We start from the raw sequence: 137,675 nt of genomic DNA, 5'->3' as shown, positions 1-137,675 counted from the left end.
CTTAGCAGTAATAGTGTCTATCAGTAAGATACTTTGCAAAATTACATACCTGCGCCTAACTAAACCAATTACACGCTCCACATGTATTCTTACATTCGCTATCTTTCTTGTTTGTTCAACTTCTATTGCTGACAACTGGCTTTTTCCACCTGTAAATGCAGGGATTTTCAGGGATGCTCCATAAAGACCAACACTATCAGCAATGTCAAACCCCCTGTCAGCTAACACTATATCCCCTGGAGTTAGCTTTTCTAATATCCCACAATTTTCAGTTAAGTGCTAGTCACTAACCTGCCCTCCCCAGGCTTTAGAAATGAAGGAAATTACACCTTGTGGGGTAACACGATAAGACATTTAAAGTGTTATGGTGCTTATAGTTTGACCATGTAACTGCTCTAGCTATGACACTTGATGGCCTGTTGGTAAAGACTTCAAAACAATCAATAATGACTGATACACGGTTCCCAAAATTCTGTTTGAAGACAGCTGGCATGGTTTTTTGTAGGTTTTCTTTATCGGGCCACAAAACAAAGTCCAATCTGACACTCAAGACATCAATCCATTTGTCAAATGCTCGGCATTCTGTAGACCTATATATCTTTTCTTCAGTTCCACCAATTCGCAAGTCATGTGTTGATTGCACTGCTCGATTGAAGATATTTGTAACCACGTGAGATCTGTTTGGCATTCACAATCTCTGGTCTCTGGGAGGTTTTGATCTGTGAGAATTTCATTGTTTGAATTTGGTACATCTGTTCAACAAAAAGTGAACATGTATTAGTAAAACTAAAATAACAATTTCATTATCAAATATATTTATCAGCACATGCTTTTAAACTTAGGGACTTTATAAACATATATTGTAAACATCTTACCTGGCGAAGTTGATACACATTCTAGATCTAGTGTATTCAAAGATACTGAGGCTTGGGCTGCTTCTAATTTTGCTTTCTTGGCAGATCTTTCCTTCGTCCTGCTGCTTCTTGATGCTGCGAGATGAGCATTCGTCCTGATCTTTTCGTGTCCTAATTTTTGTGTTGGCGCCCAATCTGGGTTTGTTTTATCATAAAGCTTTGCTCCTAGTGACGAGAAGCAAGGTGAGAAGTAAGGTCTTACAGTGTTCGGGTATATCATAAGCACAAATGTTTAAGGTAAACATTGAAAACATAGCTTTAGCATGAGCTCTTACCAGATATAAAGTGGACGCCACACACATGGGTGAATTGTGCTTTTCCTTCTGTTAAATCCTTATGATTTATGTTGCTAAACCACAGTTTACGGCGTTCGGTAGACAGTAATTCATCCCTCTTTTGTGGATCAATTTTGGGAAATCTAAAGAACCGTTTCGCTGAGTCACGAGTAGCGTTATTACCACAATTATACACTGTGCACAAGGTTGGCATTTCCTTTCAATCTTAGACGTTTAAATATAAAGAAAATTACGAAGCGTTGCAGCAACTCACACGTGAACGGGCGCAGTCCTGGTTGTGTATATCATCCAACATGGTTGACTTCCGGGTTGGGAAATAAGCGTGACGTTACATGCACATGATCAATAGGCAGCCGTGAGACGGTCAGTAGGCAAACTATACTTTATAAAACAACGCTGTCCTCCGGTCCGTTTGTTAGCTAAAAGCTAATGCTTTATATGCAGCCTCGTAATAAATGACGTTTCACATCAGACACAACGATAGAACCTCAACCGCAGAAACTTCAAGAAAGAATCAAGTTATCAAGCTTTACAGACGTCGATGTGTCCAAGTAGAGAAGTAATTGAATATTTAGCGATCGAGCAATTTGCGGACAACTAGTCGTGTTCCATAACAATTCAAGGAAACCAAGCTATCGACTCGATATAGGATAGCTTGCGATCTATTTACGATCGAGGATAATGTTACGATTTATTATGATGTATTTACTATATGTTGGGAAGTTCTATGAACTATAGTCAAATGTATATACTATATACCTGTCTGTGTTCTGTTGCCGCACAGGATCTCCACCAAATCCAGGATCACCGTCACCATCATCCGCATGTTCGCTCCCGTCTGTGTCTCCATCTTGAATACTGTTTTCTCGAGCTGCTCTGTTTCCACCACGTTAAACTCGCCCGCATGATCTAAATCCACGACACCGGCATCCTCTTCAATAAACTCCTCTTCTTCAAAGTGCAACGAGTCGACTCACTGTCACTCGATTCTGTCGAAATATCCGAGCCAGAGTCCGACATCAACACGTCTGCCGTGCTGTCTGTGTATTCAAATGGTGGACTGTGTTCTACTTGTGACGTCAGAACACGGCGTCGGCTGTTTCCGGTAGCGGCGATGTCAACATCGGTGGTCGACATACTAAATCGTGATTTATTAAATACTGCGGGCATAGTGTCATAAATAACACATCATTTTACACCACAAATAGCGTTTACTATCATCGGTAGAAATTCATGTTCATCATTTCGTAGGCCCTTTAAGTTGCATTGTTTGAACAATTTCAACATGATTCTGCTAACATGTTGAAGTAACAAATAATCTTTACTTGTAACTAAAACAAAAAAAACTGAATTAAGATGAACCTAAACGCCTACTGATCTGCAAATCATAAAGATTACTCTCCCATTAGCTCATCATTTATTGCATTTGAACTATAACACTTTCCTTTTGGAGACAAATCGGGTATGTTCTTGTTGATTTTCCAAAATCATACCTCATCTTCAGTCTTCAAACCAAAACATTTCAATGATTCATTTGCTTCAAGAACTTGAACAAACAACTAGAGCTGAAAGTTGAATAATCAATTAGTGAATTGGCAGAGAATGAAACAATTTGGATAATTGGATCATCTTTTAAGTCATTTATCAAACAAAGAATTAATATATTTTCTGGCTGTAGCTTCTCCAGAACAAGACATTTGAGGATGTCAACTGAGGGCCTTTAGAGTTTGTCACTATTTTAACTCTAACTCTAACCCTTACCCAAAACACAATCAACAGATTAATTTACAATGAAAATAATCTCTTGTTACTGCCCTACAAAAAGACTGATGCTGTCGTTACATATAACCATTGTTTTAAAGCAGGGGGGGTTAAACATTTAGATTTTGAAATGTAGTAAAACAAAACAAACAAACAGGGAAGCTACTCCCAAATGATTAGGATTTGCCTCAGGTTTTTCTTATTCAAAAAGCATTTTAAGGTCTTATCCACAATTTATTTCTTAGCTTTCAAGAACCTCAAACTTGGAATAGGACTGGGCACGGCTTGGGACTGGCCACTAAGAGCTTATAGCCACGATTCTCCGCCGAGTCAGGAACGCCACGCAACACAACTACATCTGGATCACAACCAAATGCCAAAACAAACAAACCCAAGCTTCTGCAGCTCTTTTCCATCTACAACAAACCACCCGAGCGTCAAGCTACTGCAAGCTGTTTGACTTGTAGGGAATGAAATAGGCTTTACACTTGAGAGAACACAGCATACAGGGTTGCTTTTTTAATGGGATCCCAGGCACGTTGCTCGAGTCACCGGTGAGGTCCCACCTGCGGGTACTGTGGGTACGGTTTGTGGCTGAGGGACAGGAGAGGGAGGAGAGAGGTGTACGTCTCTGGAGGGGAGCGCATGCTTGCTTGTCAGTGAAGGGGAGAGGGGAGAGAGCTTTCTGGTACACCTGTCAGACACATGAACAAAGTACATCTGTTCATCCCCTCTTTCCTTTGTCAGATGTCACCGTCTAAAGCTACAGCACACTTACTTATTGCCTGCGACTGTGTCACTGTCGCTTTGTTTTTCACAAGCATATGAGCACGCACTCATACATACAAAGGGGTGCTGAATATACCACTATGCAAATTATACTGAGTTTACAGCGTTATAGAATCTGTCCAGTTGTTGCTTTTACGTTCCTGTTTCTGTGTTTACACGAAATGCATGTCTGTCGCAAAAGGGAAAGCAAATGCGTAAAGGTTGTTACAATTATTTTTTTAAATACTGCATTGTACTGAGATGGTGTAATAGGTGAAATATAATATCTGTATATAAAATATACTGTAAATAATATTTTTTTCATTGCAGTGAATGTGAGCAGTGTTTTTTTAAATAGTATGTTGGACGCACATGCCTTGCATTTGGTGATAATCAAACAATGATATTACTAAATCTATTTTCTCAAATCATTTTCTTACTGTCAGTGATGGACATGAACACACACTTCTCTGCCAAAGTAAGAAGAGTTTTTATTTGATTTATTTGTTTTTTCACTTTCACGGAGTTGATTTACAACTGAACCAAAACCTGAAGACAGTTGTGAGGTTGTCTGCTTGTGTTGCCACCAGAGTTTATAGGATGGGGGATTTTAGGAGCTTACTTTAAATGTTGCTATTCAGTCTTGAATGTTTAATGTTATAGATAAAAATTTTTTTAACAAGTTTTAAGGGGCTTTAAAGCTAGCTTTTTTATTTTCAAGATGTTGACACTTGAAAGTATGAACACATTTCCTCTTGCTGGCAGATTGCAGGCTTGTACATTTTATGTGAAAAAACAAGCTCATTAGATAAAATCCATGGCTTGTTATCTTATCGTGTTTGCTTACTCACACAGCTTTTATGATGCACCAAAGAAAGCTTGTTTCATCGTTCGGATTTCAAAGTTGGTCGCGGTGTGTTTTCTTACACCAGAGATCTTCATTTCAAATCTCACCAAAAGCCACCAGACTTTGGTGGTAATGTTCCTTTTCCTCTCAACAGTGGCAGGCGGTGGATTAATATATTAGTACAAGGAGTGTACAAATGTAAATAAGCATGTGAATGCAAAGATGCTGAATAAGATTATGTATGCTCAGCAAAACCTCCCTGAATATACTAAATGTATATATATATATATATATATATATATATATATATGCTCCTTATCCCTCACCAGCAATTTGTTCTGACAATACAAAGACCTTGTCTCTGTTCCAGGTCTGCAGCTCATGTTTGCATTGTTATTCAGTCATAACATTTTGTATTGTTCTGCACAGTCTCTTACTTTGCAGAGCATTTCAAGCATCTGACTTGAATTCAGCTCTAACTGGCCCGTAGTGCTTACCGACCTCCTTATATTTGCATTTTAAATGCCATAATTACAAGCAGCCAGTAGTTTAGAGATGACAGAGAGGTTATACAAAGGTCCAGGACAAAGGAAAATGTTATTCATACATTTCGGTAACAAGGTGGGAACATTTTCAGTGTTAGCAGAGGAGAGCGATAAGGGGCCGAGGTGTGCGAGTCAGGAGAGACAGGGACACACGTGATGCGCTTGTTGATGAGAGGAAGTCTCAGAGGAAGAAGAGAAGACTCTGCTGTCCCGACAGGTCACCGTACTGTCGGTGGAAGAGGTGGAGGAGCTGAGGCTGCTCAGGAGCAGAGGGGAGGGAGAGTGAGGAGCCGGGCAGGAAAACAATGTGGAGGCTGGACTGGAGACTGGAGGGGAGGTGGTGCAGCCTCCCTTCAGCACCATCAGGCTTTTGCATTTTGTAGTTAGTATTATGTTGTGTTTTTGGTCACGTTCCAATATCCTGAAACAATGTGCGACAAATATTCAAGACAACAATGCAACAGGTAATGTGAATAGAAAAAAAACCTGTGGGAAGAATTTGAGTAACTAACACTATTGTATTCACCAATTAGCCATTTCATATGTCTTATATTATATATATATATATATATATATATATATATATATATATATAATATATATGTTGGCATTATATTATGTAATATTGAACATTTCGGCATTAAAATGTCTAAAAGCGAGTAGACCTATGTTAAATATGTTGTTGAGTTGTGTACTTACATTATCCCAAATGTTTCCAACAATTTTCAAACGTTAGCAATTAGACCCTCCATGTCCGATTAACAGCGCCGGAGAAACACTTTTTTTTTTTACGTGAAACTGCTTTATTCAGTGTGTTGATACTGGTTTTAATCACCTGATCCATTTTATGGTTCAACTTTGAATCAACAGACTTGCCATAGTTGGTTTTCCTGAGTAATTAGGTATTTTTGCCTTTATTTGTGGATACAGGTTAAAGAAAAAGAAGGTAGCCACTATAAGCCCTACACAAATGAATTATATCTGTAATTTCAGTTGCACTTACTTGAACTTCACAAAAATGTTGGCTTGTTCACGATAATTGTCAGAGTTTATGTTTGTTAACCTGTTGGACCAATGTGAGTACAGCATGACTAAAACTGATGGTCAGAGATATGAAAATGAAACCTAATTTTAGACGCTGCAGACATGTTGTTGTAATTTATGTTGTTTGTCAGTTGTCGGAATGGCTTTTCCAAATTAAACAAATCTCCACACTGTCCACAAAATAATAAGCCTTCACCATGATCCCCATTAAACCATCACAACAAAAATAATAATGTATCAAGACACAAACGAGATGAAATGACAATCAATCCTATTAACAATGCCAGACTAGTATCTGTCTGCTGTTTGTGTCAGCCCAGAGAATATTTTATATATGCTGTTGGGTGTTTCCTGGGAAAAGGCCTCTGGCGCCCAGGAAATGTTCCTTTTTATGTTACTAGAAGCAGCAGCATTGTTTGTGTGGAACAAATAAAAAAGGAGCACAAACAGTTAAAGCTTGGGGAGATTGCACAATATTGCACACAGCATTAGATTGACAGGCGATACTGGGGAATGAATTATTTGGCTGCTTTGCAACAAGGATGTCATCAAAATAGATTTAAAAATAGTACCTTTCTCCCTGTGAAGGGTTTATGGCTAATAACTAAAATAATGTAGAAGTACAATGAGTGGAAAGGCTCTGTTGAATGATGTTTGCCTCGATAAGCGAGATGATTTAATGTCCTGTCTTTCTCACTGATGTTTGGGCTTCGTCAGACACTACACAAGAGAGGGAAATGTTCAACTTGCAGACAAGCAGAGAGAGGAGGTGACAGAAGCTGCTCACCTCACCCCAGGGAGGTGAGGAGCCCAAGAGGTGTTGTGAAGAAATGGATTTTAACAGCGCGGCTGTGCACTGAGACGACTAAAATGGAGGAAAGTAATGGTTCACACAGGTAGATGCCAAAGACAAAATGGAGCAGAAAAGGATGGGAGTTTCAGATACTCGGAGATACACATTTTGACTGTACAACATGAATGAATAAAATCCAGCTACGTCTACAATTACAAATCCCAAATTACAAATCAAATTAGCATTAATTTGGAGTCATGTTTGTCCAATATTAACTCTCCTTTTACTTCTGTTTTTGGTATTTATCAACTTCTGAGGGCTATTCAGATGCTAAATCTTCCACGATGTTCACCGGCCAATTGCTAACTTTGTCTGTCAGCTGTTTGGAGCTGAACATGAAAAGTTTTTAAAGGTAAAATATACAGTGCATTTAGAAAGTGTTTGGACCCCTTCACTTTCTTCACATTTTGTTATGTTGCAGTCTTAACGTGTTATAATAAATAATTTCCCTCATCAATCTAAGCTCATACTAAAACAGGTGTGTGCCGTTCCAAATTATGACTAATAATGACATTTCAAGTGTCATAGCAGAATACATATGGGAATATTTATTCAGAGCTGTGGCTCAGGAGGTAGAGTGATCGTCCACCGGTCGGAAGGTCGGTGGTTTGATACCCCTGCGTTCAACATGTCGAAATTTCCAATTCTGAATCCCAAATTGTTTCTGATGACGTGGCCAACAATGTGTGAGTGTGTGTGAATGTTTATCTCTCCTGATGAGCACCTTGTATGGTATCCTCTGTGTGAATGCTGACCGAATCGCTTTGAGTGGTTGCAAAGACTAGAAAAAGTGCTATATAAATAATGTAACATTTTTTTTCTTATTACATTCTAAAATCCTGTTTTTGCCTTGTCATTATGGGGTATTGAGTGAAGATTAATTAGGGATAAACTGAATTCAAACTATTTTAGCACAAGGCTGCAGCATAACAAAATGAATACTAAATACATTTTGAATGCATTGTATACCTCTTGATGAATGTTTCACATTTTAGAACTTTTTTTTCCCTCCATGTTGGAATATGGGTTAGGGTTAGGTTGGGTTAAGGTTATGGGCTAGGTTTGGGTTAGTTGTGATTTGTTTGCTCTGGCCTTACAATCTGTGGATGGGTGTTGCAGATTTATGCAAGGTGTAAGGTGAACAGGTTCCAGGGGCGGATCCGGGCACAAGGCAGAGTACTTGTGTATGTGTGGGATGTGTGTGTATTTATAGTTTATAACTTTAGCTGTGTGTGCCACAAATCAAAAATGAATTGTGGCATGTTGATGGTCCAGTGGATGTTGTCTATTTCAGTGAAGAATGTGTCTTGTGGAATTATAGAAAGAGATGTATGGTGTTTGGCCATGAATTGGAGATTATGCTGTTGTTTTTAGGTGAGGTGCGGTAAAAAGTTGAGCAAGGGGAAGTGTATGAAGGCATGGGGAAAAGCAGTGGCAGCATGTTTGAGCAGTGACCTGATTTGTTTTATAATCATCTGCTTGGGTTCCTGGTCACGATTGTTGATTCCAATGGAAAAGACAACCATCTTGGCTATCTGATTAGGTTTTGATTTCTTTATTAATTCTAATAAATGATAAACTTTGGCCCCTGGGTAACTGTCAAGCTGGATGTGTGGGTTGATGTGAGGTGGGATTCTGAGAATGTTAGAATCCCCCAGTATCAAGACTGGCTAAGTGGCCTTGATGAGCCAGTCCTGTACTCTCCGGTGGGGTCTGGCAGTGTGATAGGTGGCTGTGAATGTAATTGGAAGGGAGGGAGTGAGTGGTGGTAGAATGAGGGAAGGTGAAAATGTGCCCAGTCTGTCGCAGCATAGCTCTGACAGACTGGGCAAAGGAGGGTTCAGAATGGGTTTGTGGTGTAGGCTGTTTGACCTTCCGGGTCCCTTTCATCATTAATCCCCTTGTTGTTATTGATCTACAGTCTGACGGAGCACGCCGAACAGCAGGGCCCAAACAAGAACCAGCGCTACCTGCAGAGGAAAAGCAGAGGGGAGAAATTGTGTTAGATGGGGTGACTGAAATGTTGGAGCTGTAATGGCTGGTGTGTGTGTGTAGTGAACTGGGTTGTGGGTGAAGGATGTGTGCAGTGTTTGGGGGTGTGTGGACGTAGGCCACCACCCCCCGGGTCACTCGGGGGAGATGATGACCTCAGGTCGGGTGTGGTGTCGGGCAGAATGGGTGAGAATAGGGAAATAGGTAGGCGGATGGGCCTATGGGCTAGGGGTGTAGATACTTGGGTGTAGGACGGGGGAGGAGGATTGGATAGTGGGGGGGAGGGAAGAGGAAGGTTGGGTCCATCTCAAGGAAGTCTGAGATACCCGGGTCAAGGATAGCCTTGTCTAGGGGTTCCGGGCAGGGTGGGGAGATGCGGTTGGGAGAGAGTTAGGTCTTGAATGAACTTAAAATACTGCTTACTGGAATGTCTGGTCTGTGCGTCTGGTGGATGGTAGAGTGCTGGGTGTATATGTGTGTCTGAACTAATGGGTCTATGTGTCTGTCTGGTGGAGGGTGCGTGTGTGCGTGGCTGTGCAGGGTTTATGTTGTGTGTGGGCCGTGCATGCTCACCAGATCCATTCGAATGCACAGCCTTGCCTCTGTTAAAAAACATTTAAATCGTGGTGTACGGGGGGTCAGGTGGTAGGAGAGGTGCTGGAAGTGGAAGCCGCCCACAAGTTGGAGACCCGAGGTGGAGCATTGGACATAGATAGAAATGGAGATAGATTGGCCAAGGAGCCGTTCTTGATTTGACAGAGGAAATGTTTAGAATAACCTCTGGTGCGGCGGCTATTGAAGAGGGTGCGGGTGGAAGTTGGTAATTTAGATGAGATGTGATGAAATCAAATTATTTGTGATTTGTGATATATTTGATCCTTTAAATGTATACTTGGGGTGATAACTAGATTTGTAGAGTAAGGCGTGTGTGTCTGTTGTCTTAAAGTAAACCTTGATTAGTCATTTTGGTGTGACATTTAAATTTTGAAAATAAACTGTAGTGTCTAGAAAGTGGACTTGTTGTGCATGGAGTATATGTTTGACTTTGATTGACGGGTGATGGCTGTTGAGGGTGTGGATAAACTGGAGGAAGAGTGCAGTGTCGTGGGGCCAGATGCTGATGATGTTGTTGCGGTAACCGAGGTAAAGGGAAGGTAGGTGTGTACACTTGGCCAGTGCTTCTCGCCCCCACTCTTTCATGTTTGCGGAGGAAGGTGCATATCGTTGACCTTTGGCTGTTCCGTGGATTTGGAGGTAATGGTGGTTGTTAAAAGTGAAATTATTATTATTTAAACAGATGGAGAGTAGCTAAAGCTGTTTGTCCGGTCTAGTACTGTCTGGCAATTTGGGGAAAATGCTGGAAACTGTTTTAAGGCTTAATTATGTATGTAAAGTCTGTCTATATCAATGGTGAAGGTGTGATTGAGTGGGAACAGCCATGGTTCTAATGATGTCCAGAAAGTGGTAGGTGTCCTTGATGGAACTGGGGTGCTTGGTGGAGGGGGGAGGTGGCGACCTCAGGTCCAGTGTGTGTATTTGAGTGGTGAGTCTGATTGGTGGTGAGGTTGTAGGGGGTGATCTTGCGGATATGGTGCTGTGCAGAATAGGTGAGAGATGGGGCTGAGTGTGTGACTTGTGTGGTAACAGTCCTAAATGGGTAGGGGTGTAGAGGCATGGGGGTCTAGTGCTTGGAGGGGAAGGAGGGGAAAACTGTGGAGCTGCAGAGATCCCCTGATGTGTGTAGTATGGGAGAGGAGGACTGGGTAGTAGTCGGGAGAGAGGGGGACAGTTAAGGTCAGGGTTGAGGTCAAGATTGGGGATAGGAGAGTAAAGTCAGGGCTAGGATTGTTAAGGTCAGGGGTAGGGGGATGGGTAGAGTCATGGTTGGGATTAGGAGGGGTAGGGCCAGAGTTATGGTGGTCATGGGTAGGGTCAGGGCTAGGAGGGGCAGGTGTGTGGGTGGTGAGTGAAAGCTGAGTGGACTGGATGGTGCGTTGGTGTTGGGCTAGTCTTTCTAACAGTGAGGTACGGGGACCAAGGAGGAGTGAGAGTATTTTGGGGTTCTGTAGTGTGGGTAGGTGGTGGAAATCCTCCTCAGAAATGGTGGGAAGTGGGTTCTGTGTTCTCTGTGTGGCAGTGTAATTGCATTTTTCATTTTCAGTTCAGTATTGTGACTTAAATACTGATATCAAAATAATAGTACATTTTTGATTTACACTCTCCATGATGTTCTTCAGCCGCCTGTAGGTATCGATCAACAAAATGTAAGGATCAACAGGATATCTAATACTGAATCTACAGACTCCACAGCACAGATGATACATTATTTAACTGTGCAACTTAAAGTAACAACAAGAGAAAGAACATTAATGTTACAGCCCTGTCTCTCTGCTTTACAACAATCCAAACATGGTTTTCAGAGCCACAGCAGACAGTTGTTGTTGCCCAGTGTATGACTCATCAATGCACACACACTGTATTTCCACAATTGTGTTCTCAGAAGGCAATCTAAGTAATGAACTGTGTGAAAACCCATCTGTGTTCCATTTTCAATTTGGCACATTTTTGCGATGCTATTAATGATCTCGCAGACACATTTGCATGCAATGTGATTTGCAATGGCAGCATCTTTTCACACCACAAAACATATTGATATGTGGAATCTCAAGATTGGATTTGGAATAAAGTTGACTGTGGTGTGATATCTTCATGAACAGGACATTTAGAAGCTAATTTCCAACACAATTTATTATTTGAACGACAATGAAATAGTTAGTTTTGAAGAAAGAAAAGGATTCTAAATATCAACATTCATTAACAGAGAAAAATCATTAAAATAATGGAGGATCCAGTGTATTAAAATGTTAAATTATTAAATTATTGGTTGCGGGGGAAATGCATTTTGCGTCTTCAGAAGCAGTACCTGGTATATTTGGGATAGAGTGAAGAAGTCGTTCATGGGTAGTTTGGCCTGAGCAGCAAGAGCAAAACTAACAAAGTGAAGAAAGCAGCTGTGTCTGTTTTCCTAATCAACTGCTGTTGAAGACTGGTGAAAATGATCCAATGTCAACTTGACATTGATTTGTTTATGTCCAGCTGGATCAAGTAGGGCAATATTTAATATTTAATGATGACAGAAAATCAATTCTACATGCAAAAGAAACAACAAATCAAAATATAATCAAGATGTTGTTTATCAGATACAGATCAATAGAGCTGTGTTTATATTTACATTTGCAGGAAAAGTAATTCATGATCAATGAAAGTTTATCTAAAATGTGACATAATTCAGCCTCTATGAGGCCTTTGATTTTGGTGGAAACTGCTACTTGAAAGTTGTCATGTGATGTCAAGTTACACATATTTCCAGCCTGAAAATCTGATTTGAATTAATTTGGAGTCACATTTTTGGTCACGATAAGTTTAATATTCTCCTTTTAGCTCTGTTTTGGTCTCTGTTTATCTACAGTTTGATGCAGGTAGAGTACGGTAGGATTTTGCCAAAAACAGCTGCCTTCTGATGATGGAAAAAAGGTTGAACCAAAACAATAGCTGAAAGACGCTAAAACACTCTGTCGAGTTGAGGAGGAATGCAGAGTTGGGGGATCATTTCACCCACTGTTAATATATAAATATTGATTAGTTCACTTCTAAGGTAGGTGACAAAATAATCAAAGATGTGTTAGCCTCAGCTCACTTTCTAGGAGCGCACACATTGATAGTGAATATCTCATTTTAGAACCAAACTCGTCAATTGATTTTTCCAGCAGATGCTTTGCAAGCATAGCATCACAGTGTTGGAGGTTGAAAACAAACCTGATTATCCCCCCGTGACACCGCAAAGCTATTGCAGCTGTGTTCGTTTTGAAATCCGATGGGGTAATGTGAGTATTTGACCTGCAGTATTCAGTAATTCCAATTACAGCGCTTTAATCCCACCTCATTTTAAAACAGCAGCCTCTTCGCACGTAGACGGCTTCGAATCGATCACACCACATCCTTTAATTTAAAAAGTCATTAAATCACACCAGTATTCCAGACATTCTCATCGAGCTGTAGGCCTCTTTGGATCCCTCCTCCCTCGTTGGATTCTGCGTAGCTCACTCCATCACCTTACCATAAAGTCGTCCATATTACCCTGAGCAGCTGTTTGGGAAAATCAAATTATGCATGGAAATGAAATTTAAATTCAGCAGCCACCCTCAGTGTAACTCATGATTTATTGATACTTTGGAGCAGACATTAATATTGTCGTCGCGATTAAGACTCATCTGACTCAATTTATGATCGGCTCCCATTCTGATATCTTTCTTTATTATCTTTGCATCAGTTTGCAGGGAGGTTAATCTTGTGTTGGTGCCACACGGATTGTCAGACAGTAGGGGTTGTACAGTAGGGCTTCCCTTGTTATACCTAACCTTTCAAAAGGTTGCACCATTTCGTTTGACATTTCAGAAACAGCGCATTTGCTTCGACAGACACGGCATCACTGAATGACATAACCTGCAAAACTTTGAACAAGAGAAACAATTTGTGAGTTTTTCAAAGCACTACGCTCATTTAAGGATTTTTTGGGTGATTAATGTTCTTTAAAGATGAAATGCCATAATTCAAGATTGTATTATATGCTGTAGATAATTGAAAAAGATATTAATCTCAAAGTGGAAAAGCATGTTTTTTCTCAATACTCTATTAGTAACTTCTTTCTGTCTTGCCTGCTGAGTGTTCTGTGAGCAAGGCTACATTACAATGACGCTTTTGATTTGCCCTTGTTTGAACTGATGATTTTGGAGCAGCTTATGTAAAGCCTACTTAGGAGGAAAACAATGAAAAGAAACACTTTGACAATATAGCCATATTCCATCATAATAGCTCAACAGAAAAAATGAAACATGGATCTGACCTCATCCTTGATTAATCAGAAATACAATAGCTTTGATTTAAAGCTGCACTAATCAAACATTTGGAGAAAGCATAATAATCACAAGACTCTGCAGTTCCCCTCAGCTCTGCAAAGCGTTTAGCGTCTTTCAGCTCATTGTTTTGGTTTTAAGGCCCACAACTTAATTGTTTCTAATCAGAAGAGTGAATATTGGACTTACATTCGTCAGATGACCCCAAGAATGCCCCCTGTTATTATAATATATGACTGGAGTATTTTTTACATAACATAAGTGCGTTAGTAGTATTTCAATGTTTTGTATACAGTAGAGCTATTATATATTGCTGAGTGGATCCCATTTTTACAAGATGATCATATGTTTTGTATTTAAAATCTTTATCTGCTAGGTAACTAGCAAATAAACACATAATACCAAATACAATTAATGGATTAAAAAAAGTACACTATTTCCCTGCGAAATGTAGTAGAGTATAAAGTAGTAAAAAATATAAGAATTAGCTACAAACAATTCAACCAATATGTTGCATTCCCAGCCAGACAAAAGACCCAAATTGAAGTTATTATCCAATATCATCAACACGTCATATCTGGGAAATTAATAAAATACCAACCACATGTCTAGATGAGATTAGATTCCTTCTCATTATCATTCATTGGGGTTTTACACCTGGAAATTGAGTGTTAATGCTGGAGGAGTGGTGTTAAGACTGTTGCTTCACCTTGAATTACCAGGATCCAAATCAACGTGTTGTCTAGAACATTTTGAAAACTGTTTTAGAAAAGCTTTCTTCTTGCAATCTGTGTCCAAACTTGTCTGACAGTTGGATTTGAACAGGAAAACATTGCTTTAAGTTCAGAGGGATTTAAAAAAAAATCAATCAACTCTCATTCAAACCTGTGAAAGCCACAAGGCACAGATGAAAACTCTTTTCGGAGAAAAGAGCAATCAAAGCGACTGTTGTTCTCTCACTTGGTCACAGTAGGGGGATTTTGCTTTCTTCTGCTTCCTTATACAATACCACAGTCTAAGTCTTTGCACTGCCTGGGCCGCTGCTCCATCATTCCACTCCACCAGTATTGATTGCATCAACTCCCCCCAAATGGATGAATAGGATATCCTTCCTCCCTGTATCCATTTCCTTTTTAACTGATGGCAGAAACACAGAGGGTATGTGTAGCGTAGAGCCAAAGAAACGAGGCAAAAGGATCGGCCAATGTGGATTCCTGCTCTACTGATCATGAGCATCGACTGCCAGGCTGACAGCAACCTCAGACAATCATCCTCATCCCCTCTCCTATCAACCTTGGTTTGGCCCTGCCGACCACAGCATGCACAGAATCAATCAGCATTGAGATATGGGCAGCCGTCATGGCGCTGACCGATTTTGGCATGCAAGACTCTCCCTTAATAGACAAAGAGATTGAGATCAATAGCCAATTTGGCCTTGGAATGAGGCTGAAATGGATCAAGGAAAATTCATTTTATTCTCTTCATTTTAGCCTGGAGAAGTCTGGAAAAGTATGATGAACTCTCCCGACTAGTACAGTAAAGAAGTGAATCATTCATATCCGCTGTATAGGACTAACCTTGGCAGTGCAGCTAAGACTGTAAGATTACTTTGTTTGTGTTTAGGAGGTTTTAGTATCTGCAATATATAACGTGCTCAGAAAAAGCCATACAAGTCGTAACCCATGTTTCATCAAAACATTTTTGACCTCTTTATTTTTTCAGATTTCTTTATTTCACTTAATGTAGAGTAAAAAACCAAGAGGTGGAAAGTAACTAGTAATTTTGTACATGGGTATTTCCATCCATCCATCCATCCATCCATCCATCCATCCATTCATCCATCCATCCATCGTCTACCGCTTATCCGGGTACGGGTCGCGGGGGCAGCAGCTCCAGTAAGGAACCCCAAACTTCCCTTCTCCGGGCCACATCCACCAGCTCCGACTGGGGGATCCCGAGGCGTTCCCAGGCCAGTGAGGAGATATAATCTCCACCGAGTCCTGGGTCTTCCCCGGGGTCTCCTCCCAGCTGGACGTGCCTGGAACACCTCCCTAGGGAGGCGCCCAGGTGGCATCCTTACTAGATGCCCGAACCACCTCAACTGGCTCCTTTCAACGCAAAGGAGCAGCGGCTCTACTTCCGAGTCTCTCACGGATGGCTGAGCTTCTCACCCTATCTCTAAGGGAGACGCCAGCCACCCGCCTGAGAAAACTCATTTTGGCCACTTGTACCCGCGATCTCATTCTTTGAAAATTAGTATTTCCTTTGACTCAAATATTGTACTTTGCAGTCTACTACATTAGCATGATAGCTATAGTTATTTTTCAGCTTTGAAGATTTTGAGTCCAAAATTGATAAAATAATCCAATATTTCATAAAAATGCAAAGATTAGAAAAACAAGTCCAAAACATGAATACGAATTTGTAACAGACTTATTTTCCCATTAAATATCTCACAACCCCTCAGATTTGTCTTGTGACCCATTGTAAGTGATACAACCCCTAGGTGGTAAAATGGGGGGGGGGGGACCTTGTTCTATAAATTACATTACAGTTCATTTATCTGACGCTTTTGTCAAAATTGACTTACAATAAGTGCAAACAATCATGAAGATACAACTCCAAACAGCAAGTACATTAGCCTCAAATAGGTACAGTCCTTTAAGTGCAGAAAAATAGATTAAAATAAGCCAAACTAAAGTGCAACATACAGAAACAATAGAAAACAAATTCAACTAGTAGCTACAAATAAGCCAAACCAACAGCCAAACCAAACAGAACATTTTTCTCTCTTTCAACGGAAGGTGTGAAGACTGTCCGCTGTCCTGACATCAATGAGGAGGTCGTTCCACCATTTTGGAGCCAGGATAGCAAACATAATTTTGTTTTGTTTTGTTTGAGGGGAATCTGGGTCCCACTCGCAGTGAGGGAATAGCAAGCCGATTGGCCGATGCAGAGCGAAGTGAACGTGCTGGGGTGTATGGTTTGACCATGGCCTGGATGTAGGAAGGGGCTGATCCATTCACAGCATGGTAGGCCAGCACCAGAGTCTTCAACCAGATTTGGGCAGCCACTGGTAGCCAGTGAAGTGAGTGGAGAAGCGGTGGAGAGTGGGAGAACTTGGGTAGATTGAAGACCAGTCGGGCTGCTGCATTCTGGATGAGCTGTAGAGGTCGGATGGCACATGTAGGCAGTCCAGCAAGTGAGGGAGTCAAGGCGTGAGATGACAAGAGCCTGGACAAGAACCTGCGTTGCCTTCTGAGTCAGTAGGGGACGTATCCTCCTGAACAACCACATAATGAGTAAGCCCAGTCATTTCTCCCTTTTTCAAACACCATATTACCTTTCTAACCTTATTTAAGCATTTTGTCACAATGTAAATGATAATTATGACAGTTGGGAGTAAAATGGCCATAATTTGTGTCTGTGCATGAATGGACAGCGGCCTCTCGAGAACATAATTGGAGCAGCAGCGGATTCAGTCACCAAGCCTGAAGGGTTCCTTTGCCCATTCACTGCTCATAATTATAACGGGACAATTCTAAGCACTATGTTATCGTTTCCCCATTGAGATGCATAACAACTTTTTTTTCTTCACATTCTGTCACCATGGAGAGTCATCAGGTGGTGATACTGCTCAGTGTTATCAGCAGGGGGGGGTACCGTGGCCCCGCAGGAGTTGGCATCGCCGTCCTCAGGCTGTCCTCGAGCCTCCTCGACCTCACAGCAGCTCAAAGGAAGGGATTCAATTATGAAGTGATACCTTGAGGCATGTAGCAAAAATCATGTTGCATCAAAAGATCTCTGCTGTCCATGGCTCCCCACCACCCACCCACAGTAGTGGGAAGAGCTAAGCTAATTAAATGGACAAATTGTTCCAAACTGTTTTGAATAGCAGCAAAACAAGTAACCCTTCTCTCTCTCTCCCTCCCTCCCTCTCTCTCTCTCCGACAGGGGATGATCATGGGGATGATCTGACTTAGGAGTTTTACATTGTGTTCGTATTTATTAATAACTAACGAGTAACATATTCTATAATGTTATTTTGCTTTGGACAAAAACAGAAATATCCTAAAATACAGTAGCCCTGCGGTACACACCAATTCATTTTCATCTACTGTAAGATATTTATTCAACGTGATGCTCATTTTTCAGGCTTTTATTTTGAATTTGTGACGAGCAAATGGTCGTGAAGTGTTTTCCATTTTCTCTGCATTGCTTTTTGGCAGAGCAAGAACGTTCTTTTTTTTTTACGGAACTACAATCTCAAAAATAGTTATTTAGTGTAATTAACAAATAACCATCAAGTGTTTTAAAGGAATCCTGTGGAGTTCTCTTGTTAACCTTTTACTAGTAGCACTGTTTCTTTAAGTGGGCCCCTTTAACTACAGAGATACAGTATTGTGTGTTATGTTGTTTACCCCCCTGCATATAGAACCAGTTTTTAGTAAACGATATAAAAGTAATCTGACAAGTCCATACTATTTCCTACTACCCGCTTACTAAGTATCCCTACTAACTGTCTTTGAGTAATAGTAAAGGAGTAAAACAGAAGAATATAGTGTCAAATATAATGAATAGTCTATAGCTGTAATTATATTCTATTTTCTCAAAGTTGCCAAGTCCTCCTACTTTTATTCCATCAATTTCTGCACAAGGATCAATAAACTTTCGCCTTCTCTTTTGATTTTCAGTTTTGTGACATTTAATTTCTGCTGAAACTGCAAATCCAAACCACACTGTACCGTACATATCTGACTTTTGATTTAACAGGATTAACCTTTACGATCGCCCCGCTCTCCGCTCTACCTTCCATACATCCTATACATCACTGTGACATGTTTTCAATCTTAAACTACCCAATGATGGATGTCATCTGAAAAACCTGATGACTTTCGCAGCTCGGGCACAGGAGGAGAGATTGTTCTTCCCCGCTCCTGAATCAATGTGATATCATCCAATAAGCATACAAGTGCACTGGCAATGTAACACTTATTAAAGCATTCAAATGCCTCAGCAATGCATGACACACATGTAAATGTCTCTTCATGTAATGTTAGCAGAATTATTACGACCGTTTCACTTTTTAATCACCCAAAAGAATCTTAATCTGACGCTGATAAATCCACCGTGACGAGCTAACGGCTAACGTTAGCCTCCTGGCCTCTTGCCAAACTTAATGACTTTGCAACACCTCATCCTTCACAGCAGTCAGAATTTCCACTGATTTCATTAAAAGCCTCTGCAGAGATGAAAATCGGGACTCTTCATTCTAATGCTGCAATACGACACTCATATTATTGGCAACACGTGGATTCATTTAAATATTTTTCAAATCAGACGTGGAAAAAAATATGCTCATCATGCACCCCTGAGCTAACATAATATAAATGTTAATTAAGATTTGTGCAGCGAGCTGGCAAAATGAATATTTGCAATAAAGCTCTCCAACGTGTGAGATGGAATACAGTATTAGGTTGTTGTCTTTTTATACTGTATACATATCTTTTCAACCAGGATACATATATACAAATGAAAATATACGGTTAAGATGGAGCAAATATGCTAAATATGCTGTTTTTCACAGTTGTCCATGTGTTTGCTATTGTTGAGAAAATGCAAAGATGCAGATCTATATGTAAACACTAACTAATGACAAATGGAGAGAGACAATCAGAAATGAGTGAATCTGAATCTGCCAGCTGATATAAACACATGCTCGACTGAGCAATTCATTTGTTTAAATTAAAAACATATAGACACATTTCTAGTGGCTGGCAGCAGCAGCAGCAGAAAAGAAATGTCAATCAACGTTTTATTCCCAAAGCTGTTAAAATAGAAATTCAATATTGCGGAAGTTTAACATCTCTAGCGGAATTCAAATGGCGTAGACATTTTCATTCTAAAGCTCACTATCACACGGCTGAATATCTTCACTTCAGAAGCTTCAGTCATTTCTGTATAAATGAATAAACTCCGGTGCATTAAGCACGGGTGAAACGTTTTCTCATATATAGGTTAAAAGAGAACAGCTGTGTGTAATCATGCCAGACACTGGTGCTGTGGATTTGATACAGCGGGCTAATTGTGTGTGGCATTGCGGTGGCCCTCATTAACCTTACTGCATTACCTTTTACTGTGGATAAATGGAGGGGGCTTTAAATCAGCCATCTGTTGCCGCCCAGCTACCTTTACAGAGTCGCTAACAGAGTGGAAGTGACATACTGAAACCTTTCAAGGACATTAATGTTTTACTATCTCTCTCACACACACTCACACACACACACACACACACACACACACACACACACACACACACACACACACACACACACACACACACAAATGCTGCAGAAGCATCTTTAAAGTCACTACACATGCTCATAAATAAAAGGATTTGCTTTAATCTCGGGAGCTGTTTTTGCGGCCTTGCTTTTATTGCAGCAGTTGATTATTATTTTTTTTACCATTTTATGTCTGCAAAGCACCGTACCCTTTGGAAAAATCCAGCATAAAAGAGTTTTAATTAAACAAAAATAAATGTTAATTTTCTTTAGAGCCCCTTTGACGTTTAGAGGACTGGCAGCTCAGAAAGTGGTGAAGAAATCATTTTCAGGAGCAAACACAATCAAAACAGTCCATGTGGACAACAACAACAAAAACCTATCCGACTGTGAAAAATGCTGTGCGTCACACATTGAAGCAACTTGCACGGCAGAGATTTCAGTGGACTATTGCTCTTTACCAGAGAAATGTTCATTCCAGCTGCACCATCCACAGCTCTGAGGGCAGAACAAATGTCGAATGATTGTCCACGCTGCTCTGCTGACTTTTTGCAAAGCTAAGTGCAGACTCTCCACAGTCTTTATAAAAGAGGGCGAATCAGGGTCATAATCAGCCTTTGGATCACGTTGTGTGTTCCCAAGTGAAGCAAAAAAAAATCTGACTGAGGGCAAGTGTAATGAGTTTGGAGACAGGCTACTCGACCTGAAGACACAAGTACAAGTCAGGTATGTGCTGCTTAAGTGCCTTTAAGCATGGCAGTGATTCACCATGGAGGTGACCCTGAACTTCTGGCCTTGTTGTAAAAGCAGCATCGTTCAGTTTTTTTTAGCCACGACCGTCATAGCATTTTATTTTTATACTTATTTCTTCTAAAAAAACATGTGAAGAAAAAAAAAATCTTATTATTGTTGCAGGATTTGCATATTGTGTAACATGAAAATAGACTGTGTCTGTCTCATTCAATAAAAAAAAACTGCCAGCAGAATCAAATGTTACTAAATCCTGAATGAATTGAATTGTTAATACACCAGGGGCAACACAAAAAAATAATTGAAATCAACATAATGGACACGTGTCAGAGGATCATTTTCATCTTCAGCCCCTCGACAGGTTGATTTTACACCATTAATGAGTATTTGTGACATTGATCGGTAATTCTTATAATCATCTGCGTCATTAGTCGGGTGCAGAACGAGCTGCCACAGGTGGACACGCCGCTATGGTCAGATCACTTTAGGAAAAGCCTCACAGCACAGTGATATCGACCGGCAGCCAAGGGAGACCGTCAGTGAAACACAGGATGACAAGCTGCTTTTATGGAGTCTACTTTTCCGATGACTGACGCTAATTTGACATGTATTCAAACACGGCGGCGTATAACTTGTTAAAAGTGTCATTTTTAATGGCAGCAGTGGCCACATGCGCCGCATAATCAACTATGTAAAACAAAAAACATGATTAAATGAGCAGTGTGCAAGGAAGAAATATTCATGATAGCGAGAGGAGAGAATGGAGTTTTAAGTGGCACGCCTTAACGATGCACCAAATGTTTACGTACATCTGTAAACCAACGAGTAATTATCACGTCTGTATTTATGTACAGCACTTTACAATAAAGCCAAAAGGTTGCTTTGTCCTTCAGTTCATATTTATTTGTAAAATAAAGTGTTGAAACATTTGACTAGTTGAATATATGACAGACATTTTATTGACTAAGAACAGAATAGTTATCTACAATGAGCTTTCTAGCCTTACAACAGTTGGAATATACAGGTTTGTTTCTATATATATGAACTGAAAATACAAAGTTACAGTAAACATGCCTTTTGATAAAAATATCTTTACAAAAAAATGTACATTTCTTTTACAACAGTTGTCAGTTACACTATCTCTCCGAGCCCCCACGATTCTGGTTAAAACCCGCAACCACTCCAACAAACTGTCAGTATATTGTTTCAGCATTATTTTTTAAACTTAATAAAATGTCTCTTTCAGGTCTATTGGTATTTGAAATAAACACGAGAAGGACTATTTACAGGGCAAACTAAAAGAGTGCTGAGCCAGAAAGGTTTTTAAAAGTGACTCAGATTAATTTAGCAACAGTTAAAAGCAATGATTTTATTTATTTATTTTTTAGGATTTTTGCAAAATATTTGACACAACCAGCTAAAAAGATAAACATGTAGCAAAGCCATTTCCCTTAGACATGTTTTTTTTGGATACAAAAATAGTGCTAAATATTACACATTATCATCATTCACCAGACATTTATTTTTCAATGAGCTGCAGGACAGACATTTTATTTGATGTTTTTTTTTCAGGCAGCACTGCCAGGTGCGACGGTTGTGGTCATGAAATTGTGCAAGGCGACCGTTCCTTCACATTTAAATCATTCTCTTAAAAGAAAAAGGGGTCCGTTCAACCAAATTACAAAACAATACTGTATTACTTACTCCTGGGTGCTTTGGTTTTAATTGCTCAGGTTTGGTGCTAATAAGTGTTATGCTTATAGTGTTCAAAAACATTGAACAATTACATTAATAAAAAACCCCCCCACCATTACTCAGGTGATTACTCCATCGCTTGTGTGAGTAGTTAGGGACAATTGGTCTGAAAAACAAACAAAATCACTGCTGTTGAATTTTTCTAATTACACAGCTTCAAGCACCACAAATTAATTTAGTAAATTTGCATCGGGGTGGCTACATCTCTCAAGGGCACATATCCCAAAACCTGGGCAAAAAGTACCAGAACTATCTACTCAAGCTTTTTACGTAATTTAGGGGGGGGGGGGGGAGAAACAACTAATTTAAACTAATAATGAGCACACGATTAAACTCTTAAAGCAATTCAGGACTACTGATATCCAGTAAGAATAAGGGCCTATCTTCTTTCACTCTTTAACAAAAAAGAAACTTCAGCAGGAGCAGAAGAGGAGTTCAACACCGTACGAGTGAAGTTCTGCGAGCAGCAGAGAAGCTGTGACTTGGCTGCAGTGAGTGCAAGGACAATGATAGAGGTTAACGAGTGTTTGATAAGAAGCTGTATAACGTACAGCTGTGATTAATGTCGTTAGCCCACGAGCCTTGCTAACTGCCAGCCTTTGCTTACAATCCTATCTACAGCTAATTTACTGTAGACCAGGTGTGCCAGCTGATTGGCTGACAGTCTAATTGATGCTCCTGACCAATCAGCTGGCACACCTGGTGCATATTAGTTCTTAACACCTACCACCTCCTGAGAACAGCTTTAAAAGTCAAACGGAACATGCCTTTGTCATGGTTTGGAGTACATTTACTCTGTTACATATTGGGAGAAAAAAAAAATTGGACAAACATGGCGACATCACCTCATCGGTGACAAGATTCATTTTTGCAGCAATTTATTGATAATCAGGTTAAATAAAATGTCAAAATGCATGTTAGCAGCTCCACATGGCAACAATGAAAACAAATGGACTGAGAAATGACATCATGTTAGTAAACCGCACCAAATGAGTGGACAAAACATTAATGCTGGCCAGATCAACTTTATCTTTAATATTGCCATTTATGGGGGTTTTCTTTATTAAAAAGGAGTAATGGGATACAGCTTTGCATTGTTTTTAAAGAGGCAGCATTAGCCATTGTGTAGTGTTAATATTAGTCCATATTTTAAATCAGAAATGTATAAATCAGCCATCTGGAACTAAGATCACATACTTCGATAATATCAACGCGCCTCAATATGTAAAAAAAACGTTGCCTTGCTTCTTCGCCGAGACAGAATGCAGAATGCGGCGGGAGAATAGCAGAGGAGACGGATAAAGGGCGTTGGCTCCCGAACAGCAGCGGTCCATGTTGGGATGCACAGGCCGAGCAGGGAGGAGCGCATTGAGAGGTTAGGGCACTGCGCCCTGGCAGGACGCCTGTGCCAGTGTTGGCTCTCTACCACGCAGTAGCAAATTTCTGCTTCTAAAAATTGGCAGGAGTTGGACTATATGATGGAACAGCCCCACAGGGTATTTGTGTGATAAATGGATAAGCTGAATAAAAGTTATGCTGGTAGCTGTTGGCTTGCGCTCGAGTCAAAGCCAAAGACAGACGGCATCGATGTTTCATTTGATCTTTGAGCAACAACAGAAATTCGTTCGGAAAACAGTTTTGTGAAATTACATTGCAAACACATTTCATACAGCGGATGATCAACAATGTCATGTTCCCTTTTCCTTTCCACCCAATTCAATTTAGAAATCTGAATAAAAAGCCTTCATTTCATTCCCTTTCCATTTTTTTTTTCTTCCCAGCAACAGGATTAGCGCATGATACCGTCAGCCTCTTGCAATGACATATAAGTTGTACAGAATATCCATGGGGAGGTGGCCAATGTATTGAAATGGGTCTTGGATACATTTTCTTCAAGGATGAAGCATCACGTTCGGTTTGTGCTGCACAGTTGGGCATCTAAATGTGATTCAGCATCTCTTGAATATAACTTACAGTCCACAATGAGAGTCTTGATCCCTCAGGAGATCTTTTTTTTTTCTGTCTCTTGAAGGTGATGATGAATTCTAATACCACCGACCCAGGAGTGTCTGCTGCCTCGTCCTGAAGTGATACAGGAGAGAGAGAAAACGGATGAAAAAACACACACACACACACACTCCTCAAACATGGTGGCTATTTATAATGCTGGAAATCTGATGAGGATTAGGCTGAGTTTTTAAAAAGCTTGTCCGTTTTGAGCGGCCTCAGAAATATAGCTTGGGGGGGGGGAAGTGCAGGAATATTTTCTGGTAGCCAAAACTGCTTTCTTAATCTTTCCGGACATGAGTCATTGAGGTTCTTCTCACTGCGCTCTTTCTATCCTTGGTAAGCATGGAAGCATATACATTCATATCTTCTCCACGACCTCGAGTGGGATTTCCAGGTTTTTAAATGCATGTGCTGTGAGGAGGTTTTGGAGAATCGGCTACTGACATGTGGAAAGTAAAATGGGAAACTTAAGTTGCAACATGGTTTCTTAAATCGTGGATGGAGCCGGTGACAGTTCTTTGAAGGTAACAGATTAAAAAAGGAATAAATGCAGCCACACTCCCACTAGAAATTAAACCGCTCAGACACAAAGACCGAAAAAGATAAGCTAACGCTAACGTAGCATTATCGAGGGCTGTGGATGCAATGTTGACAATACTTTCAGTTTTGCGTTTTTTTTTTTTATCTTAAAAGAATAGTGCAACATTTTAGGAAATATGGCTTTCTGTCAGAGTTCGATGAGAGGAAACGCTTTCAGCTTGTTTCTTTTACGGTTTGGTTCGGTTAAAACAAAACACAATTCAACAGGTTTATTGGTGAGCTTTAGATTTGCTGGTGAGCAGACTTTCTTGGCTTCCCTCGGATTCATACTTATTTATGCTAAGCTACTTGCCTGCTGGCCCTAGCTTCATATTTAGTGAACAGTGGTATGGATCTAAAGTATATTCACTGAAATGTTGGAACTACGTGTTCTAAAAACACACACACACACAGAGAGAGAGAGAGAGAGAGGAGAGAGAGAGAGAGAGAGAGAGAGAGAGAGAGAGAGAGAGAGAGAGAGAGAGAGAGAGAGAGAGAGAGAGAGAGAGAGAGAGAGAGAGAGAGAGAGAGAGAGAGAGAGAGAGAGAGAGAGAGAGAGAGAGAGAGAGAGAGAGAGAGAGACTGACTGACTGACTGACTGACTGACTGACTGACTGACTGACTGACTGACTGACTGACTGACTGACTGACTGACTGACTGACTGACTGACTGACTGTTTTGCTGCTATTCAAAACAGTTTGGAACAATTTGTCCATTTATTTAGCTTAGCTCTTCCCACTACTGTGGGAGGGTGGTGGGGAGCCATGGACAGCTTAAGGAGCACCTTGGAGAGCGAAGTGGCGCCAAGTCTGTTTGTTCTTATCCAAGTCCTGACTAAGCCCTGACACGTGTGCTACTATAATGCATAAAATGTGACTGAAACATTTTTTATATAAAGACAAAATTTAGGTGCCAAAATGAAAAATGGATTTCCTTTGCTCACCCAGGACCAAAAAGAAGATTGCAACAGAGCTTAACGCGACGTTACATCCACTCGTGTACTCAGCTGAGCACCCCCCGCCACGAAGAGCCGGCCAGCAGCGAGCCAACTGATGATGTGGCTGCATCATTACCCACACCCTGAGAGGCGAGAGGAAACTCTGTACCTTAGGCCTCGCTACTCATACCCCCTTCCACACTATTCAATTAGATGAATGTTGTTTATAGGCAGTTCTGGCCCATTGAAATGCCATTATTGCTCCCTCTGTTGAATTAAGCATTAGCTGCCCTTCAGTGGAGCTGGTCTTCTAAATGTCATAGAGCTTATGACTTACGAGATGATTAACGGATGTTTAGAGATGCTCAAGATGCAGTGGATCAGGCTTTAAATGAGAAGGACCGGGTTTGCCGGAGCCTCCAGGACCTTGAGCAGTCTTGTAGAACAAACTCACAGATAAACCTTACCTGGTCTCAGTTGTCAATGTCCGATACATGGTTCTCTATCTGAAAAAGGAGAGGGAGGGATTTAAAATGGCGAATATGATGTAGCATTTTAAAACTGAGCATATTAAAATCAGCAATCCTGAATAGTATGAATCACACCACGCATTGTTACAAGGGTCATTCTGTGAATAGATACAATAATAATAATAAATAACAGTATTTGACTGTCATAAAATGTGATCGCAATTATGCGATAATGACGTCACCTCTTTTATTCTGAGATTCTATTTGTTAGATCGTTTTTTTGATTTGTTTGTTTTTTTATATACACAGACAACAACCCCGATTCTTCTCAACGATCGGCTGCACGGGCGCTACGTCCTCAGTGACCTTGTGAAGAGAAACCTATTTATACTGTTCTACATCCACCTCAGTCAAGATTCACACCAGTGGTTTTAAACGCTCTTCTCTGCGTCTTGAGTCCTCTGCTTCAATTATAGCCTGTAAGTGTGTGTGTGTGTGTGGGGGGGGGGGACTGTGAAGAGCTTTGCTTCTACTGTGTGATCCGGGGTCAACGGGGAGAAACTGTCAGTCCAGGCGCTCTCACCATTCAGTCATGTGAAGCCCTGCTCTCTCAGATCTGCGGCCATGAATAATTCTGGGAAATTAACTTTGAGAAGGCGAAGACCGTCTGCCCACTTGAGATCTCCCAAAGTGCCTTGCTCTCTCCCTCCCTGTCAGAGCTGTCAGCGGTTTCTCTTACCAGATGGTGGCTGCCCTCATCGTCGTAGTCGTCCTCGCCTCCGTCGGTCATCTCTCCCGCCTCCACGTCCAGCGCCCCGTCGCCGGCCTCCTCCCCAGAGTTTTCCGCCGTCTCTGACACAGACTCCTCGTGAAGGGAGTCGCAGTTGTCCTCGTATTTTCTCTGAGCTTCTGGGTGAAAAAGAAGACGAAGAAGAAGGGCAGAGAGAGATGTGTGACAACAGCCACGGTTTTCATACAAATACATACTGTATTTTCCTGAAGAAATAAAACTAAATCATCTTTGCAGCCTCCGCTTGTGTGTGTGTGTATATGTATATATATATATATATATATATATATATATATATATATATATATACTTATTAGTTTTAGTTCTAATTTGATCTTTTTGGCTGTTGGTGGAGGGTTAGGGTTAGGGTTAGCAAAGTAAGATTTCCATTGTACGATATAAACTGTCTGTTTAACTGTGCATATGACAATAAATATCTTGAATCTAAATATTTCTGCATGTCTGCCAACTGTTAGATATAAACAACCAGTGGCAGGTCGTGCATTTCCCACCTAGGCCTTCAGTGATGTCCTACACAGTCCTACCTGAATTACTTCCCCTCTTAATACCATCATTATGACGCCATGGCTTTAGAAACTATACATTTAGACAAAAACGCAGTATAACCGGGCGTTGCATCACCCTAACAACAGAGTTATATTTATATTGTCGAAGCATTTATAATCAATAAATCCGCATTTCCCTATTTTTGTTCACCCTTTCGTTGTGGAGCTCTGTTTCCCTGCGCACTTGTTCGTTGAGCTGTAGATCCACTCGGGTGTCCCCAAAGGTTTTCAAAAGCACCGTTGCTTGTAAGTGCCCAGCCGTGCTTTGGTGTCTCGTTGCTGCCTTGGTTAGACAACTCAAGTTTCCAAACACCAAATCGATCAGTTGTAAATAGCAGCAGTACAATGTGCAGTGCCTCTCGGAGGCTGTGAGCCGGGGGTACCGCTCGTAGTTAGTGATTTGAAAGTGGCGGACAAACCCTTTTCCCAGGCTGTGATAGGCTTGCTAGTATCGGGGTTGGCCGTTCTCTTCTCACGATGTCTATCTTTTCTTGAAAAGTTTGTCTTGAAAATGGCGTTGTAATTATATCTGCGACCAAATTGATCTCTTCTCCTCCTTCAGCCATTGTGGGTTGAAAAAAAACAGCTTGTAGAAATCTACACAAATTAGCTCCTTCAAGTTCAGTTTGCTAGCTCTGCATAGCTCTGCCTCTCAATAGTGCGTATCCAATCAAAAGACGTGGACGTGCTGACGTTATCGTACGCCTGCTAGCTGGCCCCGATGTCGCCAACTAGAAGTCTGATTGGTTAACGCCACAGTTTTGTCTCCGTTCACTTTAAGCTACAGGCGCCCGCACTGTTGATTCTGAAGGCCTCAGGGCAGATTTCGTGGACCCTGGCAACACATCATGGCTGAAATATGATTGGATAAAAGCTCTAACATAAAGGCCAGACCTCCAAATCTCCATCTGAGGCTGGAAGCAGCGCAACCAAGAGGAAAGCTATGAAATGAAGAGAATAGACTATGGGGAATAATTTAATACATATTTGTGGAAAATATATTAAAATTAAATGTATATTCTGATGATGTTTAGGCCAGCAGAGAAGGCCTACCACTGTAAACAACCATCTCCTTCTATCCACAAAACTTTAGGTTTGTTTGTTGTACCGTCTCGTTAAGTTTTCATCCCCACTCGGAACAAATGGAGAGTTTGCTGGGAGGACGAACAAGGCTTGTGATTTATTTGGTGTTTAACCGTCAATAAAGCAGAGAAAGCCTGAGGGAAACATTGTAACATGCACAACATGGCATGAAGTCTTTATGACCTTCACTCAAAGACTGTCCCCTAGTGTAGATCGTCTATAAAAATCGTCTCATATAAACTGAGTCAGCGTTGACACCTGTCTGCGGTTATAACGGAGAGCTCTACTGCTCTGCTCTTATCTCCCACAATGTCACGAAGACTTATGGCCAGCGTTGTGCTCTTAATTTCCCTCTCCCTTCTCTCTCTCTCTCTCTCTCTCTCTCCGGCTAGCTCGGATTCGTCTCGCTTCTCACCAGACTCGGCTCTCTGCTGCTTCTCGATCTTCTCCAGGCGTCCCAGCAAAGAGTCGATCTTCAACTTGATCTGGGTGAGCTCCCGTTTAATAGTTTGGAGCTGGTCCGTCTTCACCGCTGGAGGGACACAAACACAGAAAACAGATTTATAGCCACTTTAAACGCGAGTGCGTCCTAATTTCACCTGCACAGTCGTTTTAATGATGCGGCTTCATACAGTTTTTTTAAATCACAGACCGCATGCAGTCATCTGGTAATGCTCTTAGTTTTGGATATCATGTTTTCACTCTGAGTCACAGTTTCCTGAGGGAAGAACATCTCAATCTGGCCATCTGCAAAGTCACCCTGCTGAAAATATGGACCTGCTGCTTTCATTTTGAAGATTAGTGTACGGCTTACGCCCACCATGCTGTGCAGCGCTGCTCAAGTTTTGCTCAATAACGCCAATATCTGAACAAACTGCGTGCCATATTTCAGTTGGCATTGTATAAAAAGCACGGAGATGTTTAACACTTAAGGAATCACTTAATATGCATGTGGAAAATGTCAGGTGAAAAGTCTTGCATCTTGAAGTTATAAAATCCTTAAGACTTTCATATTATATTTATTTAAAATGTATGTTATTGATATCAGCTTCACTGTTACCTCACCTCTATAGCATTTTTATTATAATGGTATAAAATTGCCGTCAACACAAAAGCGATAATTCACATTAAAGCGAAACACAGGGTGGCTTTTATTTTGAAGCCGTCACAGGAAGACACTGTTCTCTTTCACTCTTCTGTATTTCTAGTAGCTTCTCAAGGACTGAACAGTAAGCTATGTGTTGTCAAATTCAACCAGAACGGAGATCTTAAGGATTAGAACCTTTGTAAATTAGCATTGGTTTTTAGCATGATCGTCACCGGGCTTTTTGAGTTTATCATTAGAGTTTGAAGAATTTTACTGGTCCCAATATTAATTGCCTGCGGTTATGGAGACAGGGTTAAATTGGCACACTTTCTTAAGTTAATCTAATTGGTAGCATAATATAGAGTGCTGTATTCAGTGCACAGCGGGTCAGGTGAACATCTCATTCTGATGCTTGCGTTTAGGACACTAAACTCGATTAAAAGAAGCAAAACTTATACATCAGCCGGTTTTTAATTGCATTTTGTTTTATTCCAAACACTCACTGCAACTATGCCTGATCATTGCCTCACCAACAGTACTGCATGAGGAACAGGGGGGCATAACTTGCCCTCCCACAGCTTCCGTTTACTGCCTTATGAATAATTACTCTCCTTCCTGCTTTGCTTTGGGTCTTACGCTCAGTGTTCACTCTACAATACATATCTGAGATTTGGGTAAATGAAGCGTAACTGTATCGTGTCAAAGTTTGAGTCTTTACGTTGATGTGTCGTAAAACTAAAACACATCTGCTGAAAAGGTTCTAAATAAAATGCATCTGAAGGACGTCATCATTAATTCAATGTGGCACGTCTCACGGTTTGCTGAAATCGGTGTGTACTCTTTTAGCAGCTTGAATTGAGCAGATTAAAGAATTTAGACCATAAAAAGTAATACAAAATAATCTTATTCCGAAAACCCACGGCAGCTGCAATGTGTCATCTTTTGGAAGGGAAAAAGAAGAGGAAGGGAAAACCCCCCCCCCCCGAAAGGCTGAAGTTGAGAAGAAAACTGAAAATTCTCTTTGACACCTATCAGATTCCGTCAGCGCTGGAAACGAGGATGGATGAGTGTTCGGTAAACAAACCTACGAGTTTCCCGTAAAGCTGCGGCCGGAAAATCAGAGGAAAGGAGACACGCATGGAATGTTGTGTCGGCACGCGGCTCTTTAAAATGATTTTCTCTGATGCGTATTTACAGCCGTACCGCATCACAATGCAGAAAGCCCTCCACCGTCTGTAAACCTATGCATAAAACAAACACCTACGGTCGGAGATGTCAGTGCATGATAAAACGTTTGCTCATAATAGCTGCCCTAAAAAATAAAAAGACATTTTAATCTTTCACAAGCAATTCATGCTGAAAAGCAACACTGCCACAGATCCAATACATACTTTAGCGTATTTGCCAATGCATTGCTTATTTACGGCGTGCGAGAGAAAGAGGGATACATACATACTTACATACACACTGAGGGCATAAATAAGCAAATATCTTTGTGGAAATCACAATAATGCATCTCATGTTGTTTCGTAAAGCAGACATCGATACTGAAGCGGAGGAGAAAAATCTACCTTTTCCGGGGAGGGGCAAAAAAGGAGAAAACAGTGGGTATACAATGATATCTCGACGGTGGGACACACTGAAGTGTCTCTATCTCTGTGTACAAACCAACATCCGTGAACGCTCACACACACACACACACACACACACACACAGCACACTCACTTCCATATTCCAACATTATCCGAGCTCGCTCTGGGCGGCTTACTTTGATGATAAGAGAGTGTGGAGCGCTTATTTTTTTTAATTTATCTCCGCCTCCAGGCCTTTTTCCCTTTTGTGCCATCAATCACATAAGCTGCGGAGAGACAACATACACATCCTTATCCAACATCAACACAGCGTCTTTAAAATAGCCCGTGTTAAAAAGGAGGAAAATATTGCCATTTTTTTATTTCATAAGCAATATAAAATAGGATTTAGGGAATGAGTAATGGATCTGGTTTTAGGACCACAAAAGATTTTATTTTGGGGATAGTGAGGATCTGCGGAATCACTGGTTTATGGTAATTAAGGCGGACAAAGAGCTCGAGGCTGGTGATGCTGATGCAGTACAGACTTTAAATAGTTGTTGAAAAGCTACCAGCTCGGACAGATGAACATTCGGAGGATTCTGTGAGCCAGATTTTTAAAGACACGATTCGTGGAACTGCGTACAAACAGAGGGAACTTTACATTTTTACCATATTTATGCCGCAAATAAAGAGATCCTCGTGCCCACGGTGAGATTTTCAAATGTCTTGAATTGTCCAAAACCTGATCATATTCAGTTTAGCATCATAGAAAAAAGAATTTAAAAAAAGTGAGACAACCAGAAAATATTCACATTTGAGCAGCTGTTACGTGCCAGGCAGGTTGTGTGCTGGTCTTGCTGTGTTTTTTCTCTCCTCCCCCTCTTCTCTCACCTGTCAGCTAATTAGGTGGTGATTACCTGATTGGCTGGCGTATCAGGAGGAAGGGCCCTCAATAAAAGGAGGACCAGGAAGAGTCTCTCTTCAGCCTGCGTCGTGGTCTACTGCTGACGTTTTGTTATATTAATTTTGTTTGTTTGGCTCGACCATTTGGTCCCTTCCTCACCCCTACGTTTGAGAGTTCATTGGAACCAGTTTATTTCTGCAACAAACAATTATACACGTTCACTCCTAGTCTGACTCGCTCAATCATTGGTTGTGGTGTTATTGTCCCCCTCTTCCCCTAGCTAAACCGTGGGGACGTAACAGCAACTGAAACCAGATCATTTTAATTTACTTTTCCTAATTACAGAATTCCATATATTTTCTATTGATCAGCTTATTGTACTAATCATTGCAGCTATAGTTCAGTATCACTTAAGACTATACGGGTGTTGCCTTTCAGAGCAGAACATAACTTTACATCAAAAGACTCAGGAACAACTCATTTATTTTGAGTGTCATTTTGGGGCTTGTAAAAAAAAATATATTTTACTTTTCATTTATTTGATATTTTATCAGTTGCATCGAAGAGGGTTTAATGTGGAAAACATACAAATCTATTCATCCTCATGATCCCTGCGTCTCCCCCCAAGTGAATTAATACTTTTTACAGCACTAACCCGCTCCGCTGTGTTGCTGTCCAATCTATCTAGGCCAAAGTCAATACAAACAGGGATTTTTCAAAAGTACTGGCAGGGGCAAATTAGTAGCACACTGCAGCAACACCGCTTAGACAAAGAATTCATCGACTCTGTCCAAAAAGAGGATGGGAGATGGGCTTCTTTTTCTCTTCTTCTCCACTATAATACCAACTGCAACGGGGTCTTCCTCACAGACCTCACCAAGCTGCTCGTGCTGATAACACCAGCTAGACAGGCAACAATGGAATAAACACTGTAGCCAATTACACAGGCTACGGATAGAGACTAACGTTTAGGAGAAGAAGAAAAAAAAAAGACAGCTGACCACAGATCCGCAGAGATGGTCCCAATCTCACGTTAATTACATTTGGGACGTTATATTGCGTCGCCAGTTAAAATCAGAGGAGCGAATGAGATCCAGATGGATCCTGAGCGACAGGAATAGTTTTCCGACTGAATAGTGACGGCTCGCAAAGCTCGGATTATATTTGTGTTTGCGATTTAGTGTTTTGCTCTACATTTTGCTTGTTCTGAGCTGCAGGAGTGAATTAAATAGCTTTTATATCGTGGCGTAAGTAGCACAACAGAATGATGCTTTCTCTCTCAGAGTCATGTTTTTTCTTCTTTTTTTTTTTTTCTTCAAGATTTGTATTTTAAGCCTTTTGGTTTTTTTTTTTGTCTGTTGAAAAAGGACAGAACGCCATTAGCGGAGTTAAGGCAAAGAGTTCTTTTTGAAAAACACAAATTAAACGAAGTAAAAATCTGGAGTAGTCGAGTGTAAACACGAGATAAGTAGAAAGCACCTTGTTGTACGTACGTTTGAGCCCGGAGGAGGAGGATGACGTGGGAGGTCTGGAGGATGAAGAGGAGGAAGAGGAGGCGGTCTTGACGGGGAGGGAGGTCTTCCCGCGGCGGGAGGAGGGAGCGAGCACCCTGGAGCGCTTGACGGGAATCACGGCTCTCGGTGGGGGGGCCACTCTGCCGTGGTAGTCGAAAAGCCTCAAGAAAAGAAAGTAGAATATTACACTCCACTGCTTACACTTTTCCGATAAGTCGCTGTCTTTATATAAGAGGTGCTAAAGCATTTACCATCTACTAGGGCTAAACGCTTTTTCCATCACTTCTTTCTAAAGCCTCATCTGCTCCCAGTATTGTATTTCAAGATAGATTTTCTATGGATTTCTCTTGGGGTACTTTCTCTCAAACGGCACACATGAACATTGCAGACATTGCAGCTGAAATCCACCGCCCTCCCTCTTTCTGTTACTCCTACCACTAAGGCCATTACACGCATTCCAATAATCCCTTCACATATCTTTTGGAAATTGAAGAGGATGAAAAGAAGAGGGTGCTTAATGTCAAATGAAGGCGTCAGCTGTGACTGTTCTCAGTGACAGCAGAAGTCTGTCGCGGCTCTCGACAAGTTTGACATTTAGAAAATGTCTCCGCAGATAAGCGGTCAGATCACCGGCGGATAAATGAGAGCGAGGGAAAACAAGTGCTCCTTCATCGGCCTGCTTGGGTTGCATGCTTGATGTGTTCAGCCATTTTGACGAGTGGACTATTCGAAGGTTCCTCTGTGGGAAGGTTACTGAATTACATCAAAAGGGAAAGACCTATTGATCGACAGCTAAACCCCTCCCCTTGAGCAGTGATTGTCCAATCATAGTTTAGCAATTAACTAGGCACTCAGGGTCTGTCAAACTTTTAATTTCTCCACGTTATGTAGTAAGAAAAAGGTATCTTTTCTTTAGCCTTTCGAGAAAATGTGTACAGCACGGATCAAGCAGTGCGTTCATCGGCTTTGACTTAACTTGCACTCGTTAGCGCGGCATTTAATATATTAGTTTGAGTCATTTCTAAGAGATTCTAACTCCAACTACGTTAACTTATTACACGGTTCTGTTGAATAAAACAGACTATGGATGCAGTTCTTTAGCAAAAATCAAGATATAATCATTTTTAATTCAATAATTTGTGTCAAATTAATGATTTCTTTAATAAGTAGCCGTGTAATAAGCGGGTTAATGTAAAAGTCGAGAGCCCTACGCAACCTGTAGGGGGAGTTAATTCTGCTCGATGTATATCATCGCTTACTTAATTAGCTAGGTAGCTCTAGTTTATAAAATCTGCTAGTGAAATAAAGAACCTGTTGTGAGAACTGAAAGCTGACGCATAGCAACACTAACTAAGGGGGGGCGGGGCTTAGCTAGCGGTCAGTTGTTTCCTTGTTGAATGATGTGATATAATGTGAATGATACATACCTGTTGTAGAAATCATCCCTGTAGTACTCGTAATCAAATTCATAACCGCTATGAGAGAAACACACAGAGAGAGGGGAAGGGGGGGGGGGAACAGGGGAGAAACGGATAAAGAAAGAAATGGGTTGTATTAGGAACAGCCATTTTGGATTTGTCAAAAGTAAACGGATCAAACTGGGAGCCGTTTTGAGTCGAAGGAACACGCTCCAGTTAATGTCTAAAGCTCACCGCAGGTTAGGTAGCAAGCCTAAGCCACGCTGACATGCAAAGACCACCGATCAACAAAATAAGTTTCAGAGGGGGAACGGTGTTGGAGAAAAGTAGAAATATTTTGCTGAGATCCTGAAGAGAAAAATCAATGTTAAGTACACACTCAGGATGGCAACTCATTTGTAATTCAGAGAGGAGGAGCAGAGAGGGAGTTATTTTGAAATGCTGTTTTCTCACAGGAATTGTAATTAGTATTAATATATTTATATTTAAATTTAAAGGTGGTGTAGGGTTGTTTTTCTCCCCGGTTTCTGTTCCTTAATTGCCATATTACATCCTGGCTGTTTTCAGCTGCAGCTATAAAATGCAAATGAGGGTTTATAATAAACACAATGCACAAACTAATACATTCGTAAATTAAGATGTGCAATGCAAGAATCCAACAATTCAGAAAGGAGTCAATTTGGTTTGAATCTTAAACTTTGCTAATTGACACACCATCAGAGCACACGAGAAAGTGTCCCAGTGAATAGAAAAGAAAAACCCTCAGTTGCATCAGACTGCAGTAAACAAGCACCGCTTTGATCCGTTTGTGACCAGGAGATGTGTACGGGGCAGAAAATCAGGGTCATGCTTAATGAAGCTTATACAACAGCGTCTCCTTTGAGCTTTGCAGACCCGCGTCGAACAAACTCCAGTCGAGGCTGAGAAATGTGGCGAGCATTAATAACTCAATTAGAAATTCAAGGCTCAAAGGAAAACAACATAATAATAATAATAATAATAATAGGTATCCTCAAACTATTACTCCACATTTACATCAGCGGGATGGGAAAGATAGTTAATATTTATGGCTGCACTTTTGCATATGAAGGAGTATGTTAGGAGGGCAGATCTTACCTATAAACAGCTGAGAGCGGCCGTTTGGAGCCTGCTTTGGGCCGGTACGGCTTGGGTTCGCCCGCCATGTTTATATCTGAAAAATACAAAAAGACAGATACGAGTCAGTCATACAGTGAACTTTACATGAATACATTTACAAGCAGTAAACAACCATTTAATAAATGGGTTATAAAACACAATATTTTGAATATAGACATCTTTGAGTGACTTGCCTTGTATTTTTGGATTTGAATATTTTAATATATATATATATATATATATATATATATATATATATATATATATATATATATATATATATATATATGAATCTGAAAAAACCCAAAACAAACAACCAAGAAATACAAAAAAAGACGAAGAAGGAATTCATATCACATAAATTGAGATTGATGGTGAAGCAAACCATTGTAGTGCTCTACATTCACATGTGGTTAAATTTCCCTAATTAGGTATTCAAATGCTAATAAGATTAGCTTTTCCACGCCATCTAATACACATTAACTTTTGATTAATTTATCAAGTGGTCTACATATCCTATATAAAATCGAATTGTTTCTTTATTACATTTAGAAATAACATGCATTATAGTTTTGTATTTGTTAATGAAGCACTTATGATTTTTTTTTATGAAAACCGGGCGAGCTCCGTGTGCTGATGAAGCCCATGGGATGTGCTGAAAGCTGCAATATAAATCTAGTAAGTGGACAGTGAGTTGAGAATTATTTTGCCAACAACAACCTTATAATGTAGTATAAACTATTTAATAAATGTTTATTTAGTATTTATTAATGCTAAAATAAAAGGGGGTTTAAGTAAAGTGTTACTAATTATATAAAGTCATGAATATTCTCTACATGAGGGGCTTTTATAGGATTTATCAACAGCAATGTTTCCTATGCTGCAGTGTAACCTCATTTTAAAAAGCATGAACTGTGTCAAAGAAAGTGAAACAACATCCTTTCATCAAACAGACCGATGTCTCATGATAGTCTTGATGGTACTGCATTATAGCTCAAAGCCTGAGCATACGGAAGTATAAAAAGTACTACTTAATAATAAAGGAGAGTATTATGAATTCAAGCTCCCTGGAAAACCTCTGCGCTGTTCCATTGTAAAGTTGAAATTTTCATGAGACATTTAAATAAGCAACACACAAAGCTGCAGTACTGCAGGACACATTCGTGTTAAGGTGCACCCCTGCGAGAGCCAATTTCTCTGAGGCAAGACTGGAGACCTTGCTGCCGTGCACTGGAAAGATTACAAAATGAAATTCTTGTTGCGAGGCAGGAGAGAATCCTTGAACACATAAAAACAATGAAGAAAAAAGAAAAAGCATACAAAAGCTTCCAACTCCCAACAAAGCTGGATGTTCTGGGAGCTTTGATTTATAGCCGGCTGTTTGTTTTCGTGTAAAAAAAAAAAAAAAGATATATGTTACCATCAGGTGTGCAGTTTTGTGACCAAGTGATGCAGAGTTTTTACATTGCCAAGGGTGTTGCAAGGTTCTTGTGTTATGTCTTGAGTGGCTTCCGGGAGAGGAGCCAGTGGGTCAAAACAAGACACCGGTCCAAAGTAAAAAAAACACTCAAAAAAAAAAAGGCGAGGAAAATGTTCCAGAACATGTATGGACGCGGTCACGAGGCTTTATCCAGAGTTAGAGAATGGTGCATGAGAGTAGTATTCAGAGTCGCATTCATATACTTATTCGAAGTCAAGTATGAGCTATTAGAAACATTATTCTCCAAAAGGATGGCGCAGGGGGTTCTTAAGAATTGAAAGGCTTTCATACTTTCTGAACAAAATCCTATCAACTGCCTTTTTATATAGTCTCACACAACCTTTTGCAATAATCTGCATAAAGCAAAAAAAAGGTACTCAAAGTCATTTCATAAAGCGAGAATATACAAAAATCAACAGATTTGAGAAACGAAACCCAAACCTAGCCTCAGCTAAGTGCCTTCTGACAAATTGTTTTTTCCGCATTCAGCCTTGTTCTCGCCATCATTTGGTCCCTTCAAGCACAACTCATTTGCTTAAAAAATGTATGCGTCCGCTGTTCCCCTCGCCTTCCCTTCCAAATAGCAAACAAGTGGATGCGCCCCAATCCCCGGGAGAGGAACTATTGCACTGTGGTGAAAAATAAGCTTCAGGCAAACTCATGCCTCCTTCTCCCAGTGGCTGCTCTCACCAGAAATAGGATTAAACCCTGGTCCGTTTGTATACTACCTACTTAGACATGCTGAAACACCAGAGTTGCATGACCAAACGAGTGTATGTGCGCGCGGATGTTGAGATCAAGTGGCGTCCCCCCGGTGCTGAAAAATGAAGCTAACGTGGAAGTGCCAAAAACTGCAGTTTTCTCAAATGAGAAGCTGGCTACCAAAAGCGAGTCAATCCCCATAGACCCCCCCCCCATGTAAAAATGCCCAACTTTACAGCAGAAATAAACAGCTTAGTACAAAAAAAATTTGGTCTCTATAGCTAATTTACCCATTCATGACAACTGTACATCTTTATATTACTCACCTGTTTAAATATTATATAAAGGCTTATATAAAAGTTATGCATAATTTAGGGCGTGGCTGCTTAGAGTGCATTGCTGCATCACCCGTGCCCGCATTAGCTCCACCAACGATCCACCTCTTTAGGTATTCTGGAATTAGGTCGCGCTGCCAAGATGCTGATGGCCGGAGACGACCACATTGACCTTCACAACGGCTCTTCAGAAACCTATGGATGACGTCTATGGTTGAGATTGACCATGATGCTGATTTAGAAGGCAATTGTGATTTTGCTCATCACTTTACTTAAATGAGTAACCCTTTAAATTAGCCCACGTCAATCCCCAAATCCTCAAGCAATCTTAAAATCCCTGACTCCAGATGATCTTTCCTGACCGCAGACGTTGTTACTTTATGGTTCCTTTACAGTTTTCTGTTGAGACACATCCTTGCCATTCTGTGAATCTACCAGAGGAGAGCTTCAGCCCGCTTTGATTGATGCTGTTAGGATGCGTCTGGTTCAAGAGTTCAGTCCACTGGATCAATCGATAGCACCTTTACGGCTAAGGTAAAAGTTCAGCGCAGAGCTGAGATTACTAGTTCATTAATGCTTTAAACAACAGCTGCGAATGAAATAATTCAAATCAGTTTGGACTGCAACTAGATATTATTTTAATTTCCAATTAATGACTTGAATGATAAATCCATTTCTGTTCGACAAAATCATACAGAGCACTTATAATTAGTAAAAAAAATAAATAAAAAAAAGGCATTGTTGGACATAATAGCTACCAGCTGCTTTTTTGTACGAAAGCACAACCCCCCCATCCTTCAAAAAAACTGTTGTGCACTACTTTAGATGGGCTTCTATGAGCATGGGTGGAGTGTGTACACTGAATGTTTTCATACCATTTTCACAGTTTGTGTGCGAGAGGAACGACTTGCTGTTAATGATCATCTCTGATGCAGGTTTCAGCAGAACAGCTTTGTATCTGTACAGCACTAGAGGCTAAGTGTGATAGGAATGAGATGTACCGTGGGTCAGGGACCACATTTGTGTGCTTTATTCAGTTATTCTCCTCTTTCCCGTTTGCACCACAGGTTTGTCTGCTTTCTCAATCTGCAGCCCAGTCAGACAGGGGTGGGGTGGAGCTGTCCGTGGTGCTGAACGAAGGGGCTTCATATAAAGGTCCGTTGCACAGCTCCGTCTGCGCAGCGAAAATAAAACAAGGGCTCGACCTTGCAGCTGCGTCAACATACACATGATGCAATTTGAATTTTGCAGCCGTGAAATTATTTATAGATATGATATTGACTCTCTCAGAGAGGGAAGGGCGTCTGTCCGTTATAGATACATAAACAAACGCAACACTGAGTAAATATTTAAAAGGCAACACCGTTATTGGCTGAGGGAGAAATGGAGGTTCAGGAGGTACATTGCAGTGGAAAAGACAAAAAAAAAGGCCCAGAGTGAATCACTGAGGACAGACCCGTGTTCCTCCATCAAGAAAACACAGATTGTGACTCCCTGAAGCAACCTGCCCGTGTGTTTTATTGGCCTCATTTGTTGCCTTACATCTGTCTCCCTCAGACAACTCTTGCTCATGCTTCCTGTTCCAGCTGTCGGCCTCAACCGATCCCTCAACATCTCTTTCTCCATCTTCATTCTCCTCACCTTCCCTTCCCTCACACAAGACCCCATCTAACACATCACCCCCCCCCCACCCCTCGCCATCCGTCACTCTCTGTCACGTCCCATACTTCTTCCTGCGTCTCTTTGCGCACAGAGGAAGCTCATTATGAGACATTTCAGTGCCGAGCATCACCTGTGGGGCCTTTACTATTCGACACCTGTGCTGACAACGGGAGCTTCACAAGTCTTACTTCTCCCCTCCTTTCATTAGCAAGGGATGAATAACAGCCAAGTAATGGAAGTCTAGGCTTTGAATAAATCAAGGCTTTAAACTCAAGCCATATGGCAACATATTGGAGGGAAATCACTGGGATTAGAAAGCACTCTTGTGAAAATCAACAGGACCCAAAAACATAAGGAGAAGGTGAGTCTTGTGAGAAGAAAAAGGGAACAGGAAGACACCTTATATTCCTGGAAGGAATATGAATGAACTACTGAAGCAGCAGTAAAAAAAGAACATGCTGGTCCTGCGGATTGTAATCTTTTCGCCCCTCTCGCGGTCCTTTTCTATGGTCGACCCTTTCTTTTCCTCTCACAAACAGAGGAGGGAAAACAAGCTAAAAGCCTGAGGCTTCAGAGGGTAAGCTCACAAACACAGGCAGAGAGAAGGACAGATGGATAGATTGTATCATGTCAGCTAAAGAACCTCTTTATATTAGTGTGAGCAGAGTGGGGGGGGGGGGGAGAAGATGGAGATCTATTCTTTTGTAGCAGTTTTCATCAGCCATAACTCTGTGCTCTTGGAATAATGACAATTCAAAATCACTCAGCTTTCAAAAGCTAATTTTGCACAAACCTCTCTTTTAAAATGTACATCAAAAAGCAAACATTTGGTGCAAGCTCCTTAGACTGAAGCTACACCAAATTAAGCTGTACGGCTGAACGCACACTAAAAAGCAGTAATTTGCATGTCAAACTGCCTTGCTTTTACGTCAGAATTTCCTCAGCAGTTACAGAAAACACAGCAATCAAAACACAGCTGGTTGGTTTGTTGGTTTCCGCTGCTGCAAATGACCCGTTTGGACACCTACTGTGGTGTAGCACAACGCTATAATTGACAAAACAACAATTGATGCAAGTCATTCCCCTTAAATATGTCTGGGCCTTCAAACAGAGACTGAAAATAAATGGATTCAGGCTTTTGGTAACAAACCAGCCTTTTACTCGGTGTTGTAGAGTCAATTTGACAAGATGTGATATGTTTGAAGGAATACCTTGATAATAAGTTCATATTTTAGGAAGCACAATTGGTGCCTTTTACCATCAAGAACATTGTGAGACACTACTGCATCAATTACCAAATAGAGTTGCATGGCAAGTTGAAAGACATTTTGGCCTTCCAGGATTTCAGAAGTTGTTGCTCATTATCATCGTTATTATTTAACAATTTAATTCAATAATTAAAATTATGACCAGATGATGGAGCTGGATGAAAAGTCAGGGCATCACCAAAAGTCAGGAGGGTAAATTGTCTGGGAACCATTTTCCATCAAAGTTTGAATAATTACCATTTATAAAGCTGATGACCAGTAAACCAATAGTATCATTAGATAATACAGGAGCCCTATGCGTTCAGAAGCATTGATGATTTCTTTAATAAAAAGAGACGGAACAGAAATGTCACTTAAAGCACATGTCATGGCAGTCTTGCCAACCTAAAACACCCTGTCGCCATCAAGGTACAAAAAAGTATTAAGTATTATTTTCTTCCCTAAAATAGCTCATCATACGTCATATTGCAGACGAGCAGCACAACGACCAGGTGATTGACTGCGATGAACTCCCTTTTCAGACGTATCAGCGAGGACCTTCAAGAAATGAGAAATGTGTCCTTTTTTCTTTTCCAAAAAACAGAAGGAAATTCCCCACAGACCAGAGCTGGTGTCTCCATAACACATTTATCACTCTTTCCCCCTTTTGTGAGGAGAGGAGATAGACATGAAAGGAAACAAACGGCAACTGTCTTTTTTGATGAGATAAAAAAAATAAAAAAGGCAGTGAAAGGGAAAGAATGAGAAAGCAGGACGCAGAGGGAGCTGTCGATCATCTCCTCAATGTCTTGCCCCTTGTCTTATCACGCAAATTTCTCATTAGCGGGAAAAGGTACAAGCAAAGAGACTTAAAAAAAGAGGAAGCGAAGGAGTTGAATGGAGTGGGTGATGGACGTGCAGAGGGGACCGGTAGGGATTTGGGAAATTCGTCTCAGCTTCAGCTTCGGCTTGGTCATCTTCTCGCCAAATTGTAATTCTGGACCCATCTGTGAGGAAGGCAGGCGGTCTGAGATGAAGGAGTTGCCGCATCTTATACCCAACGCTGTACATCATGACCTGGCTGCTGTGGGCATCATAAAAACTCCAGATACGCCTTTCATCTTTGCTTCTCTGGCATATTTCTGGAGGTCATATTGAACTGACAACCTAATTGACCGATTTACCCAAAATCTCAGAGTGAATAACAATCAATATGCCGTTCGCAGTGGATGTTCCTGCTTCATGCTGAATCATGAATTCCATTCATTTCAACTCTGAGGCATTAGCCTTGTTCGTGCTCTTCTGGGCCTGCCCTCAATCAAGGTCTCAAGGCACCCTTTAAACAGCTGGAGCCATCTACCTTTTTCCTCTCACTACTGGCAGAAAACCGCTTGTTTACTGACGAACCTCAACAGCAAAGAGAGTCCTGGCGGGCCAAGGCTGTCAATGGCTGTTGTCCAATTACATGGGGGAAAAAGAGTGGCGAGGAGACTGAGGGCTCTCTTTTGAACCTTTTGAAGATCAAAACATCAAAACGTGGCTATTCAGGACAACCGTGAAACAAAGCTGAAGGTGAAGTGAGGTGGCTCACGACATTGTTCCCTTTTAATTAGGAATTTGAGTTTACATATCGAATTCTTTCAAGTAAGGCGCACAATTTTGAAATTCATTACATGGGTCATTTAATTTAATTGACTCCCAAGTTATGATAATATTTACCGTGGGACAATGCATGGCTTTAATACTTTGGTTGTACAGGTATTAGTGCAGAGCGAGCGACGATCAACGATCCGCATATTTCTGGAAATATTGGATATTTATGCGGTTTTGGCATCAATGTGATGAGGTACTTTGGTCTGGTGATTATTTGGCTTGAAATTCTTGTCCTGGTTATTTTATGCATTAGGAATTATATCACAATATATACATTTACGAGGATGTTACCCATATTATCCACGCAAAATCACATTATTACTTTGTTAGTTAATTTTGTGCATCATAAGTTACACTTAGCAATGTACTGCAAGAATAAGTACACAATTAAAATTCCAAGCCATATATTCCTGCTGCCGTATGAAACAACTTTCAAGGTGACACAAGCTTCCACACACTGGTGCGTCGTCGTTGAGCTACAAATATCCCTTTTACTTTTCCTAAAAAAAGCAAGGCTGTGTGTCAGATTGTATAAGTTTATTAGTGTTCGTAGATTGCTTTAATAAATGCAGAGCGTATACAGTTGGAAACGTAAAGCCTTCAAATCAGTAGAACCATCAAACAGAATAGCAGCGAGCCCCCCTATTGGAGGACTCAGAACCAGCACATGTTTAAGATTGGGCGTTCTTTCATTTAGTTCTTCTCTCCTCGCAAACGCCAACTGTCTATTTCAGGAGATGAACATTAAAAAAGGCAGCGAAGGGGAAAGAACGAGAAAGCTGCCGATCATCACCTCATGGGACGAGAAACTCTGACTGCAATCTCCCCAATGTCCTAATTAATTGAACAAAGTAACTAATCATGCAAATTGCTCCTCAGCGGGAGAGACGTAAGCTAAGAGACAAAAAGGAAGTGAAGGAGCGGATTCAGGTGATGGACGTGCAGAGGGGGGCAGGTAGGGAAGTGGGAAATGAGTCTCTGCTTTAACTTTAGCTTTGATGCGAACTCCATCGCCGAAGTTGTGTCTGTGAGGAAGGCAGGTGGACTGAGATCAAGGAGCTGCCGCAGCTTATACCCAGTGCTGTGCATCACGACCTGCAGGCGAGGCCCTGGCTGGTAAAACTCCAGATATGCATTTCATCTTCGCTTCTCTGGTATAGTTCTGATGTAAAGCCATATTGCAGGTATGAACTGACTAATTGACAGATTTCTCCAAAAAAAAAGAAGCTCAAGAGTGAATAACAATCAATGTTGCTATTCACAGTGGATCATCCTACTGCATGATGAATTAGACCTCACACTTCGTTCACGTCACAAATGCCATCAGCTCCTAAAGCCTCTTCAAAATAGCTTGTTTTGGCCGACCAGTCCAGAACCCAGAGACGAGGTTCAATATAAAAACAGAGGAGCCTCAGATTTGATTTCTTTGCTTGGTAATTGACTGAAAGACTTAATCGTTTCCAAACAAAGAAGTAAGAAACCTTCGAAATGGTCCGTCTTTGTAGGGATTCAACTAATTATTGTTTATCATCATCTGCCCATTAATTACTATTACTATTATTATATGGTTGGCCAATAAAATGTCAGAAAAAAAGCTCATTTTGCAATTTCCCTGCAGATGACATCTTGAAATCCCATCCATAATACTTACCAGAGTTCACCATAGCCGTTTTCTTATATAAAAAGATCCCATTACAAAACTGGAGCATCCCTCTCGCTGTAAACACACAAGTGTGAATTTCAGTCTACCGCTCTGCCTCGCTGAGGCTGCATGGACCAAAGTCCGAGCGGGGGATCAGCTCAATAATCCCCCGGCTCCTCGGGAGAACAGATAAAAAGGCATGGCATCGCTTTGAGATCACATCCCTCCGTGTGACCTGTAACACCCAGCGAGCTGTCTCACGCCAGTCAACAATGATACACTTCAGAAAGCGGACGATTCAGCCGTTCAGGCGGATGAACATGGCCCGGTGGGAAGGCTTATCGGTGGGGAGTGAGGCATGAAAACAAACACCTAGCAGTCAGTCGCACTCACACGAGCATTTAGAAGCGTTTCCTCTGAGAATCAATCAGGTTATCGCCAGCGACTTTCATCGAAGCTACAGTTTTTAGAGTTGAACAGACAACAGAAATATTTTGAGTTATTGTGACATCACGCTGTGGAAGACATTTGTATTTCATTTAAACTAGGAAATAAAGGGAATCACGGATCGAGAGAAATTTGACAGGCATGTTGCCGGCCTACAATCATGAAAATGTGATGCCATTTTGTGCTCGCCATTTAAATGCTATGTTAGACAACCCTGCATAAGTGGAAGAGAGGACTAGAGACAGAGTGAGATGTTACAAGTTGTCTAAACATGTCGGTGTGCTTGCCATGACTTAACGTATCTGTCGATGTGCACATCAGATCCAATATTAATACACGCCATTCACCAAAGCCTCTAAATATTCTGCTTCTTCACAATAAGAAATATGCCATTTTGCATTTATGCCTCCCAAAAATTGTGCAATATGGATAATAAGGGGCCGTTTGCTTGAGAGTGCTGTTGTCTTCTCCGTGCATGGGCGTTCGTACGTGTGCTGATGTAAGAGTATCATTTCACACTGATTGGCACTTCTCCTGGCAACAGCCCAAACAGTGGAGCTGCTGGTGGGAGAGACGAGGACAGGGGAGGGGAAGGGGGGGGGGGGGGGCTGTCACAATATTTCATCATCGTCCATCGACCGAGGACTCTCATTAGCTCCTTTCTGACAGATAAAAATCACATTTCCAGGACAGAGTGCAGTGAGATGTGTTTGTTTGTCTAGGTAAAAAGAAACGTGAAAGCACAGCTGGTATATTTTTGAAACGGTAACAATTGCATCTTTGGTGGCAAGTATTTGGAACGCAATATATTCTGTAAGAGCTTATGATTTATTGAAGAGAAGCAGAGCAGCAGACTCCAACAGCTCCAACAAGGATTGTGTTGCGCGTGATTTGTATTCCGTAGTTCCCATGGACACGCAAACTGAAAATTTGAGCAAAATGGAGCTAAGCTGAAAAGAAAGCTAGTCTGGAACACACACGCACACGCACACACACGCACACGCACACGCACGACTGCCCTTGACACATGGCTTAAGATACATGGAGGACATCTGACAGAAGATGTAACAGCCTGCCCCTTGCGCCCCCCTCATCCCCCCTCCTTCACCACCAGCAGCACATAAATAGAGCCCCAAACAAACATCTGCAGCACAGAAAGACACATTTGTTTGTCATGTGCTGCAGCCTTCAAATCACAACTGAAACAATAAGACCCAGAATTAGTAAAATAAAAATAAAAAAAGTCATAACATTGTGCGTCAAAAATGAAGATTCCCTGCATGATTGATCAATTTCCATTTGCATGCATCAGACTTCAAATCCTTTCTAAGCTTGAAGATGAACATACTGTACATAGAAGAGTGTATAACACACACACATATGCACAGGGACCAAATCCCGGTGGTGCAGAGGGCTGGAACCCCATTTGATCTCCGAAGATTCCAGAGCTGCAAAATCTTAAAATATTTATGGACTTCAACACAAATATGCAAGCTCGTGCTCAGGCTCACCAGAAAAGAGACGTTTTTACCCGGATTACATTAAACAGGCAACACCATAAACTCACGGGCAGAGTTCACCTTTCGATAAAAGAACAACGTCGGGGCACAAAAGATGAATTTTGTGTTTGTGTAAACACAGCACATTCACAACAATATAGGAGGTATCTTCACCAGACGTTCTAATTGAGGAACAATCACTATATGTTAAAGCTTCTCATGTTGCATTGTTTTTTTTATCTATTGCAGCACTGTTAAAGCACATTACAAAAATAAAAGTTGCTGGTGCAGAGAAAGAAATAATGAATCGCTATAGTCTAACTCATCCTAAAAGGTTACACCTACGCAAACCTCTTCACAGTTATAGGTTACCAACACATCCATCGTTCTGGCGTGGCTGACTCAGCATTATATGCTGCTGAAATCTCACTCTAACTGATGACAAAAAGAAGCACAAGGCGTGAAACCAAGGTGCTTAAAGTGAGCCATGTTGAACTATAGGGGGTTTGTATCACCTGGACCATGTTGGTTAAAAGACCACCTAACACCAAATAACTGTAGTATTCGATCATCAACCGGTTTACTGTCTGTCATCCACATACATCAGACTCCACAGCACCACAAGGAAATGTTGCATCCTGTACACATTTCAAATCCATGTCTTACAACATACAGCAGGGGTTTGGACGTGCAGCAGTCCTTCTGGTAGCGATAGTGTTGAGAACATCTTCTCCAGCCCATACGCCTATTAAATGGCTTTTTTTTCCCCCCGGCGTCTCGCTGCTCTTTGACTTTAAGCTCCTCAATTTCCCTCAAAACCAACTCCTCTGTGCTCTGCGTCCAAATGTGGGTGTCCTCCCATCTTGTCTATATAACAAGCTGTACATCCAGAAAGTAATGCATTGAGACTTATTTGTAGCCCATGCAGTGCACAATGTAGTTTTTCATTTTCTCTGCTGATGAGAAGAGAAAGAAAACACGTCGTCTTTTCTAAAAAAACACAGACCACAAAGCAGCTCTCCAAAACCTCCATCACACTCTACAGTTGAGTGTGTGCACTTGTGGAAAATTGTGCCAACTACAATTTAACAGGTAATTAGTGAATATCCATACGCTTTTAATATCAGAGCATGCACTGGCTCACACTTGGAGCACCAGGCTGTATGATACCATCCTTATTACACAGTTATAGGGCTGCATCAAATAATTATATTCATTATTATATCAATTAATCTGCTGATCAATTCATCGACTAATCGTATCATCCTTAATGATGATTATGGCAACAGCCAGAAGACAAAAAAAATAACGTAATCACAATTAAGATGCTTGAACATGGTCATGATTGACATTTGTGGCTGGCTAATTAATCTTTCATCAACTAAATATAATAAGGGACTAATTCTTACCCCACTCGTGGTGCCTTCAGGACCATCGTTGGGTTTAGACTTCATACTGTACATCAGCACAAACATTTTACCCTTCTTACCATATGAGTGAAGTAATTAATGGAGACAAAACCGTGATCCCTACAGAATAATATGCGTGTGTGTACATTGCGTGTCAAGCACCAGCAGGACAGGTTTCACATGAAATGGCATTTATGGAGCACAATTCCTGTTTTTTTAGGATTGACATTAAAGTAGGCTAAAGTAATATTTAAACTGACCTGAACCTAAAATGACTGTTTTCAATATTAACACTGATGAGTCGATACATGATAATGTATGCTAACTGGAGCATAATTACTATTATAACAGAGCAGGTGCAAGGATGACTTTTCAAACTAATAGCTTGACGCAAACACTAACCAGCCAGCGCGTAGCAAGACTTCCTGTTTGTATTATTAAAAAAAAAAAAAAAAAAAAAAAAAAAAAAGACAAAGACAAAAGCGTCCAAGCCGACAGATAACGGTTGTTCTACCTATAAGCGTTGGCTTAAACTGTTTTTGCGTCTCATGTAAATTATAACAACTTATAAACGGCCTGGATGCAGTATGAAGCGAACCGGATGCATCAATACATTAATCACGGCTCAATATTTGCAACTTGTATCGAGCGACATCAGCATAAAGAAAATGTCCTCGCGCGTATCATGTAGCCCTAATGATGCAATAAGAACTTACATCGATGGTTGCGACGCTTCCCCTTATACATGGTCATTGTGTAGCGGTCCAGCTTTGCGCTCTTTCAGGTCCTTTTATAGGTGATACAGAGACACAAAGCGTCGAGACTTCGGCGTGCTGCGATACTTTCTGAGCAGAAATAAATGAGCCCTTCAGACTGGGGATTGGGGGCGCTGCTTGAGCGAGGAACATACCATGCTCGAAAATGCGAGAGGGGGGGCCGGACTACAGAGCATCTCAAGCATAAACTGTATGAGCTCAACTAAGTGCCAATCACATATCAACAAAAATAAGGAGCAACAATAAGAGAACGAGGGGAATACATAGCCATTACTTGAAACAACAGAGTACTCTGTTACGATTATTGTAATGTAATTTCTACCCTCAGCAATACTTTGGAAAATCAGTTTGAGTCACATATTATGTCAGGGATTCTTCCTCTCAATGTTATCTGTTAATGTATCTGTTGTTTTGACCACATTTTACTGTCATAGATCAACATTTACAAGCCACACTTTTCTGAGCTGATTATCTAAGCTTTATAAGCTTCATACACATTACAGTACATACACGTTACAGTATATTGTTGGTTACTTATTGTGTATGCTACTAATATGATGTTTGTATAAACTAGGCTAGTCATGACTGTCAATTGAAACATGAATTATCCCTCAATAAAAAAAATACTTATCTTGTGGAGAATACTACACTACTACTACTACTACTACTACTCTTCTACTACTACTACACTAATATACCACATGTATATAATCATATAATATAATATATAATATAATTATATGCATACATATGATACATGCATGATTCAAAAACCAAAGAGTATATGTTCTTAATGTCAAAAATTGAACATTTATAGGATTTCATCATTAAAAAAATAGTTATTTTAGTTAAATTTTGATTTATTTGATGTCACTCAAAGTATATAAATCAAAACAAGACTAGACATTAGGAATCTACAGCCATGTAGGTGGCACTGTGAGGCTTTGTGCTCAATGCTAAGCCTGACATGCTAACACAACGATAATGATAACATGTTAAGCAGGTATAATGTGTATGATGTTAAACCATCTTAGTTAACATTTGCTAATTAGCACCAAACACAAACTTAAACTGAGGCTGATGGGATGATGATGATGATGATGTCATTAGTTTTTCAGGTATTAAGATTTCGACCTGATGATGCTGCTAGATGAGAAGTCAGAGGATCACCAAAGTAATTTCATTTCATCATGAGGTGGGAAATAGATGTCTGCACACATTTCCATGGCAATCCATCCATTTGTTGTTGAGATATGTCAGGCTCACTTACATTTCCATGGCTATGGCTAAAAATGCAATGCATCCACATTTTTGGTACTTCCTATTCTTCAAAAGTGCTTCAGATTTTTCCTGGCTTTATGCTACGAATACTTTAATTTGGATTCCCTCATAGTACAGACACTTAAATGTAGTTCTTTTTTGAAAAAGGACTAACGTCTGGAATTAAGTACCGCCTGTGACCGTGAAAGTGAAACTGTAGCAGCGATAGATCCTTTCTGTAATAAGACAAGAAGGTGATGGCATCGGCAGCTAGCCACTCTGCTGAATATTATCTGACTCTGTTTGTGCATACAGTGACATTGGTATAAAAATAATATTCCACTCCCACCAGAACCTCTAGGCATACACAGAAAAAGGTGCATCTCATCTTACTTACAAAGGGTATTGTGTTGCTACGGAGACAAGGATAGGGCGGCCTGGATGTTGATTTTCTGCAAACCTTTACACTACATCACATTATATTTTGTGTGGGTTGAATAACAACACCTTTTTTTTTGGCTCAAGATGAATTGTGCCGCGAAATCAAAACAACCCTGAAAGCCAAGTGCATGGAAGTAGCAGGAATTCAATCAATATAGGCTCTCATCTGAAACTGCAGCTTCTTTTACTTTGAAACTTAGAACAAGATGAAATCCCTCAAAGTGAATTTTGTGAAAATCAATAGAGAGGATATGATTACTCGTTCATGCCCTGGGCTATAGATCAAAGTCATTAGTTGTAAAAAATGCTTTTTAGCGCATTTTTCGTCACATTTAAAACTAATTTATTTGGATGAGGAAAACAAAAAAGAAGGTATAATAATCTTTATTTAAAAGTATAGCAGGGACATCTAGTGTCCATAATGGATTAATACAACGGACAGCCTCAGGAATGCAATAGGAAGCATAACATGAGGACATTTGAATTTCTCATATTAAAACTCTTTATTTTGCAACTTATTTTCCTCACAAATGAGAAATGTATGAAGTACTTTACACAAGGCCAGCTGCTACACAATACCCCAACCTGACTCGGGGGCTTCTTTTTAATGAGCATCAGACAGAATACATCTCGGAGCAAAACTACACTCCACATTTTCTGAAATATGTATATTTTTTAATTAAATGCATGGCTTACCAACCTTGTGGTTACTGCAGCAGCTCTTTTCTCCGAATAGTCGAGAGGTTTCGAGTCAGATTATTATTATTATTATTATTATTATAAAGCTCAATTCATGTTGGAGAGGAAATATATATTTGAGCTGTGAAACCCGTTCAGTCACTGCAGTTTGAATGATAATATTCAATGTTTTGATCAGGACCACATCGGCAAGGCAGATGTTTCAGATACTTTGACTTGAACAGTCTCATGATCTAAGGCTTTTAAAGCAGCTATGATCAATATCTGTGTTTCAACATGTAATGTGAAAGTTACTCATATTTTGCAGTTCCCCTCAGTTACAGTTTTTAGCATCTTTCAGCTAATTGTTTTGTTTTTCTGACATGCAACTTTAATATGTTGGTGTTCTGTCATCACTCAGTTTCATTAGTCTTTATTAAACAAGAACCATGCATGAAATATGTCAATCAAAAAAAAAAAAGATGATTTATGCCAGATTTAGCTATTCGCTAATTTCCATCTGCTTAATCAGCTGTGGTTGCAGCAGGCAGCTGTTTCTAACGAAAACGTTTTTAAAAAATCGACTGTACACTACAGTACCTGCCCAACACCAAACGTTAGACAGACAGATGCTAGTGACTAGCAGCCAAACATAGTTGAGCATTTAGCAGCTAAAGAGCCAAATACTTCCCTCAGGAGATGGTTGAGACCAAAAACAGAGTTTAAAAAGTGAGTGACGATATAAGTGATCAGAAAAGAGTTTGTCCTTATTAGCAAAAAAAAGAATATGTAAATGTTTACAACTTGTTTCCACTGCTCCCAGGTGGCCAAAAACATAAAATAATAATAATAATAATAATAATAATAATAATAATAATAATAATAATAATAATAATAATAATAAATTGTATTTGTAAAGCGCCTTTCAAAGCTAAAAGCAATCTCAAGGCGTTAAAATGCAGGACAAAAACAACAGACATAAGAGGTTACTGAAATGCTTTTTTGACGAGAAAGGTTTTTAGTTCCTTCTTGAAGGAGTCGGTGGCCTGTGGAGCCCTCAGGTGTTCTGGGAGGGAATTCCACAGGTGAGGAGCGGCTGAGCAGAAGGCCTGATCGCCCATGGTGCGGAGCTTGGTCCTGGGGGTGTGGAGCAAAGTTTTTTTTAGAGGAGTGGATGTTGTGTGTGGAGGTTTGTTGAGGGAGGATTTCCTTGAGATACGTATGAGCATTTCCATGTATGCACTGATGGGTGAGTAGGGAGATTTTGTACTCAACCCTGAATGCGACAGGAAGCCAGTGGAAGGAGTGGAGAATGGATGTGATGTGGTTATATTTTCGCACCCTCATCAGGATCCTAGTGGCGCTGTATATATTGGAGCTTTTGAAGGCTCCCGCTTGGAATCCCGATGAGGAGAGCGTTGCAGTAGTCCAACCTTGAGGAGACAAAGGCATGGACGAGTTGTTCAGCATCTGACAGGGAGAGTGTGGGGCGGAGTTTTGCAATGTTCCTGAGGTGGTAGAAGAAGGTCTTGCACAGATGTTTGATGTGGATGTGGGGGAAGACTGGACCTGGTGTGGTGTGCCAACTCTGTTACTTCAGGTTAAAACTCTTTGTTTAGTTTGAAGTATTACATTTTCTATAATATCCAATATTTATTTGAAAGGGTAAAAACTTGGTAATATGCACATCTTTCTGAAGGACCACAGTGCTGTCATTTTTCCACAGTGACTATCCATCACTGCTTGTAATATATTAACGCCTTTCATCAGCAGCCACTGTCCCCTTGCACCATGAGGCTAGTTAAATCCATCCATCCATCCATCCATCGTTTATCCGGTAAGGGTGCAAGGAAGTCCAAACCTCCCTTCTCCGGGCCACATCCTCCAGCTCCGACTGTGGGATCCCGAGGCGTTCCCAGGCCAGTGAGGAGATATAATCTGTCCTGGTCCTGGGTCTTCCCTGGGGTCTCCTCCCAGCTGGACGTGCCTGGAACACCTCCCTAGGGAGGCCCCCAGGTGGCATCCTTACTAGATGCCCAAACCACCTCAACTGCCTCCTTTCAACGCAAAGGAGCAGTGGCTCTACTCCGAGTCTCTCACGGATGGCTGAGCTTCTCACCCTATCTCTAAGGGAGACGCCAGCCACCCGTCTGAGAAAACCCATTTTGGCCGCTTGTACCCGCAATCTCGTTCTTTCGGTCATGACCCAGCCTTCATGACCTTAGGTGATAGTTAAATCCAGTTAAACTGATTTCAATTAATAACCGGGCAGCGGATTCTTCCTTAGTATGGAGGGAAGTTTGAAGAGAAATGACCAAGTAGTGTTAACTTTGATTGTATTCTTTCAACATGGACCCTATTTTCCCATGTTGTTGTGTTTAGGTGACTAATGGGGCACAACATTTTTTCAAATTGGTCCAATATTAAGCAAGAACGCGGAAGCCGCTATATGTGGGGCAGTGTAAACATTCAGGGTAATTACCCACCGTCAATTTCCATCCAATAAAATTGCTTGTTTTTGCCAATGACAGGCTCAGATTGTTATTATAAGTGTCTGGTTGGTTTTGGTCGGCTTGTTATCGTGTCACGTGACTTGTTGTACAATGGAAATGTGAGTGAGAGTTGGAGATAGGAGTGCTGGTGTTGTCTGAGTTTGTTGCGTTTGAGTACAGAAAGCGTAACTCAGTGTTATCTAAAAGACTTTCAACATCATGGCTGAATATATAGCTGAATTCCACAATGTCAATGCGATGCGAGATTTCAGAACGAGGCTTTTCCGAGCGAGACACGGTAACAAACAGACCGGATTAAGCTAGAAGTAAAGAACATTTTTTTATTTCTTTGTAGGGTCCTTTCCTCAATGTAGTCAGGCACTAATAACAATCTGAGCCTGTCAGTGGCAAACACAAGCACTTTTAGTGGATGGTGCGGAATAGCACTTAGCGATTAAATTGTAGATTGTTTAGAGGCTGCTGTCTGCATCGTTCTCACTCAATATAGGACCAATTTCAACAGTTGTTGTTCCCATTAGTCACTTAGGCACAACGAGAAAAATAGGTTCTAAGTTGAAAAATACCAAAGTTACCCTTTAAGAAGAATATCCCCTGTTTCTAGGAACCTCATGAAGTCTTTAAAGCACTAATCACTTCATTACCCTTTTTAAGATTCAAAGAGATCCCAAGAAGTCAACGCATCAATGTAATCTAAAGTGCTCGCCATTCTCAGACAATTTTTGCTGGCATTTGAAACAAACTCCCTGTTAACAAATGATCCTCATTTATAGCCGTGATGGACGGATGCTGCGGATGCCCACGGGGAAGATTTTCTACATGATGGATATAAATCTGCTCAAGCTGCATCCCATTGGCCTTTGACTTACAGCCTCTCTTAGCTCATTAGACAGGCACTGCTTTTGGCACTGAGTAATTGCAAACGTATCTAGTGTGTCAACTGCTGCAACTGCTTAGCAGTCTGTGACAGCAGATCGTCTCTCTATGCTAATACTAAGCTTACAAAGCCTGAAAGACGCATGTGTTCGGATTTGGTCCAATTCTGCAGTGTTAAGGTGTCAAGATATACGAGAAAACACAGACAAACTCAAACAAAGGTTCCGAGGCTCATCTAATATCCTCAGCATTCACAATGAAAACTCAAATAACCTATAATGATTTATAAAAATAAATACAATAGTGCCACAGTATTGCCTTGTTAGCAGTGGGTTTTGTTTACACATTATATGACTTGTTCCACTTTATATCTTCAAGTATATGCATGCAGATTACCCTAAACTGCTCAAATGGGTAGTGCGTACAAAGAGGACCTTATACTGAATAACAACAATCCCCCCCCCCCCCCCCCACACACACACACACACACACACACACACACACACACACAGCTACCAGTCACGGAGTACCACCTCTGAAACAACAACGTTAGGAAACCTCTTAACAGGTTTTCAACAAGAGCTTCCTTGTGGTTCAACTGTTGATTGCAACCCAAACCTGGGAAGGAAAATCGCACACTCTAGTGGGGAACAAACGGCATAACCAACTGAGAAATTTAAAGGGAACATGAACATATACACTAAAAATAGATTTCACATTCACATTTCCTTTTAAGCTGAACAACAGACACAGATGTAGGTTTAGTGTATGTAAGCAGATCTGGTGGTTTAATTATGCATGGGTGCATGTTCCTATTCGGCTGACTAAACCTTACATTTAAATGAACCTCCCTTGGATACTGCGTCTTTAAGTAATTAGGGTCAGTGGGCCAAACTCAAGAAATCTGTCAGCTTATGTTTCGCTCAATTTTTTGTCTAAAAGGATAATGTTTTTACATCATGACTTTATGGTCTGAAATCACAGGAACAGAAGGATGTCAATTATGTTCCAAGGTGCATTAACTTTATTCCAAAATTCCCTGGCTTGTTTTATTGGAAAGTATAAATGCTAATTAATCATCCATTTGTTTCCCGTTCTATTCAGGATCATATGGGAGCTGATGTCTATCCCAGCATGCCTTTAAGCCAAAGGGTGAGAAACACCTGGCACCCAGTATGTTGCACAACATAACATACAGATAGAAAACAAACAAACACATTTACTTCTATAGGTAAGTTGGATGGAGTGTATATAGGGTAATAGGAATCAATAACGAGCATCGGCAAGAAAAACCCAATAGCTTCTTGCTGTGAGGTGACGGTGGCTAATATCAATCAATATTGATAAATATGATATAAAAATCCAGCACAAAGTATTTCATACATTCCAGACAAACTCGTGCTTCCATGCTTCTAAAATCTTCAAGTCAACAAATACACACGTAAAGACTTTGATTTCATTCTTTTTTTAGATTTATTAACTAGATTAATGGATCATTTTAGGGTTAGGGTTAGAAAAAACAACTATTTCCCCCCCATCAACAAAGAATCCCATTAAGACGTATTCAAAATGTTGAACTTGTCACAACTTGCTATTCATACGCGCATTAAAGGTTGCCAAATCTTATTCAGCTCAGGCGCTATCAATGCCACGGCCGTTCATGCAGTCAGCAGAGATAATACAAACCACAAAAGGTAGGCGGCGGTTTTGAAGAAAGTTCGAGCCACGGATGACTGAGCCATTGCCCACAGTTTTTGATTCTACCTACTGCATTAAACAAGCCTGTGATTTCTTTGCCATGAGTTGAAAAGTGGCACTCATAATAAAGTGATTAATGCACCGAGGATGACAACCGGCAGCTTTGGTTTGAAGTGAAAACCTTGACGAGACAAAGTACTCTTTCAAAACATACTCTACAAATCACTTGTTCCAACGTTTCAATACTTTCTATTGACATCAAAGACCTGTCTTACAAAATCTAACAAGACATTTTTAAATAAGAGTCAATTCTGGACAAGGATACAGAATCAAACAGCGCAGACATTCTTTAATTAATTAATTAGAGTTTTGCTTACTTGTTCCCATCACAAACTCACTTTCACTGATCTTGATCACCTGTGTGTGTGTGTGTGTGTGTGTGTGTGTGTGTGTGTGTGTGTGTGTGTGTGTGTGTGTGTGTGTGTGTGTGTGTGTGTAATACATGCATCAAAAGCATATGAATCTACCAGAACACCAATGCTAGAGTTTCTTTCTATCAAGAACAGTCTTGCAAATGAAAAACACTAACAATAGGCAGCATTACAGTTGATTCATATGTCCATGTTATGGGGGCCATATAGGGTAAGCATACAGCAATTACATATAAAAAGTAATAAAACAGTGTAATATAACAAAATGAAAGTTAAAAGTGTTTTTTCCTCGCATAGTCTACATTATTAACTCTGTCACACCTACAGGATGTTATTTCTGAGAATAATAATCGTTTTGCATGTTTATCCACCCTATATATAAATCTACAGCATATGTGTACAAGCATCTCCTCCTGTGTCCTAAGGGGGTCACTGTTGTACAAAAGCTTCCCAAAGATGTCCCCTTTTTATAGATTGTTGAGATAAAATCAGCGATGGTTCTTCTATCCTTTATTTTTCAAATAGATTATGCAAACACTCGCAAAGTAGAAATTACTTTGTGGACAAAACATGTTTTGGCAGTGGTTAAGCTTGAGGGATGAGCAATTTAAAACATGTATTTTTAGAGGAAAAAAAATCATTTTTTGGGTTAAGTCCTCACAGATTGTTGTGAGCTTTGAACATTTGTTTTTCCTGCTGTTCTTTTATTCTAACATTGAAGTTATATGTAACTGTCTCCACACGTGACAACTACAGGATATTAATAAATACTAAGACCAAGCAAGGATGTATTAGCAAAACCCCTGAGAGCATTGAATTGATTAATGTTGAGTTGTATTGCTTTTGTATTCAACATTTCTTTTGTAAGAGAAAATGTGCTTTTTCTGACATAGTCTCACTTTAAGTAACGCTTAATTCTAAACTTAACATAAAAAGTCTTAAGCCTCTAACAGCCTTTTAAAGAAGTGCCGAAAATGTTTTCACTTCTCACTAAACGTGGTCCTCACAAACACATATGGCTTGTACAAGCACACACATGACACACTGACTGCAAGAAATACTGTATCTGAAATACATTTTACTGTAATGATTGATACTAATTACTAAAGCACATAAAACAATGCTACAAATATCATTTCTTGTCATTAACACATGCATAAAAACAGCTCTATAACATCTACATATATACTGTACGTGCACATTTCTTTAGATTCTGAAGAACAAACTTTATGTGCACTACTTTTTGCAAATGACAGGATATACATGGAAGATTAAAACCTCTTTAGGACATTTGTATTGACATAATGTAGAATGTAGAATATAATGCTATGCCCCTCTGCTTTCAGGCCTTCAATATGATGCGTGCAAAATCCAAATGCACCGAAATCCAGACTTTTTAGAACAAAAAGGCAATTTAAGAAACTGAAACCAATTAGAAACTAATTATTTTAAGAAAACTAGTACTTTAGGAAGAAACCTTTCCAGTGTACATGAATATGTGAAGCATGATTACATTTACGTTATGCTTACTGTATTGGTTATGACATTAACAAGTGGTAATAACTGCTGTGAACCACAGTGTGGTGCTCAGTGACCATACACTGAAAAAGTGCCGTTACACACACACTTCTGACTCCATTATCTCCATTTACGTGTATGAGGAGACGAGACTGACACTGTCATGACCCATCATCTCAAACCAAATGAGCACTTGATGAATTTCCCCTTTTGTTATAACAAGCGCTCATCCTGGCCGAGGCTCAAATTTCCTTTGACAGGACGGCTCCCACAACTCAAAGTAATGAAGGCAGCCCATCTTCCCCTGTTAGATGAGGTGCATAAATGCAGACACAGCTCATTAATAATTCTGTCACACAGGTAGGCTATGGAAAAAAAAGAAGTGACACACTTTACAGCTCAAGAACTCTGAGTCCCAGAAACTGCAATGGCCCACTTTTCACATAGTGACCCTGTCTCCTGAAAATTGCGTTCCTGTACAACTAAACTGCAGTTTCAAACCACGTGGTTAGGGTGGTGAAGTGAAACAAAACAAAAGTAAAAAGGACAAAATAAAACGTAAAAAGTAAATGCATTTAACAATTCTTCTGTAAGAGAAGCAATGTTTAAAACAATATACATAATCTCAATTTGACCAGTGCCTAATTCTAACCTTTAACCGTTACATCACATAGGAATATCAGTACACAAGAATCCTGCTTTAAGTTATTCTTTCTCTGTCATGTATGACATGTACATGTTGGTCATCTCGTGTGACAATCCTATATGGAACTACCTTGTATTTACCAACAACTGTTCCTTCTTTTGTATAATCGTTGCAACTTGTTTACCACATCTAACTTCTCCACCAAGGCTACAGGCTAATAAGGATGTGTGAACAAGCCACAAGGAGTTGTCAAGGTCAGGCTTGCACTTCAAGCCAGCTGCTATGTATTGAAGACAACCCCTCCTTGAGCGTTTAAAGCTTGCATTTGTCAATTATTCCTTGGGGACACGGTGCAGACAGCTGTGTGTTATGCTTCTTCTCCCTCAACAGCTGCAATAGAGTATAGTTTGGTCATCCTGTCAGCTCAGTACAGTGTGCACCTTTCTGTTGAGTCTCTCTTCGGCTCTCGCAACTTAACTCTTAAGCAAAGAGAGTTTCACCAGGCGAGTTCAGGGTTTTAATCCAATCTTCACAGAATATGCAAAATATTCAAAAAGCTTTTTTTTTTTTAAATGAAGAGGTCATTTCAGGTAGAAGTCATTATGCCTCACCGATTCCTCTAATTAAATCTATACCAGTCACAAAGGAGGAGAAGAAGCTGAGTTTGAGAAAAGAGTTTTAGGCTTTGAGATAAGTGAGATTGTATTGTAAAGGGCTGGAAAAATATCAGGACAACGTCTCAAAATTGTTGTGTTTAATCACCATCATCATTCAATAAGACACACTGTAAGTATGCATGTGGATCTTTTGTCAGGAACAAATCTGTGCCCTCTCGGTGGCGGAATAATCCTTGTAGCTGCTCCCCAAAATAGCACAGGCTTGAGGTCTAAGAAGGCCAAGTGGCTAGTTTTGTCATGCACCAGTGCTCTAAACAGGGCTCAGAGTACCTTGGGATGGTTATGGCCTGACTGTAAACTGTCTCTAGATAGTGTCACAGAGGTTACTCCTGGCTGCAGCTAATACAAGTGTTGACTGCAATAAAATTGAGGTAGTTAACCGCAATAAGGCTCGTCGCGACCTTTATCGGACAGTGGAGCCCAAGGCTGGGTTGCATCCTCCAGCTGTGAGTCAGTATTCCACACTTTACGACTGGATGCAATGATTCACAAGCCCTAAAATTTCAAGCATAATTGGCGAGGAGGCCTTGTAAGTAAGAGGATGAAGGCATGAGGATGGAGGGGAAGCAAAGTAGCGTGAGAGAGCGACTAGACGGAGGGAGAATAAATGTGAAGTCAAGTAAGGAAATGTGAAAGGAAACACAAACACTTGAGAGAGCAAGAGATAGCTCCGGGCGAGGTTATGGGCTGTTTGTTTTAATGTTATTTTGTTTATACTGTCCATCTTCATTTGGGGGGAAGAACTCCCCGGTGAGTGCGTCACAGTGATTTTTAATTTGTACACTAAGCGGGGGGGGGGGGGGGAGTCAGAGGGGTTACGCTGCAGAGCTCTGTGAGCAGGGGTCTGCAGAAATCCTCCAGGGTCGCAGTAATTATCACTGCATGTGTAATCACAAGTCACAAAGCATTACTCGCACAATACGTCACCTTTTGTCGCCAGGATTTCTCTTTTGTCATCCAGCCTGAGGTGCATATCGACAATTAAGACACAGACATGACTGACTGGATCAATTATTATGGAGTGTTAAAAGGGCAGATTTTCCATTCTGGGGGGGCTGTGTCAGGTCTGTTGTGTGCCTGTCTGTTAAGCTGATGCCCTGCGTAAAGGTCGCACGGCAGTGGTCTCTGTCATAGCAAGGCGAGACACACTGCTTTCTTACTGAGGTATTACCTCTCAGCATGCACAAGAGGAGCATCTGTAAGAGCACTAATCCTACACCAAAAGACTCATTACTCTTTGATACACATCGCCGGGACGTGTGAAGACAGGCCTCCTTAGTTAATGTTGCTTATTCCAAATAAGTTGTTCAATCATAACAGGTGGTAAACATCCAGCGTACAGTTTTGCATTATAACAAAGTCCAGATTTCAAATTTCAAACAATGATCCATTCATTCAAACCCATCTTGTGTGCATCAGCAGCGCCCTAGCAGTGAACCTAAGCTATTCGTAGAAAGGGGGACATAGGGGACAATTATCCAAATCGGTTCTTCTTCAGTTGTCTTCAGAGACACTTCCCTTTGCTGCCTGTGCCCCCCCTCTCATTTTCTCTGCAGATGGATGTAATATTAATGAACACATCTCAGCCAGGATGCTTGTTAGGCTTCAAACTAATCCTATTTCACACTGTCCCCACTGTTCACCTCAGACTGGGCTTCCATCAGTTTATTTACTAACCGCTAAAAGCTACGAAGAAGGGACAACGGGCTTCAGGGATTCTCGGTCAGACAAAGGAAACAAATGTTGCCTCAGACTCCGAGGTTGCTGGTCGGTCAGATGGAAGATATGAAGACAGGAATGAAGATGGATGTGTCTCCTCTACCCACTGACTCATGTCGGCATCGCTGTTATATTTCGGATCCTGTCACAGCCACTGGCACTATTGTATGGACAGTAATCACTTAACTTTATTACATTTAAAACAAATTAGTTGCCTTGCAGTGTTCTTCCATAAGGAATGTGCGTTTAATATATTAGATTTTCACAGACACCACTGCTGCATGTGCTTTCTTCTAAACAATAAAACCCAATATGTAGAATAGTTTTGAAGTAATGAAAGCCTTTGATACAGGTGACAAAATACAGCAAACACCCATAAAGCATTGAAAGAGGGCCCTGGGATCTCTAAAAGAGAACATTAGGGTTCAAATAGAGTTGTGTTACTCTTTTCAAAGATGGCTTGTCTGCAGTTTAGTTGTCAATCTTTTTTATTTTTTTATTATGTGATGCAAGACTGTTTGGCTCTGCTTTGAAAAACACCAACAGTCACGTTTGTATCAAGGGACATGATTGCGTTTCTTATTAAGAAGCCTTTCATCTGTGTCATATTACATAAGATCCTGCTGTTTTTATCTAATTTATGCTAACAGAAAGAACTTCTAAAGTAACACCATATTAATTGAAATAGAAACATCAAATTAAAATCACTGATTAAGTCATTAAATACTCTTAAAAGCCCCACCCATATGTCTTTTCCCCCATTAAGCTACACACAATTTTTATACTTAGACATCTGTACCTTTAATTTTGTGTCTTTCTTATTCGATCATATTTTTTCTGATTTTAACTATTGATGTATTGAATTGTATTGTTATATAGTGTTAACCTTTGCAATAACACCTGTAAATCAATTTGGAAGCAATAGTTTCAACCTTTTTTATTGTGGGTTACATTTGTGGATCATGCAACCCACTGAATATCCACTGGAATATCCTGTGGCTATGTAGTAGATATTACATTACTCATTTTGGGGCGTTTTGATTGTGCTGAGGAAGCAGGTTTCTTTGTTTTGCTCAAGGGCACTTTGACACATTGGCTTCTTTCGACAAATTTTTGTTGACATGTTGCAACCTGCCAAACAACCAACACACCACCCTGCAACACGATAGAGATTCTTTTATAATGTAGTGTAGAAACGACTCTGTTGCTATGTGGCAGAGGTGATGGAAAGGGAAACTTTGAATGTTGAATGAACAAATGTTGCTCGTATTAAAGTGGCAATAGATCAAATGTGTGCCTTAACCTATCATTTTGAAGGAAATGATTGCACAATGTATTGGCTGTAGAATATTTACAACATCTAGGTTATTCATAGATATGATTGATTGTAGAATTGCTTTTTGAGTGATTTGCTGTTGGGTCACTTAATATTCTCTGCTCTTGCATGATGCCTTGTACAGTTACCTGTGGCTCCAGGGGTCACGCTGAGGATGTGTAAAAAAACAAATCAAATCAAATCAAATTGATTTCCACAAGTTTGGCGAGGGAGCATTTTTCCCATCAGCAAAAGCACTACTTAGCGTTAGCGCTATACCTAGCATTATACACTGCATCACCGCCTACCAGAGAGCATTTTGCTAAGAGGCAACTTAACAATATAGCTTAGAGTAGGTATCCCGAGGTAGAGGAACAACCAGAGTAATGTTAACTGTGGAAACTCTATGGACGCAAAGAAGGGGAAGAGGAAGAGTGATAAAAAACACATTTTCTACTAAGATCGGTAGGTACCGAATCCTTTCCTTATCAATACTACCATGTGTTTTTAGTCTGCCTTTATCAGAGCACTTAGATCAGGGATTCTAGCTCTTTGGGATTCTTACAGTTGTTTCTTGCTTTCGACACTAACGATAGCCAGGCTGCTAGCGGTAGCCACGTGGCTAACGCTAGCCAGGCTGCTAGCGGTAGCCATGTGGCTAACGCTATATGAACAAGTAGATCAATCAGTGTGTCCTGTGTTATTGATAGCTTTGAGAAAAAAAGGAAAATATCCTTTTCTCTTTGCGACAACGGCACCATCAATAATACCACTTGGAAACGCCGGGGGGGGGGGGGCGACAATGAAAAGCTGTGTGTTTCCACTTTAATAATGACACTATATTATATACTGTATAACCACAAGTAAAAGCACAAAAGCAAGAACACCTGCAGACAAAAACAAGCTTGTTTTAGGAATTCTACACATGAGCATATGCACCCACACACATATATCCACACACACGGACAGGTTTCTAGAAACCACAGAGCCCTGCGCTCCGACTCTGATTCACAGCTCAGTGTTTCTCTGCCTTTTGAACCCAGGTTTCTAATCAGAGAATTAGCTTCAGTTTCCCCTGCCAAAATCCACACAGTAATCCATCTCACTTTGTCCACACTGTGGCTCATGCCCCACTAAAGCATTTGTCAGTATGTTTGAAAGAGAGAGAGGGTTAGCGAAAAAGAGAGAAAGAGACAGAGAGACAATAAGAGATCCTGGCAGCCGGGGAAATGTGCTTTCCTGGTTTCCTGGGTGGCTTTATTAAAGCCTATTAGTTGCACAATGACAATCTTTATATTTCTTTAGTATTGTTTCCACAAGAGAAACACGTTCTTATATCCTGAATACATTACAGTTCAGATAAATCCTCAGCTTGGCTATACGGTTGATGTTATTGTATGACTGCAAGCCTGCACATTGCTTTGTACCTGCTGTTATGGATGCTTTTGTCGAGCGCTGGGTCAGTCCAACTGTGCATTCAACGTCCAGTCTCTCAGAGCGTGATTAATGAGGGAGGAGACGGACAACCAGGGTGCATTCTAATCACCCACAAGGACAAGGAGAGATATGGAAAGGAGGGAAGAGAGAGAATAAGAGAGCAGAGAGAAAGAAAGAGATTGTGTATTGATAGTACAATTTGTGTGTACATGTGTCTTGTTAAAATCCTTTCCTGACTAAAGCACAAACCTGAATTCTCTAACATTTCCCATCTGGGGGAACACACAGACCCCCACATACAAGCACACACACATGCTCAAACACAGTCTGAGAAGCTAACACAGGGACATGAAAGACACAGAGGGGGCCTTATGGGGTTAGCTTTGGCAAGGCTCAGTCCAATGGATCAGGAAGAATTGGCCCATCTAGTTGCATACTGCAATACCCATAAGGCCTTTCACTCATGACTGTTCATGCCTCTGAACCTGGCTCTCAAAATAAAGTTACTGAGCTGTGCAGTTATTGTAGACATAGTTGGAATTATCTATGCAAATTTCAAAGTGAAAGCGAGCCTGTGAATACTAATGGTGAATGATAGAGAGAATTACAGCAGCCAGGTGGAGAAAATAAATGCAAGAGGATTGGTTTGGATAGACATTAAAGAAAAAATCCCCCCTCTGGTATTCACTTATAATGTTAAGCCTCTGATATTCAGAGCATTTAAGGAGTTGCATGTATTTTGTGAGGAAGGGTTACAATTTACTTTAAAGCCTGTGTATGTGAGTTAAATATTTCCTTCTTTTAGCAGAATACCTTTGAATCTTAACACTTTCTTACGAGTAGTTAGAAGAGAAGAACGATGCCACCCACCGTGAAAACCACAACTTGTTGTTTTTATGCTTTTAAACGTATTGAACAAAGAAGATAGAATGTTTTAATTAGTGAGATCTAGAGGTATTGGGGTATTCTATTGCCTTCGGACAGAGCCTTGTTAGCCGTTTACCCGTTTCCACTCTTTGTGTTAAGCTAAGCTAACAAGGTGCTGGCTGTAGATTTATATCTAACATACAGATATGGCAGTGATTTCAGTTTTCTCACGAGACTCTCGTAAGATGGTTGTTATCACTAACACGTCTAGGGTATGTGACACTATGCGAGACGGGTCTTACAAAGTCTTGGTCACAATCTGCGTCAGACTGTACGATGTTACATTTTGAGGCATGTCAGATGATGCGACGATTGCGTGGTGAATCGAAGCAATACAACGTAAACAGAAAAATTGGCAGTGAAAGAGATGGAGGAGATTGTGAAGCTGTTCTCGGTCAGCAAAGGTAGGGCAATATGAAACATGGTCTTTTTCTTTGTTGCATCAGCATTACCCTTGCTCGCCAGTGTATTCTGCATTATTTCTCGTCCTATTCTGGCGGGTTGGCTTGATTGATTAACTTAATTATCTCAAAGGGAAATTGGTTTACGGTGTGGTTAGAAAATCGAGCATACACAATAAAAACAAGCAAAGATATAGTCCACATGGCAGACAACAAGCAAACATGGTGTCATACAGTAGTACACAAGCAGAGGAGAAACAATAAAGTGATAAACTATCGCTCTAAGATCATTGTTTCCTAAAGTTTTTGTCACATTTCTTCCAAAATGGGAGAGCCCAAAATGGTATAAAAAGCCTCTAAGAGAATGGAAATAATGCAAGCCATAAATGTTTACTGTAGGAGGGCCTGCAAATATTCCAAAATGACATAGCAGCATCTGTATTTGGCTTGTTATCAACAAGCATTACAAAAAAAAGTAAAAGCAGGAAACAACATGGATCAACAAATACAACATATGCCTCCAGTAGGTGTATCTTTACCCTGCAGAGATTTGGTACACTACACACGTAAAGCAGTACTCCCTGCCTCTACCTGTCCCTGCTCAGTCTTCTCCTTTTTCCCAGTATACTTCTGCGTCCTGTGCTCCTTACTATGCATCATGTTGGCCCAAAATGACGATAGATTGCAGTGCCACTGCCTTTGTAATCCGCTTAGGATGGATTTTGCATCTAAATCACGATATTATTCATGTGCCTAACTCTTGCCAATGCCATTTGGAGGCAGTACGATTGGTGATCCATCACACATTATCCTTCACTGTGGTTATTAATATTGTAATGGGATGGACCTTCACCACGACACGTCCAGGTGGAAGGGAATTCCGATTTCTTTTAGGGGGGTAAGGCTACTCAAAAGAGGAGTCAACAGAGGGAAGATTATCAGGTGTGCTTGCTCTCAGACAGACTCTCCAGAGATGTTGTTAGTTCACCCTCTCTCTGCTATTAACCTCTCTCTCTTCTCGCCGCTGCTCACAGATTTCACAGCAGTTTGTATTTTTATATACGTGGCCTCTCTTAGAAAATTGTGGGATGTTATTCTTTCACTGTCATTTTCCATCAGGGCTTCAATCACCGCCTGCCAATCACACGCATCTGCTGCCTACAGGCAGGCACACACGGTGCCACATCAGGACATATTTGAAACAACCACCTCTGTAGATGAGAAAAACAAGGAAAGATAGATCTTCATCTCACCACATAAAGGACAAGAGTAGTATGCATCGCAAAGTATTTGATGCAAATACATCAAGGGAGTCTTACAACCTTAACTCTTCATAGAATCTCAGAAAACTTTCAAACACCCAAGTTGGATTTTTAGCTAGCTGAAACTTCCATCACTGTATGATCAGATAGCATATAGGTTACACAGTATGTTGTATATGTGTAGACTCAGCAGTAAAATGGTCTGGTTTAGTGCATGATGGGACAGCTTAGGGCTAAACAATATGTCACTCTTTGACTCTATGGCAACCCACCGAGTTCACCGATGAGCGAGGCGATAGAGATACAGCAGACAGATCTCAGTGGGCGAAGAAGGAAAACTGCTCAGATGCACTTGAGGCTCATGGATGCCAACAATCATCATGTCACCGTGTCAGGAGGAACCCCACTCACCCCACCCACCCCCCCCCAGCCCATTCAGCTTTTAGCCAGAGGGAAGACACACAACAACAACAACAACAACAACAAGTGAGAGGTAGAGATATTTGTACTTATGCTACAACAGAGAGCTGAACTCACCTACAGGTTTGCAGTACCTTTTAAAAGTAATAATATGGGAGAATGGTGAGACATCTGCAGGAACTTCAAAAAGCAAAACAAAATTAAAATCTAGGCACAAGCATTGTGAAGGCATTACATTGGTAGGAGTGCCACAAAATAGTTTGATTCATGTCTGCATGTTCGCTATCATTTCTAGTAAAGTGACTTTATTTTCTGTAAACTGATATATTTGTATACCTCATAGCATTAAGTGAAACATGGCCTGGGTTTGAAGGTTTCAGCACCATGGAGAGAGACAAGATGATAACAAAATTAAACTAAAGTCAGAATGCATATTACATTTTCCTGCATTTTTGCTTGTTTTTTGTCATTGATTGACACACTTATCCCAGAATTCTTTATGTTATGTACATTTTATTGTGTTTCTATATTCCTAGTGCATTGTAGTTTTATGAAATTGAAAGCTGTATACTTTCATTACACATGAAAAAGCCCAACTATGGACAAAAGTTAAAAATCAGCTATAGCTATAAACTCACATCAGTTTCATGATCTGTATTGGAACTATGTTAAATTGCATCATCTCTATCAAATAAAACAAAATAAATTATAACACATTTTGAATAGTGGTGAGACATACCTGTCTGCATGTCGAGTATGATGTCGAGTAAAGTGTGTGAACTTATTTTATAATAACTGCTAAAAAGAAATATATACATATTGGGATACTTTGCACTATTAAGTGGGAAACATCATAAGTTAAAATATTTTTGCTTGATTTTTGGTGTGACGTGACAATCAACTGCAACTCACAGCTACAAAACATTAAAACATATTTCGATTAGTAGTTCTCCATCTCCAGAATCATGTTACTTTAAAAACATCCTTTGATTAATGCTCGCATGTATAATATAATTTCCAGTAACATGTATTCATGTCTTTTATATCACATTAACTGCCAAAAAACCTATTCTATGCAGATTTGTTTACTTCCTGGTATTTATTGTGAAAGAGACAACAGAGGAAACATTCTTCATGTGTGCTCTGCAACACTCACAATTCAACATCTGTGTTCATGTTGAATGCTTTAAGAGAGATCTCTTCATGCTCGTAGCTCTGAATTGTATAGAGCCTCTGCACTTATGCCACTCAGAATAGCATTGCATGCACTGCTATTTAGTAATGATTGCTGTGCTCACAATCCTGGATGTGATCTTGTGAATTCCTATTCATATTTGATAGGGTAATAGAGCATCCACTTTTTTTCCACTGAGCGGAGGAAGGTGCTGCCAGCTGTGCTATAATAGAATTTTTGCATTCGTTCATCAGCTGCTTTTTATCCACACACGCACACACGCACACGCACACATGCACACACAGTGACATTCTTATCTTCTGTGGTGGCGGCAGGCTCTGACCTTTGCACAGATAAGTCATCACCAGTGCGTCTAAGCAGCTGAGACGGATCCATGCAGTCGCAGTATGATGTGATTATTCCTCTGACCTCTTTTCCAGTGACCACTGCCAGCAGAAAGCTGTGCTTTTCAAACATACTGTACATCTGCCTCCACAACAACATGTTCTGCTTCTTTTTATGTGGGCTTTAGATCATCTAAGTAGCCAAAGGTGATGAAAAAACATATCTGAATGCAGCTCCTCCAGTAAAGCAGCAATATTAACTCACCTACAGATGTGATCCCTGAAATTGAGGTGAAATCTACCGGCAGGTAATAACACTTTAATGCACATTTTATGCAACAGGAAGACAGATCCTTTGCAGAGGGCATTCACTCAACTCCAAATCAATATGTGGGGGATTCATTCCCCCGCCATGTTAATATTAAAAGCATCAGCTTGAGAGGATGAGACTGAGGGAGTTCTTGATTGGCAATTAAGGATGTATCTCTGAGTAAAACTATCGCCATATAACTTGTAGATTGAGTGATAACAATGAGGGCTACCTTGCTGCGAGGTCCATTGGAATTGAACTATGGTGTCATACTTTCGATTATGTGTGCTTTCTCAACCAAAGACAAGCAATCACACGTAAAGAGAGTCAAATGATTTGCACGTGAGTAACAAATAAATCACAAACACCATTATTATGGATATGGTTGAGTGCTCAGTGATGGTTTTGTCTCTGAACGTCGATGGTCCTGGTTTTAATAACTGCTTTTTCTGCTTATTCGCTGATTACAACATTCATAATGCCAAATATGAAACTAATGAAAGACTGAAAGAGCAAAAGCACATTAGCCGCCATTAATCAGGCTAAGAAAGCTCATAATTTCTTTATCATCCTTTATATGTTGTTGCAGTGATATGAGAGGTTTTAGAGTGAACGTCTTACATGTTAAGTGTGGAAAGGTAACATTAGACAGCTATCCAAACAGACAGACCTTCATTAACAGCCATTATGGTAACAATAGAAAAGCAAATGAGGAAACGACTTAGGTCTCTCAGGCCGTGTTTACACCTGGAATTATCTTGTGCCTTGGGTGATCCGATCCCAAGTGGACAGCTCTAAATAAAATAAACACATACATCATTTCCGTTTGCAAAGACCAAATACGTTGTTGTTTTTAACCGGCAGAGGCAGTAATGCACTTCCCTTTGCCTAATCTGCTGGAAATTAAAAGAAAAAGAAGTAATCAAAAAACAACACCAATCCATACTGGATACACCAGTCTAAACCAAAATGGCAAAAATGTTTGAGGCACTTGCAACCTCTATTGGCTTTCTGAAACTTTCAGACATCGTGGACAAAGTCAGCTGTGCGTTTTGAGACTAGAGATAAGAACAAGGAGGAACAAAAGGAGAGCACCTGCTTTGATGACGGGTACGTCCCTGTCAGGGACACATTCTGATGCATAGGCATTTACACTTCAAAAGATAGTTGATCAAATGCGTCCCAGACCACCTTCGCAAGTCATTTGAGTGATCGGATCACAATGTATCTAGGTGGTCTTTTACACCTAGTACCGTCTACTTGTGATCCAATTGCCCAAGACGGATTTTAAAACCAAGTGTAAACAGGGTCTGATAGGATTTTTAGATCAGGTCAGATTCTAAATTGAGTCAGATTACTGGTGTGACTTTTAGGTTAATACATGCAGTCTTGGAATAAAAGGCAGCCCGTTAACCTGTCCTTAAACAACCATTAAATGAGCTCTGTAGTTTTCCATCTCTAAATATTGTATTTTTATTGTGCACATTAGTCACAGTTAATGCTCATTAACACAAGAGCCAACCATCTGGGGAATATCGTTTTCACTGGGTAATGCCCTTTAACTGGGATTGTTTACCTCAGTTGTGTTCATGTTCTTATATCAAACATTGTTTCTTTTTTACTACCAATCCTAATTCCAAAAATCCACCCTGAGGATACTGAATAATGGAGTGGCAGAATTTATAAGCCGTTAGAAAGATCAGTTTTAAGCCAGAGGACCAAGAGTCCTGCTGAAATGTCCATGCAGAAACTATTTTCACACCAAAAGCACAGTTGCACATTCTAATACCTCCTTCACACCATGTATGAAAACCTTTTGGGTGATCGGATCGCAATCAGATAGTGCTTGACAACATGAGTGCAGGTGTGAATGCACCCAAAACGCATTTAGGAGAGATCATCTAATTGTCCAAACCACCGTAGCTGGTCAGGGACGCATTGTGACCACATTAAACACAAGTGAAAATCAATTAGCTTTTTCAATCAACAACAACTACTTGGGTCAAAACTCCTAATGCTAGGGCTGTCCCGAGCACCGTTTTTAAGCTTCGGTAGTAAACAACAGCAAATATTCAAAGCTTCAGCCGTGTTGTGGTGGGACTGGGCACAACACGGCCGCTTATCCAGAAAGATCACTACCACCGCTCTGTCAGACTCAGCCTAACCTCTCCTCACCGTGTGCGAGTGTAGACATACTTTAAAGGCTGCTACGCTTTGAGGCTGATGTCAATGCAAATTACGCACTTTCTTTCCGGCAGTGCCCAGGCGCAGCCTTTTGAGACAGAGCAATAGACTTCAATCTGATCTCAGTGTGAACACTGGAGACACATGTTAATACCAGCTGTAAATGTAATGAGGTTAAAACATATCAATATAGAATCTGGATACGAGACTGCAAGATGTAAAAGGGGTCTAGCTTCCCTAGGATCGGACAGACACCGTTCATTAAGAAACACGTTATAATGAACGAAGCCTGCCAGCTAGCTCTGTCAACAACAGTCTGCTGCACCACCAACTCCACTCTTGTGTCCACCTGTATGGGGGAAGTTATTATGGTCATTCCCCAATCCCTGCTGTGTTTCCTTGTGGACGAGGTCAGAGCATAAATGCCAAATATTTACTCTGTTCACTCCGGTTCCAAACTAAACTTTCATCATGCTCTTCTCTATTTGATCAACTACTATAACATGTTTTACTCCCTGGCACCCATAAAAAACATGTTGCACTCCACCACACCTTTAGCAAACTGTTCTCTTGTAGGTTCTGAGTGTACTTTCCCTTAGGGGAGGGGAAGTTATTATTATCACTCCCCAATCGCGGCTGTGTGGATCTTGGTGGATCACTGTGGGGGGTGAGGTCAGAGCCTAAATGCCAAATATCATCTCTGTACTTATGTCACGTTCAAATAATAATCCATTCCATTTCCACACTAAACTTCCATCATGCACTGCTCCTTTTGATCATCTCATGGTGATATTTTTAACTGTATACTGACAGCCAGTGATATTTGCACTCCTTACACTCTGGACCCCAAGTTCCCTAGTTGAAACACCAGACACGTTTGAAATACTTTAATCAAAAAGGTATTTTGCTTGCATGCAGTATTATCCAGTCCTGATTTTCTTTAAATCATGTTTCAAAGCAGTAGTGTCTAGGAATGAGCTCTGCTGTCTCTTTGCAGTTCATCCCTGGCCTTCACAAAGATGTTGTAACCCCTCACAGACAAAACTAATTCTGATTGTGAACAAAAAACATTTCATAGTCAACATCCACAATTGCAGCCCAGACAAAGTGCATGCACAGTAGAACATTGATGCTTGCACAGCATATGTAGCTGCACCCCATGCTACTTAGCATACTCTGCTCTAAGTAGTGTGTCAAAAGGACTTTGACATACTTTTTGAAAGTTGCTGCCTGGTAAATGTAAAAAATCTAAATGTGCTTACATTCACTAGTGGATCAGTTAACGGATTCAGCAGGGATTTTATCCAAAACAGCATGACAACAAGCACAGTCACTTCAGCATTTAGGAGCCTAGGGAGGTTTTAAACTAAAAGTCTGAGAGATGCCAAAGGCATATTGTGTTCCCGAGAGAGACAATCTATTCCTCTAGCAAAAGACAGGCTTGAACGAAACATTCTGTATTTCAAGGGGAACATTTTTGTGAAGTGACGTATAGACTGTATCTCATTAACCCTTCATGAGTTCTTGATGGAATATTCATAAAATAAATATGCTTCAGAAAATTCTCCCTTCAGAGAGAAAAAGAAAAAGCAAAAAAGACTCACCAAGAGGCTGTCCAGCGATGATACGGGCATTTTCTCCCGCCACAGCTGCTCGGGCGTTCCTCTCGTTCAAATACTGTACGAAGGCGTAACCTTTGTGCAGAGAGCAACCCACTATCTTGCCGTACTTGGCGAAGATGACCTCTATGTCGGTTTTCTTGACGATGGCTGTGTTGAGGTTGCCAATAAAGACTCTGGAGTTTAGAGAGCGCTGGTCATTCTTGTTGGTCACGTTGCTGGTCTGGAGTTTACCAGTCATTCTCCTCCAGTTGCCCTCCTGGGACACAGACAGAGGGGGGAGGGGAGGACATAGCTTTAGAGGTTTAGGGCAGGCTAACTCCAGCTAAATCTAAATCTATCACTATGGAACCCAAAAGTCTACAATATTAAAAATCAACAAATAATAAATTATGAAATAAATAATCCTTTAGTTTAATATATACATAAACCACATTACTGTAAATTATTTAAGGAAAAAATCATCAAGAGTAATTTTATCATTCTCATTAGCCTACATGACCCCAGCCTCCCAGAAGGCTTAACAACCGGCCGCTAGCTTACTAGCTAATTCCTATTTGCGAGAGTAACCACAAATAAAGACGGTCTGTTTTTGCTCTTCAGAGTTGTGTGCCTTTGATAAACATATTTAAATTGACAACACTGCTGAGAAAACTTTGAATTAACCAGTTCACTGCTGCTGATAGTCTTTCTCTAAGGTGTCTCGAAGTTAACAAATAGGAGGTAGCTAGTTAGCTAGCTGGCAGTTTCTGTGGTTGTGGCTAGATGTCAACCAGCGATTTTTGAAACTCTCGCCAGCAGGTTGAGGTTATGCATCAACCTTCGAATGGTTAAAGACGGGAGGCAGCAAGTCTCGTCAGAGTTTGCACAAATCTAGGGTTACCATCTAGACACGACCAGTTTCTGAGCCTGCTGAGAGGCGAAGGGCAAGTGATTGGCTGAAAAGTACCAAGTAAAATTAAAACATAAAATATCATGTAAAATAAAAATGTCACTAGGAAAAATGTCATTAATGAATCAAAACAGAGAGATACAATTACTAAAAGTGAATTACTTATTAGATTAAATTAGCTTAATTATAGGCTACATGTAGTAATATGATTATTGTTGTTGTTTAATCCTGAACACTTCCATAAAACACATGATTTGTACATGAATTTGCCGTTGGAATCTATATCAATTTATTTTAAATAGACAGTTTTTATTGATGAAGGCTTCTGTTGATGAAGGTATACCTTATCTCATTTATGTACAAGGTCATTGACCAGTAAACTGCTTACCCTATAAGCATGTTTTGTTGTGCATGGTTGAAACCATACAAAAACCACTGGATGGCTGAGTGGGAGAATTAGGAGCAACAATATACAAATGTCGCAGCCGTTTTCTCTGCTTTGTGAGAAACCAAATACAGTAGCTGTCAGTGGGAAAGCTTTGCTATCTCAATAACCATATTGTTGCATCCCTAATGCTTTGTGTGGCGTTTCACTGATCACAGAATGCGGAGGCTGTAATTCATGTTACAGTTTTATTCAGAGCTTTTTGGGCTGTCATTACCCTCAGCTATTGTAGGACTCCCCTGCAATTACTTCTAAGTGACCTTTTCATCACCTGCATGTTTTAATGAATGCTGATAGGCTGCAGGATCCCGGAATTCCCAAGGAAAGGATGCACTTTTTTTGAATTATATTTAATCACAGTTAGCATAAAGTAGATATGTAAATGTATCCGTATTTGCTTTTCCCATTGATTTTTCTTTAATGCACATGCATAATTTTGTTTTGATAGCTGTAGTAATCCAGGTTTTCATTACAGTTTATTGTCCAACATGGATTACACTTCGTGCATTAAATTATGTGAAATATTGTGAAGAAAACACTGAATATTCAATATTTGCCTCCTCTGAGTCTCTGTCACTGACACACGGTGATAACAACAGACGAAGAACCTGGATAAAGGATCCGATCCTCAGTAAATAGGATTAGTAACCAAGGTAACACTGATGTTGGAATATAGCGTGGACACACACGCATACACATGCACGCACATTTCGTCTTTTTTTTCCCCTTTATCCAACTTAATGGCAAGAGGCTGGAGATCCTTACAGCTCAGCCTCCCCGACTTGACTCTGTGTGGCCTCAGTATCTTCACAATTACATCATATCATTTTATTGTGAAATGCTACACTATAATATTCAGCTAATTATAGCAGATTGTGTGATTATGTCGAAAATACAGCGAGATGATGTAATTCACAAATTGAGTGGGGTGAATTCCATCGCAAGGCTTCTCGCTCCATACCTACGGTGGATGATGAGGAAACTGCCCAGTCATCCAGGAAATGCGAGAGCAGCCATGTGATTTACAAAGAGCAAGATTCTCCGTCAGGCATCTATTACACCACAGATCATGCTAGACATTCAGCTGCTCACTCATGGATGAACACATATTATTTCACTTGGCAGCACATGTTTTTATCATTACATCACGTACAGTGTAATGCTTATTGGCTTGACTTTCCACCATCCACTATGGATACGTGACGTTTGGCTGTTTGTACTGCTGCATTGGGTGTTGTGATGTTTCTGTGCGTGGGTGTGTTGGGGAATAAAATGCTGCTCGCCATCTCTCAAGTGGCCTTGACATTTTTCAGCAGCAGACACTGGAAATTAATGTGACGCCTGCACACACACACATACATGGGCTAATTCAAATGAGCCCCACAATGGCTACCTAACGGTAGTTTAAGACCATCAGTGTCAGACCGTGGTCCGTGGACAGGTCACAGGGAACATGACAAATCAGTGGAGAAGCGTTAAATTGCGTCTCTCGTCAAATAAATCAGGAGTGGGTAGCGGTCACGGAACCCTTTTACCGCTTCTTACTGTTATATTTCATGTTGTCTTCTCTGTTGTTTTCTTTCAAGCAGGACACTAATTTATTCCATCACTGGTTTTCCTGCTGACCTTGCAATTTACTTTATTTACAACCTCCATTAAGCTTCTCATCCTACGAAGTGGAAGCGTCATGTGCCAGAAACATGAGGAAACAGCACAGTGATAGACACCGGGAGTGTAATTGGGAAAATATTTGTGCAGGAGACTTGACATTTGTTACAAAAAAACTGAAAAACAACACAAAGAAGAGCTTCATCCCATAAATAAAGTCTACAAATGGCTTTTAGAGGAAGAAATGATGACCTGGTTTTAAACCGCTTTTTAAAAATGATTACAGCTTCCACAGTATTGCCTTTTTGTCAGTAAAGAGCAGAAGGCAGATAAGTCTTCATTTTCGCTTTCAGGCCACGGGTGGTAATGTCAGAATGGGTGTCACATTTTTCAAAAAGGTAGATGTCTCCTTTTGGAATAAAACACTTTGTTCTCGTGGCATTATAGAAAATCCTGGCAAAGCTTACCTCTAATACGGTGTAACAAAAAGCATACCGATCTCATACCAATGAAAAGAAATATGGATAAGGTCAGCAAACAAAAAGCACCAAGGTCAACAAGGCACTGCTGTGTTTGGAAAGTGGTAAAAAAAAGACAGGATTTAGTAGAGAAGTAGATATAATAGTGAGTTGAACCTTGCTCTGTAATGCATTGTGCATTTGGTAGACAGGCTCTTAAACGTTGTTGTTTGGGTCTGGCCACCTGCCTGATTTATAGACATTTTTTTCATGGAGGGAGGGAACTCATTGAATTGATTCCTTTTGTAATTTCCTTCCACTCCACCACTGTACATTTCTCTTCGCCATGCCTCAGCCACTCTGTTCTGATTGCCAAAGCAGTTTGACAGGCTGAGGAAAGGCTGGAGAAGCTGCTCAGTGAGACAGAACAGAGAAAGGTAGCCTGATACACCTTTTCCAATGGTGTTGCTGCCATGTACTGCAGAGGTGGAATAATTGCCTCGTGGATTCCTTCCATTTATATCTTGTCTTGAAATGTGTCTCTCTGCCGGTGAAAGCAATGGCAACAACCGAGAAGCAAATTCCCTCTATTTGTAAATCAATGCTGCTATTTGTTTTGTAGGCTAGGCTGCAGAGCATTTCTGTGGTGCAGCAAGCCATACACTTGTGCACTTTTGCGAAGTGCAGTCAGAGGACGAAGCTATTTTGGACCACATAGACAAACTGCAGTCTCAACATTTTGTCTGATTGGAAAGGAAATGTAATGAAATATGAACAGGATAGTGGCCTTAAAGCAATTACATGCTAAATCCACCATTCAACCAGATCCTTTAAAAAATATGTTTAGTTTTAAAGCAATAAAAACCTAATTTTCCCCACATTTTCAATCAATTCCTACCCTTTGGATTCAAGGAACTGGAATTCAACGCAGTAAGTAGACAACTACAGCAAACAGCGTCTATAAAAGGAAGCAAAACAACTCTAATTTTACCAGCCAAGGGAGCTTGAAGCGATGTAAAAAGCATAAATGAATCACAGTGAGTGGGACATTTTCACAATATTACTATTTATGACTATCATGAGTCACAGGTCAAGTCTGAGGGATGTGAGCAACACTTGTATTGAGAAAGAAAGCAAATAAATCTATTGAGTTCAATGTTTTGTATCCAAACGTATGATGATAATGAGTTTTTTTATATTACCCTCCACCATAGAACCCAAGCTGTCTAAGTTTTAAAAACTTTAATAATCATCTTCCATGCTCGTTTTAAAAGACAGAACACAGTGAGACGACGACTGACAGCTTTACTCATTCCTTGTTTTTCTTGTATTGATGTGACTCATTTCCAGCTGCAGCATCATCATACTCCTCAGATTAACACAATGTATTCCACCTGCCCGGCACCAAATAGCATACTGCCAAAGTTAGCGACTAGCTAACTAAAATATTGGAACATTTATCGAGAGAGACTACAGACGAAGAGATATTTCTCTCAAGCGATGGTGGAGAACAAATCAGAGCTGAAAGCAGAGTGAACATTTGACTTAATTAATCCAGGTTGTACAGTTTCTCAGTTTCTGCTAAGCATGTAAGTACGCAATTGCTTGCTAACACATTCCCCATATCCACTTTATTACATGATTATATTTGTGTTGTTTTTACAGCTTGTCATTTAATACTGCTACACAAGCTATATCACTATATTTAAGGTTGTGAGGTTGGAAGCTTCAGCGCAAACTATCACACATACCTTTGTTCATATCATGACACTGCTTCAGTAGGCATCATGGACACATCTTTAATTATTAACCTCTGATATATGTGTATACTGATAGGAACATATTCCAAAAGGGTGAACACATTAAGGGTCTTCATGTTCTGAGGAATAACACGCTTTAGTCACTTTTCCCCTTGCTTGCATTTAATGGTGCTACACAGCGCTAATTGAGCGCTCTGTTAAGGGAATAAGAATTAAAGGGACTACTTTTTACTTGGTTGGTTACTGTGTGTTTATAGTCTTGGGAGGAAGAATATATCGTATGTACCTCATACGTTTTATCTAACTTCAACACCACAGCCTCTGGTGGCTTTGTGCTTTGCAGCTCCAACCTTTTTTCTTTCCGATGTTTCCTTTCAAACTCCAACAAAAATACATTAACTATCAGAAAGCCCGGAGCAATGATACAATTAGCTAAGATGCAAATGGAGCAATTTCTCAGTTGGCCTTCAATCACCTGCAGTGTGGAAGTGGGTAAAATGAGATGAGAGAAACTCCTGTGCGCCGGGGCACGGCAGGCCTGGGATGATATACGAGTGGAATTTGTTATTGTCCTGGGGCAGTCGGCCGTTTGTGATGGACAAGGGAACACTTCAAGTGCAATGACAAGATTTTTTATTTCTTTCAATGGCAGTACACAGCTGCACAGAGTTGAAACTAATCTGCTCAAACACAGTGAGCTGTCGAGCGCGGTATAGATCAATCTCTGTCTGCTCTTAATCCAATTTGATTGGTAAGGATAGCATGTGTTTTATGACACATTGTTTTGAAAGCCTCCGCTCCACTATAGAACATAGCTCCACAGAATATCGCCATCTTCTCAAAATGAGCAATCGGACAAACAGGATTAGTTTCTGAGTTTACCGAACGCAATCAGGTTGTTTAGGAAGAAATTAACATAACAAACTCTTAGGCGGTGGTGGAACAGTGTTGCAATCCTTCATTTTAGTACAAGTAGCAAAACAAGAAATGAAAACACACTCAAGGTCAGGTGGCACTGGGCTTAACTTCCATATGCCGCTGGTTACCATAGCAATGACTGACGTTGGATGCTCTTATGAGATGCTCTGAATGGAAATGATTATCTTAGAGACGTGGTGGAGTGTAAATGAAGGATCAGAAAAAGGAACTGGAAGTGCACTCTCTTTGGAATAAAGTTTAAATAAAGTTTAAAATGCTCTAATCTGCATCTCCATGTTTTTCACTCTCAAACTCAAAACTATTCATTTCAACACTCTGAACTGAAACTAAGGTACAAGCTACACTACAGCTAATTAGTTATTAAGCGGCTGCAGACTGATACAATATGATGTTTATACTGCATCACCCTACTTTATTATAAATTATATACAGATTGATACCATCATCATTATAACTATGACTGCAATAACTGTAACTGTAACACACACTTTGCATGTTGTTATGACAGAATGACAATCTTCGACAAACGTAAAGTTCAGCATCTCAGAGTACATTCACAACTGCTGCATTTTAGCAGTCGACTCCCAAAAAGCAGTCAAATAGTTTATTTATAGCAATATATATATATTATATTTCCTTTCTCCCAATAACAATGATTAAATACAACCAGTAGAGGGTTGCCTAATCCTCAATTGGCTCGTAGACGGGCAGAGCCTCCCCCGTCATCATGAAAAGTAAAGAAACTAATGCTCTGTAGCATTTAGTTTAGTTTCTTTCTCCGACTGACGGCCAAATATGAAGTGAAGGGTAAGACCACAATTTTATTGAAAATGTGATCTGACTAAGAGGGAAAAACTAAATTTTGACCTTAAATTAAATATTATTTTGTTAATAGTGCAGTCTGTATTAAATGTAATCAAAGCATCAGACTAAAAACGCTTTGGAGGGTGCAGAGCAAATACATGCGCCTCTCTGAGCCGCTATAAATGTAACCTTCTTTTTTGGCCAAATATGTACCTCACCTGTGTGTGTGTATAAAGAATGCTGATATGAGATATGAAACATAACCAGTAGTCAATGTTCATGCTGCCAAGAAAATGGTGAATAAGCTCCTCAGTTGGGTTCATATATTTGTAAATCTGACTCTGAAAGAGTCAGTGCCTCCCCAGCCATGAACCTCACCGCACGTCACTGACGTGGCATAACATAGAAAATGATTGTTCAAACAAATCTATGTTCGAGCAACAACCACAGTATGTCCACTGTTGGTCAGTAGAAGGCCATTTCAAAAGCTGCATTGCCGCTGTTTTATTCCTGGACATTAAGAGCATAGATGAACGATGCACAGTGTCGACTGGGCGACTACGCTGTGTAACCCCTGGTACTACATGCGGCACACTGCTGCTCGAATGATCTGTGTTAGTGCAATTTAATTCTTGTTTTGTGTCTTGTCTTGTGGTTTTTACTACACCATAACTAACTTATTATGTATTCATAACCATACAATCCTCTTTCAATGCACTGCTGGGTCTTTCTTTTTAGAGAGACCTTCAGAATTGGCTAAAATGGTCGAAATCAGTTTTGTAGTGTTTATATAGCTGTTGTGGAGGATATCATGAAGCCTTGTTCTAATCGGCAGACCCGAACACAACACAAGGGTTAAACATGCAAGAAACGATGGATTAGTACTAGTAACAACAACAACAACAACAACAACAACACTAGCTTTGTCTGTCTGCTGCCAACACCAAAACAGTAAAGCAATTAACTGGAAGATGCGATAGAGTCGGCTGATGATTCTCTTTGTGTTGTTACTACGGGCCATCCGTTGTTAATACAGAAAGTGTTGATTATAGCCACTTTAAATCAAATACAAATAATTTGATAGCACACACAACGGATGATACTATCTCAGTGTTTAGGGAAGACTATTTCACTTCCACTTTCTGTGGGCAAACTGTAGTTAAACACCAAAAAAGCATTTAATTAAATGCTAACAGGACAAAACAATTATACATGTGGGGCACTGCTGCTCTGATTGTTGTCACTTGTTGCCTCTTGCATATCCTATCCGGTGCAATTACATTATAACCAATAATGATCAGCAAACTTCATTAAAATCCAAAAAATGCTAAAATATTGTAGAGGTTTTTTGATTTGGAGGGTCTAACGTATTTGGCCGTTGACCGTTCTGCTCTCCTCATTAAATCTGGATGTGTCATCATTAGTGCTCCGAGTTGCAGCTGCAGCTGGGACAAATTTTTAATGGGGGCAAATTAGCATTTATTAACATCTACTCAGCAGGAGAGGTAAAACAAAGGCTCAAGTCTTCATTACGAGTACACACTTAAAGTGTTTGACTGTACTGAAAGCGCAAACTGGCCTCGGTATCTAAAAGAGTCACGTAGCCCAAACAGCAGGATGTTATGTCAGAGTAGGTGACGTTGCATTTAATCTTGTTCTCAGCTCACACAATTAATAGTTTTGAGAAAGATATTTCTTATTTATGGGCGCCACTGTGAGCCGCACTGTGCTCAATTGCCTGTATTGTAAGAAGATGACAGGCAATTTCTTTTGGCTTCAAAGGCTTGGCAACAGCTCAGTGGAATTTAAATGACCTCAAAATTCACAGGTTTCATTTAAGGAATTATTATGCAGAAGTGTAGGAATATTAATGAGCACATTTATTTTTTTGAAAGAAGAAAATTATGCACTTTTACCGTATTGTGGAATATGCATATGTTCTGTTTTAGAATCAATTTCCAAGAGGTTATAGGGATGATATATTTGGCATTGGCTCATCTCTGGTGGTGTTACACAGAGAGGCTGGTCGGCCATCTGTAGCTTTGCTATGACCTATGTGTCAGCAGAGGCCTGGTCCAGCAGCAGCAGCTGCTCTTGTGTGTCGCAAAGATGCTTTTCCATCACCCTGCTGGTGGTGTAGCATCACGTCTGTTGTGAAGTGCAGCTGCCCCGGCCACGCGTTCACACCTCTAGCAACACAATCAATCAAGTCACCAGAAATTCATTAATTCCATATTGAGGTAAGCAGCCAGGGAAAAGCCTACACATGCAGAGGCTGCCCAAAAAATAAAATTGGCTATTGCTCTACTTTATGTGGCCATCAGGCTTCAATGAGCAGGTTTGCCGTTTCCAATGTCAATTTCTTTTTATTTTTTTATTCATCACAATTTTGTCTGCCAAGTGCGAAATAGATGAGAAGTTTATTCTAGTCATTCATGAGCGGAATAGACATCAGAAGTGGGCCAGTCATTTTACACAATTAAAGTTTCTCAAAGTAATTGTTGGTCAAACAGGGCAACTTAAAAACTTCAATATGTGAACATGTGGAAATATGATTTTAGTATGTGCATAGTTTTCTTGATAGCATTGACATTCCTGCAGGAGACGTTTGTTTGAAACACCCCTCAGATGGACTTTGATGATACAAATCTCCATCATGTTATGTTTATGCCTGTGACTGCTCTCTCCTCTTATTGGCGGGCTAAATGTTCAAAGCTAGCAGAAACTTTGTGTAACGCATTGACAAGAAAAAAAAAACCTTCATCGCAAACTTCAAAGAATCCCAAACACTTCAAAAGCTTCTTCATGGTTCGGTGACTAATCTTCAAAGTCATGGCAAGGATTGAACTGATAGTGCCGCTGTGTATAGCAGGTACAAACATCCTTGTCAGTGCCACTGAGGAGGGAGGTGTAGAGAAAGGGAGAGGGAGATAAAAAGCAAAAGCTAATTGAGACAGGGTCTTAACTCCCCTGTGTGAAATACAAAACCCCATGGCTGAAGACATTCGGCAATTACAACTGCCAGAGAACCAATCAGTCAAATGAATACGTCATTAGAGGTTGCAGCCACGCATTAAGGTAAATTGAGGAGTTATAGGTGATCCTGGAGGTTTATCTCAGTCATTTTGGAGCTTAGTGTGTAGAGCTACCTCTTTGCTGCCTTTGTGCATTACAGTAATCTCAAGAAATTATCTGGAGAAAAATGTTACGCCTTGAGAGAAATACTTATTACAGATTTAATAACTTCCACCGCTTCCCTTTCTGCACCTGCTCAATCAATATTCCGCTCATAATTGATTTTGGATGAATCCTTTGACCAAAAGAGGATGAAATAACAAACAACCAAATGACTTTAGCTGTTTGTTTTGTCCCCGCAGTAGTAGAGTGGTACGGCAAATAAACTCTGTGTGCGTTATTAGTGAGTGGTAACTATGGCGAGATATATTCCTTAACACTTCAGTCAAAGTCAACTTCACCAAAGAAAAGGAAACCTCTCAGTGAACCTTACAACAGAATACTTTCTTATTTCATTTTTATTCTTTAGTTAATTTTATTCATTCAGGTTATGGCATTCACGTTCTTAATTCCCACAAATGTTTTTTTTTCCTCTGTGGAGAAAGGCAGACTGTCTGTAGATGACCTGTACAAAAGGCCTGAACCACATTTTACTCGTACCAAAGTTGAGGAAAATGATCTGAAATCTTAAATCCATGGTTTTGTCTTTTGCATTTTGTGAATGGTGAGCTGTCTTTTATCTTCTGCATGATGTCCAGTACCAGCGTGGTGGTAAACGCCACTAGTCACGATAAAAAACTACTGTATATAGAGGTAATTACTGAATGAAAATACATTTAAATGCTAGTCATAAAGAGTAAGAAAAGAAACGGTCATACATTTAACAACATTCACAGCTTACTATGCAGAGATCTATTGCGAAACATGAGTAATTTGCCTGTTTGTAGCTATACCTACGAAAGGTAACTGAGTGTAATTCGTATATGTACCACGAGAAACCTCCATTGATGACATTAATGTCCTCTGACCTCAAAGGTTTATGCGACTTTCATTACACTTATTAGCCTTCTTCCTCCAAACACATGGCAGGCAGATATAATACTGCACCTTTGTATATTAACTGTTAAAACTAAAACTCGCTTTACACCCTCTTTAGTTGTATACATTTGAGAAATACTGCAAAGGTGTGTGTACGGTCAAATATCTTCTTGCAAGCATGAAAGAATTCAAGAGAAAAGCAGAGCTCGCTGTGCAATCCAATTGATTTCTCTCCATTTAAAATGTGCATATGTAAGCAGCCTCTTGTAAGGAAGAGCATACTTCCCCAAGAATCAAAGGGGACTTTGCAGACCCTGCATTTAAGGGCTGAATCTCAATAACCCACAAGTCCCAAAAGAGGCCACAACACTTGTTACTTGACAAAATGACACAACTCATATTCTCACCAAGGCATGGTACGAATTTAAATCCAAAGCTAGTATTGTAACTGTCACGCATAATAACATAGAGACAGGAAAAATAAATAAATAGCCAGTCTTAGAGAGGGAAATGGAATATTCAACAGCTTTATTTAATTGGCTTGCTTGCATGTGGTGTCTCCATTAAAAATGGCTCCCACCCTCTGTCTGTATATAGACACTTCATCACGCCCCCTCATTTCATTTCCTTTTAATTGCACAGCGTTTGTAGCTTAACAGTAGAGTACAATTAAAACAATCTCAATATTTGCTGACAGCCAGCTCTTTAAAGAGTTCACTTGCTGTCTAAATAATTCAGAATCAAGAAGAACTGCAGAGACAATAAGATAAGCTTGATGAAGAGGCTGATGTCTCACTTTCTTTTAGTGTCTCTTTCTAAACTCAATTGCAGGTAGTAACTGCTGCTAATTCTACCTATTTTAAACTAGAGAAAAAAATGCAGCACACTTACTCCAAGCGGTAATTGCAAGACACAGTTGCATTTTTTTTTAAAAGCATTTAGTATTGGAGCTCAAGGGAACCCTTAAGGGCCTCCCTGGGCAATGAAGCCGTCATCGTGCTTCATGAAGTGTAGCAGTATTTTTGTCTCGTTCTTGCCCTGGCACAGTTCCATTTATCGGGTGTACTGACGTGCAGGATAAGTGCTGCAGACTTCAGTAAAATGAATCAGAGTCTAATTTTTGTCAAAAAACCAGTAGACGTACTGAATATACACACGGAAACATGCATGCAAAGTGGACTGCACTGGTGAAATACACAAACACGCACGACATGTGCACACACAGATGTCAAACACACACACACGCAAGCTGACGCATAGTCACGCACACAGAGCACACGTGCTTGTACACAGCAGACAAAAAGCGATGGAGAACCTTACACGGCGGACCGATCACGATCAAACAGTACACGTTTTGACAGTTTGACAGCACACGCTGTATTGTGTGTAGCAGAAGAGGCTTATGGAGTCTGTCTGCTGCCCTCGACACTTCTTCTCCTCTCAGAGTAATGACACGCACACACACCGTATAGCTTTATGTATACCACGACACAAGCTGGAGAAACTTCACTTGCATGAGACAAAACAAACACAGTATAAAAATAGACATTAGAAAAATACCAGCTCAGTGGAGGGGTTCAGAAAGCAGCATTATCACATGCTTTTCAAAATAAGACATCAATCATTTGGAGAGAGAAATGACACCTACTCTCTCGGAATGATTGCTGTCACAAAAGTAAGGCTCAAATGTTACTAAACAAAGCCTGTTTCTGTTCACATGTGAAATGTATTTATATCTGAGCAAAGAGTCACGTCTGTATTAGAGGTAATAACTGGATATAAAAAAGAATTTCAAGCACTTGAAATGACCGAAACCCTTCGTTTCCTTTTAGCGCCATACTGGATGAAAGGCGAGCCTTAAAGCAAGAACACATAAGGACGCTGTAGGTTTCGGATGAATGCTCACATCCTTCATAAGAGCAATACATGGACTCAAACATTCAAATGGCAAAAGTTCTTATGAGGGGAATGTTGCTTTGAGGGTGACTGGACACCTTAAAATAGAAAAAAAACCCATCGGGGCTGTTTTTCAGACAACCGTTACTATTTCCCCAAAAAATGTCCCACATTCTCAATAACGATTACTCAAAATGACTCCTCCACAAAATATCTGTAACCACCAAGTGACCACGAGGTTATCCACGAGGATTAGGGGTTCTGTATCTGTCAAATACTAAAAATTATTTAAGGAGAAGTGAACCGCTAAACCTGATCCTCCTCTCTCGCTGTCTCCCTCTCAAGCCTTATCACATCATCCATTTCCGCACTTGTTTGTTGCTGTGAGTGACACCTCATACTCAGCCTTATACAATATCTGTCAGATTGCATTATTATTGCTGATAGAGTGCCGGATGAATCGTCATGTGAATAAACCAACCGCGGCGGAGGAGGGGTGCAGAGAGGTCACAAAATGATCAAAGAATCGCGAGGGAATAGATGACAGACTGGGGCGTTTTTTTTTTGTTGCCTCGCCACGCCAACCTCAGGGAGTTTTAAATTCATAGATAAACAGCTTTTTCATGGAAGAGTGAATCCTGTTAATTTGTCGTGCTGGTGAAGTAATAGCAAGTATTACACAATAACAGTATTTTACAATCTTGTAATCACCACAAAAAAATGAATTCCTGCTTATCACTTGCTGTTATTTGCCTGCTTGCGAAGTTATGGATTTACTTGAATAAAAACTATAAACACTGTCACGTGATAATCACTGTGTGCCGATTCCCTGCTTTGCCTTGCAGAGCTGAGGAGGATTAAGCCCGGGTTCCCTTCATAGCTAACCCAATAATATGTATGACAGAGCTGAAGGCGGCTTAATGTTTACTGCCTCACATCTCTCTGAGGAGCTTGGACGTACTGCATAGACATGCCTGGTGTTTTTCTCTCCATCACCTCTGCTCCTTCTCACACTAAATCACCGCTGATACCTACTGCACTGCACCCCACCTTCAGCCCCTACATTACGGCTACACACAGCAGCTCCATCAGACTGCAGCGGTGTTTGTTAGTCTCTTATAGCATGTAATCAACGTACAGTACAGTGCCTTCGCTAACACACACAATGTGGAGAGTGCTGTTATTATGTGCTAAAAGCTCCAAAATGTCAATTTCCAAATGCCATGTTTTCAGCTTTGTGACAATTTTTAAAAGGCAATTTTACTTTATTTAGCATAAATTGTATTTACAGACCAACCATGATCATGAAATCTTTCATCTTAAAAATTCAAAACCACCAAAATTGGAGATACAAGGTGACACTGACCACTCTTTGTCTATAGTTCTTTGATCATATAATCGATGTTCCTGGAAACCTTGCTCCCTCTTTAACGGCAACAAACAAACCAACCTACTTATTATCAGCTTCATTCTTCAACTTTTCCTAATTCTGTGAGAATTGATAACATGATTTTGAAGTGAAATATGCTCTGGTGCTCTATATCTGTCCAGTAATTGGTGTTTAACCCATTTTTTTATATGTGGATCACAAATGTATCATTTAACAACAAAGATAGAATAGCTGGATCAAGCAACAGGCCAAATCATTTCTCACTTTACGAGGAATATCTTGATTTGTCGGCTCAAAATCATATAGAAATGTCAGCAAAATTAGCCATAAACACGGGTTGAGGGTTTAGGTTCCATAGAAGCAGTTTTATATACGGACATATCAAACCCACACTCCCTACCCGTCTGAGCAGACAAACAATGTAAGTAGTAAATAATAGTATAGAAGTGCAGCACAGTTCCCCTCCCTTGCTTTGGAAGTTTTGGTTGTTCCAAGTGAGTCATCAGAAGTCCTTGGCTACTTGACATAGCCTACATTTTCATGTCCATCACTCACGACAGCAGGACGGTGATTATTTCAAGACAGTGACAGCACACACAAACTGAAGCTGAGAGGTTTTCTCTCTTCTGTGACAAAAATATGATGCTTTCCAATGAGTGCGAAAGAAAAGTGTGAACTTTGTCAACTTCTGACAACAGCGCGCTATATCTGACTTTGTCAACGGCGACTATAAGGGAATTAAATTCCTGCTTACAGGAATTGACAGTGGAAACTTTTTGTGAGGACAACATCAATGGAGAGAATAGGATTTGAAGGCACATACTAAGATTGTTCAAAACATTTGAAGCTATAAAAACAGGTGTGTATTGTTAATATGTGTCTTTTTGACATCGTCGTCACTTCAGACATCCTTGAAGATAAGAATATTCATCGGAAAAAAACAGATTTGCATTTTTGGCATGGACGTCTGCAAACATCACAGCTAATAACATCATTTCAATCAATTCAATTGTCTCTGTTTTGGTTATGAAACAACAGAATCTAACAGAGCAACACGTGAAGTGTTTTCAATGAGAATCTGGAGTATCCAGCTGAATCCATTTGGTAACCTTGGTTATGAACATTTTAATGACAAATCCAACCACCACCAGCTCCATTATTCAGTATGAAAAAGACATGTAATGACTTTCTCGTCCGTCTAATGACTCAGCCGGGAGCTTATTGATGAAAGTGTATTTGTGTAAAATATGACATGAAAGAGAAAAGTGAAATTAAATGTCAGTTTCGGGAACAACATGAATAACATTACAGAGAAGTGTTTTCTTTTTCAATTAAAAGTTTGCTCACTTTGGTTTAGAAATGTGTATGCCTGTGTCATTTTTCTCACACTGAAGAAAACCTAATATGGTTCCCAAATGGGGCAATGCCGGATCACAATTTACCAGTGATTATACTTGGGGCCATAACTTTTCTTTGGCTTAATACAGTCACAATTAATAGCTCAAATATTCACAATGATGTCAAATAATGTCATTATGAGACGGATGAAGCTGTTACATATCCAAATATGGTTTTCCCTTAAATCCTCTTATTCCACTCTTATTACATCATATATATTCTTTTGGGATCTTAACTAGAGTAAAAGCATACAGTAGGTCTATAATGACGAATTGTGGAGGCGTTCAATTGCACGTAGAGTCAGTCAATGGAAAGATGCAACGCAAAGATGTGACCAGACAAGTTAAACATGTTTCAACTGAACACAAACACATACACACAGAAACACCCACATACAGACATCTGCTGCTAGCTAGCTTAAAGCTCACGTCTGTACAGTTGGTACATTGGCTGTTGGTGACGCAAGGCAAACATTTTCCTCACGTCTGAAAACACTGTATAAGACTAACAAGTTAATAAGCTCTCAATAAGCAGACAATTCTAACATTGTGATGTTTAACAAAGATATGGCCTAATTTCACCATATCAGTTTATCGCGTTAGCATGCTAACATTTGCTAATTAGAACTAAACACAAATCACACCTGAGGCTGATGGACATGTGATTAGTTTAGAACATTTTGAGGAAACGCCAATTCCAACTGACATCGCCTAACCTTAGATGCTAGCGTGGCTAAAAATACAAATATGTTTTTTGAATATGAGTGAAATACAGTAGGACTATATTTCACAACTTTAAGACTCAATTGTATACTTAAAAATGTTCTTTCGGTCTGCATGTGTCCAATGCTATACCATAATCTTCTAACAGAAATGTCAGTTTTATAGAAAGACCTGGAGAGTTTCCTTTGGCTGCAAATTAAACCTCAGAATTGTTAGTTCACGTTAAATACTCAAATGTCTTCACACAAACATCTTCAAGGCTCACAGATACATGGGTTTAAAGTTCCTTTTTTTTAAAGACAAAAATTACAGTACGTTTAATTCCAAACAGGTGCAATAAAATACATAGAAAAAGATTACCATTGGGTTCTTGTCATGTGGAAAAACTAGTCAGTCAAACAGCACATTGTTCATCACTGCAGGAGAGGCTTTTAGTCCAAAAAGCTTGTGTAGAGTCATCCAGGTAGTAAAACATCAGAACAAAGAGAAGCAATACAGTGCACTGCATTTGTGGAGTAGAAAACATTTTCTTCTAAATGGCTTCATCAGACGTGAAGTGGGAAATCCTGTGTATTAATAGCCCATGACTGCTGCCGGATGAGGACCGCTCACATTCGTCACCTTCTTCATGTGATGTCACGTTTCCAGTTTGTGTCCCAATTCCTCGGACTAGCAAAGTAGACGAGTTGGAAAAATGCCATGATATTGATTTTATGGCAGTTGTTAGAGTTGTAACAGAGTTGTAAGTAGCAGACTATCGTTGCAGCACCCATTCAGCCTCCAGCCTGACATACAGTAGGCGACAGCATAATGGCCTCTTAAGCAACCCTAAAATGTTTTCATTGTAATCCTTGAAAGTGTGTTCGCTATCCTTTAAATGGGTCCATTGAGTTTGGATCTGATAGATTTTATACCTTTTTTGTAGTGAAATGGTTGCTGCGCATTGAAAATGTTGAGTTAAGTTCTGCAGCCCTTATAGACTTTGTTTGAAAATCATCTCTCCATCTCATTACTTACCTTCTACTTTTCAAAAACTCCAGCCAATTAGGGATAGGGATTAAGTGATTTCCCTTTTGTGTGATATTCGATGTATTTTCAGTCTGTCTTTGCGAGGTCGGATTTCTTTCAACTCTTGTGCTTCTGTTCTTTGTTTAAGTTTTTGAGGTTAATGGTGTCTCATAATGGAAGGTTTGGATTACACCAAGTTTGTAGTCAAACAGGATGTAGAGTCTCTGAGGTATCTCTGTGTGTGGGTTTTCTAAACACTTCAATGTCAAGAGTCTTTCCTTTTCTCTCAAGCAGATCCAAACCAAAATGTGTTCAGCTTCAAATGGTAGTAACACGTAGACATGATAGTCATCTCTGAGAACATGCTAATCAATACAGGCAGAAGAAGTAAAATGTTATATTCCATGTAAACATAATGTCCTGTGTATGTTAAAGCCAGGAATACACACACAGTTTGATCTACCAACACATACTAAATGAATATATTTCTCAGATGTAGGAAGTAAATCTCAATGGTCAGTTACATTATGTGTAAAAATGTGACTTATTAGAGTATTCATATTAAAATACATGACCAGGCTTGTAGCAGCAGTTGGACTCATATCAAAAAAGTTGTATATGATGACAATGAAAGCAATGAAACAATTTTCTTCCCAATTTGGTACAAACGAATCAACTTTATTCACCTTAAAAGGACGTCATATGAATATAAAACAATTGTCTAGGTCAATGCAAACATTAGTTGTGATCATACATCAAGCATATGAAAAGCTACGCTCCCAAAGAGCCATCACCTCCTCTGTGTCTCTGTTAAATTGGCACTATCCCAGGTTTTCTTCAGTGAGAAACAATGTTGGTAAAAACTGAACATTTAACTGTTTCAAAAATTAGTATTGATGACATGGATGACAAATAAAATAGGCACTTCCCCTAGGGATGTTTTGGAAATATGCCTCTATTGTGCTGTACAGTTTTTCAGAAAAGGAGTGAATCTTAATGTTCAGCTGAGTGTCCAAAGGGGGTATGTTCATCAAAACCAAACTGTGTCTCCAGATGCTACATTCTTCATTCCTCTGCTGGTAATCAATATCGCTGAAGTCTGCTGGTGTGTGCCGCTGGGTCATGTTAACTATGGAGTGTATATAGTACAGACAATCCTCGAGTTGCTGGTGTAAAGAATTATCTTTGATCAATTCAGAGCAGGCAGAGACTGATGCTGCTGCTACACTTCTGCAGTTCAGTGTTTTGGTAAGTACTGCAATTGTCCTGTATTCACGTATACTATATGGTAATGTTAGAGAGACACAGAACATGCTTTTGGAACACATGATGCTATGGAAATAGAAGTACAGGTTATGTTGACACCACAGAAATTAAAATGACACTGCAATCATTTCAGTAGGTGCACCATGGATGGTAGTATAGTTTGATTATAAATGTATGTTCATTTTAGCATAATGTAACATTGACGTTAGCATTTTAGAACAAGCCTGGGCACAAAGTGTTTCAAATGGTTCCACTTTGTTTGTTGGTTCAGACATATAAACAGTTTTCTATGACATTGTTATTCAATGTCAATTCAGAAACTTCAGACTTCCTTCAAGGGATTGATATTTAAAAGGCGGATCGAGATGTTAACATGCAAGAAAGTGCCCTTGGACTTCAGAGTTTTCTTTGTGGTGTTCCAGACATTTTTAAATGAACCAATTGTTTGGTTTAAAGGAATACTGTGACATTTTGGGAAATTTGCTTCACTCTCTTGCCGAGGGTTATGTAAAAGGGTCGCCATAACTGTCATGTCTGTGAAATATCTATGTAGCTAGAGCCAAGAGGTGATTAGCTTAGCTTAGCATAAAGACTGGAAGCAGGGGGAAACAGCTAGCGTGGATCTGTCCAAAGATAAAAATAAAAAAAAAGCTCCCCTATTAAAATGTTGTTACTCATGTGTTTAATCTGTACCTAAACTATAACTAACTATAACTATTTATTGTGACTTCCTCCAGTCTAGTTGTCCCAAAGACATAGTTGTCATGGCCTGTGAGTCCAACGGGATAGGAGCCAAATGCAGACAAAGAATGAAGACTTGTAAAGTTCAGGGATTTATTGATCAAATGAAGGTACAAAAGATTATGGAAGCGATAGCCAGGTGAGTGGAGGGAAAGGGGTTGTTGCAGGGCAGGCAAGGCTATTAAATGAAGGCTGAGACACGGCCTCAGAGCCCACGGGGACTATGGAGTATGACACATGCACAATGTGACTGGAGCTGCGATGTTTGAAGGCTTCAGCAGACGGTGCTAGAGATAAATGGAGGGTATCCACTCAGGTGCTTTGTGGGTGCGCTCCGGCTGACAGCTCTTTTTTGGACGAGAAATAGACTAGAGTTTTGTTGCTAACAACTTGCAGATTAATTTAATGACACGTCCGCGTTCTTCATATCTTTATTTTTCGTATAAAAATATATTCGGACACAAGGCCGGTTGCGAATACCTCAGTGAAATGAATCAATCCTCCTCATGTTCTATGATTGTGCGCCAGCTATTGAGCCTTTCGGAAAGTGCAGACCTGGTTTTACTGCGCATGTGTCCCAATGATATGGTGTCATATGAGGCCTCCTGGAGGTGACTGGATCAGATTGAAAAGTCTGAGGACAACATGTGAACAGGTAGAGAATGACAATAAACCGGGTTAGAGGGCTTTAGAGGTGCTGGTAGGTACGTGTATTTTTGAATTTGGATTGTTATGCTAGCTGTTACCACCGGCTTCCAGTCTTTATGCTAAGCTAGGATAGTCAGCTCGAGCTCCATATTTGGCACACAGACATAAGTGAGGTGTTGATCTTCTGAACTCTTGACAAGAAAAGCGAATAAGTGCATTTCCCAACATGTCAAACTATTAACCCTACTAACCCTTTTGACAACTGACATTCCAGTATATCTAACAAAGCTCGCACTACAATACATATCTCCAACGCACACTTGAGAAGGCAGTGATGTACGTCGTGCTCTGTAATGTTGTGTTGTGATGATACAGAATGTTTGCAGTAATTTGGAGAAGTTTGTATAAAAGGGGGCTTAAGTATAATGTAACTTTTACAAGGTTCCATGTGCAGCAAAGAACATGCAACAACAAGTACAAAGGTTTATAAGTAGCGCAGGAGTTGGGGCTGAAAACCGCAAATGTGAGCTCCATAACAAGTCATTTGTGTTGTAAAATAACCATAGCAACCCCCTTGTCGCTCTATTATAGTCATGTTCTGCTATAGGATAGTAAACATCTTCGAAATCCATGATAGGAACTCATGAAATATTTATGAAGCTGGGCAAACAACAGTATGTGCAATTATCATCAAACACAAGAGTACACAATGGCGGCAATCAAACCACTTCTGTCTTTCTGTCAGTCAACCTGGGGAAAGGTTAAGTTTCACTCCTACGCGGCTAATTTCTGCTGACCTTTGCGGAGTGATGTCTGAAATGCGGGCAAAGTTTCTCCACATTTCCCGACACTTATTAAATCACTCAAAATACAAAATCAGCATCGGGATGTCTAAAAATAAAACATTCTCCTGATTCTGTGCGTGCAGCCCTTCGCCAATCCTGCGATGAGCATCACGGAGCCCCTAACAGATCCTCTGAAAAGTGTTGCCTGGATAAGACGATGACAAATCTTGACACATTACTATGACACTGGCAGAGATCCAAAGCGGGAGAAGAGACTTGAAAGCACAACAAGGACACGGAAAAGCATCTTGAGTGTTTACACTGAGTATTTTTGTTGCTTTTAATGCTTTGATTTCCCATATGAGACGACATGATTCAGCGCTGCTTGAAAATGTTTTGCATTTGTACTTCAGTTTGGGGACAGTTTCTCGACAGAAAGAAAGTACTGCTTTAAAAAATAAAATGGGCTGCAGAATTGTCATCACTATAACATACGAACACCACCACATGTACAATGACATTGTCTATAAGTTAAAGTTATAGGAGTGTTTTGTATAGACCACAAATATGGTTTGTAGTTCTGGTTCTGGATTTATTTTTCCTACAATGGGACAGTGCAAGTTATGGAGGACATAACTCACTATAACGTTCCAATATCCCTATAATGTCCCCACCTGCAATGAAGCGATATTTTAAACTTTATTGCGAAGCAAGTCCTGTTTACAAAATCCTTTCTAACACTTTTAAAATGTAGTAGAACGACAGTGTCATTGCTTTGAGCAATGACTTTACTCACCATTATCCTCTCTTAATGGGACATCTGTATTATAACGTCAATCCTGACAGACAGTGTTTGGTTGCTAGCGGCTGCAGTTGTGTCTGGATCAGTTTGTGGACTGGGCTATTATGAATCAATGAAGCAGAATTAGTGCTCTACCCTGTGTAGTGTACCAGCAACACAATGTCCCACACCTTTTCCTAACACATGCACATTTGTGCAGCAAGCTGACTCATATTCTAATAAAAGACGAGAAAAACAAATATAAGCAAGTGTGTGTGAGCAGGGCGGTATTTGTCCTCAGTCAAAGCTTCATATTTGTATTTTAGACATAGTAGTATTCTATTAGGGGATTGCAGCATGTCTAGACTAAAAGTGTTTCAATTTGATTACTTTTAGGCTGAAGAAATTACATTTAAATGTTATTTCCAGTTTAAATGTTCTGAAAGTGGTGGTTGTGGTTGTGGCCTTAATGACCTAATCATGTTTTGCAGTGTTGGTGACTCATAGTGCAAGTTGCACATGGGGCACATCATTTAAAAATCAAATCAAATGATATTATACATAACCCAGAATATTACAATACAATACAAATGGAACTTTTTTTACAGTAAATAGTTAAAAGCAAATAACATATTTAGGAAAAAAGAGAAAGAAAGAAATTGACATAAAGTCCAAATACAACATTTAATATGTTTTTTTGTCAATATTTGAGGCTTCAAAGTTTAGCTGGCCAATCCCAGCGACTCCTCAGGGACATTTTTGAACCTGCTTTTGGCTATAAAACACTGCTTTGGATAATATGACTGTCTATTTAGTTTCCACACACCACTCAGAAAACTTAATGACCCTCCAGTTGATCTGAATTGTTCCTTCCCCGTGCTCTTCAGCCTTAAAAACCTTATGTTTTAAGGGCTTTTCAGCTGATTTTTATGACCACATCATAATGGAATTGGTCACAAAAAAAAGCAGAAGAATGACTTTTTCAACCTCCCTCCTACTGTCTCAAATTGCATTAGTTTCACTTCACCGCTTTCCACGACGAGAAGCCACTTGTCCTATACTTTTCATAAGATGTCAGGACATAATGATTCATTTTTGGAACCAATATACAGTAAGTATTTTGTGAAACCTTCCTTATCATGATCCTCTGCAGAGTTTGAGTTTGACACGTTGGGAAACGCACTTCTTCGCTTATAAAAGTTAGCTTAGCACAAAGACTGGAAACAGTTAGCCTGGCTCTGGCACTAATTCACTTCAGCTGTAGGGCCCATTGGAGTGACTTCTAACACCGAAGGGCTCCGCCGCCGATACGACGTGCTCAAATCGGCCGACAGGGGTCAACTCGAGCCAACGTTGCGAGACACACTGAGAAAACTACGCCGACACACGCTCAGCCGCCTTAAAGCTATAAGAGGGGACCAAGCTGCAGTGAAGTACTTATAACAGGCTCAATCTGACACCCCCATCAGTTTAGACACATATATACACTGTATATATATCTATCAAGACAAAACAAAACAAGAATGTTGTATATACAGAGAGTAAGAGCTACTCTGTACTGCAGCCTGTACCAATGCAGTCCTCGCGGTCACACCTTCTGCTCCTCATCCAAAGCACAAACAAAGGCCTTCCATCAGCTGCCAGCTTGGAGATGTCCTGTAGTGTCTCTGAATTGAAATTAATTAAATCAACTCCTCAATGTTGTTGGGTTTGGAGCATCTTTTTTTTAGCACTAACAGCCGGCAGTCAGTAGGCTACAAGCATTATTATAGTGACCTTCTCCACTTCTTCCCACTCATGTGCTTTATGCCAAGTAGCTGGACAAGAACTTAGAAATTAGTTGGCACCAATAGCACAGCAGGAAAGCAATAAAACTATGGCAATGCGCCTCCTTTTTCCTTTTATGCATGTGGCGTTTCCAGGTATATGTTCGGTGCCCACATTACTTCTCACTAACACCACAGCAGCGACTAACAAGACAGGTTAGTGCACTTGCTGCCTGATATAGTGCAGCTGTTTGTTACTTATTGTTCGGGAAACATGTTCAAGCCTAAAAAGTCAAAAGAGATTTTAGACTCCCGGCAATTGCACCGTGTGTTCTTTAAGCATTGATCTGGGCAATTTGTGAATCACAGTCACCTTCAACTATTCCTCCCTGTCATAAACCAACTGTTGCTCAAGCCACTTTCAACCACTTCACGTCCTTCTGTAGCACCTCGCCGCTCTCCTTTTCGCCCCCTGGATGCTAACACTTTCCCTTGAAGGCAGATGTTGGCAAATCTGTGAGTCAAAATCAAAGACCCTGTTCTCCACAGAAAATGGAGAAAATAGATGAGACAGCTGAAGCTAGAAAGTGAGTAAAATCGGCAGCCTCAGAAGAGACTTTCCATAGAATTGTATAGATTTAAATTGCTGTTTTGTCCATCTGCAATAACAGCTGGTGATGCTGTGATTTAAACACAAATAAAACAAGAATAACAAAAACAAAAGGCGAGAAATAAAGCCCAAAGGCATTTTTTCAAATGACTGTTTTTACAGTAAACATGCGATTATATAAGCTACATCATTGATTTATTTATTCAGCTCCATATGTCACTGTTTAGATTCTTCCTGTATTGTATCGCTCTCATACATTCATTATGTTTAATGCAGTGAAACACTTTGGATTTGTTTATCGGTTCTGATAAAGCGATTATTGTTTTTTTTACCTCTGTGAATGGGAGCTAAAATAAACCTAAATCTGGCAGGTCAATCCCTTTCAACTCTTTTCATTGTTTAACACAGTCAGGAGGATGTTACTGGATGTGAGTCTTATCTGTGAATGTGCTCGAATCAGAGCTAACATGGAAGAAATGGCTTGCCAATAGATAAAGAGAAAGAGACAGACAGCTAAATAATCAGCCTGCAAAGACCTGGCAGAGGAATGTAATTACTGAATGGACAAAGCATCTGTCTTTCTGGAGGCTTCTGGTGGGATCTCTGAGGGTGGAGAGATGGGCAGGTGGGAAGGTGGAAACTGAGAATAAAGGTAATGTGTCGGAAAAGGTGAAGAAACGAAGAGCTGAAGAGAGCCGAGGGCATGTTTCATCTCACCAATGCACTAGTGCACTATTGTAAGTTTGCTTTGGGTAGTGTAGCAAAAGAAAGTCGAACAACCTTTTTCCAAAAATCCAACAGTTTGCACAAAAACCCTTTTTCTGTAAATATTTGTATACCAACACTGGGTCAGGCCCACACCGGAAGCTGTGTACATTACGTCATTTACACTCCTCATACTGTATATGTTTACCTGCAAACAAAATAACATCATATTTAAGTGCCTACATTAATCAAAGTAAAGATAAGTGTGAATCTATGAAAAGATGTGTTACTGCTTATGGTCCAGATGTAAATGAATAGTGGAAATAGAGCAGGATGTCAGAATGGAATTGTTGCCACATGGCGCCTGCTTTTTCTCTAAAAACAGGAGAAGGTCCAGATTAATGTAAAGTTGGTCCGTCGGAGAAGTCGGTTGTCTGAGATTCCAAAATTAGGAAGTAAGATTCCCCGGTGGCTTAGGGGTTATTGCACCATATATTTAAATTAATATTTAAATACAAAATAAGCATTATTGGCTAGAATAAGGACATTACTGACACGGCATCAGTTCCTATCCGCACTGTACAGACAAACATCACCTGGATTGATTTGATCTAATGGCTATGAGCCGAGATATACAAAGGAGTTGTTTTCCTATGATGTCTAACCTTATTTATGTACATTTATCCTTGATGGAATTCAGAGATCTTGATGTCTGTGTCTTTCAATTCTGACTTAATCTGTGAAGAAGTGGTTTGTGTAGATTTGACATATGGATGAGTGCATTATCTGCTAATTTAAATAAAGTTTTCAGCCTTAGTGCATACTGTACGTATGTTTAGTGAAAATGAGGACAATACTGATCTTTTTTTATCTGGTTGGGGACACATGTTATATGAATTGACAGTTACAAAGTCTAAACAAATTATGAAGCCAGCTTTCACAAACCCAAAAGTAATATTGTATGTTTAAAAAAGAAATATATATATATATATATATTTACCTTAATTGTCACCTTTATTGTCTACCTTCAGATGTATCCATCATAATATCAAACTGTGCCCCGTGCATCATGGAAGTGTTAGCAGGAGTGCATCAGGTCTATATTGTGTTTGTGTGTTTCTGAACAAGCTTTGCTCTCCAGGTGGTTCTGAATTCTCCTAAGTGGTTTGTTTTTTATCAGAAATGTGAAGTGGGTATTCGGCTTTCATCCGACTCTATAAGGCACTGAATAGTTTCACTGACATACTTCCAAAAATCCATACAGACTGTCACCTTGGCACAAACACACATTCTGACCCATAACTCTTGAAAATAACAATCTGCTCAGGTTCAAGCTTAAAGGTGAAATGTCTCTTTTGGAATGTCGGCGTCTGCTCGTGCTGGCGTGTTGATTTTCTAACTATCGCTTCACACATTTACATCCTATATCACTTTCATTCTCGTAGTCAAGAATTAATTGGAAACTGAAATTGCTTTTCAAATTGTTTCAACTTACATTGACTGACCTAATTAGTTCAATGATTACGCTCGCTGGGAAAAGATCCCTGGCTAAACGACGTGACTAATTTGTATGAATATTTAAAACTGATGTCTACAATTAATGTCATTTACATATGTAATGTGTCTTCTTGATTACCTAATTACGTCCGTACTCCCTGAATGATGTCACTGACAGGTGTCTTTTAGAGTATAGTGAAATAAGAAGAGACTTAAGCAGATGTCCTAGTTCAGGGGTCACTAACAGGTGGACCCAGACGACGATCTATCCGGACCCATATTTATAATCAATAAATTATTGAAGGATTTTCAATTTTGATGGGGCATTTCTATTTTAACCGGCGCAGCTTTCCTCGTTTTTACGGCACTCGTTTAGCGGTTCAGGAAACTCACAGACCAATTACATGCGAGTTAAGCCATCCCACGTGATGCTACTCAGCCAATCAAATCTGTGCATTCCAGGCGGCAAACATTGAGACTCTGAATACAGACAGATGAGAGGCGAGTGACAGATGGAAAGCGATTAGATGAGTGAGCCGGAGACAGGGAGAGAAGACGGAGAGACAAGTGAGCCGGAGACAGGGAGAGAAGACTGAGAGATAAGTGAGCCACAGACAGGGAGAGAAGAAGGAGAGACAAGTGAGCCACAGACAGAGAGAGAAGACGGAGAGACAAGTGAGCCACAGACAGGGAGAGAAGAAGGAGAGACAAGTGAGCCACAGACAGAGAGAGAAGACGGAGAGGCAAGTGAGCCACAGACAGAGAGAGAAGACGGAGAGGCAAGTGAGCCACAGACAGAGAGAGAAGACGGAGAGGCAAGTGAGCCGCAGACAGGGAGAGAAGACGGAGAGGCAAGTGAGCCACAGACAGAGAGAGAAGACGGAGAGACAAGTGAGCCACAGACAGGGAGAGAAGACGGAGAGGCAAGTGAGCCACAGACAGAGAGAGAAGACGGAGAGGCAAGTGAGCCGCAGACAGGGAGAGAAGACGGAGAGGCAAGTGAGCCACAGACAGAGAGAGAAGACGGAGAGACAAGTGAGCCACAGACAGAACAGAGAGAGAAGACAGAGAGACAAGTGAGCCACAGACAGAGAGAGAAGACGGAGAGACAAGTGAGCCACAGACAGAGAGAGAAGACGGAGAGACAAGTGCGCCACAGACAGGGAGAGAAGACGGAGAGACAAGTGAGCCACAGACAGAGAGAGAAGACGGAGAGACAAGTGAGCCACAGACAGGAGAGAAGACGGAGAGACAAGTGAGCCACAGACAGAGAGAGAGACAGAGAGACAAGTGAGCCACAGACAGAGAGAGAAGACGGAGAGCAAGTGAGCCACAGACAGAGAGAGAAGACGGAGAGGCAAGTGAGCCACAGACAGGGAGAGAAGACGGAGAGGCAAGTGAGCCACAGACAGAGAGAGAAGACGGAGAGGCAAGTGAGCCACAGACAGAGAGAGAAGACGGAGAGACAAGTGAGCCACAGACAGAGAGAGAGAAGACAGAGAGACAAGTGAGCCACAAGACAGGGAGCCACAGACAGGGAGAGAAGACGGAGAGACAAGTGAGCCAAAGACAGGGAGAGAAGACAGAGAGACAAGTGAGCCACAGACAGGGAGAGAAGACAGAGAGACAAGTGAGCCACAGACAGGGAGAGAAGAAGGAGAGACAAGTGAGCCACAGACAGAGAGAGAAGACGGAGAGGCAAGTGAGCCGCAGACAGGGAGAGAAGACGGAGAGGCAAGTGAGCCACAGACAGAGAGAGAAGACGGAGAGACAAGTGAGCCACAGACAGAACAGAGAGAGAAGACAGAGAGACAAGTGAGCCACAGACAGAGAGAGAAGACGGAGAGACAAGTGAGCCACAGACAGAGAGAGAAGACGGAGAGACAAGTGCTCCACAGACAGAGAGAGAAGACGGAGAGACAAGTGAGCCACAGACAGGGAGAGAAGATGGACAGACACGTGAGCCACAGACAGGGAGAGAAGACTGAGAGACAAGTGAGCCACAGACAGGGAGAGAACAATAACTACACATGGCGCTCTCTAAGAAGAGAAAAGTGAACAACGTTTCTGACCAAACATACACTCAAGTCTGAACTGAGGTCACAGAAAATCTCAGAGCCCAATATGATGAATCCAGCAGGATCCTGACTCACTCACTGCCCAACAACCTGCTCATGAATGTTCCCTGCTGGTGCTTGGATTTTGGGTCAACACAAAAAGCTATTTTATTTATTTTCTCTTTTATTTTTAAATGCAGCCCGAGAAGAACACTATACATATCTACAGTATTATATATATATCTGTATAGTTCAATGTTAAGTGACAATAAATATTGTCTAAATGTTTTTAAATTGTACTTTCTTTATTAGATTTGACAGTCAGTTGTTGATGACCTGCAGACGTTGATACAGCTACTAGGCTACTTCAATATATCTCACACTAATTCATAACGCAAGTTAGACATTATGATGCTCCGGACCTTTGCTTGTGGAAATTTTCTCTAACTGGACCTCTTTGAATTTTAGTTGAATACCCCTATCCTAATTCATTCACCTCGTACCAATGTTGCAGAAACCGCAGCTCTACCTGTATTACAGAGTTGTCGAGCTCCTGTGGCTCGCAATGACTACATATTTTCCCCCTGACAAGTATATACATAGGCCTCCAGTGACTTGTCAGAAACTGACAGAAATTGATTTTCCTTGCAGTTAGCTCCCCATGGCTCTAAAAAATGAAATAATTTCCACCAGCACTGTTGCGTGGCAATAATAAAGTATCTATCTATCTTCCATCTTTCTTCTATTTTATTTATGTGGTCACAAATTTGGACTGTTGTCGTGTCAGACCCTAAAAGTACCCTAAAAAGCTGAGGTTGTAGGTGTTTTTTGTTTTTTCAACTTTGGAAACAATTTGAACTGGAACAAACTGAAATTACTAGGATTAGTGGAGTAAACATCCACTCTGAGCAATATGCTCTAAAAGGAATAGCTGAACATTTTTGGAAAACACGCTCATTGGCATACTTGCATAGAGTTAGATGAGCATATCGATTCCAATCTCATATTTAGTCCGTTAAATATAAGGCTATATCTGTTAGCTTAGCTTAGCATTAGGTCACTGTGCACATAACCTCCATAAAACCCAATAGTTGCATTTATATTTCAGGTTTTGTCCAAATTAAACAATTACATATTAAGTGTTAATAAGTGTTCTTTAGAGGTGCTGACAGGGTTTTCTGTGACCTTTGGACAGGGCCACGCTAAGTTGTTTACAGTCTTTGTGCTAGCTGCTGGCTCTCGCTACATATTTAACAATCCTTGTCTCCAAGATGCAGTTTGAAAGAAATGTAAGAAACATTTATGTTTAAATAATGAGGAAATGTTGTTAATTAATGCATCTGGCAAACAAGATGCATACTCCTGTCCTGCCCTTTGTATGTCCGCCCTAAACTTATACGGTACAAATATGTGCATTTCTGTCACTCAAAAACATTTGCCTCAGAAACTCATCCAGGCACTAATTACGTTTTCCCAAAAACCTACAGTACATGGCAAAATAAGTAAGTGGTATATAAACGTAATTTCTATGAGACATGGTCCCCTAAAGATCAAATCTGTAGGCCAAGTCTCAAAATCTAGTTATAGTTCATAATGTTCTGCTTATACATATTAAGATATTCTTATATATTTTAACATTTAATCAATTTTAGCAGAATAAATTTGAGGAACACATGAGGCAGAATGGGACACTAGTGGGTTTGTCCTGCCCTGCTGATAAATATGTAAAGGGAAACGTTTTGTGTCTGTAGTATGTGTGACACCTAAATAAAATGTAATATGTAATAAATAAATAAAATATGCCACTCTCTGTTAATTCAAGAAGCTGCGATGTACCGTGAACAGGAACTGGTCACTAAAATGAGTAATACAAATAATCCAGGGAAGCATATAACTATAAACAGGAAGGGGGATTCAGAAGTACATACAAATCAATTATTCTCTAATAATGCCCGACCAGGCTACTTTAGTGATACATGTGCTGTAAAATAAATGGAACATTTCTTCCCAACAATAAACAAGGCAAAAAAATCCAAAGCATGTCTCTGCACAGTGATGAGCGTAAGCGTGTGATGTTTATTAGAGAAAGTGGATGGAAACAGAAGTAAAGGCTGTAATAACCGCCGGCATCTGCGACAACACACGGCAATGAGCTCCATGATTTCCTCTGATGTCAAAACCTGGAGGAAAAAAAATCAATATGAAGAATGAAGCCTTATTTACACACTCCACCTGATTGACTGTGGCTCACTGCAAGATGTCAACAGGCTATTAATGTTTCAGGAGAAGATTGCTTTTTGAGGCTAAGTGGGGAATTAAATGATGTTCTATTTATACACATAAACACACTGGTGAGCGGGGCGCACTTTAGCGGGACAGATGTTTTGTTTGTTTTTAAAACTCAGATTTAGCTCAGAGGGCCTCTGTAGCCCCGTAGAGTGCAATCAGACAGACATTTGCCATTCTTAATCTCAATCTGGCGAGCGTGCATTCCTGTTCGAGGATGCATAATTGCACGCACGCACACAAAACACGCAAATGAGATTATCACGAAAGGGCCGGGGGTTCACTTTGTGTCCCATCCGGATAAACCGAGAGCTGACTTTAATGAAGTTTTACTTTCACCTAGCAACTCGACATTGTAGACAGACAACGTTCAAATAAATGTCAACCTCTTTGAATGGAAAGTATGTCCGTATGCTGGATTTCCTGTCAGGCTCAATCAAAGTTTGAATGTGCAGCGGGATCCATTCTCGCCATCAACAGTCCTTCGCTACCCCTGAGTGAACCGTTTGTTGAGAGAAACATAAAAGGTTTGCTCGGTTGACATGTTTTTGCCCTCAGGGGTACACAAACTCAATAGCTAGCAAGCTAGCTAGCCGTCTCTCCTTGAGTGCACCTGTGCTTTCCTTGTGGCAGACACAGAAAATTGAGGTCATGATCCCCGTGAGTATGTGAGTCAAGATGCCTCTGTGCTGAAATATCTTCTTTTTTTTTTGTTTCTGGGTACATATGCTTGAAATATCTGCTCAGGATATTTTTAGATATAGAGCTTCTCCCTATTTCTGAGTACACACAATATTAGGGGTATATTCCATGAATTTGCAGCTCTTTTTATACAATTTACAGTTATGTTATGCATCTGGTTCTATGTCTACATCTTATTCATAGGGCAGTATTGCATCAGCAATAGGCTAATATCTATATTTATATACTATTTTACACTGATAGAGTTAATACTTAATACTTGGCGGTGCCAGAGCAAAGAGTACACTTGGAAATTTTTATAGATTTGAATTGTATAAAAGATTAAAACAAACGTGTTCTTGTCATTATTGATTATTGTTTGGAATTGTTTGAAATTATAAAATTATATTTAATTCATTTTACAATAAATATATGACACAATAATGTGTGCAAAAGGGGAACAGGGTCTGAATATTTTCCGAAGCCACTGTAATTACATTTTAACTTGACCACCTGACCTAACAAACTTCTCACCCCCTCAGTTTAAAGTATGTAAGTACATTGAGATTTGGTGTCCAGATCAACATGAATGATTTTAACTTTCTTGAACCTTTAGCTGCATTTTGTTTAAAGTGACCACAAACTGCCCAGGCTGCTAAACATTCATTTGTGAATGCAGACGTGACGTGACTCTATTTCTGGATAAAAATTGCAATGTCTTTGAACCTGTGACTGCTCTTTTCAAACTGCCTCATGAACATGGACAGATAATGAGCATTGGGGCCTGTGGGCACAGACATGTAAAAGCCCTTTCACCCCTGCAACATGGAAGCGAGATGCCAAGACTGAAAGAGTCGCAAAACTACAAACGATGCAGCCGGGCTGAAAGAGAAAAATACATTACTAGTCTGACTCACAGGATGTAGGCTGTGGGTATAAGCCTGCCATTGGTCGTGTATTGGTCGGGAGTCTCCTCCCCTACTGCTAGCTGCGTGTTATCGTTTTGCAAGGTCACCGTCGCTGCATCCTGTGCCTACACTGTTGTGATTGGTATAAAGAAATACAAACAAGTCAGAGTGTTTTTTCCCCTATAGCAGAATGATAATAAGTGCATTCAGACTTTCTCCAGACACTGACTGTGGAGATAGGTCTGGCTGTGCAGTCAGTTTGTGTGTCTATTTGGTTGTTTTATCTCTCTTTATGGTCATTTAATGTATTTTTTGCAGTCATTTTGCTTCTCTTTGTGATTATTGTGAGTCTCTGTAGTTAGTTTGTGTAATGTACAATTCACTTGTGCCTCTATGTGGTTGTTTTGTATCTCTTTGAAGTCAGTTTTGTGTCTTTTACGGTTGACTTGTGTCTCTTTGTGGCTGCTTTGCGTTTTTTTGTGGTTATTTTGCATGTCTGTAGTCAGTTTGTGTCTTTTATGGTTGACTTGTATCTCTTTGTAGTCATTTTGCGTCTCTTTGTTGTCGTTTTGTTTCTATTTGTAGTCAGTTTCTTTCCTGTTTTTCTTTTTCTTACAGTCATTTAGTGTCTATTTGTGGTCGTTTTGTGTCTTTTTTAAAGTTTTTTTAGTTTTTCTTACAGTCATTTAGTCAGTTTGCGTCTCCTTGTAGTCATTTTGTGTCTTTTTGCAGTTGTTCTGCATCTCTTTTGATAAATCACCTTCAACAGAAGCTTTGACGAGTCCCTGTAGGTCCTTTTAGCAATACTTCCATGCTTATGAAAAGTGTCTTTATGCAGTCAATCAATGTAATCAAAAGAATATCTAAGCTTTCAATAAGCTTGCAAATATGGCTGTCACTACACACGAGCTACAGCACAGTCCACCATGCCTGTTGAGACTGTAGTTTCTTTAGTGTGCCAATGCCTCCACAACTGGTCACACGCAGGTGAGAGACAGCTGAGGCCAGCAGGACGACAGCGAGAACAGCTGATCCCTGCAGAACCAGCCTGGAGCTGACCCAGAAGAGGACGCTCCACTGTAACCGGGGTCCCTGAGGTAATCTAGGCAGGACATTATCTGCTTCGCTGCTTCTCTGCAGCATCTGGAGGGCTCCGCCACCTGCTCTGGAAGGCCTCACGCCTCTCCTCCGCCTCTTTCCCCAGGACTCAGCAAACATCACACAGTCACTTAGACGTATCAGATAAAGTATGTGCCTGAGAAGTAGCCTACGGATCTTCTCGTCATCAGTTTGTCTTGACCTTTCGTCTCTTCACTGAAGCCACTGATTGAATATCTCACCAATAAATCACCCTAGCATGCTATGTTCAGTAGCAAACAAAAAAGGATTTCTCCAATTAAATGTTTGTATACTTATTCATTACTAAACTCGCTTTTGCATCTTTATGTTAAGTGTGCTTTATAGGATGTTTTTAAGCTTTTTAATTCCAAGTACAGAATCAGATTTTTACACTACATTAAGACCTGCTCTGTTATTTTTACATTTCATCTTTTGAATCCTGCTTGAAGCATTGTATAGTCCCTTTTGTTTGATAGTGCTCTTTTACTGTTTTTTGCTCTATTTATGTTTCAGTATTTTTATTTTTTTTACCCTTGTGGGAAGAAATTATAAAAAAGGAGAAAACAAGAGTTATCATGAGTATTGAAGAATATATTGTAAGCTCTCTCTCTATTCCCTGAAGACCTTAAACTAATTTTCATAAACTAATCTGATGCTATGATGATTTTAATATCACTGGGATTAAAATAAAACACACACACACACACACACACACACAGATCAGAAAAGAAAGAAAAACATTACTATGAATATGCTTTTTAAGGTATATTATGTTCTGCTCTTCCTGATGATTTGTATGTGTATATGTTTGAGTATTGTATTCATGATGTTTTATGGAGGTACATTGTTTCCAAAACATTTCAGCTCCATCGCCATAAGCCTTTATGATCATGAGCTGATACTTTGCATTATTATTTTCAGAAAAGACAGAAACAAGCAGAAAACAAGTGAGTCACCTTTAGTACGGTCATCTTCCTGCCTGAGGGTTACACTTTAATGATGATGTCCCACTGACGGATGTGGAAAACATGTATTAATATGCCAGAGAGTCATTTTCTAAAATGACGATTCGAGAAGAAAAACAATACACACATGTGTCAGCGGCAGCAACGCTAATCTATATGTAGTCCGAAAACTAATTCTGTATGTTTTGATCCCACGTGATGCTGCAGTGGAATGTAATTTGATGAACAGCGTGATTAGAAAATCGTATTGAATATGATAACTCCACATGGAACAGACGTAGCCTGGAAGCTATCAGGTTGGCTGGATCGATATCTGCACACTGATCCGACAAAGTAGTAAAACAGCATTAACTCCACTTTCTTTTAGCGTTAAGAGTTTCACTGTAAAGTGACATGTAAAGATCCATTTATCTTTGTGAGTTCAGGTTATACTCCTTATCAGACTTGCGTGAAACCTAATTCCTTCTAAAATTAGAAAAAGTAATTCCTCTGTGAGCTCTCGATAAGGAAAATGGAAGTGATTGCGGTTTAATTGGCCGTTTTTAAAGCGCACTTACACTGCCGAGACGAACTCCTTTTACACAAACACATGAAGGCTGTGCTTGAATAGTCTTTTCTTTTTTTTTTTGCAGGAAGGTTTCAAACTGAGTGAAATGACCCGGAAGTATCTAAGTGGCAGACATGATAAGAGCTGGTGGAAATTCTCTAAAAAGCTAAGGAAAGGTGCTTCCTAAAACCGTGGCACAATTCCTAACGGTAGAATAACGGCCGTCGCATAATTACTTAGCGGTACGTATAAGTGGAGTTAGATTCACATCTTTCCTTGACTTCATGAAGTTTTCCATCGAGATTCAAGGCAAAGTGTTGAGGACAAAATATAGGATGGAATTGTTTTTCACATTTCGCCCAGCACAGCAACGTAATTATGCAACTTTTCATACTATTTTTAATGCTATTTACTATTTTTATTCTGCTGTTTAATACTATTCGTAATGCTATTTTTAATGCTATTTTTAATGCTATTTACTATTTTTATTCTGCTATTTAATACTATTTTTAATGCTATTTTTAATGCTATTTTTAATGCTATTTTTAATGCTATTTTTAATACTATTTACTATTTTTATTCTGCTATTTAGTACTATTCGTAATGCTATTTTTAATGCTATTTCACATTTACATCAACACTGTGATTATTGTACTGTAAATGCTCTGTACAATTTTGTACTAATTTTTATGTTTTTATGCACTTTTGGCTGCAATTCTTGTATGAAAGATGCTATACAAATAAAGCTTATTATTATTATTATTATTATTATTATTATTATTATTATTATTATTATTATTATTATTATTAACTATTGTTTTCTAAATTCCAACCAAAAGGTCAAATAAAAGAATATGTTGTCAAAAACCACTGCTTTTTTCCTTTTTCTGAAATATAACTCAAACGAAACTTTCATGTGAAATTCTAAAAGCACAATCATGTCGGCCCAAAGGCTCATTTAGGTGACGCACTATAACTCAAATGTTTCCAATAATAGACAGTGGAAAGTCATTCAGCCTGACCCTATTCTTCAGATATGGGTTTAATTGCCCACAATATGAAGTGTGAGATCCCCTCACTTATCAAATTAAAAGCTCAGAAAAGGACAGTAAAGTACTTAACACTCATTTCAGTAGAATGAGTCATGCCAAAGGTAAGCTGTTTATCTGTTAAAGGGAAGGGGAGCAGGAAGAGGGAACCTCATTGAGAGTGTGAAACATGATGTCCATGGCACTTTTATTTTGACACTCCAGGTCATGTAGATATGGGCAAGTGTTTCCAGCTGCTACAATCCAAATGAAAGAAGCTCTAAATTGATAAAATGTTTTTCATCTTTAATTAATAATGAAGGAAAGTGCTCTTTCTTGTAAAGATGCAAATACAAGACTAATTATCGGGTCTAAAGAATCAGGTCTCTGCCAAGGAAGTCAAATGAAGAACACTACAAGAAGAAGAAGAAGAAGAAGAAGAAGAAGAAGAAGAAGAAGAAGAAGAAGAAGAATAAAGACCACCAGGACCAAAACTCTGGACCTGGGGTGACAGGGTCTTCACGCTTGCTGCACCGTCCCTCTGGAAGGCCCTCCCAAACCACATCAGACAGTCAAACACCCTGCCATCATTCAAGCAAGCCCTTAAAGCCCACCTCTTCAAGATTGCTTTCCCCTGCTGAACTCCGCCCCTCCCCCCCATCTCATGACTCTGCCAGTTTTAACTGCTCTCTGCTCTTTTATTTTATCTTTTGTTAGCATTTTGTGCGGACAAATTTGTCTGTTTTTAGGCTTTTTACAGAATGTTTCTAAATTGTAAAGCGTCTTTGTGTATCTCGAAAAGCTCTATATAAATGTAATATATTATTTTGTATTATCACATGTGAAGTAGATATAGCACATCAATAATAAGCTATTTATATTGTGTTTTTTGATTTATTTTTATTTTTAGGGAAAGCATAATAGCCTTTTTTTTTTGATTGATATACATATTTAAATGCAGAAAATAGCATTATTTTATTCTTTTGATTTTGGTTGAAGAATATCTCCTCCCTGGTTCTGAAACCAAACCTACTCCCTTAGTTATGAGTTATATATTTACCTGAGTGATGGGTTAAGGAATGTAGTGTGTTCTGATTAAAACACTGTAGAGACTGAATAATACAGTTAGGTCAGAAAAATGTTAAGTATGAGCGTGAACTTCAGATTGACTTTGCAGCTAGCAGACATCGGATTGATGTTAGGTCATAAAAGGGCATTTTCAATGAAACTTTCAACTACCTTTGTGCATATATAGAACAAGAAGGCCAAATAAAACGCACTAAAGCTCCCCTGCTGCTTCTTATATAACTTTAAGCTTCTTTCAGACTCCCTTCCACAAAAAGTTGGCTTCGTCTCCTACATATTTTTCAGCCTTAATAGTTGAGATTTCAATTGTAAAGTATACATACATGAATGAGAAGCCTGTGAAAATATAACAAAAGAGGCATCGGGGCTTGTAACATGTATCTATGTAGGTTACAGTTCATACCATGTGCTACTGAATCCAACATCCCATAAGAATTGCACCACATGTTTATAAAAGATGCATTACACAGCATATCAATTATGTTTCCATTAGTCCCACTCTGTCGTGCTGAGAGCTACACTGTTATTACATGCACATATAGAACAACAAACATGCAGATAGTTAAGCGCATGCTTGGTATACACAATTTGCTCTCGCGTGATGTTTTATTCATGGTATCAGAGGTATATCCATTCATGAGCTATCATATTTCTCTGTAAGTCTCCTGTGCAGGTCTGGCTTGGCCTAGATAACAGGACACCTGCCTGGAGGGGAGACACAACACCGCAGGACGTAATAGAAGCTATCATAATGCTTAGCAGGAGACATGTCCAGGAGCCCTCTCAACTAGTGGCGTAAAGAAATGTTGATGTGTCGTGATGCAACAATTGGAGCTTTTAAAAAAGGCACAATTTGAACTGTTTGAATTCATGAATAAATAAATAAAATGATACTAATTACACAGAAAATCTCGGAAATGATTGAAATTAGAAGATGTCGGCGCTTCTTTCTGCAGTTTGATGAAAATAGCATCTCGACACAATGACATGATCTAAACTAAAAGCCATTCTTTCAACTAAGTAAATGTGTTTAATTATTGACGACTGGATCAGTTTAGTAGCTTTTTTTAGATTTTGAAGCACTTTTTTTTTTTGAAGAATCAGACGTTATATAATCATGGACAAATTAGTGAGAAAGCACTGAATCAAAAGCAGCAGAATGTATTGTTTCGTTCTTACACCCCTCGTCTCAAGAACCACCGCTGATGAATGAACACCTTAAACCTCTTTAATGACAGCTCTGTGATACAACCAAAACACTGAATGCAAATGCAATTCATACAGTTTCTAAAATTGTCTCACAACTTTAAAACCATTCAAAACCTCCCCGTGGCTCTGGATCTACATCTGCTTTATGAGCTGCATAGATTTTTTTAACAGGAGACAGGGGAATCAATACATGATAACAGCTTTTCAATACATGATAAAAATGTATCATCTTATTCGCTCTAATCACTTTGCCTTATTAAAAGTTTACCTCTCTAGTTCTGCATTCAATATTTATCATCCCACGACATTAAACTGTACTGATTCTGATCTCCCACGTCAGCTTGTTTAATGACACTGGGGGACTTAACGGTCTATACCCAGACTTAATGGTCCACTCCCGTGTATTTATAGGCCTACAATATTGCAATGATGAAACCTGTGTTCTGTTAAAGCGAATACATATGGACCGAAATTAAATTCATGAGATTGAATCCTATGTTACAGTATATACTGAAGCCAGCACTTTAGGTAACATTTAGATTAGTCTTGGAATAGTCCAGAAAATGTCAGATAAGGTTTTGTGGCGCTGTACTTTGACTGTGGACTCCTCAAAGACTAAACTTAGAGATCGTCCATAGTTAACAACAATGTTAAAGTAATACAAATTACTCCCAGAAAATACACTCAGCAGTATTGTAGCCTGTAATACAGACATATAATGCAACCCATGCCCTTTTCTAAGACTACATGGCAACTAGTTACTCGTGTTTGCATGTCCTGAAGCACACTAATAATCTGAAATTAAACCTGCCTCCTGGAGGATTAATTCACTCTAAATCCTTTTTTTTTTTAAATCCTCACAGTGGCCCTATTCATTTCCTGCTAAATCAGATTTGACAAATCCAATAGTGTTTTTGAATGTTGGCCTGCAAAAGACGATTTGAGTTTGTCCAGCAATAAGGAGGGCACTTAAGTGTAGCTTTATACTTGACATACTGTGGTGATCCTAATTATTTCTACCAACTTGGTAGTATAGCCTGCTGCAGTTAAAAGCCTGCTGCAGCAAATTAAGTGGTTATTTCTCCCCCTCCATGTCGACATATGGATGGAGTTGTAATACTTTTATCTGTGGGAAATCATTACAGTCGTTACAGTGCATCCTTCCGAGGGACCTGCATGTAGCTACTTACATTTACTCCTCAGCTGCGACGCCTTGAAGATTGTTGAACTCAAAACAGAGAACCCATTGTGATCAAACGACATGCGTGTGATTTCCAATCCTTGTTGTTGAATTGTTGATCGCGTCACTTATGTTTTTTTTTTTTGTTTGTTTTTTTTAATGAAGCTTTAGGAATCAGATCAGATCAGGTAACCTTCAGATAACATTGATAAAGAATGCCTTCTCTAAATGAGCAATTTGGCCAGCCTTACACAATAACACGTCAGCCACAGGTGCATATTTCTGTCACCTTGTTCTTTATTGTTAATACAGAAACGTGTCACTTATCCACTCATATTATATATACCTGCAAAAGGGAAAATGTCTGTTCATCCTCGTTGATACAGAAAACAAAAACGCATTGAACTCCCCCAAGAATCAAAACTCCCCTCGTCCACCCAGCATCATCTAGTCAAAAAACGTTAACATCCAAAAATACTTGACAATGCCACCAGCAAAAGTATAATGAAATCGAAAAAAGAGAGAAACACAAAAACAACAAACCTGAGAGCTCAGCTGCAAGAAAAGTATCACGTTAAAATGTCATCGGGCTTTAAAAATGACTCCTTTTTTTATAAAGAAAAGAAGAACAAAGTAAAAGCAAGGGCGGTGGGATTCACCGACACATCAAAATCACAAAACTCGAAGGCAACAAACAACACTGCAAAATGCAAACCAAAGCATAGCAACAGCAAAAGTCGACAGAAACAAAAAAATAAAAATGTTTCAAAACCACCAATAAATTGTTTGAAAAATCTCAATACTGACAAAAGCTGCTTGGTTTCGACCCTCGAAACAAAACTGCAAGCAAATAAAGGCTCTCTCAAGATACCGCACCGATTACCCTCTTGGCACTCTCGATCAGAATAACTGCATGCTAAAAACTTGAAGCCTGGATGTGAAAAACGCTCAAAACCACCATGTCAATGCTCAATTCAAACACCAGCAAAAGGAGTAAAAATAAAAAAGGGGGCAATTAAAAAGACAAAAAATGCTTACAAAAAAGCCATTGAAAATGTACTCACCGAGCGGGAGTAAAATGTTGCAATAAAAATGTGATATGGCTCAAAATACAGTATGGCGGTGCAAGCCGAAATGCTGTGCCTTTTCTCTAGATCTCTGCCTCCAGTTCTGTCATGTGACTGATTTAGCCTCGACTTCCAGCAATGAGAGACCAGTGTCGAACAGCTGATGCTGAATGCTCTCCTAACGGCTTGGCTCTCTCTAAAAGTAAAAAGAGGTAGTCCTTATCGTCCCACAGTTATGACTGAGCTGGTTGTGTGTTTTTCTTTGGCTTTTCTTTTTTTCTTTTTTCTGTTTTAAAGATGCAGAGCGCACTCGGTGTCAGCGCCACGGCAGGATCAGGACATGCTTTCATTCCATTGGGCAGACGCACGGGATGATATGCACGGCATGTTCCGTGAGGAATGAAGGGGCATGCGTGTGGGTTATTACAGAGGGGCTGGTCAAATCCAGGACAAACAAACAGCAGTATCATATCCCTACTATCACGCCAGCACAGTCCATGGTACTTAAAATGTGGCGAATACAGCAAAACAGCGGTATCATAATCAGCCCTTTCCATGGTGCTGAAACATAGGGCGTGTAGTTCAATTTTGGAAAGACTATAGCCTCAATAGTTATGTCAAAAATGCATGCTCTATATTGTTGATTAATTCTAAGCAGGTGTTGAGATTGTAGTACTTTAAAATCAAGTACACTCGAAAAATCAGTATGCACACTAAACATGTTTGATGTTTGTGTAAAATTGGCTGTTGATGGACACCATCTTGATATATTGCATAAACAACAATGATGGAGATTCTCATGACTGGAAGAAAAAAAAAATTTGGACATAGAAAACAACTAAAATAGCTACATCTTTGGAAAACCACTTTTCCCTCTATTATTGTATTAGTTGAATTGGCAGTGATATTCTTGCATCGTAGTTGGATTTACATGCACTGTCAACACATATTGTTTAATTTCCTGTTTGTATGAAACGGTTAAGTATGTGGATGTTTTGTATACAAAATAGAGTCACTTGCGTGCCATATTGTCCTGAGAAAGCTGAGTTCTCCTGTTCGCGGCGCCTCGCTAGCAGTGCCTACATGTACCAGGATGCATTGCATGCAAGCTTCTGACTCCTTCTGACTTCTGACGCCATATCACAGCTAATGCAGCCTTGGTCTCTGTCTGTCTCAAATAATTATCTGAGCCAACCAAAACATTCTGTATCCTCGTCCATAACATCCTCTGCACCCATATTTTGGGATGACATTTTCGCTGTTGGGAACGTAGCTAGTTTGCAATAAAAACATTAATTAAAAAAGGAAGTTGGTGTTTTTGAGCAGTATCTAGAGCTCACCCCTAGGCTACCGTGAGAAATCCAAGCTGAAATATTCTGTAGTTCTTCCTTGCATCCAGCTACGTCACTGTCATGTCAAATGATGGCACTGGATGCAGGAAGAACAACAGATTTTGCGGCTGCGAACACAGCTTTGTCAGTCAAAAATGAATGCACTGAGGAATGTTTTTGCTTCAAATTGACTACATTTACCCTGAACACTGATTGGACATCCACATAAAAAGTGGTACATTTCACCTTCAAACGTCACCCAGCCCTGAAACCGAGGGAGTGTAGTACATTTAGGACAAATAGACAACACTGGTTTAAATTCACATAGCCCTGTCCATGGTGCTGAAACTGAAAGAATGTGTGATTTAGAACAAAACAGTGTTATTCCCTTAATGTGGTCCGGCTCTGTCCATGGTGCTGAAACTGGGTGAGTTTCACTCTCTCTCAATGTGCCTGAACCCTCTTCAGGCATCACACATAGAGATACACTGCATTTATGTATGTATTTATTTATGTCCTAGAACCCGAAGAGGTGACTCTGGTGGTGGTAGGTTTTAATGCCATTTTGGATTCATAGCACTGACATGATTTCCAGCAAACCCCCACTCTCTCTCTCTCTCTCTCTCTCTCTCTCTCTCTCTCTCTCTCTCTCTCTCTCTCTCTCTCTCTCTCTCTCTCTCTCCCTTTCTCACTCTCATTTGTTAGATAAATACACCTGGAAAAATGTGGGCTATAGCTGATTGTGCCAGACAGAAAAGTAATAATGTGTTATTGATGCATTAGCGTCTGCCTGCAGTTGTCAGACAGAATTCAGTACAAGTTCATGTAGCACACAGCGCTAGAGACAACTGTCAACATTCATCCATCATAACCGTGGCTGGTGCACCGTTTCCACCTTAAGCACTGTCTAATTTAATTCACTTTTCAGATCACATATACGCCTTTGGGAGGCACGATGTAAAATGCTTTACAGTCTCTAAAGAATACGTTGGCTGTCCAAGAACAGTGATCAAACTTTCCTTGAAGCAAAATCTAGCAACTTATCACTTCTTTCATTTAGCCTATTAAGTCACTTTGGCAACACACTTTATGGCACTCTTAATTCAATCACTTTAAGGGTTATATGTCAAAAGTGTCATAGCACATTGGTTTATGTGCTTGAAGACTAAACTTGACAGTCAGCATGTTGTCATGCCGGACATGTCAGACCATAATTATGGATGCCTGTGGGTGTTAATGACCTAACTGACTCTCAATTAGGTGATTCAGAAAGCTGCAGAGGTCTAACTTAAGACTTGGATAGTAATTAGATATAAATGTGTGACAACAACTTGGGGAGAGCAGAGGTGACGAAGAAAACTCAATTAAACCACAACCAGTATAATTCCTTGTAATCCAATACCACACTCTATAATAAACCACGACTAATGTATGATATCGTTATTGACAAACCGTCATTTGGCTTAGAATCAACCTTTCTCCCAGTTTAATGCCGCATGACTTTTCATGGATGCTGTGAAAGAGGTAAATAAAGAATGTATGTCTCATCTGACATGATTTATACACATGTGACCATAAACACGGGAGATGCTGTCAGGTTTACACACTGCACGCCACGCTGGTGCATCAGAAAGAGACTGGCAAGGTTATAGGAATGCCCTTTATGAATATCTGAAATAAGAAATATCTATCATATCAACCTTTTGGCATGATGGAGCTCGTTGAATACATCAGCAGCCCCTGTTTGGCCAAACGCACAACGAAAAAAATCAGTTCTAAACTGAATCTCAGTGCCATTGCTAGTTTTAAAAAATCCAATACGGTACAAAGCTAAACAGAATTATAATTCATTGCCTGGTATGAGTATGCCCATTAGTATAACACTGTGCACGGACCACTCATTGCCTTTGGCCATAAAGAGCCAATCATAGCCAGAGCTCAAAACATGTGGGCTTTTGGGCCTTTCCACACATCCAAAATGTTTCCTCTCGAGGTGCATTAATCAATATTTGCTAGTACATTATTAATGCAACATGCAGCAACGCAGAACAGAATGAAAGAAATGTAATTTATGTGTGATTCAGATATACATCCACTTGTTGTGATATTAAAGTGTTATATGAAGGACCAATGACCCCTCTCAGTAATAAATTATATCTCTTAATGAAGGGGTATGATCATTTCTAGAAGAATAATAACCTTTTGTCTGCTTTTTGTGTGATATTTGGTGTTAAATCGCATGAGCTTTGTATAATGCATAGTCATAGGATTGAAGGCCTACTTCAATGTGATAGTACACAGGATCCTGTGGCAATACAAAAACAACTATGAAGTGAATGAATATCCTTTATTAAAGCAATGAGAGGATTTGTATTCTTTAATTACCATTTTGTCAAGGAGTCTAAAAAATGGTGCGGGATATTTTAATCAAAAATAAATGGAGTGTGCACACATAACTAAATGGATTTAATGCTCATTACAATAAATGGGTTACATTTACAAATCTAAAGCTTGAGGTGGAAGGATTATATCATATAATTCAAAATGAAAATATACTTGAAAGCTTTTTTCGCATTGGATGTGTTTGCTAATATCAGCATTGAATATACAGGTTTAGAAAAATCATTGCGGGGAAGGCTTTTTTCATCCATATTTTAAAAGGTTTGGAAATACACTAGTGTGTGGGCTGGGTCAGTTCGAATAATGTCACCCAATGCATTTTGGGAATCTTGCTCAATTCAATGTGTCTGTGTGGGACTTTCTTTTTCATTCCTGTCAATGGATGTACTCTGTCCGAGCTGACTGACCCACAGCGGCCTGTTGGGACATGCGGCAGGCTTACTGACATGAACAGTCACCCTGCAGAACGTCATCCTGTTTGACTCTGAGTGATTTTAAAAACCTCTGGGCACCATCTAAGACTAACAGTTTAAGTTTGGAGCCATACTGTAGAACATTTACTTCAGTTAATAATGAGACACATGGCTAGCTCTTTTCTCTTCAAGGTATAATCCTTACGCATTTCATGAAATCAAACCAATCAAAGTTTTCCTTTTTGTCTACAATAGCAATTTGATATATTTATATTATCTCTCTATATCGGCTCGTAGTCTTCATTGTTACTGGGGGAGGCCGCCATTCTCGAACAGGATTCAAATTGATACTACAAAAAGGACTTTGTCTACTCTCTCAGAAAGAGAAGCAAAGTGAAATTCGAGAGCTGCATTACTCGTTGCGGGACTTCATGTTCCTGCTGTCTTTGTTCCTCTGTCTAACCTTCAGCTAGGACTTGTGATATCCTCTGCTTAGACTCTCATGAAAAAAAGAATTTCATTATTAGAAGAGGATGCTCTTATTATAACAAGATACTGTGGTTGTGCTGCAGCTTTACAGCATGTTTCTGTACATTTATAGCTTTATTTATACGTCAAAATGATGGATCTACGTAGTAATGAAACAGATGTTGGAACCACTACCGGGTTTAAATGAAGTAAACTGCCTTTCTGATGAAAGTCAAAAAGACAGTGTCATAAAAGTCCTGGGATAGATGTATCAGCATTTGGAGATATGAAACTCGTAACTCTATTAATCCATAATCTTTTCCTCAAGTCAGGTAAATAGAGTAAAGCCTTTTATGTGGAACTTGGCGGTAGTAATATTATATCATACTGATTAGTATAAAATCTCAGGGGATATATTTTCAGTTTAAGAATTGTAATATACTCATGTGCAAGATAACATTGAACCCGACATTCAGAAGGTCACAATTCTGTCTGTTTTCATCTTAATACATTTAAAAACACCTACTTTTCCTAAGTGACTTTGCCCTAAGAAGAACACTTACTGAAGGCTCCTTTGGCCAAATATATGTGAGAGTATATGAGTATAGGAATTCTGAATTTAATAGTATATTTGAAATAAAACCAATTTGGCAAAACATGTCATCTTCAAAATTGTTTTTAAGTGTTTTCTCTTTCTAATCTTTTTTAGGTTTTTCCTCCTTGAAGGAGAACTCCACCAATTGCACACATCGAAGCCTGATTACAGGTCTTGTGGTGTAAACCTGCATATTATGTGAGAAAGATTGTAAGAAGCGTATTGTGGCTACAGAGGGAGCTGCGCAAAATCTGATAAATTGCCTCAAGTGATGTCACTGAGGCCGAAGACATCCCAAACGCAGATTAATATTCCTTTTGAGAGGCCCAGATTTTGTTTGTACCTATGCCCCCGTGGACTGCATTTGGCTGTTTGTCGGTTTGCTCATTTGCTATATATGTACTGGAGTTGAATAGTCAAAGCCGTTCTCGTCAAAATAACAGTCAACAGTTTCTGTAATTCTCATGCAAACCAAGGCACTCTCGTCTGGCTGTTAAATAAGACCCAATTTCAGGCGTTCTGTATTTACTCGCAATGTGTTTTCCTTTCCCTCCTAGTAATGCTCAGCTTGATGTCTTGTCAAGAGAGGTAAACAAGAGTATGAATTGACAGGTTAAAGGTTCAGACACCCACAGACGGAATAGCCAGCCAGACAGACATGTAGAAGCACACACGCACACCAGCCAAAGTTTTACTGACAGCATGCTGCAGTGCCATCTTACAAAGCATTTTCTCTTTCAATTAAGTTCAGGGAAAGAGGAAATGTCCACCTCTGCATTGAATTAATTGCGCTCAGTCGATGACAAGGAGCTGGGAAAAAATAGCTCACATCGTTACATTCTGATGAACAAAATAATTGGCTTTGAAAAGGGGAGGTAAATAGTGTAACAGCTCCATCTCAACTGAGACATAAACAGGGAGGAAGCAGCAGGAGAAGAAAAAGAAAGGTCCCTCTGAACAGAAGCACACACGTCTGATACTTACCTTGTTAACAGCAGTCAGATTAATTGTCACATCACACAGGGACATTTCCATTTCTGCTTGAGTGCCACAGGCCCCCACAGAGGCTGAGGCACAATGACCTTTTCACCACAAAGTAGCAGAACTCTCCTGGCCACTACACGGCCAGGAGCATTGTGGGACTGAGACACAGCTCATTGTGCTGTGTGCTGCACGAGCCCTTTTGATAATTAAAAAAACAAAACAGAAGTAGGCCTACATGACAGTTAATTTGTTTGTATTCAGTGTTACTGTTCTTCTGTGCAATGTCCTTTCTCTATGGCCTTATTGCATTGCACATTAGAGCCTGTGTGTGGCTGAAGATACAGGATTGCTTTGGATTTCTTATGTTATATCACTGGACATTTTCGCCAATGTTAAATCATTTCAGTAGGTTACTTTGTTCAATCACAGAAGCATGAAATTGGTCCAACTGTGACTGTTGGGACTAAATTGAGTGTGACCAGAAACTCTATCAGTTAACTGTTTTTTAATGTGTTACTTAAAATTCTATTTACTTGTAGTCAGTGCATTCTCACATTTTCCAAGAATACTGTATTGATACTCAAAATGTCTTAAAGGCCCTACATGAACATACCATTTTCTATCAAAGTGATATCAGTTTTAATTATTAAATCACGAATATATAATATTATAGAGACACATATTAAATATTTCCAACCACATTGCCAGGGGCTTTAAACACATCTGTACCTATACATATGAAAACACACACAGTATTCCTATAGTATTCACTCCACAAGGATGTATGCTATTAGATTAAACTTTTAGATGTAAAGATATGGTTAAAAATAAATAAATTCAAGCGCTGTATGTTTCCCATTTCTATTTCTGCCTTTGTCGCCTCTGATTTGTTACCTCTGATGCCTCTGTATTGCTGAAATTTAAAATATAAAAGGCAAATCTACCATAACACTGTGAAAACGCACTGGCTGCGTTATCCACAAGGCTACTGTCACTCTTTTTAAAAAAGTATACTGTACAGGTTATGGTGTATTTTATTACTAACTACAACTAATTACAACATTATTCGTAATTCCTCCTACTTGTAACGTCCCATCATGTGTGTTAATGTATTTATGTTATATGTTTCATATTTAGTTTATAGTCTATGTTTAGATGTATGTTTAGTCTTGTCACATTGTTCACTTAAGTTACAGTCACTCATGTCTAGTCCCGTCATGCACTGTATGTTATTGCACTTCCTGTTTTATTTTGTAATTACCTTTCCCTCTCGTTTCAGAGCACTTCCTGTTTGAGTTTTTCCCGCCTGTTTGATTGTTGCCACCTGTTTCCCATTACCTTGTGTGTGTATAGTCCTCGTCTCCCTTTGTCCTGTGCCAGTTCGTCTTGTGTTTTGCCACCAAGAGAGCCAGTGTTTTTGAATCAAGTAGCCATAGTAGAATTTTGCCTTTAGTCAAGTTTAGTTTATTTCCACGTTTGAGTGATTTATTTGTTGTACTTGCACGTTCTTGAGTAAAGACCTTTTTTACTTTTGTAACCTTAGCTTGAGTTGTTGCGTTTAAGTTCAACCCTTTTGTGTCACGTTCATAACACTACTATGTTGGACTTTTAGTTGGTTTTTGTTTGGTTCTGCTAGTGAAAAAAATGAAGTCGGAGCTTGAATGTCAAATTAATCCAGTAAAATTCTAACGTGATGTGACCGCATGGAAAGTACACACAGCTGTGGACAATTCAGTTTCACCAATACACAGACCACATTCAAGGAGTTACTCTGTCTCTCGGCTCTACTAGAATTGTGTCGCTTTACATTTCCCTACTCTCTTCAGGTCGGCGTTGTTCTCTCTTCCGGTTTGGCTGGGGTTAGGTCCTGTTAACCCCTTGTTGGCGCATTGAGCTTTTCCTCGCCCCTTAGCGCAGATGTCATCATTTGGATTTCTTCAGTCGCCCGTACTTATAACATATTCACAGTAACATTTCTTTCCCTGAGAAGTGAATACATTAAGTTCGTAGAATACTATTCCAATAATACAACTAATACAATCAGTAGTTAGAAACACAAATTACAGTAAATAAATAGATATTATTACATTCAGGAGTTACTTATTTCACATTTCTTTCTGTCTTTTGTATTTACTATAATATTATATATTTACTATAATTGTTGTCTGACCAATTTTATGTGGGGCTGGCAAATGGCAGTTTGTTAGACAAAAGCTACTCATCACGTTGTCATCGGATTAGCACAAAAACTAGCATGTGCAGTTGATGCTAGCATGTTGGTTACTAGTAAAATATTAACAGCAGCCAGCCTGGTTGACCAATATTAGTGGTAGTTTGTTAGCTAAAAGGTACTCTAATCATCACTGTGTCATCTGCACACAAGCTAGCATGTGCAGTTGTTGCTAGATATTAAAAATGAACAACCGCCTGATGGCTAAATAACAAGCTTGCAAAAACAAAGGCCGGCTGTTTGTTCAATTACATTAAGGTGCGTTTTCTAAAGCTACAGTTGATGTTAATTTAGGCTGAAGATTAAAGACAAGATAGGTCACTGTGGCTAATAATTTCATTAGACTGATTACTTCTATCTGTGTGGAGCTTCACTCAAGAAAGTTGTGTTTTTGAAGATGCCTTTTAAGTAGCCCGTATATGTATGCTGTAGGCTACCATATGCCAACTATGGGTTGCTATTGAAAGTCAGTTTTTGTGTTAGGTGACCCCAACTTATTTCCGATTTTAATATTTAAAACTTTCCATTTAAAAGCTGTTCTCAATTTAGTAGGCTATTGCATTTTCTTCCTTATTCTGCCATGTTATTTTTATATTGGTTATTCCTTTTAATGTTATACTATATTAGTTATAGGTATTGTGGATATATTGTTGCTGAAGGACTAAACCACAATGTTTAACAGTTTACATGAGTCATAATGAGTCTCACTCAGTCAAGGTGAAATGTAAGGGTAAGATAATCAATTATGCAAACCTGCTGAACATAATGCCAAAGAAGCCTTTGTCAGTATGTATTAGGATTGTGCTAAATGTAATTGTTCAAGTTGTTACAGGTCTAACATACTGTACTGTTTTACCACATCTATTTACTTTTGTGTATATTTATAATATGTTGACTCTTCTCCTAACTCTTAATGTCGACTAAAGGTTAGGTTTGGTACGGCTTAGTAATAAGAGCTGAAGATCATGTTGGGCATTTAAATGGTGGACTATTACAAAACGGGTGAATGTGGTGAGTGTATTTGCCTGTGTCCAGGCTCATCTCCAAGCAAGGCATGTTCTCTTGCTTTAGCCAAATTGGAAGGTTTTTGGTTTCAGTTTATAGGCACAGGTGCTTCTGGAGAGAAGGGCTCCCAGCACTCGTGGCAGAAGCCATGGACATCCCTCTTAATCAGATCCTGCAGAAGCTGATATTGAAAAGAGGCCAGCAGTACCTTGGCACCTATGCAGGTCTTCCTTATACACATTTTCCTGAAAGCAGAGGGCAAGAAAGACTCTACGGGAGCTTGCCTGCTATTGTTCCTTTCCATTGAACCTTGCAGTGGTAGTGAATGGCTTTTTCTGGTGCCTTTGGCATGTGAGGCTTGCAGCTAGCTGACTAGCTTCCAGCCCCGAATGTGTGCCACAAGCTTCTTGGCTTTAAAATGCACTGCTCATAGTGCTGCCACAAGGCCACTTGGACATGCTCGATCAGGTTGTACTAACATGATTTTAAATTCACAAACATACTTTCAAAATGTTATCCTGTTACTGCTATATATGGAAAGTACAATGTGACAAAAAAAGTATATGGCTAATAAATTTGGTTTGATATGACAGACAGCGGAAAGTGTTTAAAAAAGCCTGTAAAATCAGACTTTTAGATATAATCAGTTGAAAAAATAGGAGGATCAAATCAACAATCACAGGGAGAGAGGGAAAAACACACAGACAGGAAGTTCAACTACACATGACACAAGGGGAGTGAACAGGAAACACAAAGCAAGAATCGTGACAGCAATAGAAAATACATTAGCTAAATTCCAGAACGTGTGGTAAGATATGAAAACTTGGTGAGTGATGGATTTTAAGAAACTGTTTATAAAAATTGATATTTTTGTGTTTTGTTATTGTGGTTAGAAAATACTGGCTGTGTGTACTGTCTATTACTCTGTTGTATCATTCATGTGAAAAAACATAACAAAATAAAAAGGATTAAATGTTTTCTGGATACATACTATAGGTGAACATTAGAATGATTCCTTAGTTACTTCTATTTGGTTTAATTCGTTTTGGAGTAACTCTGCCCACGGAAAATAAATGTCTTACAAATGGTCCAAGCCGCACTTAAAGTGCAGTGTGTAGTTTTCATTTGAGTTTGAGTCCGGTAAATTAAGTGCAGGGGTTGAAGTGACTATATGAGCTACTAGTAGTTACTGGATAATTGTGACCCTCAACGCTTAAAGTACTTGGATGGATATTACATATAGTAGAACAACATGCTAAATATATGGTGACACAAAAATAATGATATAGTATATTTAAAAGCATGAAGTGCGGAAAACATACATAATGGAGCTGTGCTGGAGCTCAGGATACGAGGTTCTTTCCCCATTCATGTTTCACATACTGTACTGTACATTACAAATACTGTTACATAATCACATCAACTTCTTAGTGGATACATTAATTTATTTACTGATTTTGGGTTGAGCAATTTCTCTAAAAGCAACTAAAACAAACCGTAATAATGAATTATCCATGCAATTACTCATCATAAATGTAATTATTATACCAATGTTACCTCGGGCTCTTCCGTTAACTCAGTTAGGAAACAGAAAAGAGTTTAAATGTAACCAAAAATATTTTTTCAAGTATGTCACTTTGAATTAATGATGGTTCTTAATGGAAACATGTAAAAACAAAAAGGCCAGGATGTAGACACAGTTCTTTATAGGAAATCTTAAAATATCTGCACTTTAAATGTCTTCTGAACATTTTAAGACCAGATGAATGTATGTCAGTTACTTTTCTTTCACTTCTTTGTCTAAGCTATTATTTTTTACACAAAACCTGATTTGGATTTCAGCATAATACACCAATGTTTTTAACAGTTGGAGTATTTGTTAATTTTGCTGCATTATGGAATACTGATATGAATTTTCTGGGAGAGTATTTCTTAACTACTCTCACTGTGTTTACATATAACTAACTAGCTGCTCATAATGTAAGTGTATCGTAAGCACCAGCATTGTCATGATCGTGATTTTCTGTATGCTGTTTAATTTTGAAATGTACACTCCCCCGTGTGTCATGTCTTGTTTTACTTCCTGTCCTTGTGTTTTCCCTGTGATTGTTGATTTGATCATCCATGTGTCATCCATGTTACGTTGATGTTCCTCTGCGTTCTTCCTCGTGCTTTCCAGTGTTCCCTCGTGTCAGTTTACCTTTTGTATTTTTGTAAGCTTTTTGAATAAAGCCCTTTTTTTGTTAACCTCCTCGTCTGCCGTTTTGCATTTGGGTCCTCACCTTTTCCCCACCGTGACAAGAATGACGACAAAGATGCTGACTGTGGCTCTTTCTCCGCATAAAACAGCCGGTTGTGACTAGAACGCTGGGGATTTGTAGCTTACACACTAACAACATGAATATTAATTATGCTACCATACTATATGCTTCAGACAAGGGGCTTAGTTTGCATCTAATTATCGCCTTCAGCTTAATTCTCAAGCTACTTGTCGGATTCTATTTACATATGTTTTAAAATTAAATTCGATAGTGAAAGCAGATAAGGGAGAAGTAAAGGAAACGTGAAGGAACGCTTAATGTGAAACCTTGTTTACATGTTACATGTTAGAAAAAACAGCTCCTGTGCAACATTATGCAGGCACAAAGGGCTGATTATTTATTTACATGCACAGATAGGATCCTATGCTTCTGATGAACCTTCATATTTCAGACTTTTGGAAAAGTGAAGCGGTAAAGCAAATACCACTGCAATGCTTTCATGAAAACTCAACATCAAGAGACTTTTCTCACCTTGACTTTATCTTGCATCCATAGCAACATATCTTATTTATATTTCCTTTGACCAACATCAGCATCCATCCAAGATGAGCATAATAGCATAGACTCCCATCACATACAGTATTCACTAATTAGGATTTAAATTGCTCTGTCCAGTAATGTTATTTAAAAAATAACCAGCCGAGTTAGAGTAAAAGCCTCTGAGCAAAACATCTTATATTTTTCATGTTGTAATGAAATCAACATTAGTGGTAGTTCCATCTCAATGGTGTTTTACCACACTGTGCTGACAACCTTGTAGTCCCGTATTAGAAGGAGAAAATAAAAAATAATAACTATATTTTCTACACTATCAAATGGTTTTATGAACCAAATGTATGAGGCATACCTTTTCTGAACCCATGGAGGAGCATGTGATCATTCAACAGGATGTTTTAGAGGCAAATTCCGACCAGTTGCTCATAGCTTCAATGTTTCACAGTGCCATACCACAATAATGTCAAACTACATCATGGTTGCATAAAAAAATATTTTCACATGATTCCTGTAATCATCTCTCAGATGTATATTTATAGTCACATCACCACAACTAACTATATCATAATATTTACATGAACTGCTGTAATTTATGTTACAAATGTGACAAAACATGCACCCAGCTTTGCTTAATTATTGCTGGTAAAGAATATATGAAGGCAACTGATGAATGTGAGAAGCAGACCGTTGCGATCACGTTCCAATAAGCGGGTAATTAGGCCTGTGACCTTACCGCTGTGCTGTGGGACCACGTTTGTCAATTGGTTTTGTTTTGGGGCATTTTCTGCACTTTTATTCAAAGCAGACAGCTAAAATCAGCAGGTTTCAAAATTAATTAATCTAATAAAACTTTTAAGAGAAAAAGATTATTTTTGCTGTCTTCACATCACATACCCCTTTGCCCGGAGAAATCTGTAAATATAAGTCTGCAAGTAATACTCACTAGTACCACTGGGTATATCTGTTTTTTAAAACAGATTTCTTCTGCTTAAGACCCTGTCACACATATCCGTATGACAGAAACGTATGCCGCGCATACGAAATATCGGCAATAGGTTGATATAAATTAAGGGTAAGTTGTGATCGTTTGAAGGACGCAGATGTTACACCGAACACGCCAACACGCCAGACACACACAGTTCTGTATGGCAGAAACATGCCGGCGTGTATGAAAATTAACTAAAAATGTGTCAAAATCCAATACGTCCAAATACGTCCAAATACGTCCAACTTTTCCACAGCGGTGTTGTAGCTGACGTATACATAACGAATTATTATACGTATGTCTAACCTCTTGATAGTGTATCACTTACTTGTACAAAACGTATCAGAGCGTCTGGACAACGGAGCTGGAAAAGTGCCATCTGGTTCACGTCATGCTGATGCTGGAGAACGGCTAAAATGCTGAACGCTAGCTGTACTGTAGAAACACGTTTAATAAGTTACTCCGTCGTCAGGCATCATCTTAACATAGGGCAGGAATAGGTTATCCACTCGTTATCAATAAACTGGCTGTAGGGTTCACCGTCAGCCGACGTAGCCTATATCTAACGTTCCTCTAACGTAGTCACGTAGGTATGCACGCAGGTATTTACGTAGGTAAATATTCACCTACGTATTCACGTATGTCTAACGTCACGTAACGTCTGCATATCTTATGAAGCACACGTCGGGTACGTAGGGTAATTTTGAACATGCTCAAAACATCAGCGTTCAACAACGCACCCCAGCGTAACACAGTGAGCTCTTAACGAATACTACTTATACCGTATATCAACGTAAACCAGACGCCATATTTTTGTATATCTTATGCATTCGTTGGGCATTCGTCTGATACATTTTGTATTAGGAAGTGATGCGCTATCAATAGGTTAGACCTGCGTATCTATATATGTTCACTTTTCCATTCCGATCCGATGAAAAGTTGGACGTATTTGGACTCTGACAAATTTTCTCATACGTTTCTATCATACGGATATGTGTGACAGAGCCTTTAGCATCAGAAACCAAAGTGTTAACACAGGCTGGAAACATGGTAAGTATTCTAGATTATTTTGCTAAATATAAGAGAGACAATTAAAGGGGCACTACCCCTATATCTTCATGAGCCTTCTGGTTAAGTTTAAATAAATGATAGTTTCATTAAGGGAAGTCCCACAACTTTATGGAAGTGCAATTCAAATTGATAGAATACCACTTTAAATTTGAGTAATTGTAAATTACAATAAACAAATAAATATTAGATACATTTTAAGCTACGATATGAAGATAAGTTTTATACATTTAAAAGAATAATCCATTCTTTTATTGCATTTATGCAGTTTTGAATTGTGTCTAACTTCCTAGAGCAGCCTGGTCTCATTAAAGTTATGTTCCCAAAGGAAAAGAAACAAACTGCATCGTCAATTACATTTTGAGGGAGACATATTTTCTTTAAGATTATGTTTCTTTTTGACAGTATCACAAATACGTTTCTAATCAAAGTAAGCGTAAGTCTGCGAAGGGAGGTGGTTGGGGTGGATGGAAGGGAATAAACAAACAAAGGCCTTTCACCCAGGAGACTGCTGTTGACTTATTTTAACTTAAGTTACATAAAATAAAGTGTTGTTGCCTTTTTGTTTTGTTTTGCTTCAATACACAATGCTAACCTCGTTTAAAATTGTTATCTTGGAGAAAATACAATTTCCTCGAAACGTAATTGAGAACACAATTAAGTTGTATGGGATGAGAATGTCATTTTTAGGGTTTAGAGTGTTGTCATAGAGTCCTTACAATTAAAAAGACAGAGCTTTTTGTCATTTCCATAACAGTGATACATTAGAGGGGAAGCATGTGTACAGAAAACAGGAGGGGACCTAGAATTGAGCCTTGTGGAACGCCATGTGGTAAAGAGGGTCGATTAGAAACAGTAATTACATCATCTTCCTAGTTCATAAATGTTGTCTCCAATGAATAGAATGTGAACCAGGTGAGAGAAAATAAGTAACAGTTAGTATGACAATCAACTATGACAGGGGTCACTAACTGGCAGACCACAGTCCGAGTCCGGACCCAGACGCCGACCTATCCGGACCCGGACCTATAATCAATAAATTATTGAGGGATTTTCAATTTTGACAGGGGCGCTTCTATTATAACCGGCGCAGCTTTTTTCGTTTTTACGGCACTGGTTTAGCGGTTCAGGAAACTCACAGACCAATTGCATTTGAGTTAAGCCATCCCACGTGATGCTACTCAGCCAATCAATCTGTGCATTCCAGGCGGCAAACATTGTGACTCTGAATACAGACAGATGAGAGGCGAGAGGTGAGTGACAGATGGAAAGACGAGTTAGCGATACAGTGAGAGAGAAGACTGAGAAAGGGAGAGAAACACTGACGAAGAGACGAGTGAGCGGCAGACAGGGAGAGAACAATAACTACTCATGGCGCTCTCCAAGAAGAGAGAAGTCAACAGAGCTTTCAACCCAGAATGGACTCATTCATGTTCATCCTTCCCACTGGAGCACAACACCAGTGTCTCATATGCTCATTAATTAAAAGTGGTGATGTGAAACGCCACTATGAGACAAAGCACAACGTTTTAGACCAAACATACCCACTCAAGTCTGAACTGAGTGCACAGAAAATAAGCACTAAGAGCCCAATGTGATTTTGATTTGTGACCACCAAATAGGTCACCTGTCAGCATCATCAGCCACAGAGAACAGTTTAACCCAGGATGTGCTAGCCTGGGTTAAACTGTTAAACTGTTAAGATGCGTTGAGACTGATTTATTCTAACATTGGTAGAGAGTTAAATCAAGATGTGAAACAGTTAAAGAAAAAGGGAAACTCAAGCTGCTGCTACACTTTATTTTATTTTTCTAAAATTAAGCACTTTATTTTAAGATGCACAATCTTTCAAAAGCTATTTTATTTATTTTCTAAATTTTATTTTTAAATGAAGCCCGAGTAGAACACTATACATATCTACAGTAATATATATATCTGTATAGTTCAATGTTAAGTGGTAATATTGTCGAAATGTTTTAAAATTGTACTTTCTTTATTAGATTTGATGTTGATACAACTACTAGGCTACTTCAATATATATCACACTAATACATAACGCAAGTTAGACATTATGATACTCCGGACCTTTGCTCTAACTGGACCTCTTAGAAATTTAGTTGATACCCCTGAACTATGAGATAAACAACAATGCAACTTAAATTCAGAGATCATTTTGGTAATTTCTTTTACTAGTGGACAGATAAAACACACATAAATCAACACGATGCCTTACAATGTACGACAGAAGTGAGCGCTCTTCATAAAGGACACATCATGCAATCAATAGGAAAGCAACTTCTTTAATAAAGCTGCGAGAGGACAATACATTTAAAAAAGAAAACAACTTTAAAAACATTTAAAATCAAATAAGAGAAAACAATGCAAATAAAGGCGAGTAAAAAAGAGGTACAATTAGGAGAAAAAGACTTAGCATCATAGAAACACATCAGTTAATAAACCTATAATATGACCATCACAACTAATCATTTCTAAAAACTCCATCCATTTCTACACATTTACTTCTTACATCATGACACCACAACACCAAGTACAGTACTTTTTCGAGACTAGATGTGACCTAGATGTCAAAATAATTGGTGTATCTCCTTGTGCCTGTGAGGAAAAAGGCCTTACAGTATAGACATCATCAAGGAAAAACACGAGAACATGTAAAGAAAAAAAACGAGCTTGAGATTGAGGGCTTGCATTCCCAATGAAGCCATATAAAGTGTGTTTTATTTGAACAATTAGTATTCATGACTGCTCATTGTACAGTATAGATATATGGATTATTAATAATGTGCACTCTCATTGCATGTCTTACAATCTGTCATCACAACAGCTGACCTTTCTGAATATAATTTAAACAGATTTCCTACGACCTCTTTGCTTTCACAAGTCTTTTGCTCTCATCCTAGTTTGTATTCCTCGCTGCTCTTCCTCCTGGCATACACATTACTATTTGCTTTACCCCCTGCTGTGCCTCAGTTGTTTGTCATGCAACAATGAAAGGCACATGCTGAACTCCGTGCAAACCCGCTGTCGCTTTCCTTTGACTTTTTAGTGTGTGGAAATTCACCGCTGTTTGAAGCCTCAACAGCTCATTAGTGGGTCTCTGGTATTACAGTGGATTCACTTCATCTATCGGCAAACAATGAAACATAATTCTGCAATGTATTAACGGTTTGTTGTGCTTCTCCACTTCACAAAGAGTTATTATATGCAGTTGTGTTTTTTTTTCTCCCTCTTAATAATAGGAAGCGTCAGTGATGAGCTGTGATAAAAATGAAAATGTGTCCTAGAATATCTGACCTTGACAGACATTTCCTGACAGCATCAAGTACTATTTACAAATTTTGCCCTCAACCAAGAGCAGTAGCTACAGCTGATATTTTGGTTTAAAAAAAAAAATTCAGCTTGGCCAACAAACTGTATGCCTTTTTAAGCTTTTAGGTTGTATTTTCAAGTGAAGAGAATTATGTGTTTTGACATTCATAAATTGCAGCCCTCCAGGGGATCAGTTTGGTGTTTACTGATTGTCAATCTGTAAATAAATATATATATGATATCCCTTTTATGTTTAATTGTGCCATCAGGTTTTAATGAACTGTTCCTCCTGAGAAAATCACAACAACGACAGTTACTGCAGCATGGTGAGCAAATCTTGTTGATGTCATTCTTTCCCCCAAAAACAGAGCAGAGTTATAATGAGAAATTAAAAAGATAATTTTGCGGCAGCAGTCTTTTGCAGTGTTATGTGTTGCCGTGAAATTGTCCTTATATTGTTCTCCAATTTTTGTCTTAGAGAAATAAATAGTCTACCATTGAGCATATTGATTAAACTTCACAATCATTATTTAAAAAGCTCCCATTTATTATGAATTTCCCTTCATTTCTTTCTCTGTTCTCACGCTTACAGAATCTATTTAAGTAGGTTAAAAAGGATTCAGAAAACAGGATATCTGAACGAGCGCCAAACATCATCTTCTCGCCTGATTCACCACAGGCGGCAAAGCTTGAAAAGGAAACTTTCTCAAGGACAAAAAAGAAGCACTTAAAATGAGTGAGTAGAGGCAATGCGGTCTATAGACTGTTTCAATGAGAAAATGTATAATTAATTCATCTTTTCTCAATTCCATTGCCTGTCAGGCATCCCTTTGGCACGCTGCGCTTTTATTATTTTGCCATTAACGATGACTCACTATCAATCACAAAGAGTTTCTTAACTCTGAGCTGCTCGATTATGGACTGCTCATCTTCCCATCTTCAACAATGAGTAATTGCCCGGGATCAGCTTGGGGAGCCTGTGACAAGTGAAGGTTAACAAATGAGGACATTGAAGTATCTCGTCTAAAAGCGATTAATAACTTCTTGACAACTTGTGTAAGCAACAGGACGGAGCAGAGATGTTTATGTAGTCAACATTGAAAAACAGGATGTCCGGAGTTTTGTGATGGGGATGGCAGCCGTCTAAAGGTTTCAACGATTATCATCAATGTTCCAGAGATGCAGGCTAAAAGGAAGATGGAGAGAGTGGAAGAAGCAAGTGCACAGAGATCTTTTTCTACAAAGGCCTAGTAGTAAGTAAAAGCCTGAAAGGAAGCTCACAGCAAAGAACAACTGTGGTGTTTTCAGGCTCTTCTTAGATTGAACTGCTCATAACTATTGATTATACTTTATAATATAAGTGGGTTGATATTGAGTTACATACATTTTCTTAACAATTATCCTAATTTCTTTATTTTGAAATAGTATATTATGAGACCAATGTCTGATGGCAGCTGCAATCATGGCAATATATGATTTATATGTTTTTGTAATATTTAATTATCTAAAAGAATATGCAATTTATGGGTGAGTTAAAGTAATAAAGTGAGTAAAAACAACAAGTATATTTGGAACATAAACTTGCACTAAAATGAATCATTCTTATAATAAATTATGCAGTAAATTGTATGTTGTATACTGCAAATGAGTATTGTTTTGAACAGTAAGGAAAAAACATAACAGTTAAGTTATATATACACTTATACCACAACTTAAAGAAATGCTCATGAGAGAAAGACGCCAATTCCAGTAGAACATTGTGCATAAATATTTCTCATCTTTAGTAACCCGTCCTTGTAAATGCCTATGTAATCATTATATATCTATCATGTGCTATTATCAATACACCATTTAACATATCTACAAAATCCAATTTAATCTATATTCGCGGATATATAAGTTAAGTTACCATATATGTATGTACATACATACTGAATCGAGGCCAACAGTCCGTTTCATTGTGTTCCATTTGTTTTCTGCATGGCAGCTAAAGCCTACACACTATGTTAGTTATAATGCAACTGAACCGCTTGGTTAAGGTTAAGGCCATGGTTGCATATGGGAAAATGAAAGACATATGACATGAACCCATCACGTTTACTATTCCAGCACTCGGCACATGAACATCACACTCTTCCTGCATTGGGACTAAATGTTGCCGTTAAATGTTAATTCCTGTTGAATGAAAATCATATGAGACAGGGTTACTGAGCAGGTCCTCTTTCATCTGCGCTCTGTATTTATTTTTATTCCAAAGCCATTTGCAATATTTAAAAATAAGGGCTCGGAAATGATTTTACAAAGCTTTCAGAAAAGCCTGAATTAATGCTGTGTGATATGTTTTGTGGAATGACCAGAGCCAGCTGGACTAATTACCAAACTGTGGTACATTGAGTATATTGGTGGGAGATAATTGGCATTACCACTAGCTTATAATTGGATTGGGAATACATAATGGTATATGGTTTGTTGAATTATATTCTTATAACACTGAAAAAGCAGTGGCTCTACTGTACAAGCGTAATAATGTCTGTTTATGCGTCAGCTGCCCAAATTAAAGTGTCCCCTGTCGATTGTGGCTTTGCTAGATAAATGACTGCAGCCTTTGCTACAGGCAGGGAATAGAAAAATGTCTGACATTATGATGATACTAAGTAGAGTGAAAGCAGGGACAGGAGCTGTGAAGTATCAGTCTGGCTTTCACCACAGAGCTGGTGACTCAGCACAGGCCAGCAGTGGATTTCAATAAATCAAAAAGCTAACTGGACTCAAGGGGTGGCCATGGCTGAGTGTTTCTCATAACAGCTGTGTAAGTCAACAAAGAGCTCAGTGACAGTTTGGAGAGGAGCCTGGGAATACTCTACACACATTTGATGCTGTAAGCAACTTTACTGCGGATTCCTTACTTTACCTGTTATCCCACAATGTATAAACACTCCCCTTTGATTTGTCTCTAGAGTGAAAGCGGTTTTGGATTTACTGTCCAAAAACAGGTACACAGTAGGAAGTGCTCTCGCCAATAATCCTGTAGTTTGACAAGTTCTGCAAAAAAAAAAGCCCTGAAAAAATGACTTAATCTCTTATTAGATTTACTGTGAAATAAAAAACCAGAACTGTAAAATGACAAGCTGAACATTAATGCACATGATGGGGGAAGAAGCCTTTTATCATGGCTAGGCAATGCGATTTCGTTCTTAGTCATCGTGGAATGGGAAATCCACCACAAGATGTCTTTATATAGATCAACAATACATGCGGAGGTCTGGTGAAAGATTATGCATCCAAAGTAAAGGAATTATGTCAATTTTGGAAAAGTCAACATTGACATTAAATATTCTTTTGGTCACTTGGGAGCATCAACACACAGTCCAATATCCAATCTCCTTTTAGCTTTGTTTTGCTCTTCACCACCTCCGAAGGAAAATGTCTTACTCTTCTAAATGCTCCATTATGTTTACCAGGTAGCGAAGGTTATCTGTCTGCTGTTTGGTGCTGATCAGTAAAGTGTACAATGTTTTTTTTTTTGCGTGCTGCTGTCGAATATGACTCTACGAGAGCGATTGAATCAGAACAGTAAAGTTGTCACAATCTGTTTGTACTCTGTTTCCTGTTTTATTTTGAAGTTTCACTCCCCCTTGTGTCTCCCGTTCCTGCTGCCGGTCCGCGACAGGCGCCAGTTCCTGCTGACGGGCTGCCGCCGGACCTCCGCTGGTGTCTTTTTGTACTTTTGCAAACTTTCGTAAATAAAGCTCTCTTTTGGTTGAAATCATCATCTGCCTACTGAATTTGGGTCCTCCTGTACCAAACCGTAACAAGTTGCTGCCAGACAGCTAAACAATGAGCTGAAAGTCAATATAAAGATTTGAAAAGGCGAGTGGCACTACAGACCCAGGTGTTAATTCTCTGTAGATCCATCACTACCAACAATCCCAATGTCACAATGTTATGTTAAAAAATATCGATTATATTCACTTCAACAGGATGCTGTATTTAGTCTCCTAAATATATAAAGTCATGCTTTGGTTTCCAAAGAAAAAAAGTGAATGTTTTGCAGATAAATGGTGGGAAGACAGGATAATAAGGAATCATGGTTGTGAAAAATGAAGATAATGTGCCTCAAATTGGCATTCAACCCTATACAGTATCACTGCAGTGTCTTGGATTTCTTTTTCCTCAGTAATGGTCATAACTGGGACAGGCTTTGGGTTAAAGGTGGTCTCTAGTTCCCCAGCGAGTGTCAACTTCTCTCAAAGTCTCCTTGAGCAATACACTAAACCCTTAATTGCTCTGTGGCTCTGTGCTTCCTGGCCAACTCTCCACACTCTGCTGACATGCATACATATGAATTTGAGCTATTGCATTGTATGTGCTTCAGAGATGAGTGCAGAACAAATCCTATATGGCCATTTATTATAGTGTGATCATTTTATCCTTAAAATAAAATGGATTAAACCGAATTAACAAAATTCCCCGGCCATGATTTAAAACGATGCCATTATATAAAGCAGCGTCTGTCATTACAAACCCATTAGGCAATACTGTCTCGCCTTTCAGCCCTGACAAAATCTATTTCTCCACATAACTTAAGTGAATGCAGAGTGAGCTGTGAATTCCATTGGAAGAAGCAAACAAAATTACAAGCTCTACTTACGCAAGCAAACATAATTAACGGGCACAGAATCTGACAGTGCACCTGTTATAGTCCTAAAAACCCATCCTGCCTGAGGAGTAAATCTGCTGCAGATCTGCTTCCCTCTATAATGATGCGGCTGTTCTAACATAGTAAAATTGCCTCTGTTTTTATTTATTTATTAAAATGCGATACATTTCCTGTCAATGTTTCTGAACACACCGTGGTAACCGCTCCCAAACTCGTGTTTTTCTTTTTTTGTGATGCTCCAGTGAATCCTGCCCTCAGTGCTCATGGAGCTGCATCCTAAGTAGCCGCTGTGTTTTGTACGCACATACATGGAGCTGCCTGTATGTGCGTGTGTGTGTGTGTGTGGGTGTGTGTGCTCAACACTTGACTATATTGAGCTCGTGAAATCTTCCGGACTGCTCTAATAGCTGCATTCTAAGCCATACCCCTGGGCTAAAGGGTCGCCTTGCGTCTGTGGGAGCCAAGGCGAGCACCAGTTCCTGGCAGCCTGCAGCCAAGCCATCCATCAGCACAGCTTAGGCCATCGCTACTGCTCAGCACCGTGGCAGAGGCGCAGGCTGACACACACTGCCCTGGCTGGAGACAAATCACACTTATAATGTACATGTTGAGTTGTATTATCTAAGAGCAGCATTCAATGGGTGAGAAAGGAGGGACAGACAGTCGTATTATTTTCTGACATTTCAATATGTGTTCCAAAAATAGCTGTAATTACTTTTTTCCCCCCTTAGATTAATATGTGTTCGGTTTCTTTTATTGCTGGTTGCTCAGTCCATTAGCAGTCACAAGATGTTTGATTTTTCAAGATTAAAGATTCTGGTAATAAAAAAAGAAAGACGATGATCTCTCTGTATAAATATAGCCTATCACCTATGCGATGGAAACACAGTCCCTGAGTGTTATGTACTGCAACCCGTATCAGTGTGGCTCTGAAAATGCCAAGCTCATTACCATCAACCGGCCCGGCTTGATGAAAACTAAGCCGTGATTTCAGAAGACACTGATATGAGAGGGGAGGATTAGCAGCCTGACAGCACGCTGCAGGAGAATTCAGACAGAGCCCCGCGTAGCTGTCTGTGGCATCAAAGTTCATCTTTATTAAAGAATCTAATGAGAAGATTTCCAAATACAGCCTCAAATAAATCACACATGATCAATGTAGCAGATACAAAGTTGTTTTTTTTAGAATGGACATATCTGACTCAGACCTCAGATTAAAGAATATTTAGCGTGATCTGCACTTCCTTCCTAATTTCAGACAAGTCCACAGTTTCATTGATGATAATCACTGGCCCATAAATAGCACAACCACAGGGGACTAATTAGTACAAAGCCCATCATGATACATGTATCTCACTGAGATTTCAATGTAATGCGGCACAGTCATAATCCTTTGTTTCTGAACTCGAAAAGCTTATGTCACCTAATGTGAAATACTTGATAATCAGTAAAACCTCAGAGACAAATGTAGCATTTAATGCAAATATTCCACAAGACAGACAAAGACTTCTTTCGCTGGCAAATACATATTGATTGTGAAAAGACAGCGGAGACAATGAAAGAGGAAGAAAACTTTCCAAAAATGAGATTTTATGTA

General features: G+C 39.7%; 1 protein-coding gene across 4 annotated transcripts; it reads right to left on the bottom strand.

Moving 5' to 3' along the window:
* Positions 1-22,477: 22,477 nt before the first annotated feature.
* Positions 22,478-114,138, bottom strand: ralyl (RALY RNA binding protein like). Of its 4 annotated transcripts, none has more exons than XM_029457452.1 (9): positions 113,076-114,138; positions 73,477-73,750; positions 36,772-36,847; positions 35,665-35,712; positions 34,217-34,398; positions 29,574-29,690; positions 27,459-27,628; positions 26,717-26,755; positions 22,478-24,804 (listed from the first exon to the last, which is right to left on the bottom strand). In XM_029457452.1, exons 2-8 carry the CDS (start codon positions 73,730-73,732, stop codon positions 26,723-26,725), a joined length of 882 nt encoding a protein of 293 aa, XP_029313312.1. In that variant the 5' UTR covers positions 73,733-73,750; positions 113,076-114,138; the 3' UTR covers positions 22,478-24,804; positions 26,717-26,722. The 4 variants fall into 4 exon arrangements, with proteins under 4 accessions (XP_029313312.1, XP_029313313.1, XP_029313315.1 ...); XM_029457453.1 differs by having other exon boundaries at positions 113,794-114,138; XM_029457455.1 differs by lacking the exon at positions 113,076-114,138 and having other exon boundaries at positions 27,459-27,625.
* Positions 114,139-137,675: the final 23,537 nt, after the last annotated feature.

The sequence above is a fragment of the Cottoperca gobio genome, chromosome 20, assembly GCF_900634415.1.
Source record: "Cottoperca gobio chromosome 20, fCotGob3.1, whole genome shotgun sequence".
Lineage (NCBI taxonomy): Eukaryota > Metazoa > Chordata > Actinopteri > Perciformes > Bovichtidae > Cottoperca > Cottoperca gobio.
The sequence above is the reverse complement of the archived record's forward strand: the minus strand, read 5'-3'. Positions and strand labels throughout refer to the sequence as shown.

What these genes read in the sequence shown, in the direction of transcription:
- ralyl (XM_029457452.1), bottom strand. Translation starts at nt 73,732, where the DNA reads ATGACTGGTAAACTCCAGACCAGCAACGTGACCAACAAGAATGACCAG. An exon ending in CATCGCTGGACAGCCTCTTG is followed by an intron (nt 36,848 to 73,476) that starts GTGAGTCTTTTT and finishes TGTATTTTTCAG; the next exon opens with ATATAAACATGGCGGGCGAA. An exon ending in AGGGATGATTTCTACAACAG is followed by an intron (nt 34,399 to 35,664) that starts GTATGTATCATT and finishes TCTTTTCTTGAG; the next exon opens with GCTTTTCGACTACCACGGCA.